Genomic DNA, 121,896 nt, shown 5'->3' with positions numbered 1-121,896 from the left:
TATCTATCTATCTATCTTGTATCTATTATCTATCACATATCTCTGTCTATCTGTATCTCTATCTATCATCTATTGATGTCAATCAACCATCTGTCTATAACTATCATCATCATCATTCATCAAATCTATCTATTTATCATTATTCTATATCTGTCATCTATCTATCTATTGACCTATCAACCATTTATCAATATCATCTATCTTATCTGTCTGTCAACCTATCAACCATTTATCGATATCATCTATCCATCTGTCTATCGACTGATTTAACCATTTATCGATAGCATCTCTCTATCTATGTATCTATCGACTTTTGCCTGTCTGTCTCAATGGGCTCTGGCAGTGTTTCAGAGACACCCCCTTTTCAATGGAGAGCAAAGCAAAAGCCATTGCCTCATCCCACAGAAATCCTAGCAATGCTGGGCAGAACAGAGAAGAAAGAGCCGGAGTGGGCGGCTAAGCAAAGACCACTGGTTTCCAGAAGAGAGGGGTGGAATTTTTTTGTATTTCTGTGATAAATAAATGACAGAAGGAAGGGTGGGGGGACAGGAGAGAGAAAGAGAGGCCTGCTTTGCCTCTTCCTCCTTGAAAGGGACTGAGCCTTTCTCCTTCCCTTGGAGAGGCAGCGAAGGAGTTAAGCCGGATCTGCTCTCTGTGTGTGACTGATCACTTCAGCAAGGCAGGGAGTGTGACCAACTGCAGCAGCAGCAGCAGCAAGAGGAGGAGGAGGAGGAGGCTACATCATTATTAGCCCTTCTCTTTCTTTCTTTCTTTCCTTCCACACCCACCCCTTTCCTTTGGATCTTGACCCAAGCTGCTCCTGCTTCGATCTTGCAACACCCACTCGGCACAAAAAACACATCTCCTTGGATCCTCTTTTTGCTTTTGCTTTTTTTGGGCTTTGCTAGAGCTTCCATCAGAACAGAAGACTGCAGATTTCTTGACTCTCTCTGTGTGTCTCTCTCTTCTTCTGTCCAGTGCTCTGGAACATCACCTCTTCCATCATATACCCTTGCTATTTCATTTCATTTCATTTCATTTTGCTTTGACCCGAAACTCCCCCCCCCAGAGAAACCGCCTCCTGCAAGAAACCATGGCCACGAAAATCGATAAGGAAGCGTGCCGAGAAGCGTACAACCTGGTGAGGGATGACAGCTCGGATGTGAACTGGTAAGATCTGCAAATGCAAATAGGGGTGGCGTTTATTTTTATTGGTTTTGTATGGATTTGGTCAGTAATATTATTATTTTGGAATTTAAAAATAAATAAATTAAAGGTGGCATGGAGGACAAGTGTCCAGGCTTTGGAGCTGAGCATCGCCACACCCCTAGAAACCAGACTCGGGTTGGAAGGGGGTCTTTGGTACTGGCCAGATCCTTAAAGAATGGGTGGCACTGCTTGGGAAGAACATATAGGAATGGCCAATGGCCCATCCAGTAGTCACTGGGCCTTTTGTTGCCTGGAAGAAGATTGGTCATCCCACAAAGCTGGCCAAAGAGATTTTTTTGTAGGGCACAAATGTCTTCTGCCCAACCTTCCCATCCCAGGTCAAGGTGCAGAGTTATCTAAAGCCAGTCAATTGATCTATTTTGGGCATGTGAGATGAGAAAGCCTGCTGATGCTTCCCCGCTTGGTAAAGAAAATAGGGTAAGAATACATTAAATAACCAATCATCCACTGCCCTCTTGTGACACTCAAAACCGTCCACATTAGGCAATCCCATCGCTCCACATGGCAGTAAGGCATGTAATCTCGTGACTTTTACTATGTTCATTATGTGTATGGATGTATGTGTAAGAGAGAGAGAGAGAAATGGCCAACACAAAGTTAAAGTGCAAAAAATTGCTTCATGCATGCATGCGCACACACACAAAAGCCTCCCACGCAGAGTCACTTGAATCTTGCTCTTGCAAAACCTGGGGTCCTTTGTTAACGTTAGTATTCGTAGTATTAATCTTATTAACAGTATCTTGCCTTTCTTCCAAAATGGGGACTCAAGGCAGTTGAGTTTATGGCTATCCAGGCACAGTTAATCCTATAATAATCCATTCAAATCTATGGAAATGCAACACTGGTAGAACCCTTTCCTTTCCCCTGTATTTATCACAACTTAGTTGTTTTACTGTTATCTTGTGATACAGTATTCCTGGTCTTACTTGTCCATCTTTTGTATTGACTTGTCAATCGACATAAAAAACCTAGATTTAAAAGAAACAAAAGAAAAGCAATATTTCCCAATGTCCTTCCACCCCTGTTTTTCTCTCTCCAAAGGGTGACGTTCAAGTATGACGGCCCCACAATAGTTCCTGGACACCATGGAGTGGATTACGAGGAGTTTGCAAGGCAATGTACAGGTAAGGCCTGGTTGACTTTCTTTTGAGAAATGATGTCACTGCTGCAGACTGAAAGGAGAGGTCAGCGTTGCTTGTAAAATAGGAGTTTTATATTCCCCCGGTGTCTCCTCTTTCATGATCATTTGGATGTCTGGTTTTTCATGATCTCACCCAGGTCTGTGCAAGAAGCCTGGTGGAATGATCTCATCCAGCTAATCCTTCTTTTGTCTGACCCTTGCACTTAAATTGTGGAAGGGGTAGTCTCCCCCATCCCAAAGAAAGCAAGAAACTTCTTTTTTTTCCTTCTCTCTCTCTCTTTCCTTTCTCTCTCCTTCCTTCCTTCTCTTTCTTTCTGGACTCTTTGCAGTGATGTAGGTGTGTGCCTTCCTTCCTTCCTTCCTTCCTTCCTTCCTTCCTTCCTTCCTTCCCTTTCTTCTGTTCAGTTGTATGCCTTCAAGTGACTTAGGGTGACCCTAAAGCAAACATATCACAGGGTTTTCTTGGCAAGATTGGTTCAGAAGTGGTTTACCATTGCACACTTTCCTTCCTTCCTTCCTTCCTTCCTTCCTTCCTTCCTTCCTTCCTTCTCTCCCTCCCTCCCTTTCTTTCTGGACTCTTTTTGCAGTAATATAGTTTTCCTTCCTTCCTTCCTTCCTTCCTTCCTTCCTTCCTTCCTTCCTTCCTTCTGTCCCTTTCTTTTGTTCAGTTGTATGCCTTCAAGTCATTTCTGACTTAGGGTGACCCTAAAGCAAACATATCACAGGGTTTTCTTGGCAAGATTTGTTCAGAAGTGGTTTACCATTGTGTGCCTTCCTTCCTTCCTTCCTTCTTTTCTGGACTGAGCCTGAGTCTGAGATAGTATGACTTGCCCAAGGTCACCCAGTGGGTTTCCATGGCTAAGCAAGGATTCGAACCCTGGTTTCTCAGTGGCCTACACTCAAACCACAACACCACACTGACTCTCTTTTTCCCAATGCTAAACTGTAATTGAAGAAGTTGTGCAGGAATAAAAGCAAAATCAATCAACCAAATCTGGTTAATACCTTTTATTAGAGTCACTCAAAGTGTCCAAGGAGAAGTCCCACAGAACCGGGAAGCTTGGCAATTTTGGGACAATGTGGTCATCCTATTAAAAAGTTCTACCAAAACTGTAAGCCATGGGATGGCCACAAACCATGTTGGCTGAAGGACTCTGGGAGGTCCAGTCCCCCAAATTGCATTTGCCAAGCTCTGGAAATTGCGGGAAAGGCCTTGTGCTAGCGTCCAGCCAACTGACTTCTATACATCCAGTTTTCATAGGTAAAAATCGAGAAGCTTGTCAAAAACTCATAAAGTTGTAGGGTACCCCAAGGGTCATTCAATCCAGATACTGTTTCAAAGTGCTTTGAATACTGGATCTATAAAATCTTGCACAAGTCATTCAGGGTTTCTCCTTAAATCACATTGTACACATTTTCTGTCTAAAGACTCTTGTCTTGAAGTGCAACTGGATGCAGCAGTGGATGCTACAACGTATGCAAAGAGTTTGTCAGTTTCACTCCTTCATTTGAATTACCAGGTTCCTCATTGTTGCTAGTTGTCTACAATTTCTTATACACAATGAAGGTGGAAACTGACAGACATGTAGCTCTTGCAGTGAGATATTGGACAGGTACTAACACACATCTCCGAAGCTGGTCTCCACTACAGTTTCCTAATCTATGAAACGGGAAGAATAAATAACTTTTTGCCACGGTGTGCATGCACATACATGAAGATGCAACACTGTCAGTTTGGAGATTCTTCTTCCATATTCTCCCAAGAGTTTGCATTCAGTTAATTCAGCATGGAGCAGAGGAGAAGAAAAAGGCTGAATCTTATGCTTTCCCAGCAGGCTCAGGCAAAAGCAAACTGTTGCAGCCTCTGTTATTCCTCATTAATAACCTCTGCAATCCTAGACCACCTTCTTGACCACCTTGTAATGTGGCTTGGCTGCATGCGCCTCCATTTTTCATTTGTGAACTATGGGAGGGTACCATATATACTCGACTATAAGTCGACCTCATGTATAAGTTGAGGGCAAGTTTGGGGGCCAAAATTATGAATGACCCATGGATAAGTTGAGGGTAAAACTTAGGGTCATTTAGCAAAGGTTCTAAAAGATGAAGCAAAGCAAAACGATGGCAAAGAACGTACAAAAGTCGAGCAGACATAAGTCTTTGTGCTTCCTCTTAAGACTGGATGGACGAGAGAGTAGAGGGGGTCGATGCTTCACATATTATACTCTTGCTTTTCACCAGGAGATGGTACCTTCTTTTAAATAAGAGTTAAGATACAGTACTTGCATTGCCCCCTGGATAAGTCAACCCAGTTTTTTTGGGACAATTTTGCGACCTAAATTTCTAGACTTTTACATGAATATATACACAGTATGCTCTTTTTGGTGCCTGTCCCACCCGCTTGCAAAATCTGAGGCTGAAACCAATCTTTGTTTTAAGGAAGAGGGAGAATACTGTAATTGTGTGTATGTGTGTGTATAGCAGTGTGAGTGTGTATGCATATCCATGAGGAAAGCTGAATCACAGCTGCTTGGGTTTGGCTGAGAAAAAGCTGGTTTGGAGAGAGCAGTGATGCTGTAATCTGGAGGCTAGCCTGGCCTCTCTGTTTGCTTGCTTTTGCAGCCTTATAATACCTGCTCAGCCTGTAGGTTTGCAAGTAGATTGTGACAACAGAGACCATCCCTCTCCCAGGATCTTTCTTCCCAAGGCCACGAGGAATGTCCTATTGTTCAGAGAAATGTCTTTATTATATGTGTATATAAAATCTTGTCTACCTTTGGAGCAAAGTGCCCTACCTTCTGATTGTTGCTTTCCTTATTCACTTCCTCTGTTTATTTGCAGAGCCCCAGTTGGGTTTGGCTCTGCTTTTTACCTTCTGAGAGAGGCAAGTCATTGCATTTTTATTTGTTTGTTTAATCTTTTTTTTTTTGCCTGGGAGAACAATTCCTGCTTGCCTTTTTTTAAGATTCGGAAAGCACAAAGCAAAAGCCAAACAGCTCAGCGGGAAAGCGGAGAGATGCGGGAGGCTTTGTCTCCAAAACAGACAGCGCTGATGAATGACTTTCATATGAATCTTTTCCATGAATGGCTCCATATGAAACAGATTTATTCCAGCAGCGCAGTCAGGTTGCCCTTCCCCCAGTCAAGAACTCAAGTTCCCCTTTACATTTCCTATGCAGAGTATCTGTATTGGCAAACTACTATAGCTACGCACCTTTCCCATGAACCAAAAGCAAGCAGAGGACAGAACATGGCATGCTTCTCTATTGTTCACTCATGCTTCAAGTATTGGAACGCATTCCATTCAAGAAGAAGTATGTTCAGCCAGAGCAGACAAGGACACCCGAGAATCTTATTTCCTTTGGCTTCTTAGAAAAGAAGAAGCCCTTCGCTCTGAGTTACTCCATTCTGAATTGTTGGAACAATCCAACGGAGGGGCAATCCGGGGTGCAAAATGGACCCTGGATCTGCCATAGGATTGTCGGTATGGATCCAATTTCTTTTCTGGTCCTATGTGTATAGGATAAGCTTTGTTATCCACGGGTTCAAGCATCCAGGGCTTGAAAAAATTCCCCCAAAAAGTATAAATTCCAAATAGCAAACCTTGATTTTCCATTTTATAGAAGGGACACCATTTTATATAATGGGACTTGAGCATCCACAGATTTTGTTATCAATGGAGGATCCTAGAACCAAACCCGAGCGGATACCAAGGGCCCACTGTGCTATAAGCTTTTCTGTGTGAAAAGGGCTCCATGTCTTGTTTTACAGCCCAATGATTCTGAAAGGAAGAGAGTGTTTTAAGCGTTAGCACTGTTTTCTTTCTTTCTTTCTTTCTTTTTCTGTCTTCCTCCAGTCCTCTGTTACTTTGAGCCTTTTCTCTTTCATGCTTGCTTTCCCGGGTAAAGTCTCTGTAAGCAAAGAAACCTTCCTTCCGCTCATGACTGTGGTCCGGTTTCTCATTGACAGGCTGTTCCTGTCTGTCTGCAAATCATTTCCTACCTCCCATCCCTCCCCTTTGCAAAAGACAAACCCTCCCTAGTCTGTCAAACAGATGCCATCTTACTTGCTTCCTCCACTTCTTGGTGGCCATCTGGTACTTGGGTGTCGATTCGCTCTTAGAAAAGAAAATCTCGCCTTTGAGTTCCTTTTCCAAGACAGGTTCTTTCCAGTGCGATATACTGTATATACTCATGTATACGTCTAGAAAATTTAGTCAAAAAGGTGACCCCCAAAACCTGAGTCGACTTATCCATGCGTCAACATAAGTATGTACTTTAACCATTACAACTGTTAAGGACTCTTGGGATTTGTAGTTTCTTGGGGTAGTGAGACTTCTCCAGAGCTTTACTGCCTCCCTAAACTACAAACCCTGGAATTCCATAGGACATCTCCTTGGCAGTTGAAGCACGTAGTATCAAGGGGTTGTAATCTTATAGTCTGGAAGAGACCAGGGTTGGAGTAGCCTATACCCCACAGGGCTCCAAGGTTGTAAATTATTTCTGAAGTGTGAAAGCAATACATGATTCTTGCAGGGAAGTTCATTCTGCTGAATGCGGAGTCTTTTCTTGAAGGCTTTTGTGTGTGCGATATGCACAACTGTAATGCAAACCAATGTGTTAATATATGTTGTGGGCTAAGAGCCATTGCATTACTTGGAAAGTATCCTTTCCAAGCTCTCACATATTTTGGGTGGATAATGCCCAGACCCTTTTACAACAAACAAAGTCAGCACCCACCCCAATTACAGTATCGCAAAAACGGAACAACAATTGATGCCAACCGATCTCTTAGTATATTGGTTTTGTGGGTTTTTGGGCTCTGTGGGCATGTTCAAGAAGAGTTTATTCCTGGCATTTCACCCGCATCTGTGGCTGGCATCTCTGAAGAAAGTCCTTCACTAATATTGTTGATCTCAGATGTGTAGAGGAGATCATATGGAGAATTGTAGAAAAGATCATGCGGAGACGGCACGTTTTTGTACCGTTTCCTTAAATTCTTCAGTCCCAGTGTTCCTGATTAACAAACAAAATCTCTCCAATAAGTCAGTACAATATCATATCTCCATTAAAAAAATTGGGTTTTGAAATATACGTTTGAGTTTGTTAGTTATTTTGTCAATTTTGTCGATAAACTAAGAGCTGGGTTGGCATCAATTGGTCGTCTGTTTTTGCAGAACCCTTTGCAGTCAAATGAAAGGCAGGCCTAGTAAATAGATGCCAACTGCCTTCCCTTGGGAAGGCTGATGGGAGTTGGAGTCCCATCGACATCCGGAGATGTGCTTTTTGCGCATCTCTGATCTAAGTATACTGGCTGCTCTTGGGCGGATCTTCGCACCTAGGAAACAACGTGTCAAAAAAAAAAAGGTCCCCTGATAAGTGAGAAATGGACTTTGACAGAGCTGATAAAAACCGTGTGCCTTTCAGGTGTTGGCTTGTGTATAAAGCCACATTGTGATAGGAGAAGGTCTCTGTTTTCGTATCACTACGAAAACAGTGCCTTGTCGCTTGCGATCTGTCACACAATGCCTTGTCCAGATATGGGAATTGTGTAGCCCTGCAGATGCTGTTGCAGATGCCAATGGTGAGGAATGCTGGGAGTTGCAGTCAAACTACATCCAGCAACCCCCAATGATTCTTATCCCCAGGACCAGGAAGTAAATGAGTCACATTGGACATAGGTCCAAGACACCCTGCAGAAATAATCCAGTTTGAGACTGCTTTAACTGCCCTGGTTCAGTGCTAGGGAATCCTGGGAATTGTAGTTTATTGTGGCACCAGAGCTCTCTGACAGAGAAGGCTAAATGTCCTACAAAACAACAGTTCCCAGAACTTCCTAGCATTGAGCCAAGGCAATTAAAGCAGTCTGAAACTGGATTATTTCTGCAGTGTGTTTTGAATAGTATTGGGATTTGCTTTTGTGTTGGATTGCACTGTAAGCCTGACCCGTTCTCAGAGCTTTGGCAAAGTAACTTTTTGGATAACAGTCCCCAGAATCCCTCTTCCAGCTTGACCAGCTCAAAGAGTCAAAAAAGTAACTTGGCTAAACTCTGTAATGTCACATTCCTAGCAAAAGGATGAGCTTTAGTGGCAAAGGGAGTTTGGATGCAACTGTTGATCTAAATGTATCGGGTATATATTCCAGAGCAAGGGTGCGCATTCTCTTATAGAAGGTTTAGGTCCTTTAGGTGTGGTGGGAGTACAACTCCCATCATCCCTAGGCAACAACATCTGAAGGGCTGCAAGCTTCCCATCTGTGTCTTAAAGACTTGACTTGAAAAGGGCATGTGGAGTTTATGCGAGACAAATTGCGGTTTCATTTCCCCTGTAAAAAGGAGAAGTTGTTTCTATACGATAACTCTTTTGCCTTGAGCAGAAATGACTGCCAGCTTTCCCAGAATTAAAAATGTATGTGAGAACACTTCTTGACGATTGGGTTTCTGCAAGCGGCTGCCTATATCGGATGTATAGGGTCTCTTTCACATGACACCATTGTAGCACTTTCATTATTGCTCAGATTGCCATCCTATGGCATCCTGGGATTTGTAACGTCATGAGATATCTAGAATTCTCTGCTGTAGAACTGTAGTCCCTTGCCAGATGACCAATTCCAAGACAGTGTAGCATGCAGCCGTAGAAATTAATGTGGTATCAATGTGGTATAATCACGTAGTGCGAAATAAACCATGCATTGCATATAAGCCAGAATTTCCTAACCTGGTGACCTCCAGATGGACAGGACTACAACTCCCAAATTTCCTAGTCAGTTTTGCCTAGGATCAGGGATGAGAGAGAGAGAGAATCTCTTTGGTGGCTTCCTTTCCCTTAATTCTACCAAATAAATACTGGAAGTGGAGATCCAGCCATTTCTGGGGCTTTGTGGAGCAGGCTCACTTATTTCTCAGCTTAATGCAACCCATAGAAGGTCCTGGAAGAGGAAGATTGTCTCCCAACCCCTTTGTAAAGTTTGGTGTAGAGTTTTTATTAACAATGCTTAACCATCGGATCTTTAAATGGAGTTACCCAAAGTGCTAGATCCTGCCCCCTAAAATAGGTTTCGCACCCTTGATAGTACCTTTAAAATGCAATTCTATGGAGTTTATCACATGGGACAAATCCTGTGCAGAATCTAAATTTAAACTGAAAACAACCTGCATTTGAAAGTTGGGAAAAAATGTATTTGAGGGATGTTTTTCAGATGACGTCTGTGTAAAAGAGAAATAACGCAAAAAGAACCCGAATGCAAAGTCGTCAAAACCAGCTCCTTTTCACTTTTGTTAAATTCCGAAAGTACAAAGGAGCTTTCTGTTCGGATTATTTTTACGTTATTTCTCTTTCACGCCAATGCATCTGACAAACAACACCTGGATTTTAAAGTCCCGTTTCTGCATGGGATTTACCAGTTTGCCCTCCATATGACAAACTCTGGAGGGATTCTGTAACTCTTGGAGGGCATTCAGCACTTTGGGGTGAAATGGGGGCATCTAGGATTTTAAGGTTTGGGGTAGCCTTTCTCATTGGTCACTATCCGGATTTCTTTGCTATTCCACAATTGTGGAATTCCCTCTCTGGGAACCTCTGCTGAGCCCCTTTTGCTTCTGCTTTTACATAGTGCTGGAACACTTACTTTGCAAAGCTTTTTGTGCTACCTGAAACCAAGCAAAGAAAGAACCCTGGTTACATTCCTAAAGCAAAGGGTTTCACAACTTTGTCAGAAAAAATCCCTCCCCTATGCACCATCTTCTGTCTTTGACAGTCTCCAGACAGGGCCTTTTACAGGGACCTTAGTTAACCTGTTGCAGTGCGGACCAAGTAATCCTAAACGCATCCTGAGCCCAAATGGTTGTGCGGCTATATTCTATTTTGCAAGTTGCTTTGTGAAATTCTCCAGCAAGGCTAAGCCTTTTCCTTTGCTTTTTAACCATTGTCTTCCCTTCTGTTTTCACCAAGATGACATCCGGTTGTTTGGCTTTGTCCGATTCACCACCGGAGATGCCATGAGCAAACGGGTCAAATTTGCCCTCATCACATGGATCGGCGAGAACGTCAGCGGCCTCCAGAGAGCCAAAACAGGGACCGACAAGACTCTGGTGAAAGAAGTAGTACAGGCAAGTGTTGTTATTGCTGTTCTTGTCATTCCACCATGAATATACATGGGACTTTACAAAATTCAGGAGGACATGTCCCTGCCCCAACATGCTTCCAGTCCAGGGAGATGATAAAGGAAGAAGAACAGGGTCAGAGTATAAACAGGGAAGCAATATGCAGTTCTTTTAATTGGACAGGTTTAGGATGAGTTACAGTTTGTTGTGGTTAGCGACCCTCAAGTCAGTTCCGACTCATGGCGACCCTGTGGATGAGACATCTCCAAGAATCCCTATCCTCCGCTGCAGTCTTGCCCAGATCCTACAAGTCCTTGCCCATAATAACCCCCTGATTGAGTCTATCCATCTGGTTTGTGGTCTTCCTCTTTTTCTTCTACCTTTCCTAGCATTATTGTTTTTCCTAGTGATCCCTGCCTTCTCATGATGTGGCCAAAGTATGATAGTCTCAACTTGATCATCTTGGCTTCCAAGGAGAGCCCTGATCTGTTCATTAACCCATTTGTTTGTCTCCTTGGCTGTCCATGGGATCCTAAGTCCTCTTCTCCACCACATTTCAAACAAATTGGTTTTCTTTCTGTCTGCTCCCTTCACTGTCCAGGTCTCACTTTCCAGCTCTTACATCTGTACAATTATGATTCTGACTTTAGTTTTTTGTTGATTTTTGGGCTATGTGGCCATGTTCTAGAATAGTTTATTCCTGATGTTTTGCCAGCATCTGTGGCTGGCATGGAAGAGAGTGGGGTATATATATCTCCTGTGTGACGTTGGGTAGGGAGGAGTGATTCTGACTTTAGTGCTCAGTTGCATGCCTTTGCTCTTCAGTATCTTTCCCAGTTCTTTCATAGCTGCCTTTCCCATTCCTAGCTTGAGCCCCTCCAGATGTTTTGGACTTCAGCATACATGACCTCATTCCCACTTACAAATAAATCAGTTTGCGATCCAAATCATACATACCCCCATTTTCATCTTGGAAATATCGAAGGGTACGATGTTACTGAGGCTTGTTGGAGCTGCAGACTGAAACATCTGGAGGGCACCAGGTCACATTATTTTATGTCTTTTTTTGTTGTTGCTATCATTAGCTAACCTGGATATATTTCACAGGTGCCATTTTTAGAAATGGTATGAATGCCTTTTTTTAAACCTCAGGTTTCAAAAGACGGTTCATACAAAATATTGGTCTGTGTGCAGTTTTTCTTTTGTTTTGGGCAATGCTTGGAGAAGTTGCCTTCTTGGACTACAACTCCTTGAATCCCCTGGTCAGCAGTCCTTGGAGATGCTGGGAGTTGTCATCCAGAAGAATAGCTTTCCCAAGCTGAGGCTCTAAAGCAAACTAGAAAGTCTCTCTGGCTTTTCTTCGCAAACGAAGATTCAGGAAGGACTAGAAAGTGGCTGAGTTGTAAATAGCTTCTTTCATCAACAGCCTTGTGTGGTCCAGGCTGGAAAGTCCTAAATGCTCATATTATATGACTGGACAGACAAAGGGCTCCTAGGTAGGGCTTTGCTTTCAGTACAAACTAATTTACTAGTGAGCTGCTGTTAATAGCTAACTAGACCGAGGAGCAGCCTCTTGTTCAGCATTGGGCAGAAATGTTTAATCCTTCCCTGATGGAGTTCATCCATCCATGCGGTTGGTTGGCAGTAGTTAATAAATGCAAGGCAACTGGGCAGTTTTTATTTTGCAAGTTTCTCTTCAAGCTGTGAGCAGGAGACCAGAAGCATCTGTTTCATTTTTACCTTAGATGGAACTATAGTTTTTGTGGGTTTTTTGGGTTATGTGGCCATGTTCTAGAAGAGTTTATTTCTCATGCTTCGCCAGCATCTGTTCCTCCCACCCTGGGGCCTTGCTGTTCAACAACAGAAAAATGCATATATTAACATGGAAATCACTCCTCCCTACCCAGGGTCACACAGTGTGTGTGTGTGTGTGTGTGTATACATATATATACACACACACACACACACACACACACACACACTCAACTCTCTTCCATGCCAGCATTCTCCAAAGATACCAGCCACAGATGCTGGCAAAACATCAGGAATAAACTCTTCTAGAACATGGCCACATAGCCCCAAAAGCCCACAAAAAACTATGGATGCCAGCCATGAAAACCTTTGACTTCACATTGGAGGGAATTGTTGCTTACATCTAAACTAAGGATGATGATGATGATGATGATGATGATGATGATGATGATGATGATGACAATTATATTTATTTGTATCCTGCTTTTCTCCCAGAATGGAGACCCAAAGCGGCTTACAGTCTAAAAACACACTACAACTAAAAACTACCAAAACGGACAATGATAAAATGATATTAAGGTATTACAATATTAAAACAGATCACTCGTTTAAAAATAGGTGGAAGGATGAGAAGGGATGGAAATCTACATATCCTGAATTTCATCCTTGCAAGCCAGAGTGACTAACTATTATGTGTAGCTATTAACAGCAGCTTAGTAGTTAGTTTCCACTGAAAGCAAAGTCCTACCTAAGAGCCCTTTGTCTGATCTTGGAAGCTAAGCAATGTCAGCCCTGGTTAGCCCTTGGAGAGGAGATGGCCCATGAATACCAGGTGCTGTAGGTGATACATCAGAGGAAGAAACTTTCAAAATGCCCTCTATTCCTTGCCTAAGAAAACTCTATGAAAATCTATGGGGGTTGCCATATGTTGACAGGTTACTTGCAGGTACACACATGTATGTTTATGTGGGAGGGAGGGAGAGATAACACACACACACACAGTTTTCAGTATCATCTTGTGGACCTCAAAGTACTAATGTGGGCATATGCAAGAGATCAGCATTAAATACTGAGCCAGGAGCATGGAAATCAGCATTGTGAGAAGGGCCCTCTACCAAACAATGTCTTCCATGCTCACAAAGTTGTTCCTGGCTCTGTATTTAATGCTGACCTCTTGCATGGGAGACTTGGTCCTCTTGCTTAATCTCTGAGAGTGAGACAGGAGGAAGATCCTTGCTCTCAGGAAGAAAGAGAGAAAAGAAACCTTCTTATCAGCAGCTGGACTGGTACAATCGCCTTGGCTCCATCCGTGTTTACCTTTAGGCTTAAGGCCTCTTTACTGAGTAACTCAAATAGAATACAAGGACACCATGGAACAATTAATGCACACAGTTGAATGTGAGATGCAAGCCAAGTTAGCATAAATATATGTATTATACAGGTTGAGTATCTCTTATGCAAAAATCCGAAATGCTCCAAAATTCAAAGCTTTTTGAGCGCCGACATGATGCTTTGAACTGGGTGGCAGTGATGCTCCTGGTCATCCGTTCGCAAGCATTGTTTCAACTTTGTTTCATGCACAAAATTAGTAAAACTATTGTATAAAATTTACCTTCAGGCTATGTGTATAAGATGCATATGGAACATTAGTGTCAAACTGCATTATTTCTGCAGTGCAGATGCAGTTTTGAGCAGATGATTTGATATCTGTGACATGCCTGTAAATGTGTATGGATGGATGGAGAGAAGCTCAGTTACTGAAAAAGCCTAGCCATTCTTCTGCAAATGTTTTCCTCTTCCCCTCCTGAGTTAATTCAGTGCAAACTACTTTTGCACTTTGCATTTTAGCTTGCACCAACCAAAACAAGCAAAGGATAAAGAGGGAGGAGAAGGATAGAAAGAAGCTGGGACAAGCTGTAAAAGTGGGATGCCAGAGGATTACTATATATACTCAACTAAAAGATAACCCCATGTATAAGTTGAAGGCAGGTTCGGGGGCCAAAAGTATGGATTTTGATATGACCTGTGGATGAGTCGAGGGTAAAACTTAGGGGCATGTAACTAAGGATATAAAGGATGATGGAAAGGAAAACAATGCCAAAGAACTTGCAAACTTCCTTCAGCCATAACTATTTGTGCTCACACTAAAGTCTGAATGGATGGAAAGAATAGCACGCAATCAGTTCTTCCAGAACAGAATATTTTGCATTTCACCAAGGGATAGTTCCTTTTAAAATCAGAGTTAAAGCACAATACTGACATTGACCTCTGGATAAGTCGACTCAGGGTTTTGGGGTCCATTTTTTGACTTAAATTTCTAGACTTATACATGAGTATATATAGTAATTGAGACTGCCCTTACAAACTGTGACAGTTGGAGGGTATGGAATCTGTTTCTCCATGGCATTCAATCAACTGCAAACATTTGCAGATGCAGCATTTGTTATCAGCTTGCTTGATGTATTACGCAAACCTGGCCTGTGACTGTTATGTGGAGCAATTCAGGTTATTGCAGCATCCTCCGCTTCCTGGCCCCAACCCAATGGTCAGGCTTGTTTGTGGTACCCATGCGTTCTGGAAGGAGGACAAAGGCAGCAATTCATTCTCAGGGCACGGCCGAGGTCAGTATAGGGAGCACGGCACGATGGGGGCGGAAAGAAACAAAACGAGAGACTCTCTCGTCTCTGAAGTGTGTATGTCTTATGCCCAGAATTCAAGAGGAACTAGAAAGTTGCTTCTGCACAAAAGAGAATCCGTTTCCTCTTCGATGTCTCAGTGAAACTAAAGTTATACTAAACGTTTGTGGTTGACAGCCATCCAGGGCTCAAAGTGGAAACTGAACCAGATCTGTAGCAAAAACGGATATGTTCTTTCAGCCAGACATCGAAATTCAATTCTGGAGAGGTTTTTAGGGGGGCAGATTCCAGTGGTGGATAGGGCCACAAACAAAAAGGGATAGGTTTACAATATCTGCGTGTTTTACTGTAACGTTTCAAGTTTCAAGAGAGATGTTTTAACTTTTCAGAATGGAGAAGCTGTACAAAAACTAGGATATGGCCTTAAGGCAAATTTGTCATGTGATTTTCTCAGCAAGATTTCAGAAAGGGTCCCCCATCGTTGCCTTCCTCTGAGGCTGAGAGTGGGTCTCTGTGCCCAAGTAGGGATTTGAACCCTGGTCTCCTAGGCTGCATCTGCACTGCAGGATTAATGCAGTTTGACACCGCTTTAACCGCCATGGCTCAACGCCACGGAGTTCTGCGACTCAAAGTTTTGTGAGATATTTCACCTTCTCTGTCAGAGAGCTCTAATGCCACAACAAACTAGAAACCCCAGAATTTTGTAACATTGAGCCATGGCAGTTAAAGCGGTGTCAAACTGCATTAATTCTGCAGTGTGGATGCAGCCCCAGTATTTTAGTCTAACACTCAGACCACATTGGATCCAAATTGGTTGTGGAAAAGGGTAGACACTATATTTTGTTCTTTCTTATGTTGTTATGCCTCATTATTTGTTTTCTTGTCCATTATATTCTGAACCTAGAGACAAATTCCTGGCACCTATTCTGCCTTGTTTAGATTCTAATACTGTTTCAGAAAGGATTTATTCATTTCCTGACTCGCAAGGTTTCTCTCTTTGCCCTGGCAGCAATGACAATTCGGGCAAGATATATTACCAATGTTGCTGTTGATTGCTTTGGGGATGCTCTCATTTAATTATAATTTTATTATCCATACTTTAACCAAATTGAATTTTAAATTACATGGAAGATTCTTGTGTAAGTTATTTAATGTTGTACTTTTATTATGCTGTTCCTACATAATGTATTGTATTTTAACACTTTGAAAGCAAATAGCCTTTGGTCTAAGCATTAATAAATGATTGACTGACTGATGGTCTTAAATGATTTTAAAAGATTTACAATATTTAAAATGGTTTAAAGGAATGACCCGGGGTACTATATTGTTTTAATGTATTTGATATTTTAGCACTGAGTTTGTTTTCATTATTGTAGTCATTGAATCTTATTTTAACATATTGTTTTTGTACATTTTTAAATGTATGGTGTTTTTTTAATGTTGTAAGCTGCCCTGAGTTCCATTCTTAGGAGAAGGGTGGGATATAAATAATAATAATAATAATAATAATAATAATAATAATAATAATAGGCAGAGAAGGTGAAAGGCCTCAGGAAACTACAGATCCCAGGATCCCATAGGATAGAGCTTCACAGCACCTTAAAGTGGTGCCAAACTGCATTATTTCTGCAGTGTAGACTCACTCTGAGTCAGGGGCTGGAAAAGTGCAATATGCAAGTTTCCCAAAAATACACTCGCATAAAACTTCAGCGATATAGGGTGCATCTACACTGCAATTTTGCAATTTCATAATGTAATTCTGACACCGCTTTAACCCTGGGATCTGTAGTTTTCTTCGGTGAAGACCTTCCAAAACTACAAATCCCTGGATTCTTGTAGGATGGAGCTGCAGCACTTAAAAGTGGTGCCAAACTGCACTGTTTGCACTCTTTTTTAATGCTATAAGCTGCCCTGAGTCCCAGTCCTGGGAGAAGGGTGGGATAATAATAATAATAATAATAATAATAATAATAATAATAATATCTTCTTTGCTTGCCTTTAAATGTTTGCATCATCAGGTTTTTAGCTCTGCCGTGTTGCCTCTTTGCAAGCTGCCTTAAGTCCTGCATCGAGAAACAGATGAAATAGAAATAACGAATTAGTCTATTAATTGAAAAATCTTATCTTCCTGATGCAGAATTTTGCCAAAGAGTTTGTGATCAGCGACCACAAGGAACTGGACGAAGATTACATCAAGGGGGAACTGAAGAAAGCCGGGGGTGCAAACTATGACGCACAGGCGGAATAAAGAAAACCCATGGTGCCTCCTGAAGCCGCCTGCCTGGATCGGGGAAAAAAGGGAAGGAGGGAGGAAAAAGCACAATTTATCTTCAAAAAACTGGGGGAGGATGACCAAGAGGATGACCTTGCTGCTTCCTTTTGTGCGTCTTCTTCGGAGTCTCTTCCCGGCTCCCAAAGTGGACCTAGCTTTCTCATTCCATCCAGCGAAGCATCTCTCTCTCTCGTCTCTGATCTCTTGTTATGACTTCTTTTCTTCTCCTTCTCCTTCTTTTAAAAATTGCTTTCTCATTTAACAAATCCTACCCGGGTGCTTGTCTCCGATCCGCAGCATGTTGGCTATGAGACGTAGATGGTAGAGCAAGTGGCCGTCTCCTGTCGAAGTCCCGAACTGACATTTGGCACATTGTACTTGCTTTGGAAAGTCTGCCATTTTGGCTTAGGAATGACACTGGTACTGTCGGTATTGTTATTTTAGTGAATGTGCGCCTTCTCGACCTTCCTCCATTTGGCTAACCTGCAGCACTCTTCCATGAGAAGCCAAGGCATGCAGAATTGGTTAGAATTAGAATTGGTTAGATTGGTTCAATCGCATTCCTACTTATTCAAAAGTAAATCCAAATGGGGATGTGTCTGCATTGCAAAAATAATGCAGATTGACCCCACTTTAACTGCCATGGCTCCATGCTATGCAATTCTGCAGTGTGTAGTTTTGTGAGATATTTTGCCTCCTCTGTCGGAGAGCTCTGGTTCTACAAAAAACTACAAATCCCTGTATTCCATAGCCTTGAGTCAAAGTGGTGTCAAACTGCATTATTTCTGCAGTGCAGATGAAGCCTCGTTTCAGGGAGACTTGCTCCACAATCCTCTGCATGCCTACTCAAAAGTAAATCCTTTTAAAATCAGTGATACTTACGTCCAAATAAAAATGCATATAAGAGTTCACTGGTATTCCCAAATAAAGGTACATAACTTGGCGACCTTACAATACAATCCTAGGCATATTAGAACCATCTCCCACTGCCTTCTCTTTCACAGTACACACTTAGAGTGCTTTGGTATCACTTTAACTGCCATGGCTCCATCTTACGGAGTCCTTGGATTTCTAGTTTGGCAAAGCACTAGAGCTCTCTGAGTAAGATCTGTAGATCCGTAGTGGCACCAGAGCTTTCTGACAGAGAAGGCTAAATGTCTCACAAAGCTACTAATCCCACCATTCCATAGCATTGACCCATGGCAGTTAAAGTGGTGTCGACCTGGATTATTTCTGCAGTGTAGATGCAGATTAAGACACTAGGCTGCAAGGATATGCACAAGACCCACTGAAAACCATAGGAATGAGTGTAGGATTATATTGTTAAGCCAATGGATTTTTCATAATGTTTTGGCAACATTTTCCCGGTAGCATTAGGATCAACTCAAGCCAGTGCCAGTGTTGTTTTTTTAAAGGGATCATACACTGAAATATTGAGACGTAATAATGTTGAAGAGGTGAAGAAACAAAGGCCAAGATGGTGCACCAGAGGCATAGCTATGATATTGTATGCTCCGTCTCCTGATCTGATCCCTTAGCCCAGCAGTTCCCAAACCTTAATCCTTGGGATGTTTTGGACTTCAGTTCCCAGCAGTCTCAGGCAACTTAGTCAATGGTCAGGGATGCTGGGCACTGAAGTCCCAAACACTTGGAAGACCAGAGTTTGGGGACCACTGCAAACCAGTCAGCCATCCTGAACACCAGAGTTATGTAGTGCTGGCAAGCAGGGGACTACAAGATGACATGAGCAGCTGCCAGTGGAATAAAGAGTTGTAACAGTCCCTTTTTGTGCTTTTCTTATCATTGCTTACTGGAGACATGGGGCTGGCAATGCCACCTTTCAATGCCCCACTTGCCAGCAATACAAAACTCTGTCGCTTGAGACAGCTGACTGGCTTCGAAGGTGGATTTCTCGGGCTTTTGCAGTTGCTGCAATGGTGCCTCCATTTGCAAATGTGAATGCAAAGCAGTTACCAGGTCATATGTCTAGCTTGCAACATTACATAGTAGTTCCCAAGCTTTGGTCCTTCATTTGTTTTGGACTTCAGCTCCTAGAAGTCTCAGCCAACTTGGCCAATAGGAACAATGGAAGCTGAAGTCCAAATCATCTGGAGAGGAGCAGAGGTTGGGAACCACGGACTGCAGGATGCCATCCGTAATCTTCATTTTCAGTTTTTTTTTTTAAGGAATATGAAGGGATAGGATATGCCTTAACAGAATTGTTTTGATTCTGTGCCGTACGGTTTATTTTCTGCCTCCCTCCTCTTCTCACTCCCTTGTTTTGAAAAGTGCTTTTCTTTCTATTTTTAAAAGTTGCTACAACAGCAGTAAACCAGGGAGCGAGGAAGCAAGAGATCCCATCTTTTGATTGTACTGTTTTGTACATTTGTTGGCTTTTTCAAAAAATATATCTATCTCTGCGTTTGTGTTTTGGATATTGTCGCACATGAGACGATTGCTGCTGAGGTTCTCAGACAAATACACAATAGCGTTGGTTAGACCCTTGTGGTTTGTTGCTGTTGTTAGTCTCCTTTCTATTGGCACTTGGATAAGAATGAGTGGAAGCTGTAGGAAAATCTATACTCTTTCAAGTGCAATTCACAGCATCAGATCTTATGTGTCTGTCTTATTTCAGTTTCGGATGGTTTAAGCCACCCCAAGAAAATGTCTCCCAGCTAGGAATGTAAATGTTTGTGATATGAATACTATTTTATATAAGGAGCACCATTTCACTACAACATTGTACTTAATGGCACTTGAGCAACCACAGATTGGGCACTGGGCACTGAAGTCCCAAACACACAGGGAATCTGGGAGCCAAACCCTAGCAGATACCAAGGGTCCATTTCTGCATCTGTACCTTGAAGTGTGTTTGGCCACATTTTATGGCTGCCCTGGCTCTCTTGTTTCATGATGGATGTGGCCACTCTAGACTGAGGAGGACCCCCTTTCTCCATCTAATGTCCCAACAGGTCTTTGCTTTTTAGCTAAAAGTAACTTCTACCAATCGAGGGAATGGCAGTCTCTTTGACCAACATATGTTCTTCGACACCCCAGAGACTTGGAGCACATCTAAGTCGGATTACAGAGCCGACCGCAGCGTCTGGAACCCCATGGAGATGCTCCTAATCTTTCCAGCTCAAAGCGGCAAGGATGCTTAATGCTCCAGTGGGCGTGTGTGTGTGTTTTCTTACTAAATGTTCTCCTATTAGCTTAGGTTTTAGCATGCGCCATGTGCCAGGCAAGTTGCAAAGATGCAGCAAAACATGTCTCGCCCAAACCATCTCCTAACAATGTCCAGAGATTGCAAGGAAGCCCAGAAAAAGGAAACTGATGTGACCAACTGAGCCAGTCTTTTTATACTTACCGTATATACTATCGACTATAAGTTGACCTCATATACAAGTCGGGGGCAGGTTTTGGGGTCCAAATTATGGATTTTGATATGACCCGTGGATATGTTGAGGGTAAAACTTAGGGGCATGCAACAAAGGATCTAAAGGAGGAAGCAAAGGAAAACTATGCTAAAGAAGTTACAAAATTCCAGCAGCCATAACTATTTGTGCTCATACTAAAGGCTAGATGGATGAGAGAGTAGAAGGGGGTCAATGCTTCCAGGGCAGATTAAACTCTTGCCTTTCACCACACACACACACACACACACACACACACACACACACACACACATATATATACACACATATATGAGTTAAAATACTGTACTTACATTCACCTGTGGATAAGCTGACTCAGTTTTTCTGGGTCAATTGTTTGACTTAAATTTCTAGACGTACACATGAGTACTGTATACACAATAAACCTCCCTTATGTTTCAGCTTACTTAAAGGGAGCAACTATGGTAAGCTAACACATCCTGCTGGGGTACATGCAGCCCACCAGATGTAGATGGATTGCAACTCCCATCTACCACAGCAAGAAGTGGGGGTTCATGGAAACACCAGTCCCCAAGTTGTCCTCCTTTAATGGCCTCCGCTTTTCTGGCCTCTGTTGCTTGCATCTTTCACACTGTGGGAAAGACTTGCCCCTCTGCCAAAAGCTCAGCCGCTGCAGAATTAATTCAAGTGCAATTACAGTGTGATTGAAAAAAGAACCTTTCACTTGACCTTCTTCCGGAGCGGCACAGTTCCTGACAGAGCTACAAATCCCTCGTGCTATAATGGTTGGCTGTCCTCGTTTCCCTGTGACATTAAAAGCAAAGAAGCTGTACACCATAAGACAGCCCATCGTGTTCCTGCAAATCAGGGGGCTATTTACTACACCACACTGTTAGACCAGTGTGACACTAATCTATCTGTTCCATCCTATGGGAGCTTGGGATTTATAGTTTGGTGGGGTACTGGAGTTCTTTGCTAGAAAGCTTCATTGCACTGTAAACCAATTACCCACAAAAGTGGCAAGGTCCCCTTCTCGGGACATCTTCACAAAAAGGCAAGGCAGCGACCTGCTGGAGATGCTCTAGCAAAGTGGTTCCCAAACTTTGGTTCCCCAGAGGTTTTGGACTTCAACTCCCATAAGCCCCAGCCAGCGTAATCAACAGCCAGGAATTCTGGGAGCAGAAGTCCAAAACATTTGGAGGACCAGAGTTTGGGAATCACTGGGAGACCCTGCACACAATGAGATATCTTGGAGATGAGTCTGAAGTCTAAACAACACCCATTTCTGTTTTATATACACCTTATAGACAAAGCCAGAAGGTAATGTTATGCAAAATTTAAAACAATTTAAGCAGCATGGTGTAGTGGTTTGAGCACTGGACTATGATCGGGGTTCGGATCTCAGCTGGGCCATGTAAACCCACTGGGTTTCCCTAAGTCACATTCTCTCAGTCTCAGAGGATTGGAATGGCAAACTTTCAATGAATAAACTTGCCAAGAAAACCCCACAATAGGTTCAGTTTAGGGTTGCCATAAGTCGGAAATGACTTGAAGGCTGCCAACAACAACAACAAGCATAAAACAAAGGTTGTGTACATTGAACCATCAGAAAGCAAAAGTGTCCTTATCTCAGCCACCCATGTTTACAAATTTGGTCTTTAGAGGATTTTGGATTTCTGGATATGGGAGACTCAACCTGTAATCCCATTTTTTGAAAACTGGGCAAGAGAAGCAAAAAAGACTGTTTGGATTTCTTCTCCATAGCAATCATCCTCAACTTGAATTTAATTGAGGGAGATGCTTTCCGTAATCACTAACCAGTTAATAGAAGGGAGCAAGCTACTTTAGGGATTTCAGGCCTCTGTATAGCTGTTAAATATCTCTCCCCAGACAGAGTTCAGCTCTTCCATTCTACTGAGTCGAGTCCCCGAGGCAATTTGGTTGGAAGGAGCAACAGCAAATGCTCAGGTGTCTTGGCCATGCTCCAACTTGGGTAATTATATTCAACTGACCTAAATCCGACCAGCTCTTTTCATTGGGTGCTATTACGGGTGTGCTCTCTGACCTCAGTGAGCCACATGGCCATGCGCTCTTTTTTTTTTTTTTTTAATATTAAAAGTCCCAAACAAAAAAAACCCCAAAAAACAAAAACATAACAAAAACATGCAATACACTAATACAAATCATCTATACACAGTATTTTCCATTACTCAGATATGTCTGTTCTAAATAGTATACTTTCCCTCTGCGCAACTTCCTTCAGTACTGACTACTTACTAACTTTCTATATTTCTTTTATCACTGAACTCTATGTAATCCTATTATTTCCGTTAATTCCTTCATGTTTTCTTTAAATAGATATCCTATTTCATATCCATCCGTATTAACGAATTTTTCCTTTCCCCTGTTTTGGTATCACTTTATAATTTCATAATATATTTCTCTTGTCTAAACTTTTTACTCATACAACTACTATAAACTTCTTATTGCTAATGATAAAATACTATATAACACCAATCCAATAATAATCTAAATATGTTATTATAGACCAAAAAAATCGTTAAGTTCATAGAGCGACATAATCATCTATTACTCTTATTGTGTACAGCACCTCTATTTGTCCTATGTACCCTCTATAATAGCGTGCATTTCATCATTCTTAAGATTAATCAAATATATTTTCCAAACTTTCCATTCTTCATAAAATTCTTCCAGAAGTCTATCTTTTACCAGTTGGACTACAGTTCCCAGCATCCTCAGTGGCCACGTTGGCCGGGGTGTTCTGTAGGAACTGAAGTTCACAAAAATAATTCCCCCAAGCTTTGCAAATACCTACCTGCCTGGCCCTGCTACTGATTTTAATGAACCAGGCATGTAGCCTTTGTGGGGGAGAACACATTAAGAACAAAGAAGAATGCTAGAAGAATGAAGCATTTTCCCAATTAATCTCAGAGGTGTTTACCATTCTTCTCACCCACTTCCCCATGACTAATTGGTTATAAGTCTCTTTCACCACCATTGTCATGGCAACTCCTCGTGCGAGAGGAGACCTATTTCTGCATAAAGTGATGGAATAACCAAAATCGGTCCGGAGGGAGAGACAGAAAGAAGGAAAGTTTCCCAAATGTGGGCTGGACGATGGGTTGGGTTCTGTGGTGGAGGCCAGTAGATGATGTGAATCCTAGGTAGGGTGACCACTGACCACCAGCTCCTATGACAGGGAATCCAGTCCTGATTTCTTGACTAGGTTTTCAGGAGCTATCCAAGGTGCTGGTCCTACATTGGAATAAGGCCAGCACCTTGGAGAACACCTTGTATTAGGACCTGGAGTAGATGTACCACTCCATTGCCATGGGAGCCACCAGCCACGCAAGTCTTCCTCTCTACTTTCCTCCACATTCCCTAGCATTATTGTCTTTCCCAATGATTCATGCCTTCTCATGCTGTGGCCAAAGTTGAGTCGTCTTGGCTTTCGGAGAGATTTCAAGCTTGATCTGTTCAAGGACCCATTTGCTGGTCTTTTTGGCCGTCCATGGGATCCTCAGCACTCTTCTACCAGCACCAGCTCTCAAAAGAATTGATTTTCTTTTTATCTGCTTTCTTCAGGTCTCACATCTGTACGTGGTAATAGGGAATACGACTGAACAATTCTAACCTACATATAGCTTTACTCCTTAGGATCTTCTCTAGTTCATTATTATTAGTAGTATTCATCTTATTTTATTATGTACGTGACTGTATTTTTGGATGAATTTTTCATTAAAATGCCTTGTTGCCTTGCAATATACTTCCAGAACTCCGAGCAAAACAAAGGCTTAAAACTGTACTTTGCCATCAAGGAACCCTTGACTGAGTCTACATTTAAATTATTCCTTTCATTTTTCCATTATGCTGAAACGAAGGGGGGAGACCCTTTTTTCAACATTTGCAGCCCACTGCCTAACATGTTTGCTGTCCCTTTGCCCTGCAAAACGATAAAAGCACCCTGAGCTCTGGGATCACATTTGGTCTGCTCCTGCTCCTAGGAAAAAGGAACTTTGGAAGGCTTCATCCTAGCTCCTTATTTACAGCAAGGATAGGCTGCCAGGTAGATACATTTCTTGAAGGAACAGGAAATGTGGTGCTACTCAATGGGCTTCTTGGCCATGCTCAAAATGGAGGACATTTTGGAATTCTTCCTGGACTGAAAGTTGAAAGGTAGGGCATGTCCTGGGAAAGGAGGATGTCTGTTCAATGGGGTGACACCATGAGTTATTACACTGGGTGACACCAACCAGGTGATGCCACTGCCCTTCTTAGGGCATATTTTTCAAATAAATCCTTCAACCAAATGTAGACTAGGCAACCAGATGGCACCTTGCAATTATTATCTCCATTGACTCTTCTGGTTATGGACTGAGGAAGATTCCAATACATCAACATCTAGACAGCTGCACCTTGTCCATTCTTGAAACAGAAGATGCCTTGTAACTCATGATTTCCTAGTCCCTGGTACTCTGCAAGAGCAAGGTTCAAATCCCCTTTAAACATGGAAGCCCATTGATTAACTTTGGTCAAGTCAGAAGACAGCCCCAAGTTGGAGTTGAATTGAAGGCCACATAGCAATAAGAACAGCCACAGGCTGCGGCACTGAGCAACGCTGCATAATATCCATCTAAACTATTGTGGTTTGCATTAGTAATTCCAGGCCTTCTAAGTCAGGGCTAGTTGCAATGTGACTTCTCAGGGCTGGTTGTGCAGAAATGCTGACACTATCGGTTGGCGCTTCCTGTAGCGTAACCTTTCCACAAGTGGAGAGGAACCAGCTGTGCGGGGTGGAGTATTTTTGTCCCTCGTCTCTCTCAACTCAGCAAAAATGAGACATCCTGCTCTCCCCTGACATTTCAGAAGTTACTTTTGTGGCTCGGTGGAGACCCATTGTCTTCTCTAACTGATGGATCACTGCCATGGGTGCCAAAGGGAGGAGAGGATTTTCAAATGACCTTGTGGCCCCTGGATGCTGGGATGGAGGCCAAGCAAAGACCATGATGTGGAAGGTCATGGCAGGAGAAGGAAGGAGAGGGAACTGGTCAAGATGCTGTTGTGGAAATCGACAGACCGGCAACTGGTCAGGCAGCATGGAGGCAGGGCAGGAAACAGGCTGGCGGCACTGAGTTCGAAGGCATGGCAACTTTCCCCTCTTTGTTCCTCTTTCACACTCCAAGTACTCAAGGCCACCCAATAGTCTCTTTTGCACTACACAGTTATGGCCCTTTGCTAACCACACCGACAACCATGGCTCCATCTTATAGAGTCTTGGGATTTTTAGTTTAGAAAAAATACCTAGAAATCTCAGCCAGAAAGATCTAATGCTCCAGCAAACTACAAATCTCTAGATTCCATAGGCAGCATGCATGGAAGTTAAAGTGGAATCAAAGAGACGTAGCTGTGTACAGCAGGCCTTTCACATTCGTTGGGGTTGGGAACGCAGGACCCCAATGAAAGTGGAAAAAACACTGATAAATAACCTCTCGCTTTGAATTTAATCTGAAAGAACACTTCTCTAGGAATCTCTAGGTCTTTCAGCGCAATGCTATGATCAACCTCCACTGAAGGCTGACCATAGAATTGTGCTGGAGGACCTACAAATCCTTAGAGTAGGGTTCCCTCTAGAAATTTCTAGGTCTTCCAGCACAACTCTTTGATTCAGATCTGCTGGAGGCTGACCATAGAATTGTGCTGGAGGACCTACAAATGCCTAGAGAAGGGTTCTGACTAGGAATCTATAGGTCCTCCAGTGCAAAAGTTGGCCATAGAGTCATGTTGGAAAAAGTTGGCCATAGAAAAAGTTGGCCACTGGAGGACCAAGAGATTCCTATAGAGAACATATTAATCAAATGTGTGAATACATACTCAAGTCCAGAATAGTTAAAATCAGAAATGTAGAGGGCTGACTGTAGTGTGAAAGGGACCAAAGAGGTGGGTGAGGGCTGGCTGAATGCTGGCATTGACACATCTTTGGTCCTATCCAGCAGGGCTCTTCCTTTATTCTTAACAGCCATTTCTGGGTCCTCTTTTTGCTCAGTTGAGGGTCATAAAATATTGACAGCAAATGGCAAGTCACAGACTTGCAGCTGGACCTTTAAAGGCCTTCCTGCATGTTATGTCCAGTGAAGCGGAAAAAGCTCATCCCACTAAACCATCCAATAAATAGCAAAACAGGAGCAACGTTCTCAATAAATAATGAGCTGAGCTAGCAGGAATCTGAATATAAATTGGATGGCAAAGGATGGCCATAAATTAGGAATGTTCGAAATGGGAGGTTTCCTTGGGTTGTAAATCTCCCTTCTTGTGAAACAGAGGAAAAGAGAGAATTGGTTCGATGGGGGAGACCTAAGCGGGTGCTTTAATGAGGACATAGGAAAATATGCTTTTTAATGTTTATTCAAGGACGACAATAAAACATAACCAAAACTAAAAATGCAGCACGGAGCTCTAATAATATCACAAGGAGTCATCCAGATGGAGCCAACCCCAGTTTTCCATGTGTGCTTAAAGTGATTTCCCCAATTTGTGTTCAAAATCCCCAATGGAAAGAATAAATGAAATCACATCTTGCAAAATCCGAGTTTGGGCGCTGTGCTTATCTGGATTGTTAGGCTTCTGCAAGATCCGAATACCTACTCCTTGTGTTATCATCTATATTGCAGGAAAGAAAAACGTCTATCTCTGAGTATCTCTTTGCCTGGTCTTAGAGGATAACAAATCAAGGGAGGGGAATCAATATGATCAAACCTTCAGTTCCTGCTGTGAGAATCAATAATCCCACATTTGCACATGGAGGAATTGTGAACAATGCACAATTAAGACAGGTCTCTTTTCATCAATTGTCAGATTGTCACCTTGTAGGATGTTCTCTTTTGATCATTATTAGAATACTACTACTACTACTACTACTAATAATAATCAAACCTTCAGTTCCTGCTGTGAGAATCAATAATCACGCATTTGCACATGGAGGGATTGTGTTAAGAAAATGGTTGGCTAGTGCAAGATTTTGCAGCGGCGTGACTCTATGGTCAGCAACCACAGCATCTCTTTTTGTCTCTGTGCGATGCCCTCCATCCTTGTGTATATAGTCAGTGCTTCTTTCCTCTAGATTTTCCCATTAAGTTGCACACAAACCTATCTGAGCCAGCTTGCATTCTTCATTGCAACACCATCTTGCTAAAATCCAACCCTCCACTCGGTTTCCACCTTCTCTGCACAAGGAGACATAAACTGCAGCACGGTCACTACTTTTGTTTCCAGATGCTGACGATGCATGTTTTAATCATGACAAACACAGAGGAGGGGGACCCATCATTATTTAAAGTACCTGCTTGGTTTTTGATGATAATAACAATAATCCCATTTGCTCTGCTATTGATTCCCTGTTCATAATTGCAGTTAAGGACTCAATTGGGAGCAAACGCCGAGCTTTGAAATCCTCTTCCGTTCCTTCTCCCAAACTTTGCATGTTTGGAAATCAAATCTGAAACATAGATGTGGAAATGCATCTTTTGAAGCAAGAAGGGGAAAAAAGGCACAGAGCTGGAGAAAAAGGATGAACCAAAGATGAGGGCGAAACCTTTCACAGGGCCTAAGCGAAAGGTCCAAAAAACTACATTTTTGGGGGGACTACAAAGTTGTCATGCAAAAAGGAACTTTTTGAGAGCTGAGACCCAGGGTGCATCTACACTGCAGAAATAAAGCAATTTGACAGCACCTTAAGCGTTGTAGTTTCATCGTATGGAGTCATGGCATTTGTAGTTTTACAAGGTCTTTAGCCTTCTCTGCCAAAGAGTGCTACAAATCCCGGGATTCTGGACGGTGGAGCCGTGACAGTTAAAGTGGTGCCAAACTGCATTATTTCTACACTGTAGATGCACCCCTAGAAAGAACTAGAACTAAGAACCCTTAGAAAGAACTCCATCTACGTTGGAGAAATAATGCAATTTGGCACCACTTTAACTGCCTTAGCGCCATCCTGGGATGTGCAGTTTTGTGAGGCATCAGCACTCTTTGGAAGAGAGGTCTAAAGACTTGGTAAAACTACAGATCCCAGGACTCCATAGGTTGGAGCTACAGCACTTCAAACGGTGTCAAACTATTTCTACAGTGCAGTGGTTCGAGTGTCGGACTAGGACTCTGGAGACCAGGGTTCGAATCTTCACTCCGCCATAAAACCCACTGGGTGAAACTGAGAAAGTCACACTCTCTCAGCCTCAGAGGGTTATGTCTACAGTGTAGATGCACCCTCTCTGTGGCGGACAAGGACATTTCGAGGAGGACAAATGGTGAAGAACGACCGAAGTGTCCGTTGCAGCTCTGAATTTGGCATCCTTCTCCAGGTTCAGCTGCCAGGCCTCCAGAAGCATATCTTCCCACCCGCTAAATATATTTATCTTGAGAGTATTTTGAAGGATTTTTCACGGCTCAATGGCTTCACGGCGTTAGACAAAGAGACCCACTAATCTTGTCAAACATCCTTCAGGGGGAAAATCAACCCAACAAAGCTTGAAGTGACTCTGCACCCTGGAATTCCTCCACTTTGCAGGACTGAAATGGATATGTGACGCAAGAAATAGCTGTAATAGATGCTTAGACTATTGTCCTTTCCCACCCGCACTTGCCTTCAAGCTGTCAAAGAGTGAATCAGATATTTACTTTTGTATAAATCGAAAGAATGACAGCTGCAGAGGAGGGAAGAGATGGTCTAATGCTTGCCTTCCTCATTGTTTTCCTGATCGAAATTGCCATATATCCATCCTTTCTCCCCAGTGCTAGCACTTCTAGGAATGGTGGGGAGATATATGCACCTTTGTTGTCAATGGCAGCTGGAGGGAGCGGTGAATCTGCTCTGTGTTTTACTCCAAATTGCAAAGCCGCCAGCCAAAAGACTAACCTTATTAGAAGTGGATAGAGTCCAGCACCTTGGATGGATACAGCTCAGGTCCAGGTTATATGTATAGGGCCGTGTTCTCCAATATAGTAAGCCAGCATGGCATAGTGGTTTGAGCATTGGACTCTGCAGACCACAGCTCGAATTCCAGGTCAGCCAAGCAAACCCACTTTTACATGGAACACTTCCCCCCAAAAAGGTATGAATTCCAAATAGCAAACCTTGATTTTGCCATTTATGTAAGGGACCCCATTTTACTCTGCCATTGTATTTAATGGGACTTGAGCATACACAGATGTTGGTATCCACGGTGGGGCTTGGAACCAAATCCCAGTGGATACCAAAGGCCCAATGTTGTAGTAGTAGTAGTAGTAGTAGTAGTAGTAATAATAATAATAAATACCCCATTGTATAGAATGGGGTTTGAGCATCTATGGAATTTGGTATCTATAGGGGTCCTGGAACCAAACCCCAGCGGATACCAAAGGCCCATAATAATAATAATAATAATAATACAGGATTGTATTTAATGACATTTGAGCATCCACAGATTTTGGTATCAAGGGGGGGGGGGGGGTCCTGGAACCAAAGTCCAGCAGCGGATACCAAGGGCCCAGTGTATACAATGACAAAATCAAGAATTGCTTATTGAAATGTATTCATCTGTTTTTGAGTACTTTCAAGCCTTGGATGAAGAACTGACCACACACAGAAATGGGAAACACGATGGCATGGGCCACCATCCTAACTGTAGTATTCAGTGCTATATCTTGACATCTGCTCCAAGGTTTGGTTCCAGCACACGCCGTGGGTACCAAAATCCGCTCCAGGATCCGCTCTAGTTGCTCTTCCGAGTCCCTCTGGCTCTCATTGAAACACTGAAATTGCCCACCAAGCAGTTTATCTCCTTGTCTCCTGCTGCGGGAAGAGGGTTAACATTACTTTCCGTCTCTCCTTGCGATCTGCAGAGACATCTTCCCAAAACCTGTTGCAAAACTGAGAATGATTCAGACCCAGAGCCTGTTTCTACATCCTTTTCTCTCTCTTTTTCGCCATATATGGCCCTGTTTTTTTGGCAAGACATCAGAGCAAATCAGGTAAGCGAAATGTCAGCAAAGAAACAACAAAGGCAAGCAAGAGAGAGAGAGAGAGAGAGAGAGAACCAGAAGGAAAACCACAAGAGAGGGCTGAGAATGAAGCAAAGCAGGGCAGAGGCCATAGAGACGCAAAGGCCAGAATGATCAGCCAGAAGTAGAGTAGTGAGATCGCCCAGCGCTTGGAAGCAAAAGCACAAAAGGCTCTGTGTCCCACAAGTGAAACTTCTGCAGCATCGGGGTGTCTCCTATATACATACATACATATATATATATATATATATGGGGGGCACCCCATATGTACACACACACACACATAGGTGCCCCCTGTGTGTGTAGATATGACACTCCCCATACATATATATATATATATATATATATGGGACACCCCAATGCTGCATATGTATATATGGGACACTCCATACACACACACACACACACAGAGGTGGCACCCCAATGATACACACACACACACACATATGACACCCCCATATATATATATGGGACACCCCAATGCTGCATATATATGTATATATATATATATATATGGAGGGACGCGCCAATGCTACACATACACACATATAGGGGACACTCCATATGTACATATATATGTACACACACATATATAGGGGACACCCCAATGCTGTGCGCATGCGCATATATATATATATATATATATATATATGGGACACCCCCTTCCCCTCCCCTTCAAGGCTCTCCCGTCGCTCATTTCCTTCCAGCGTTCCCATTGGCTGCTGCGGCGAAAGTGGGCGGTGCTCCAAAAAGCCAACCCTCTTCTTGAGCAGTGCCTTTCTACCATAGAGAGGGATAAAAAATTGCTAGAGAGTCGCACTTCCTCCTCTCAGGGCAAACCATAGAGATTGGAAAGGAGTCCTAGAGCGGCGACCGTGAAAGCGTTTCAGTGCGGAGGCGGCAGTGACGTCACATCCACATCCCGCCTCCTAAGGGAAAACGGGTTTTCTATTGGTTGAGCGCCGTGTCTGTCATGATGCCGAAGGAGGCGGTGGCAGAGAAGGAGAAGGCGGCCCGAAGGCGGAGGGCGGCGCGGGCGCTGCTGCGGGGAAAGGATGGGTCGGTTCTGAGGGAAGGCGGCCGCCGAGGGAGCTTCCACCGCTCAGCAGAACAGCCGCCGCCGAAACTGGGGCTCAACTAGAAGTATGAACAGAAGGGGCGGGGCTTATGTAAATAATGGGCGGGTTTGTGCAAATTGTGGGCGGGGTTAGTGTGAATATTAATGAGGGCCTCATTAATAATTCATTAGGCGAACCTTTCCTGGGTTTTTCTTGGGAAGATTTGTTCAGAGGAAGCCATTTCACTGAAATAATTATGTTAATGTTACATTATGATGATGATGAAGAACAAATGTTATAAAGAGTGAAGGAAACAGAGATAGACATGCCATCTGAAACCTTTTTTTGGGGGGGAGGATGGAGAAATTTTGCAGCATTGGGGTGTCCCCTATGGAGACAATGCAATGTTGCATAGGACACCAAATGCTATATATATATATATATATATATATACACACATATATACACATACACACATATAGACACACACACACATGAGACACTCCAGTGCTGCAATATATATATATATATATATATATAGAGAGAGAGAGAGAGAGAGAGAGAGAGATGAGGGGACACCCCATATATATAGGGGACACCCCTGTGCTGCATATATATATATATATATATAGAGAGAGAGAGAGAGAGAGGGGGGGGAGGTCAGCTCATATATACAGGGGGCATCCCAATGCTGTGTGTGTATATGTGTGTGTATATATATATATATATATATATAGAGAGAGAGAGAGAGAGAGGGGACACCCCATATATATATATATATATATATATGGGACACACCGATGCTTCATATAGAGAGAGGGGGGAGGACACCCCATATATATATGGGACACCTCAGTGCTGCAAAAATTTCTTTCTTTGTGATAAATTTACTCATCATAAATGCATTTAACCTAGCTTTCAAATAATCATTGTAGACAATATTAGCTGCTAATAGGTGTACATATATACACATGCATACATACATACATACATACATGTATATGCACCCCCATTAGCAGCTAATATTACCTACAGTGATTATTTGAAAGCTAAGTTGAATACATTTATGATGAAGAATCGATGTTACGATAACGATTTAATCAGAATTACAAATTCTGCCTCAAATGGAAAAGAAATTTCAGGATTGTGATATCCCTCCCTCCCCCCTAAAAATGTCTGCATCTTTAGCAGCTTATAATTCTGCGATGCTCCAACCTTACAGTTACCTTTTATCGATATTTTAAACAAGGAAACATGTGCGCTTTCTCCTTCTTCCGGGCGTTTTAAGGCCGTATCCTTGCCTTGATCCGAAACAGCAGCCGCTCAGTCGGCTAGATTACAGTAAACAGGAGAAAGAGGAATGTTCGTTGTATGTAATGACAAAGATGTGTGTGTTTGTTGCCGCTGCTCACACGCCTGTGTTTTTCTTCCTCCTTTGTGTTCTCCGACAGGTTTTAGGTAGCGGCGCTTTTGTGAATAATTCATGCTTGTTGGGCTTTGATCGTTAATTTGTGTTTCTGTCGCTGGGCTTGTTTAGCGAAAAAGCACTCATGTTGCACACGTTGTTTAAAAAGTGCTCTCATGTACACTCTGGGTCTTGACGGAAGAGAGGAACGGGCAACGATGCTGTCTTCTCCCAACATTTCAATACTCCAAGAAAATGAGAGAGAGAGAGAGATTGCAAAGTGTGCGTTTCCCCATCTGCAATTTCAAAATGGAGATTGACAATGGTGAAATGCAAGCAGCCCTTTTGTTAGCACCATAAATGCCTTTTAAATCAACGGAGATAGAGTTCCATAGCCTTGTATACCTACCTAAACAACCTCACGGTGTCATTAGCATTGTCACTTTATCTCCTCTTGGCTTTTGTGCATTTTGGGCCCAAACGGACAGGCCAAAATAAAGCTGTTTTGGGTCACTTTGGAGGTATGCTGTTTAAAGGACTTGGAGGTCTCTCATTCATGGGTCTCCATAAGTCAAAGTCAACTTGAAGGCAGCTAACAACAACAACAACAAATATTTGCCTCTCCTCCTCTCCCTGACACACCGCTGGAAAGCCCTCCCCTCCCTGCAAAGGTTGAAGTTGAATTCAGCCCTCAAGCGTAAAGAGGTTCCACATCCTCAGTCTAAACACATATCCATACACATATTGGGAGGACTCCTTGGGATACTTTTCCATAGCCTTCCCCCAACCTGATGCCCTCCAGATACATTGTACTTAACAGCTCCCATCATCCTCAGACACTGTGGCTGTTGGGAGTTGTGGTCCAGCACAACTTCTTTGACTCACACGTATTCCCTGTATCACCGACCCAGTTCTGGCAGAGTTACATCTGGGCCACAAAATGGCTGAAGAGGATGCTGCTGGCATCCCAAGTCCATGACCAACTGGGGTCACTTGACATCATTGCGATAGATTTCAGCATAACAGCTGAGCGTTATTAATTCTGCCCATGCCAAAGCAATCATTTAACTGTATCGGTTTTTCCATCTCTATCCACCCTCTGGTGCTGTCGAGAGGGTGGTGTCTGGTAAAAAGCATTGTAAAGCTGGTTTGTGTTTTTTCTCCAGGCTTAGTTTTAGACATCTCATCCTCTTGATAGTTCGGTCTGTGGCTTTGTGGAGAGCACCTTCCTTTCTTCTGACACCTCCTGGTACTGACCTTTCCAAGCCTTACTGCTCTGTTCATGCTGGTCTCATTTTTCTTCCCTTTCATTTTACTCATAGGATTCCACCATCTACTGGAAAAGATGGGCAACGTGGAAAGCAACAGCTCCTACCAGAAGCACCTCTTGAGGTTTCTTCCCGACAAACAAGCTGACATTGATGCTGTCTTTGGCTCCTTGTGTGGGGTGGACGATGCCGTTGCCGCAAAGACAGGAAAAGCAGCCAAGAGGGGACTGACCCTGGCGACGCTTAAGGCAAGAGAAACTATTAGGTTGTTAGCTGTGGTTTTTATCTCTCCTTTCCTCTAGAGAGCTCAAGGCAGTGTCCATGGGCTTATCTTCACAGGTGAAAACCCCTGAACTCACCCCGAAGCCAGTAATGTCTGTCTCTGGGGAAATACTGCAGGTTTTCTATGTTTAACTGATTTGGCTTTGGTGGCTTTGGTCTGTGAACAGCTGGATAGTCCAACACTCAAACCATTACACTATGCAGACTCTGTTAAACCTCTCCCTTCCCATGCTAGGGTCCCAATATGGATTGTGCTACCGGTTACTTTTAGAGTAACAGTGGCCTGTTACAGACTGCCAAAATAAAGCTGCTTCGGGTCTCATTGGAGGTATGCTGTTTAAATGATGCATGGGTCCTAAAAGTCCGGAGGTTGCGCCAAAGCCACACTCCATTCCTAAGCACTGGAGTGCAGCTTTTGGTGCAGCTTCAGGATTCTTAGGATGCATGCATCATTTAAACAGCATACCTCCAAAGAAACCCGAAGCAGCTTTATTTTGGCAGTCTGTAACAGGCCTATAATAGTAATAATAATATTTATTTCTTACCCACTTCTCCCCATGGATCGAGGTGAGGGACAACAACAATTGACAAATAAACAACATCAGTTAAAAAAACATGTCTGTTTAAAAGGATACATAAGATGTGCTCGTATTAAAACAATCCAAATCTAAAATTCATCATTTAAACTTCACAATTTAAAAATCATCTGGATAAACCTGCTGGAAGTAGGAGTAGGAGCAAACAGCTAGAGGAGAGCAGGTCCTTCCTTTGCACTTGCTATCTTGGTGGGTGCATGGGGAAGGGTAGTAGTGACATGCTTTCCAGTTTTCTGCCTTTGATGACTGAATTTGGTTGTTGTCTTTCATCCCTTTGCCAGGCCCATGTCAAGGATGCTCTGCCCGAATCGATGGTTGTTAGGCTGTATGATGGGATGAAGAGCATCCAGCTGACTGAGAAATCACCTGCGCCCAATGCCCCAGTGGGGAAGGAGCAGTTCGTTGTCTTTATGTCCTTGCTTTTGAAAGGCAATGCTGAAGAAAAAAGAGGCATCGTCATGAAAATGATATCAAAGACTGGAGGGTCTGTGAAGGGAAGTCAAATCCTTGGGGTAAGGAGAAAAATCCCTTTCATTCGTGTGTGGCAGAGAGGGAGACGAACTGGAATAATAGATGTGTGTGTGTGTGTTTGAGAAACCTTTGAAAAGAATTTGCGGTGAAGGATGATGTTTGGCATCTTTTGGTGCCATGCTGCGAGTCACTGTCTCTTCATAGACACTCATTTCTGACCTTGTTAGGAGCTCTGTTTCTTTTTTTCTGTATCTGGCATTCTAAAATTCTAAAACCCAAACAAACCCAACAACCTTTATTCTGTTGAAGTTTGCAGAGGACCTGGTTGGCTCTGTAGTTCATGTCCTGAGCCATAGGAAGGAGCTGAAGGGTTGGAATCCGAAGAACATGCAAAATTCCTCCGCTGGAGTGAAAGCTTTGGCTTCCCAGCTTATCTCTGAACTGAAATCAGCAGGTGAGTCAGAGAAAGTTCATGTTTGTTTTGGGTTTTAGCTGCAAGCCATAGCTAAAATTAAAATATGAAAGTAACAGTTAAAGCGGCACAAGTCAAATTTCCAGCATAGTTTTCTCTCCCTTCCTGAGTGTTCTTGTAGGTTTGTTCCAGGTGGCAGGAGAAAATCTGGGTTTCATTAAAAGGCAAACAAGGGGAAGTTAAAAAATAAAAGTTTAGAAGTCCTGCACGGTCCTAGCAGAGTGTAAAGCTCTGCCATGTATAGTTCCACTTCTCTCCCTTCTCCCTTCTTCTGCAGTGATAAAAAAGGACATGCACAGCCACACTTTGCAATTACAGTGCACCCTTTTTTACACGGAAGACCTGTTCCGGACCCACATGCGTAAAAAAATCCACGTATGCTCGAGCCCCATTGAAAGTAATAGGTCTTGTGCTTGTGGCAGCGGTGAGTGCACACCATGGGCACATGCCCCCATTCATCTAAATGGGATGTGCCGCCCCTTGCGCCCTGCACGCTCCTGCGCGGCTTTCAACATATGCTAAAAGCCGCGTATAGTGCATCCGCGTATGACGCAGGCCTACTGTACACCTGAGTATGTCACCACCAGGATTCTGACTTTTGAGTATATTTGCCAGAAATCTGGAATCATTTTGAATTATAGAGAGGGAAAACTGGGAGAAGTGAGGCACATCCATCAAACCAGATGTAAAGGAGGGACTGATCTCAGGATGCGTAAAAATGGTCTTATTCCACAAATTGGAGCTCGCCAATTCTTTTTAGCCAGGAAATAATCGTATGGCTTTCTTCAGGGGCTAGTAAAGCAGGGGGAGAACATGCTTTAATAATTGGAGGAAGGGAACATGCCTTAATAATCAAAGGTAAGGCATGAAGCGAAGAATTACCAAATATGTATGTGCACATGTGTCGCATCAGCATGCATAAAATAACATTATTAACAATATATGAAACCCAATTAAATTATATGTGTTCAGAACTCTGTGTACAATTAGAAAGTAGTCTCAAAATCAACCTGCAGGGATTTCAAAAAATTATGTCTCCAAAGCTAATGGCTGGCAAGTGAAAGCTTTTAAAGATGTAGGACATTGTACTCTTAAAGCTTTTTCTTTCTTCTGCGTGTATCAATGCTATTTCCAATCATAACGCCTTGGCTGTGAATAGGCAGGGAACCCAGGGAGTATATGAAAACTTGAATTTTAAAGCAATAGGGTAAACGTCCAGAAGAGCCAGTGTGATGTGATGGTTTGAGTGTTGGACTACAACTCTGGAGATCAGCATTTGATTCCCCGCTCAGCCATGAAACCCACTGGGTGACCTTGGGCAAGTCATATGCTCTCAGCCTCAGGGTGAGGCTATGATAAACCTCCTGTGATTAAATCGTACCACGAAAACCCCATGATAGGTTTGCCTATGGTCGCCATGTTGGAAACGACTGGAAGGTGCACAGCAACAACAATGAGCCTGTACAGACAGGCCAAAATAAAGCTGCTTCAGGTCACTTTGGAGGTATACTGTTTAAATGATGCATGAGCCCTAAGAGGCCAGAAGCCGCACCAAAGCCATGCTCCAGTCCTAAGGACTGGAGCACAGCTTTGGCACGGCTTCTGGCCCCTTAAGATGTGTGTGTCATTTAAGCAGCATACCTCCAAAGTGACCCGACGCAGCTTTATTTTGGCCTGTCTCTTTGGGCCCAATGTGTCCTTTCTTCTTGTGGTATGGCCAAAGTATGACAGCCTCTGTTTAGTCATCTTGGCTTCTAGGAAAAGAACCACATTATATTCTTTTCAGTTTATACCTTCCTTATAGTTAATATGTATTGTTCTCCTTCCCCTGCCTTTTAGGAGCTCTTGGAGAAGGCCATACAAATATTTCCTGGCCAAAATGTATGGGGTTAATTTGTGGAGGAAAAAAAAAACACATTTTTTAAAGCATGGCCTTAGACTCATCTGTTTTTCCTTTATATTATAAATTGGAGACTATCCTGTGAGTTCCAACTTGGGTGCCTCCCTTGCTGCTTTTTCTCAGTTAATGAAAATGTTCCAGCAGACGTGGTCATGCCAGGCAGATGAAGCTGTAAACCCTGTTTTTAATCCCTGAGTCTATTTCTGTTGTTTTGTTTTTATGTTCTTGCTTTATTGTGGACTTTGTGTTTTCATTGTCATACACCAAAACATCCAGTGCATTAGTAGAGGGGATGTAAATCTCTAAATAAATATTTATGTCTTATTCTTCTGCTCCAGTCCCTAAACAGCTTGCAATTTAAACCCATGCAAAAGTACAATTTAATTAGGGATTGCTTGGTATTTGTCATGGGAGGGAATCTGTTTTGGCTGGGTTGCACTTGGCAATCAATTCAAGTTCCAGGCTCTTCCTTCTGGAGAGAGGAGGCAAAAGGACAAGTAAGCAGACTTAAGGGCTGGATGAAGATGAAGATTTGGGCAGTTGAATTAGCCACTAACAAAGTCTCCAAGAATTCAACAGTACTTTAATTTGTACAATGTCTTCATGAACATTTTAGCTTCTCAGGCTTCTTACTCGAGGCTTTTTCAGGCCCTTTATATGTCCAACATTCTATATAGTCATACCAAATTCTGAACAAGACTGAATCCAGTGCACAACACAAACTTGTTTGTTTTTGTCTGTTGTGTTCTGTGTAAGTGCCACATGTAATTGCTGGAGAGGATAGTGTCGGCGCACATGTCTACCACCCTTTGGCTTTGAAGGAGTTCTAATCCAACACTCAAAGCACCTTACAACATTGGTTCTATGCACAAGAAACAACTATGAATAGTTTTTGTGGGGGTTTGGGGCTATGTGGTCATGTTCTGTAAGAGTTTATTCCTGATGTTTGCTTGCATCTGTGGTTGGAATCTTCAGAGAATGGTGGCATGGAGGTGGGTGGGGTATATATACTGTGTGACCCTTGGTTGGGTGGAACTGTCACATTTTACAACAACCCCCATGAAAAGAGACCATGTGCTTCAGGCAGGCCTCATGTAACTGATTTTTTCTGCCTCAGATGGGAAGAGAATTGAGGGAGCTCAGGCGCTGGATGCCACCTACGATGAGTGTAGCATTGAAGACTGGGTCTTCCAGGTGCCGCAAGTCTCCGTTTTCCTCAGCGTCATCGTCCAGCAAGGGCTGCTGACCTTGCATTCCCTCCCAGATCAAGGCAGGGATGCTCTCCAATTGCTCCCGGAGTGCAAAGGCATTAAAGGAAACCGTTTCGTCAGCCTCCTGGACATCCCTTCCATCACATACATCAACTCCCACCTGCCTTCTGAACTCCAGCACGAGTGGAAGCTGCTCTTTGCCTCTCGTCTTCATGGGGAGAGCTTTACGCAGCTGTGTGGGCACATTGTGAACAAGGGCCCCTGTATCCTGGTCTTGCGAGATGCTGATGGCTACATATTTGGTGGGTTTTCTTCGTGCTCCTGGGAAGTGAAGCCACAGTTTCAAGGTGAAGATTCCTGTTTCCTTCACCCTTCTTTGCTTGTTGATGTCAGGTCTTGTGTTTTATGGAGATTGCAATTACAGCCAGCTCTCTGTATCCACAGATTCTTTATCCAGAGATTCAAACATCCATGGCTTGAAAATATTTTTTAAAAGTATAAATTCTAAATAGCAAAACTTGCTTTTGCCAATTTATATAAGGGACACCATTTTACGATGCCAATGTATGTATTGGGACTTGAGCATCCATATATTTTGGTATCCACAGGGGGTCCTGGAACCAAACCCTAGCAGATACCAAAGTATTTTTCACCCCAAGAAGCCAGAAAAAAATACTATTTGGATTGTAGTTCCTGGAATCACCCAAAATAGCCTGTGAATGCTAGATGCTGTACTATGAAAGAATAATTACCAATGTGCACAGAGTTCTGTAGACTTTCTAGTTTGGTTTTGTATTTTCACAAATTCTCTATTCAGCCCACATTTTGTGCCAAGAACATCTGCTAGTCTGCAAGTCGTATAAATCGGGCTGAGTAGCTCAGTGCAGCTCATTTGCACCACCCCAAATTAATTTATTTTGTAATCATCCCCCGGGTGTTGGAAGTTTTATTCTGCCAGTTCTGCAGCCTTTACTATGAAACATGGAGCATAATAATTTTAAAAACGTGATCACTATATAGATGATGTCTATTCTTGCCCAGTAGGTGGCAGCCTTGATTCTACATTTGATTCTGTTGAGTCAAAGACATCACAACTCTTAAGGCCCTTTGTAATTTTACACAAACGTGTATAGGGTAGAGGAATGTATAGAGGGATGGAAAGAGAGAGAAAGTGTTCATCCAGTGATCTCAACTTCCCAGAGATATATGGGTGTGTGTATATACACACAGAAAAACACACAAAAACCCCATGGGTTGTAGGACAGCTTAGCAAAGTGACTATTTTGGAGCACAACTCCCAGGAAGACAGAAACCAAAATCCATCAGTGACCATGACATGGTTGCAATGAGTCATTCCTCTTATGGTTCTTTTAGTCTCTCTAGGGCTGCATCCACACTGCAGAAATAAGCTAGTTTGACACCACTTAAACTGCCATGGCTCAGTGCTGTGGAATTATAGAGCAGTCTGGCAGAGAAGGCTAATTTAAAGTTCCCAGAAATCCATAGCATTGAACCGTGGAAGTTAAACTGGTGTCAAACTGGATCGTTTCTACAGCGCAGATGCAGCCTAGAAGACGATCCCAGTTACTTGTCTTCCATGGTTTCCTTTTCTTTGGAATCTGACTCTTTGTACCACTGTTGTTTACAGGCAACAACGCATGCTTTTTGTTTTCCATTTCTCCTGCACTCGGGGTGTTCACCTACACGGGCTACAATGACCACTACATGTATTTGAATCATGGGCAGCAGACAATGCCAAATGGACTTGTGAGTATGAAGTTGTTCCCTGATATCATAATGTGACAGTGACAGGGCCAGTTATAGTTTGCAGTAGTCTTTTAGTTTGATGGACTTGTTAGGGTGATGACAGTGCAGGTGACACTCTTGGCTTTTGGTTGGGTTGTCACTGAGTGTGGTCTTCTGTCCCTTTCTAGTGCTGATATGTTTAGTCAGTGGACCACAGTGGCTGAAGGGGCGTCATTTGCTTCCTTGCATTTGGTGAACTTTTCTTTTCCTTCCAAGGGTATGGGCGGACAACATGAATACTTCGGCCTCTGGGTAGACGGTAACTATGGGAAGGGCCACAGCAAAGCCAAGCCAAAGTGCACCACGTACAACAGCCCTCAACTCTCAGCCAAGGAGAACTTCACGCTGGATGCCATGGAGGTGTGGGCAGTGGGAGGCCTCCCAGAAAATGCTACCGTAAGTGACTGATTTTGTTGCCACTCTGGCAGAACTAACCTTTTTTCATGCACTCATGAAATTAATGCATCAGAGGAGTGCTCAGTGTGAAAATTTTCTTCAGAGATACCGCAGGGCAGATGTCTGTATCTTACCACAGGCCAGGATGGTCACCAGAAGCAGGGTCTTCTCTTTGGTGGCACCTAATTGTTTGTGTCAGCAGAAACTTCCAAGATGGCTAAAAAAAAGTCAGCTTGAGAACAACATTAATACAGTATGACCCCTGTATCTGGGAGGGATACGTTCCCAGATTTACGAGGGAAACACAGAGCTCTGGCTAATAGCAAACTATTGAATGAATGGCTTCCAGCAGAAGTTGAACATAGAGTCATGATGGAGGACCTAGCGATTCCTAGAGAGAACACCTCTCTAGGTATTTCTAGTGTGACTGTGTGGTCAACTTCTACCAGAAACATACTATAGAATTGCGCTGGAGGACCTAGAAAATGTCTAGAGATAACATAGTTTTTTGGATATAGGTAAGTGAAACTGTTAGTACCAGTTCCATGGATATGGGGGCTGTATTGTAATCACAGTACAACAATCCCAACGGCATGGCAGTTCAGAATGAAGTAGCGGATGGCATGAGAAATTATCTATTAATAGCGGTGGCTTAGTGGTTAAGACGCCAGTTCTGATGATTGGAAGATCAGAAGGTTGGCAGTTCTAGGCCGGAGTGCTGCATGATGGGGTGAGCTCCTGTCACTAGTCCCAGCTTCTGCCAGCCTAGCAGTTCGAAAGCATGCAAATGCACGTAGATAAATGGGTGCCACATCTCAGTGGGAAGGTAACAGCGTTCAGTGTAGTCATGATGGCCACCTGAGCACCAGAGCAGTCCTTGGACAATGCTGGCTCTTTGGCTTAGAAACGGAGATGAGCACCACCCCCTACAGTTGGTTATGACTAGACAGTCGTATCAAGGGACTACCTTTACCTTTTAATACTTCAGGAGAAAATACCTCTTTTCACTTGGTGCTAAAAAATAATAAAGTAATACCAGCAAAGTGTCTTTGGGAAGAGTTTTTAACAATCCATCACCAAGCAGGCTCTAAAGAAGGAGGGAGGGGAACCAAGTGCAATAGGGGCCAAATTTTGTCCTGCTCACCTACACTGGGTTGTATAGCCAGCCACATGAGGGGTGGTGTTTGAAACTAATCTACTGCTCCTGGAAGCCTGCATGAGAAGTGAGAGTTTTCTCATTGCTCTCATTTGGGTGCATGTGCAGGAGATTGGGGGGTAGATTGGGGATTTGGGGAAGGGCACACGAAGGGACTGGAAGAGTTGCATGAGCTCTGCAAGCTGTAGTTTGCCTCCTCCTTCTCTATGTTCTGAGACTCCTTCTCTAGTTTTGTTTGCTTGGTGTTGCGATAGTTATCTTTGGGGCACCAGGCTAAATCTCTCCCATTTGCTTAAGCCTTTTATGGAGCCATAAATTTTGGTTGACTCTTAGATGAGCTTTTGTGGTGTGTTTTATAAATCGACTAGGCTTTTAAATTTGTTTGTATTCCGTTCTGTTCTTAATCTTCTGTGTCATCTGCCTTGATGACCTGGATGACTGTAAATGTTACTCTTTCAAGTCAATAACATAAGTATTTTAAAGTCACTTATGCCTGCCCCCAGAACACACACACTTCCTTTCTCCAACTCCTCGTTCCTTCCCTTAACGCAATCCAGCTGTGACAGTAGCAGTCATTTTCTTTCTGGAAATAAAAAAGGGCCACATGTGCTAGAAGAAAACGAGAGATGGCGAGTGAGAGAGATGTAAAACAAATATGTTATACTTTCCTCCAGTTGTTAGTTCAGAAGGAGCTAATTCTGTCTTGCTCAGAATGCAACATTTTCTGTCAAAGCAATTCCTCTTCCTTTTTATATCTCTGCACTGCAGGAACAGTGATAGTAATCAGCAACATGCAGACAGCATTTACATTGAAGAAATAATCCAGTTTGACACCATTTTAGCTGCTCAATGCTGTGGATTTCTGGGATGAGTAGTTTAATGAGATAATTAGCCTTTTCTGTTGGAGAGCTCTGGCGGGGCAACAAAATGCAGATCCCAGGATCCCATAGGATGGAGCCACGACAGTTAAAATGGTGTCAAATCGCATTAAGTCTGCTATCGAGCAGCAACTGCAGACCATTTAAAAATGCATATAATTTTTAAATCCCTTGTTATATTCCTAAAGTCTCCTATTTTTTTTAGTAAGGAAGGCAGGTTGCTTTTTACCTGACAAAAAAGTCTGGGTGTCTTCTTGATTTCTTCTCTCCCCTCTGCCCAACAGTGCACTAAGGGTGCAGCTTAAGAAAATATTAGCGATCAGAGATTATATTGTGACGCAGGCCTGCTTCTCCATCCCTTTCAGGCAGCCTTGTAGCCTGATCCAACTTGTTAGACTGGACCGGTGAAGCAGGTTGTGATGTCTGTGTGTTGTATGTATGCCTGCGTTGGTGCCCACCCTGTAAAACCTGTTCTGCTGTTTGCAGAGTGACAAGGGGTAGACCAGAAGCCACGTGATCTCCTTGGAACAGCCTTGACAAGCTGAAGAAAGGGTTCCAGGACAGGTTGACCGTGACATGCCTCCATGATTGACTTTCTGGCCCCTTTCCCTCCTCCAACTTGTCTTTTGGGTTTTGTTTCAGGGCAAAGGGCAGAGGAGCATCCTGGATGCAGACCCCGAGGCTCAAGCCTTGCTGGAGATGATTGGAAAGAGCCGTCAGAGTGATGGATTGCGGGCACCGGATGAAGATGGAGACAGCAACAACTCAGAATAAAGCTTGGAAGCTTTTGCCTGAGCACAGAGTGAAGAGTTTCCTGCAGCGGGTGGGGGACTCTTTGAGCCCTATATTACCAACTTGTGACAACTACCGTATAGACTTGACTATAAGTCGACCCCACATATAAGTTGAGTGCAGGTTTGGGGGCCAAAATTATAGATTTTGATATGACCCATGGATAAGTCGAGGGTAAACTGAGCAACATGTGACAAAGGATGTAAAGAATGAAGCAAAGGAATCATAGAGTTGGAAGAGACCCCAAGGGCCATCCAGTCCAACCCCATTCTGCCATGCAGGAACTCTTAGTCAAAGCATCCCTGACAGAGGGCCATCCAGCCTCTGTTTAAAGACCTCTAAGGAAGAAGACTCCACTACACTCCAAGGGAGTGTGTTCCACTGTCAAAAACGATGCTAAAGATCTTTAAAATTTTTGATAGGCGTAACTTTTTGTGCTCACCCTAAAGGCTGGACGGAGGGAATAGTAGAGGGGGTTGATGCTTCTTTTAGGTGCTTTGAGAAGAGATTAAGCTCTCACCTTTCACTAGGGCATGGTTTCCTTTTTGATAAGAGTTAAAGTACAGTACTTGCATTGACCCCTGGATAAGTTGACCCAGGTTTTTTGAGTCAGTTTTTTGATTAAAATTTCTAGACTTATGCATGAGTATATACAGTAGCTTGTATAACTGTCCAAATGTTTTCCTGGAATAGGAGGTTGCTTGGTTGGAAGACATACTCCATGAACATTGGGGTATATCATCAGATGGGGTGGAACGAAGTAGGACTAATGCGTGATTTTGATAGCTGGTTTAATTCGAAGGTAGCCTCTTCCGACATTGCCCTGTATATGTTTTGGAGTGTCATTCCCATCAGCCCCAGCTAATATGACCAGTGTTGAGGGATCATGGGAGTTTTGGATGGGATGGAGCTTGCTTTCACAACTCAGAAGGGTCTTTGCAAACTGTCTTCCATCATAAAACAAGCCAAAGCCATTTCCTTCAGACCTCCAATGGCTTAGGAACCAGAGCACTGTACAGTGCTACCTCGGGTTACGAAATTAATTCGTTCCGCCATTCCGTTCGTAACCCGATAATTTCGCAACCCGAAAAGGCTTTCCGTTAGCGCTGGAAAGCCGATAGCCGCGCTTTGCATTTGAATTTCGCGCCGAAATGAATTTCGTAACCCGAAAAATATTTCGTAACCCGGAACAGTTTTTTCCAATCTAACTTTTTCGTATCCCGGAAATTTCGTAACGCGATCATTTCGTATCCCGAGGTACCACTGTACAGTGGTATTCATAATGGCACATAGTGGCTCCTCATTTCAATGATTTCTGCTTTTTGACAGTGCTCTGCTCCCTAAATCCCTGTATTCCCTTTGAAAGCGTACAGAATAAATGCAAAGAACAAAAAACAGTGGGTGGAAATGGGTCCGTCGGCTTGTCCACAGATTCTGGGGGCACAACTTCCTTAGCAGCTAAGTTGAGAAGCCAATTTACTTCTGATCTTCAAAGACTAGTATGCCTTTTATGTGCAACATTGCCTTGGTGACACGTTTAAAACCTGTAGCCATTGAAGGAAATAGTTTGTACTGCAGCCTTGTTTTATTTCTTTATTAAGATATTCCCAAGCCACTCTTCATTGTAAACATCCCAAAGCAGTTTTCAGTGTTGCAGTGTTCATGGCAGTGAATCAACCTAATGGCTTGAGTAATGTAATGGTTGGAAAGTCGGACTAGAGTTCTAGAATTCTAGGATTTGAATTTCCAGTCAGCCGTGGAGGCCCACTGGGTAACTTTGGGCATGCTACACTCTCTCAGCCTTAGAAGAAGGCAACGGCAAACCTCATCTGAATAAATTTTGCCAAGAAAACCTTGCGATAGGATTGCAAGTTGGCGTCAAAGACACAAGGAGCTGTGCCTTGTTTGAAACCAGAAAAATAACAGGACATTTTGATGCTTTCAGGTTTGATCCCTCTCTTTTGGAAAGTGGTGTGGCGCATGGTGGGTCGTAGGGTACAAATGGGGCTCTGATCCCTTGGAACCTGCCCATTTTTAAAGTAACCATCAGTCTAGAGAAGTAAAAACTATCATTATTGGTTTGTTTAGCAGTTGTTAACCTGTTTGTCAGGCATCTGTGATTTTGGTTGTTTGCCTCCTGAAGTCTTGCAATGGAAAAAACAAATGATTAGCAATTGAGATCCTCTTCATGAGGTGCTACCAATGAGCTACAATCAGAGATGGAGAACATGGTGAGATGTCTTTCCAGAGAGCATGGCTAAAAATATTTTAAAGAACGTTTTCCAACCATTTTTGTGGGGTCCTGGAGAGGCCTGGGCCACTCATAAATGGCCCTGGGGCTGCATTTCCCTCACCCTTGGCATAAAGTGTGGCAATGGCAGAGTCTGGAAAAGGGGTGTGTGTGTGTGTGTGTGTGTGTTTGGACTACAATCATTGCCACAACAGTTCTTTTCTTTCTTTCTTTCTTTCTTTCTTTCTTTCTTTCTTTCTTTCTCTTTTGTATCCCTTTGATTGGTTTTATAGCAATGTGTGTCAGATCACATACAGCCAAACAACAATAAAGCGAAATGCCTCGGGCTCTTTCTCCAGCTCCTGTACCTTGTAATTTTCTTTTTTCAATTTGATTCCGTCTCCATCCTTTTTTGTACATATAGCTGGAAAAGAAAACACTGTCATAAAAGCCACAGCAACAGTTTGGTTTGAGTTTTGGAACCGGAATTCAAGAAACTAGCTGAGCACTGGTGGCTGATGTATGTGTTCTTGCTCACATGCCCATGCCAGTTACGACATGCTGTTGGTTTTCTGCATTATTATTATTATTATTATTATTATTATCATAACTTTATTTATAAAGCGCTGTAGGTTTACACAGCGCTGTACTTAAAATAGAATAAAATAAAATAGACCTGCCAGTGGCATACATTCTCCAAAATAGGATATAATACAAATATTATATCTATTGATCACTTGTGCATGTTCAATACCCAATAGTCCTCCACCTAATTCCTACTCTGCACTAGCAAAAGGAAATTATTTTGACATTTGCCGTTGAGAACAACAAATGCTTGTCGGATGTGAAGTTCTTCTAATGTAGATGTCCTGCAGATGTTGCTGGACTGCAACTCCCAGCATCCCTCACTCATGCCACCAGTCCCATTTTATCATCGCCTAGAAGGACGGATAGACCGAATGCTGATAATCATTGACCAAGTCTCCCCAGTGAGTTTTGTAGTTGACTGAAAACGTGTTTTGAATGTTTCCAGTCCTTTCCTTGGGCCAAGATCTTACACTGGGGTCATGTAGCTTGTGGGGTTACACACTACTTGTGCAATGCAGCTTTTGTGTTGAATGGCAAGATTGCACAACTGAACCAAGACATCAGTATGCACTACTGAATGTACAACTAGTAGTGCATACACTTTAATGCACCATATGTGTTAATAGCACTCCATGCTCAACTCTGTTTCAACAACTTGCAGATAACTGTCTAACCGTTTCTGTCTGGGAACTTATGCATGTGTAAGACACCAACAGCATTCCAGCGACAGACTCGGATCACTACACCTCAGTAGGTCTTAGACATATTTTATTAACAAAAGGTGTTCTTGCAAATTAAATAAATAGATAAAATGATGCTGATACCATTGATTCACAGTGATGTTCCTCTGGGCCATATTTCTCTATGAAACAGCTTTGTAAGAGAAAGAAAACTGGAAGCAATCCAGCATCTCTGAAAAGCTTTAAGGGACCAGCAGCTGATGTGGAAAAGGAATCTTATCAGCTGATGATCACTCCATTGATCTAGAGTTGCTTGCCGACTGACTTTCACTGATGTATAAAAAGAGGATCAAATAGTCTCCTGGGAACTTCATCATCATTCAAACAGCATGCCTGCCTTCATGGATGGAAACCTTGAACCACAGAGTAGTGGGATTGTAAGTCACACAAAAGGACATGCCACGATCTGTTAGCCTGAAAGGTGCCACAAGCCTCCCTTGGTTGCTTAAGTCTTGTCGTCAAACAGCTTCCAATGGGAAATGGTCTGTCTTGGGTCGGCCACAGCAAAGCCTCTCGCAAGCTTTGCCCAGCTCCGATAGGATAAAAACCGAAGAGGCTAAAGCTGTGAGGAACAACAAATCTACCGATGAAGAAAATGAAATGAACAATTACTATTACAAATGGATAAACTGGTGAGAAACATGCATTTCTACATCAGGGGAGGCAACGTGAAGTCGGAGACTGAGAATCTGAAATAGACGTGTGGATTTGCACTATGCAATTTCACAGTCTCAGAGGATGTGAACCAACTCTATATACATACATAGCTGCATAGATATATTCATAGATATATACATTCGCAACTCACTCTTGCAAACATTCACTACAATCCAATTGCTAGGTGCTCCGATATTTTTTACAAAGAAATAAATGCATCCAGAACGCCAGTTCTCAGGCTTACCCAGGGCTCCTAAATTTTCCGTCTGGAAGATCCTCTGGAGCGGAGGAATGTATATTACTGCCATCTGACCCAAAATGGACCCCAGAACAGAATACAAGAACATGCGGTTTCGGAAGAGGCCAATTTCTAGTATCAGTTTTGTCTAGGAAGGAAAAGAAATGAAGTGCTGGAAAATGATTTAATATTTTTTTGGAGAGGTTGAAGATTTGGGGGGGGGCTGCTAGGTGGTTCAAAGACCATACTTGATCCACGTGCCACTTTGCCCCCTCCCCGGTTTAAATGCGACGAATCCAGTAATTCACATTCCAGGTGTTCAAAAATATGTAGCACCTTTTCATAAGGTCAATGTGAGATTTTCATTTTTTACGCACATTTGAAGCCCATTCATCTCAACACAGTTATCTTCTTTGCCGATAGATTAAGTTGTCCGCTGGGTAAAGCATTCATCTTTTTCTCACCTGAGAGCGACACGTCAAGGCATTGAAGAGGTCAAAGAACACAAAGCAAGTGAAAGTCATGGTTGTCGTCCGTGGAGTTACACCAGTTTCGGGAATCTGGAAGCGCAAGCGACAAAACACATTGGTGAGAGAGAGAAGAAGAACAAGAAAGAGGGAGGATCTATCTCAACGCTTGGAGAATGTGCAAAGTCAACCCTCCAGTCTCACAATGGCCCTTTTGTTTGCAAAGTCACTGCCACCTTGACGTTCTCCTGAAGGAAAGATTAGATGCACAACTCTGCCAAGGAGTATAGACATAGCCCTAAATCTACACATGATGATGGATGAGCTACAAAAACTCTAGTGAAAAGCCTGGGCAGATTTTATATATATATATATATATATATATATATATATATATATATGGAGAGGGAGAAGCCAACCCAGAAGGGTATGTTTTCCATAGGGATACAACTACAGAGGACAAAAGAGAAGAGTGCATTGCCTCCTTATGAAATTTGCTTTTGCTGCCCAAATTTATAGCGTAGCACAATCCGGAAAACAAACTGTTTTGACCATTTAGTAAATTACAACAAAAATTCACCAAACAGTGATACCTTTATTGGCCAGCCGAAATGCACAATATACTTGTTGCAAGCTTTTGAAGCTCCGCTGGCTTCTAGTAAGATGCCTGTATTTTGTTATTTCTGTCCTTGGTTAAGATGGTATGGGAAGGGGCCAGCCTGCTAAAGATATCCTCCCCATACTATCTACAAAATGCAGGCATCTTACTAACATCTCCATTCCCCCCACCCCTCCTCTTTGCCTCATCTTGCCTGATGAAGAAGCCAGTGGAGCTTTGAAAGCTTGCAACAAGTACATTGTGCATTTCGGTTGGCCAAGAAAGGTATCACTGTTTGGTGGATTTTAGCACAGCAGTAACTTAAATGTCGGCTGAGCATTTAGAAAGACACAATCTTGCTCACCTCTTTCCAAAAGACAAACATGGTCCCGCTGATGATGACCGTGGCTGAAAGGAAGATCTTCAGAATCAAAGACTTGCTGAGAATGGTATCTGTGATGCTTCTTGGAGGCTGTCTGATGGCATCTTTGTCTACTGGTTCGACGCCCAAACTGTTCTCAGGTCCCAGAAAAAGAGACGTTATTATGAGTATGATTCATTAGGAAATGGCTCACACTGAGATCTTTCCCATCGCCGTGATCTTCCCATTCTCCCCATACCTTTGAGCTGGGGGACCATCCATTATAATATTGATCCATAGGATCTGCATGGCATTGAGTGGATTTGGCAAATTGAATATCGTTGAGAGAGCGATTAAACTTAGAGCTGAGATGCTCCTGCCAAGAGGAAAACAAGAAACGTAAGTAAATCTCGACGAAGACTCAGAGGTCCCAATAAGGGCTTATTTCAGAGCTTGGAGAGGTTACTTTTCAAAACTACAGCTCCCAGATGCCTCCAGTCAGCATGGCTTGTGGCCAGTGGTTTTGGGTACAATAGTCCCCTCCCCACCAAAGCTAACATTTCTAAGCCCTGGTTCGGCCTTAATGGTTAAGCGGACTACTTACGTGCTGAGCTGAAACCGGACAAAATTTTTAATGTTGTAAAATATGCCTTTCCCTTCCTCAATGGCATTCCTGTTGGAAAGGAAAGAGAGACGTTTTGTACTAGAGGTAAACAGATGCATGTTCACTCCATGCATCCGAGAAAGTAGACCAAGTCTATGAATGCTTATGCTACAACTTCTTTCACACATTTAGTCTCAAAGGTGCTGCAAGATCCTGTTGCATGTAGATATACTTCAGTGGATCATCAAGCTTTTGCAAAGCCTGTTCTGGATTTTCATGGAAGCAAGAACTATTAGTGTCTATGGAAATATGCAGCACAGACTGGGCTCCAATGGCATTACCAATGGTGAGCCTCATGTTAGGAGAGCAGTAAAGCCACTCTGGGTTTTAATGGAGCTGTCCAAGGCCCTGAACCTATTTTGGGGATAGGGTTCAGCATCTTGGATAGCTCTGGGATAAAATTATTTTTTATTATAAAGTATAAATTGTTACATACTGTATATGCTCATGTATAAGTCTAGAAATTTTAGTCAAAAATTGACCCCCCAAAATCTGAGTTGACTTATCAATGGATCAAATGAAGTACTGTACTTTAACTCTCATAAAAATAGAAAGCATCTCCCGGTGAAATGCAAGAGTGCAATCTTCCTGGAAGCACTAACCTTCCTCTATCCGCTCATCCATCTATCCTTCAAGGTGAACACAAACAGTTATGCCTCCTGCAATTTTGGAAGTCCTTTGGCATTATTTTTCCTTGCCTCATCCTTTAGATCCTTTGTTACTTGACTCTAAGTCTTACTCTCAACTTCTCCATGGGTCATATCAAAATCCATCATTATGGCCCCTAAACCTGCCCTCGATTTATACATGAGATCGACTTATAGTCGAGTATATACGGGTATATATACAATGAAATGCAAATATACACATAAAAACTACAAGTAAACATACTAACAAACAAACATATAACAAAATTACAGCCAGTTATTAGCTTACAAACATCAAACGTAAAAAGATAGTACAGAATTATCAACATTCTTCCTAAATCAGTTGAAGTCACTTTATCATAACAAAAGGTCTAGATTTTCTTGTTACATCGTACGTTCCATAGGGTAGCCCCAGTATATTTCAATTGTTCTTAATTTTCAATATTAATACTAGGTAGTAATTTGAAAAGAAAAAGAGAGAGAGAGGGAGGGAGGGGAAAAAAGAGTTATACATTTTAATTCCAATACAAAGGGCTTGAATAGACAGGCCAAAATAAAGGTGCTTTGGATCACTTTGGAGGTATGGTGTTTAAATGCACCTTAAGAGGCCAGAAACTGCACCAAAGCTATGTCTGGAGCATGGCTTTGGCGTGGCTTCCGGCCTCTTAAGACTCATGCACCATTTAAACAGCATACTTCCAAAGTGACCCAAAGCAACTTTGGGCCCATACAGACAGGCCAAAATAAAGCTGCTCTGAGTCAGTTTGGAGGTATGCTGTTTAAATGACACATGCATCTTAAGATGCCAGAAGCTGCGCCAAAGCTGCGCTCCAATCCTTAGGACTAGAGTGTGGCTTTGGTGCGGCTTCTGGCATCTTAGAATGCATTCATAATTTAAACAGCATATCTCCAAAGTGACTTGAAGCAGCCTTATTTTGGCCTGTCTGTTCAGGCCCTTAGTCCCCTCTGGGATAAAATTTCCTCCATCAAATAGTTTCTAATTCCTCCTCTTTCTCAGCTGAGAAATGGTGGAGAATTAGAGGAGGCACTTTAAACTGGCTTACAGTTGGTTACAGTACTGTGCACAAATCAGAGTCCGACACTTGCATTTTGGATTTCCATTTCCAGAATCCCCCTGCCATGACCCAACAGACCCCTACATGATGGTTGAGAAGTCGTCGTCCACGAGGATCATGTTGGCAGCCTCCTTGCTGACGTCTGTCCCTGCCTGTCCCATCGCAACCCCGATATCGGCGGACTTCAGAGCAACGGCATCGTTCACCCCGTCGCCAGTCATTCCCACAATGGCGCCTGCCTGCTGCAAAGCCTGAAGGAGGGACAGACAAACATAGGCATCAGCATCCATCAAGATGCGCACACCAACCAGGAAGTCAAGATGGATTCCTTGCGCAGAGGTAAATGCGGCCTCTGGGGAGAAAAATCCCAAGTGGATTTAAGGTACCATATATAAGTCTATAAGTCGACCTCATGTATAAGTCGAGGGTGAGTTTTGGGACCAAAATTATAGATTTTGCTATGACCCGTGGTAAGTCAAGAGTATTAGCGGCATATAGCACATGATCTAAAAGGTGAAGCAAAGCAATGCAATGTCAAAGAACTTGCAAAGTTCCCACAGACGTAACTTTTTGTGCTTACTCTTAAGGCTGGAAGGATGAGAGAGTAGAAGGAGTCAGTGCTTCACATATTATACTCTTACTTTTCACTGGGAGATGGTACCTTCTTTTAAATAAGAGTTAAGATACAGTACTTACATTGACCCATGGATAAGCCGACTCATGTTTTGGGGGCCAGGTTTTTTACCTTGATTCCTAAACTTATACATGAGTATATACAGTATGTTTCACAGCAAGCGAAGCACTGTGTGCCCATTATAAAAACCCTGGAATTTGGAAACACAAAACATTGCACAGAATGCAAAGTTTGAGATATTAAGTAACCAGAGTCTGAACTTTCCAAATCCAGAAGCAGCTTAAGCCTAATTGGGTTTGTGTAATCAATGCAAATTGATCAAAGTGCAATAACTGTATTTTAATGAGGATGGGAGGGTTTGGGATACAACGACGATAAGTTGTTATATATATTTTACGGGTGCTTCCATTGTTTGCCGCTTCGATCTGTTTGGAGAAGCGGGATAAAAATAAATTTTATTATTCCTTATTGTTATTATTATAGTCAATTGATCAAAGAAAATAAACTCCTATTATGGATGATTTTGCCCATATTAATCCGAGGATAGTTTTCTTCATGCACAACAGGCTCACATCTAAACAATGATAGGAACACAATGTTGATTTTACTGCAGTAGTCCTGAGTTGGACAATCAGATAGATGGATGATAGATAGATAGATAGATAGATAGATAGATAGATAGATAGATAGCCTTGAATCCCAGATGGGTGAATCAGGGGACTTGCCCAGGTCCAGTTAAATGAAAGAATCGCTTCCTCTGATTAGTTCTTCAAGAAGCATTATGTGGTTAGAAAAGAAGTTTAGAAAGTAAAGGTCTTAGTTTACCAGACATTTATATGTAGAGTACATAAAATAAGGAAATATATAGAAAGGTTAAAAATTAAGATGTCTAAATATGTGGAAATGGATAAGGAGGAAGGAAGCAGTAACGCTGTAAATATGTACAAATGAAAAGTATGACAAATGTTTTTTTTTTAATTTGTGATAAAATCAATAAAAAATATAGGGGGGAAAAAAAACCATGATGGAAGATACATATTAGCAGAGCAGCCAACCATCATAGCAAGCGGAAAACTGCAGTGTTTGCTAACTAGTTGTGCAAATTTCAACCAAGGAAAACAACTGCCGCTAACATTAAACAAACCTCATTTCTATCCTATGGAGACAAAGGGCAAAGGAAAGGAGAAACAAAAAAGGGGAAATACACAAGGTATTTCCTTCTTTTGGCAATAGTTCATTGCCAAGGGGAATGGAAAAAAGGCATCTTCTAGCTGGATGAACACTCTGAGTTTGCTATTGCTAGAAGGTGCATGGTTTAAGCTTTGCAAGGGATCTAGATGGTAGAAATAATGCAGTTTGACACCACTTTAAGTGTTGTGGCTACAGAATGGTGGGATTAGATTGTATGTACAGCGCTGTGTAAATTTACAGCACTTCATAAATAAAGGCTAATAATAATAATAATTTGTAGTACTACAAGGTCTTTAGCCTTTTCTGCCAGAATGCAGGTGCTCCACAAAACTACAGATCCCAGGACTGTGTAGGATGGAGCCATGGCAGTTAAAGTGGTGTCAAACTGCATTATTTCTGCAAAGTACATGCACACGCAGACCCATGATAATTTTGAAATAGCTGCTTCTGTTCCCCTTTTGAAATGGATGGGTATGGAAATTTCTTTATTTGCACTAGCAGAAGATCATTCCCAGAATGAGTTGCGAGAAAAGAGAAATGAAGGGAGGAAAATGGAATCTCAACAGAAAAGCAATGGGCAAATCGGAAGCAAAGTAGCAACCACCGTGGAGCAAATTCAAACCCAATTACTCCAGGAAGAGATACAAGGGCATTACTAGTTTGGAGGCAGGAGATACCTTTACGATTTTAAGTTTGTGTTTGGGACTTGTTCGGTAGAAGATGGAAACCTGAATGACGAGAACAAAAACAAAGAGAGATCTTTGTGAGACTGCTGCTGATTTAAGAAGAACGGTCACACACCATGCTTTCACAATCCCTTCAAGGGCCATTACGTTTTGGACTGTTGAGGACAGCGCCGAGTCAGTGATGTTCTCCAGTTCCTCCCCAGACATTGCTTTCATTTTCCCATTGCAAAGACCAATATTCCTACCTGAAAAGAAAAGAAATATAATGACAGTCAACTATTTCAATCGAGAAAAATGCACTCATTTGGTGCAGAGTTTCTGGTGGCCTTGATGGAACCAACATCAAGGAAAGGTTGAATAATTCAGGTCCATTTCATCTAGAGAAAAGGAGATGAAGGGACATTGTGACGATTGACTTTATATATCCCAAAGTGGGCTAAGTGTGGCCTCACGCTTGATACTTCTAGAATCCCAAACCGATATGCTAGGATATCCAATGAATATACAGGGGAGTAAATGTTTAATTCAATGCAACCAATGAAAATGTGACTTGTAGTTTCCTTTGTTGAAAATACTATAAAAACTTGGTTCATTTTAGAATCGTGGTCCCAGAATTTGGAATATGAATTTCCTCTGGGAACAATGAGAATAAACATGTTTCCATTCCAAACAAGCTCCTTGGTCTCCCTGCTGATTTCTGGTTAAAATTCCGGTTTTAAAAATAATCAATAATCAATCATTTATAACAGAAGTAAAGCCTGGATGGCCATCACCCAGCGATGCTATGGTTCCACCTTGCATTGCAAGAAGTGTGCTGAGAAGAGGTTTGGACCATAAGCAATCTAAGGTACATTCCAATATTAAAATTCTATGGGGTAAATCCATTTCCCCCCACAACTAAAGCGGACTCAATAAATCAGTGGTGCCCAGGTAAGAGAATGAACAGTGAAGAGAATCAGTTTGATATTCAGTGCCACCTCCTACACTGAGTATGAAAAGTCATGGGTCTAAACATATGGTCCAGGGCCACATTTGGCCCAACAAAGGATTTTGGGTGGCCCACAAAGAGGTGGAACGACTCCAAGGCTCCTCCACTGCTTGGCCTCTTTCGGAGTAGAGGGCCATGTGTCGGAAAGGTGAATGCTCACTCTGCAAGGCTCATAACTCCTCTGAGGAGACATCTGGGCAGAGGAGGAGGAAGATGGAATATTAATAATATTAATTAATTAATTAATATTTAATTAAAACCGATTTGCAGCCCAAAGAAGTTTAGCCTGTTTTAATTTTGGCCCGTACCTATTGCCAAGTTGTGGAGGTCTGGTCTAAACCCAACTGCTAGTCCTAACTAGAATAGACTCACCGAATCAATGACATTTGCAGAAGCGTTGCTTTACTATTTAAGTGTTGATTGAGAACAAATGGATTCAGGCCCACAAATAAAAGGTTTATATCTCGCTTACCAATGGCCAAAGCTGTTTCCAAGGCATCCCCGGTTATCATTTTCACAGACACCCCGGACTCAATGAGGACTTGAACGGCTTCCTTCACTCCTTGTCTTGGTGGGTCAATGATTCCCACAAGGCCTAAAAATGTTAACCGGCCAAGTTCTGGTCCAGAAGCCAATGCAAGCACTAGGAAGAAGGGACAAAGACAATTTAGTATCATTTCATCGATTTCGGAACATCCCTGTGCCACCTTTTATTTTCCAGAAGAAATAAATTCCAAAACGATTCATAATCAAACCAGATATGATAAAACCTAAAGCTAAAAGAATATATAAAATCAACTAAATATTTGTAATCCAAAACCAAGTGTAACTAAAGTATTAACATACAAAGACATAGCTGTGTAAGTCTGGAATATCAGTATGCAAAGGGCTCTTGCAGCACCTTTGAGATTGACTAAGCAAAGTCACAATTCAGGATTTATTCTGCGCAAAGTTCACATTTTTGGTGTTTTGTGCAGAAAACAGCATTTTCTGCGCAGGAAGCGGATTTTTCTGTGCAGAAAAAAAAATATCTACACAGAAATAATATGAATAATTTGTGCAGAAAAAAACGATTCCTATGTAGAAAATGCCGTTTTCTGTGCAAATCGACCACGTGCAAAATTTGTGCAGAATAAATCTGAAACGGCAACATTTTCTGCATATTATTTTCTGCACAGAAAGAAAACAGTTTCGTGTGCTAAACATTTACATGTAAATTGTATGCAGAATAAGTCCCAAACTCCAAAGAGTCCCATCAATCCAGGATTTTTCTTATCAATTCTTTTTGACCATTTTTGGAATATTGTTGAATATTTCCTCCCATCTCTATTGTAGAGCAGCAAGTTGGGAGCCTAATAGTTCTGATGCTCGACATTGTGGCCCATGTGAGACTCAAGAGTGGATCGGGACATAAAGTGGTGCAAACATAGACTGACCTCGCAAGCCAAGAGATCCCATGTGCTTTTCCTCCTGAACATAGACAGCTCTCTGTTGCGGAGTCAATGGGAGTGAGATGCCTCCACTGTTAAACGTGGTGCAATGTTGCATCACTTCTTCAAAGGCCCCCTTCATAAAGTAGATCTCCTCTGGGCCCTAGGAAATAAGGGAATGAATGGAACAGGAGAGTAAAGGATAACAACAGATCTTTTCATCCTTCGGAGGAAAAGGTGTCCAGCAAAGGGTACATTAACACTGTAGAAATAATGCCATGATGCCACCCTACAAAATCCTGGAATTTGTACTTTTGTGAGGCACCTGGAGCCTGCAGTAGAGAAGGCTAAAGACCTTGTAAAACTACAAAGTCCCAGGAGTCCGTAGGATGGAGCTACAATGCTTTGTGAATTTGCTCTGGGATTCAGCCAAAAGTGTTCCACTGTCAAACAGCTCCTAATGGAATCTCTTTTCCTGGAGCTTGCATCCATTGTTCCATGTTCTAGTCTCTGGAGCAGCAGAAAACAAGCTTGCTCCCTCCTCAATATGACATCCCTTCAAATACTTAAACAGGGCTATCATATCACTGCTTAACCATCTCTCCTCCCGGCTAAACATCCCCAGCTCTCTAAGTCGTTCCTCATAGGGCATGGTTTCCAGACCCTTCACCATTTTAGTAGCCCTCCTTTGGACACATTCCACCTTTTCAAGATCCTTTTTGAATTGTGGTGCCCAGAACTGGACACTGTATTATTCCAGGTAAGGGCTGACCAAAACAAATCATGAAAATAATAATAATTTTGGAGGAGGATTTTTGGGGGGCCTTGCTTGGAGACATTGAGAGCTGCAAAAGCGTATTCTGGTTGGCACACTTTTCCTCAACCCTGTTTTATAACATCGGTGGAGTTTAAGAGTAACAGTATGACATAACATTAAAAAAACAACGGGTAGAGATATTTCACTCTCTTGGGCACCTTGTTCTATAAAAATCAGAAGACCATTTCTTTCTTGTACCTGATTTTTCAGAGTGCATTTGACAGCCATCCATTTCTGTTCGGAACTAAAGGGAATCTCCTTCTTCCTTACATAAACGTCTTTTATATCACTCAGTTCCATCTGAAACAAACAGTGGGGATCTATGCAGTTATTCCTAAAGTGTTATCTTCCCCCCCCCCCGCCCCCTGGCATGAGCAACAGAGTTAAAAATGAATGCCACCAAATGTACATACGGCAGAGTTTCAGAGGCAGAACTTTTATCCTCCCATTTAGCTTTTGCAATTCAACTTTTGGATACTTTGGGTTGGGGGTGCAAGATATATATCCAAATAGTTGAATTTCAAAAGCATATATATATATATATATATATATATTCATATATCCTGCACCCCATCCCAAAATATTCAAATAGTTGAATTTCAAAAGCTTATATCAATATCAATATATCTATATCTACACACACACTGGAGATATATATATGTCCTGATTTCAAAAGTGTGCGTGTGCATGTGTGTGTATATATATTTTTTCATTCATTCATGTACCCAGGAGATATATATATCCAAAACATGTATTCAGCAGTCAAAGTGGCAGGTAAGCAAGGCAAGTGTCCCTGTGGCTAAATCAAGCATCCTGAGGCATAGACAAACTCTCTCCTCCTTTTTCTTTCTCACTCATAAACTCTTTCCCTCTCTCTCATTCACACATACATGTGCAGATCCTATTCCAACTCATCACCTGGACTGACACCACTTCCTCCAAGTTTTATTGGTTGCCCCACAAAACATCCAAGAGAACTATTTAGCATAGTCTGTCTCCTGATCCACTGGAGAAACACCAGCCATTCCAGGCGACTAAGCGCTCCTCTGCCTGGCCAAGAAAACGTGCTCCTGCAACCACAGTTGCCAAATTCAGGAACTTTGAAAAGATAGGTATGGCACAGTTCAAGGAAATGAACAGCCACAGTTCCACTGGGTGCGCTTACAGAGACCAATGGGCAACTCAAAACTAGTTCTTGAGGAAACTATTTCTTGGGATCACAGCCAATATCTCCAGGTCAGCTTGCCCTCAGAGTCTCTCGAGTTCATAAAATGGAAGTAGGCATGACACCGGTTTCTTTCTCCCTTTGATAAATGACCGGATCAGTTTAAATTGTTTCCTATTCTTTGCAACCTCATAAGGGTTGAGATCCTACTCTTTGCAGAGTAAGCCTCCACATGCAGAATGCATGGCAAGGTTGTGCGACTGAACTGCAAAGGTGCAACTGAATGCACAAGTAAAGGTACAATCCACATGTATGCACCATGTGAAAATGGCATGGCATACACTACTCCACTTCTGCAGTCTTGACCTCAATGTGGAAAATCTGCCTCAGAAAGTAAAAGGAAAGGAGGTCCCGCGTGCTGTTGATGGTCCAAAAACTTTATTATCTTTAAAAAAAATCTGCATTGGACAAAAATGTCCCATCGCTTGGGGGAACTTGTAGAAGACCCCCACAAAATTGGGGTCATTTTATTTTATTTATTTTATTGAATTTGTACCCTGCCTTTCTTCCAGGATGGGATCTAAAAGGGCTTCTAGAAGTTTAAAACAAGGTTAAATTACATTCCTAATTTTACAACAGTTAAAAATTTAAAAAGAATAAAATAACATGGTTACTATTACAATGGTTAAAACATTTAAAAACAGATTTGAAAATGCATACTTACTAATGAAAGCTTTAAAAAAAACAACCCAAAATGTGGCATACCACTTCACACACACTCTTGCCATATAAATTGAAACCCAAAGGCCCGCCTGAATAAAAAGGTCTTCACCTGCTGGTATAAAGAGAGTTGTTCCCTTTCCCCAACATACCAACTAAGGATAGCCTAATGAAATCTGAAATTAATGCGCAGCGCATGGGACTTGGAATAATCATCAGCCTACTACCTTCATTGCCAGGGCTATCAGGGCCCCTTCAGTTGGCTGTCCCATCACAGTGGTCTTTCTTATCACGGCATTGTTGGCAACACAGCCAGCCTAGAAGAGATTAATGCATACATGAAGTGAGACATGGAAATGAAATGAAACATGGACGCTGACTGTAAGGTATTATATTTATCCATGCATACCTAGAGGTTAATTCATGTGGGGATGTCATTTTCCAGGATCTCCGCAAGTATTGTTGTGGGAAGGCTCAAGGAGTGCGATGCTCAGCATCACAATGCCTTCCATAAATGTAACAGACATGATATTTGAACATTGGATCAGCCCCCAACCTTTCACTTATCTCATGAGTCTGAACATGGGTGGTCAGCACTCCCTCGCTCTGTGTTTGTGCACACGCATGTGTGTAATTTCAGCTTACAAACCTGCAAACATATATACAGTTGAATTTCTGCGCTTGCTATTGGTGATTTCATAGGTACTGGACAGTACATGTTTCATCTACCGATGAATTAAAACTGGCTGGAGACGGTTTAAAATGCTGAGTGATAAGCTCCTTAGGGTTCTTCAAGGAGTAATAGTGTGACCTCCTTCAAGCTTCACCAGGATGAAAACCTTCAGAAATGGTGGGAAATGTGCAGACTGAGGGCCACCAAAGGCCACTTGTGCAATCCATGGCCACCTCCCAGTATCAATTCTTGGGTTCCCCAATTAAAAGCCCACCCAGAAGGTTATTATGCATATAGAAGATACCAATGAACATTAATCTGGTCTAAAATAAGGCACCCTGTAGCTGTTTAGGATAAACCCCATTTAATTTCCCCAGAAAACACTGGTGTAGTCTTAGGGTACTGCAGGGAGTAATAGAGCGAGTATGACCCGGATACTTTCCACGGCTGCCGAATCCCACCAAATAATTCTTAGAGAACTGTGCAAAATAGAAATACACAAGAACACTCTTCCAGCATTCTTTAAAAAATCCTATCCCTTGGATACTGCTGCCCTTTCTATTATCACAATCACAAGTAACTCTTTCAGTAGCTGTTGTTGTAGCAGTGGTAAAGATTATGAAAAGATTATGGAGTAACGTGACCGACAAACTGTGATCCAGTCCCTCTGGGAAAAGCAAACAGTGGTGGTTGCAGCAGCGATAGGTGCTCTGGGAACAATCCCAAATGGACTGACAACACGTCTGAATGAAATCAGTATAGATAGGATCACAACAGTACACACTGTCAAAAAGAAAAGAGCGACTCTGCTTGGAATGGGCCTCATTATCCAATGACACCTGACTGATCCTAGATTTCTGGAGAGAATCCAAGTCATTGATGGTTCGGCCAGTAATACCTAGTAGACTATGAAACTGAAATAGTAGTAAGTTAAGTCGCATACCTCCACTAGCTTTCCCACAGAGATGTTTGAGAATTCTTTAATGATGTGTCTGGAGGGCAAGAGGTACACCTTTCCTTCTCCATTGTATCCAACCCCGCTCACCTAGGAGAATATAAATCGAGAAGAAGGATATAAAAGATCCTATTGCATGGACAATGGACTATGGCCAGAACTGTCCTTTGTGGTCTCAGTTACATAACTTTATGTACACTTAACACCTACAAAGCCGAGGTACTAAGAAACCCAGTTAGTGAACTGTGACGATATGAAGATGCGTAACAGGACATGGGTAAGAGTGCCCCAATGCACCTTGGTCCCACTGTGTATTGGTTGTGACACACAACGGTCACTTGGCATGCTCCTTTACCTAGCATTGTAACAGCAACCCCCAGTTGAATATGGACATTCCTCACAACAACAACAACAACAACAACAACAACAAATGTAACACCTGAATTCTTGGACTATACCTCAGCTTTGAACCCATCTGAAGTTACAAGTTGAGTGACTGTCATTTCATTGGCTGTCAGAGTGCCAGTCTTGTCAGAGCAGATAACGTTGCAGCAACCTGAGAAGAAAGAAGGGAGTGTCTGGGCTGAAAGAAGGTTGATAGCCAACTTCTGATGTGCATATATTCACCTCATACAGCATCCTTCAGATTCCCCCAGAGCCCAACTAGAAGCCCACAAGAGGTTGAGAATGGAGACTATATCCTTCTCTTGCTTTAGATCCCAATAATGTACAGTTGGTCCGCCATATCCATGGATTTTTTATCCATGGATTCAAGCATCCACAGCTTAAAAAATCCACAGCTTTTAAAAAATCCCAATAAGCAAACCTTGATTTTGCCATTTTATATAAAGGACACGAGTTGACTGTCCCACTGTATTTAATGGGACTTGAGTATCCAAGGATTTGGGGTCCTGGAACCAAACCCCAGCAGATACCAAGGACCCACTGTACTCAGAGGCCTACTGCGTGTGTAAGGGGATGTTCCATTTGTTGGCTTCATGTGGAAGACACAGTATTCCCAGTGAGGTCTAACCCAAGCAGAACAGAGGGTACTATTGCTTCCCTCAATCTAGACTCTATTGATAGAAGCAGTGTGGCATAGTGGTTTGAGCATTGGACTATAACTCTGGAGGCCAGGGTTCAAAACCCAGTTCAGACATATAAACTCACTGGGTGACCTCAGGCAAGTCACACTCTATCATCCTCAGAGGACGTCAATGGCAACCCCCCTCTGAAGAAACCTGCCAAGAAAACCCCATGATAGGCTCACCTTAGGGTTGCCATAAGCCAGAAATGACTTGAAGGCACACAACAACAACAACAACAACAACAACAACAACAACAACAGAATCACATTGGCTTCTTAAGCTGCTGCATCACACTGTGGACTCATGTTCAGCTTGTGGTCTACTATGGCCCCTGGATCCCTTTCTCACAAACTGTTGTCCAGCCAGGTGTCTCACATCTGCTGTTTGTGCATTTCATTTATTCTGCACATTAGGTACATGTCTCCAGTTGAAATTAATTTTGCTAGTTTTGGCCCATCTTTCTAATCTGTTGAAATCATTTTGCATTCTGATCCTGTCTTCTGGGGTATTAGCTACTCCTCCGAATTTGGTGTCCCATGTTAGCCAATCCAGGTTTGGAAGACTGAATCTTCTCATGGGGACATTTCAAACTGGTTCCTCCCCAGTGACATCTCGCCTCCTTACCGAGGGTTTCAACTATCGGCAGCTTCTTCACGATGACTCTTTTCTTGGCCATTCTCAAGACACCCAGCACCAACGTCACCGTGACCACGATGGGAAGGCCCTCTGGGATGGCAGCCACTGCCAAACTGGACACACACACAATAATTTACCATTGGTGTCATACCCACTAAAGGGCATGTTTGCAAATATTAGTGTTATTAAGGATGCTAACATTAGCGCTACTGCTCAAACACTGATCTCAAATCAATGGATGCATGCGCACTGCAGAAATAATCCAGTTTGACATCACCTTAACTACCATGGTTTAACTGCCAGAGAGCTAGTCTGGTGCCACAACAAACTACAGTCCCCAGAAATCAATAGCATTGAGGCATAGCAGTTAAAGTGATGCCAAATTGGATTATTTCTGCAGTGCAGTTGCAGCCAATGAAGGTAGTTAGTTCATTGATGTTAAAAGTTAAGAAAGGTCTGCACCATTAAGTCTATGTGTTAATTTATTAGCTAATTCATTAAATCATTACATTTAAAAATAGTTAGAGACGGACGATACTGAATTAAAGCCGCAAGAAAGTTGACTCATTCTTCAAAAATAGCATTGTTGGCCTTTAACAAACACAAGAATGAATATTTAAATCGTTGCTGAAAAGGCAAACTAGTGATCTTATTAACTAATTAATCTTAAATTATTTTGAAAACTGTACATTCAACTACTATTACTAATTTCTGTAAGAAAGTATATGCAACCATCAGATTTCTGGAGCTAGACTAGATTTCCCGGGCTTGGCCTTTGATTTCTCCAGCATAGTTTAGAACAGTAATGTTCTTTAATACTGAGGGATTCTTTCCTCAGACATTACACAAACAGCTGGTTACTGTATTTGATAAGAGGGCTGGCTTCCATATAAACTATAAAGACATATACCACCTCGTTTTTTTAAACGCTGGAGTAGATATGGCAGGCAAGGCTAATATTTGTACAAAGAGAAACAACTGTTTCATTGCTGGCACAAGGGTGGGAAAGGGTGTGGATGTTGTCTGTGGTTCCATCATGCACACAAGCTGCTTTTAATACCTTCTGACATTGCAGGTAAAATACTCCAAACTGAGAATAGCCATTTTCGCTCTTTGGAGGGCTCTGCCTCAATAGATACTGCAGAAAGTGAACCCAGGAGCTTTGGCATGCAGAACACATGGAGACTGGAAATTCTTGCAGAGGCCATTTTTGAAATCATAGCATAAGGCTTGAATCCTATTTTTGGCTTGACACGGGTGTCAATACTGTCATGCAAGCGGTTGCACTTTCTTGGCGATTGTGCAAGGGCAGCATCCTATTCAGGGTTGTGAAAGCTTTGCGGTGCCCAATGTAAGCAACTGCACAAGTTGTCGCACTCTGCCTTAGAGACGTCATAAGTCAGAAATGACTTGAAGGCACACAACACCAACAACAAGGGAAATGTCTATTTGCGAAATCCTCTCTGTGTGTATGTGTGTGTGTAAGAGAGAATTGTATCAACAGTTGTGCAATGGAAAAGTGCACACACAACATTCTTTGAATGACAGACTGCAGAAGAGCATGATTCAGTATGGTAGCATAAGATTATTATTATTATTAGTAGTAGTAGTAGTATTAGCCCACCTCTCCCAAAAGGATTGAGGTGGGTTACAACAATAAAATACATCAACAACATATACAATACATACATAAATAAAAATTACACCATCTCCTTACCCCCCCCCATTATAAAACTAAACAACAGCATTATAAAATACAGATTCAAATTAATTAAAATAGACATAATTAAAATGATGGCCTTGAGTGATTTGATGTGACGTAATTGTTGGACAAGAAATGTAATACTCCCAAGCCCTGGCTCTGCCACTGAGATACAATCTCTCCCTATCCTTGCTCTTCTGTATGAGTAGCTAGGAGGCCATTATTATTATTATTATTATTATTATTATTATTATTATTATTATCATCATCCCATCTTTCTCCTAATATAGGGACTCAAGGCCTTCTCTTGCATTGCTTATAGGCTACCTTTGCCATGGGCTGTGCCTAATCTCATCCTTAGCTGTTGATGAATAGATCAAATTGGATTGTACCCAGTACCTAACCACTGGCTGGCAAGCAAAGTGCACCACTGATTCTTTATTTGCTTTGGGCCTCATAGGTAGCCTAATTAGCCTGGGACAAAATGGCACAGGCAGAAGGCCAAGACAGAAAGTACTAGGCTGAGTGACCTACACCAGCAGCTCCATCACATCAGTGTAGGCGTTTGTGTGTCTATGTGTGTCTTTGCCAAACAGCAGGCTTACATGCTGTAGCAGAGACACTTTTCAATGTACACTTTATTGAATTTCAATAACCACAGCCTAAAAGTAATGGCAGGTTAGCAAAGGGAAAATCCCCACTAGTAGAGATGTGCTGAGAGAGCCAGTGCGGTGTAGTGGTTTGAGCATTGGACTATGACCCTGGAGACCAGGGTTCAATTCCCTGCTTGGCCATGGAAACCCACTGAGTGACCTTAGGTTAGTCACACACTCTCAGCCCTAGAAAACCTCTTAGAGTCGCCATAATTCAAAAACTACTTGATGGCACCCCCAGTCTTTTTAGCCAGAAACACCAGGAACTAAACTCAGGATCTTCTCTGCATGCAAAGCAGTTTTTTCCCTGGCACTGATCTAAAGTCATTCCGACAAAGAGCTAATAAAATTCGGTATGCAGCCAAACCAGCTGAACTAACTATGTATATTCAGTTGAGTTATACATCCCAATGACTACATATTTACAAGAGACGTAGGAGGTTTCATGGTACTGAGTCAACTAGTGATCTGTTCCATATTGTCTATACTACAGATGGAATACCTCAGACCCATGGGCCAGATGCATCCCATAAGAGATGCCCATCTATATCATAAATGACAATAAGGAATGGGAAGTATATTAGAAAATATTGGAACATTTGCTGAAAAATGTGTTTCTCAGGCATCACGAATCCCTGACAAGAGGAATTCTGGACTGGCAAGAAGCATTGCACTCCAGAACTTATTCTATCCCAAATATATACATGGTTATTTTGTGTACAAAACAGCTTTTTTGGGGACAGAAAATGTCATTGCCTGCACAGAAAATGCTCTTTGCTGCACAAAACACCACATATGAATTTTGCTCAGAATAAGCAAATAGTTTTAAAAACCCTGCACAGTCTTGAAGACTTTCTCGCAGCCAGAAGAAAGTTGCTAAAATTACGCATCGCTTCCTTCAAGAAGAAAATTAGCAAAGAATTACATCCTAATGGACAATTTATCTGTTGTGCTACTATCTTCAGTCAGTGATTTGAGAGAAGTTAAAAAAGATTCTTACCTCACTCCAATGGTAAACATGCCGAGGAGATGTTTCCCTTGCAGCCAACCGATCAACATGAGAACACCTTGAAATATAGAGAAGCCATCTTGGTTTAACCAACCATGATCCCAGAAGTGGGGAGGCAAGCAACTTTCCCTGATCCTGGCCCAGTTTGCTTACTCATATCCACGAATATTATCACCATCACCACCACCGTCACCATCACCACCATTTTCACCATCACAACCATCATCAACATCAACATTTACACCTTGCCTTTCCCCCAGATCTGGGACACAATGCATTGTGTGTATGTGTCTGGTGCAAGGGAAGAGTGGTTGTATTCTCTGCGTACCATACAACCACTGAAAATGAGTGTATAGCATATAAGTGTATACCGATCATCTGGAATCCTGTTGGGGTGCTACGCTACCAGAGAAGCAGTTGCACAACGAGTTGTACTTTCTTTCTTCTCAGTGTACTTTCTAGTGAGACAAATGGTTCCACAAGCACAAACTGAAAACCCTGATCTTTCACTTTTGATAACATGAGAGAAGACCTAACTAAGGCCCTTTTCAGACCGCCCATTAAGGCTGGGGTTGGAGTCGGGGTGTCATGTCCAGATGAGACATGCCCCGACTCTGCCCCCAGGGTGCCATGATGCTGCATGCCACTCCACATGGTGCATGGTGTCATGGTGCTCCTCTGGCACTGTGTCCTTATGACGCAGCGCTGAAGGAGTGCCGCCAAGCCATGCGGCTATGGCATCCTTTCCAGGGTGCAAAAAGGAGCTGCTTTTTGTGGCTCCTTTTGGCACCCTAGAAAGTCTGGATCAGGTCCATGGCATGCGATGCGAAAAGGGGTGGTCTGTAGAGTCCCTCACTGTTGCACTCAGGGTGAGGCTAACAAACTTTTAATGCTCATTATGTAATCAGTTGTTGCAATGTTGCAATTTAAAAAAAATGTTGAGAAACTGGAGTGTGTCCAAAGGAGGGCCACCAAAATGGTGAAGGGTCTGGAAACCATGCCCTATGAGGAATGACTAAGGGAGCTGGAGATGTTTAGCCTGGGGAAGAGAAGGTTAAGAGGTGATACGATAGCCCTGTTTAAATATTTGAAGGGATGTCATATTGAGGAGGGAGCAAGCTTGTTTTCTGCTGCTCCAGAGAACAGGATCAGGAACAATGGATGCAAGCTCCAGGAAAAGAGATTCCAACTCAACATTAGGAGGAACTTCCTGAGAGTAGGGCTGTTTGACAGTGGAACAGACTCCTTGCTGGGAGTGCAGTGGAGTCTCCTTCCTTAGAGGTCTTTAAGCAGAGGCTGGACAGCCATCTGTCGGGGTTGCTTTGATTGGGATTGGGTTGGACTGGATGGCCTTTGTAGTCTCTTCCAACCCTATGATTCTATGATTTTAATGTGGAATCCAGTATAAACACACCGGTGTATATTAGGGTATGAATGAGCATTCAAAAATATTTGTAAAATTGTAACAAAAAATAAATGTTTTTTGAGTGTTGAGAAACCCAGATAAGTAGTATCTTGGATTGATGAGAATCTTCACAGTTCAGGACTTATTGCACACAAAATTCATACTTAGCTGTTTTGTGTGGGAAAAAGCATTTTCTCTGCAGAAAACAGCATTTCCTGTGCAGGAATTACCATTTCTGCACTGAAATATTATTTTCTAGGCAGAAAATGCTGTTTTCTGCACAAAAACGACCACACACAACTTTTGCCCAGATGAGTCCTGAATTGCGAATTGCCTTCACAAACGGTGCAGTTTTTCAAAGCTTTCTCAGAGTGGGAAGAAAACTGCTGAAATTATTTGTTGCTACTTCTGACAAGAAACTTAGTAAAGACTTATATGCCTAGTGTATATTTATGAAAAACTAGATACAGTGCGCCCGCGTCATACGCAGCTTTCAGCGTATGGTGAAAGCCGCGCGGGAGTGCATGGGACGCAAGGGGCGGTGTGTCCCATTCGGATGACTGGGTTGTGCGCCCATGGTATGCACACGTCGGTGCGCCACCACGCCACCATGCTGCCGCGTGCACGAGCTCCATTCACTTGAATGGGCCTTGAGCATGCACGGTATTTGACTTATGTGGGGGGGGGGTCCGGAATGGATCCCCCGCATAAGCTAAGGGCGGACTGTATGTATAGGCTATGTGAGCCACAGCCTTTCTATAGGACATAACGTCTCAATAACAATCAGATATTTACTCTTAACATAGGCAATGGATTATTTGGCTCAACTCACCGATGATGCCAAAGGAAACAAGAGTAAGCTGTTTCCCCAATTTATCCATGCTTTTCTGCAGTGGAGTCTTGGGTGTCTTGATCCATTAATCCAGGAGAATAAAAGCAAAAGAAAGGGGAGGGAGATGAAGGAAGAAAGAGAGAAAGACTCTTTTAATATCCAGTTAGAGTTTTGTGCATTGGAAGTAATTGTATCATGTCTCAAGGTTCAAATACCCTTCACATACTAGTCAGGGAATGCATGAGATGAATAGTGAACTATGAGCATTAGTTCTATATCTCCAAGTGTATCTATGCGGCAGAAATATTGTAGTTTGACAACACTTAAAGTGCTGTAGCTCCATCCTATGGAATCCTGGGATTTGTAGTTTTCCAAGCTCTTTAGCATTCTCTGCTAAAACTATGAAGCCCATGATTCTGTGGGATGGAGCCATGACAATTAAATGGTGTCATTGCATTATTTCTACAGTGTAGGTCCACCCCAAAGTTAGAGTGTGGAAACATCATGATACAAGTTGCTACATTACATGTAACGTTCGAACGCGGAGGGGATAGTAACAAGGGCATAACTATAGCCTCATCCGCACTGCAGAAATAATCCAGTTTGACACTGTTTCAACTGCCAGGGCTCAATGCTAAGGAAGTCTGGGATTTGTAGTTTTGTGAGACATTGGGCCTTCTCTGTCAGAAAGCTCTGGTGCCACAATCAAACTACAAACCCCAGGTTCCCATAAAATGGAGCCATGGCAGTTAAAGCAGTGTCAAACCGGATTATTTCTGCAGTGTGTTTTGGACTTATGTTCCCTTTGCAAAGCAAGGTACTGACTGATAGCATTGTTATTTTCCCTATGTAATAAGTGGCTTTTACTCAGACGATTCACTCATTACTTTGGGGAGACAGTCATGGAAGGACCGCATTTGGCAGGGATTTCATTTTCAAATCATATATGTATATATATTAAAAATGAATTTTTATAGACTTTTCTCAGCAACAAAAAGGGAATAATGCTCCCTCTGAGAATCCTCCAAATGGGTGCAGAAAAGGAGCCATGAATGGGTGCCGTTAAAGAGGGCATTTGATTCAGAATGACGAAAATGCAATGGAATGATACCCATCCAATTCAATACTTCACTCAGTTGGAAAGAAGGAAACACTTCTGTTTCGGCTGGATCTGGCTTCAGTACTGAATATTGTATTTTTCGTCATGGCAGTAGCAGATTGAGATGCATGATTTGTAAGAAATTAAAGAGATTTTCCCCAAAGGAACTTCCCCCCTTCTTGCTCTCCTTTTGCCACATTCTTCCTTACCTCTTCCTCTTGCATCATTTTAAACACTTCTCCAAACTGTGAGTTTTCACCCGTGCCAATGACAACACCCTGAATGAGAAAAAGGGGACACAAGAAAACAGTCACACAAGGTTGACTTCTTAGATAGATCCCGAAAGTCTTCTTTCAGATTTGCATATTTTTATTCCACGTGAAAACAGAACGCACAATGGCATTCCTCCAGAGTTGCTCCGCATCCTCCAGTTTTACTTTTAGACTACCTGAGTTTATGCTCCAAACTACACAAGATGCAGAAAGTCTGTGAATGGCATTCCTGATGCTGCTTCTCTTTTGCTAAAAGCAGACCCAATTTGGGTCAGTGTGAAGCTTTGGGATAGCACTTACTTTCAGAGTTTGGAAACATTGGCGGCATCCGCACTTCAGAAATAACCTCCTTTGGCACCAGTTTAACTTCCATGACTTAATTTCTGGGATCTGTAGTTTGGTGTGGAGCCAGAGCTCTCTGACCAGAGAAGGTTCAATATCTCCGAAAACTACAGTTCCCAGAAGGGTGGCAGAAGAGTAGGGTATAAATACTCTAAATGAAATGTAAATCCCAGGATTCTACAGGATGGAACCATGACAATTAAAGTGGTATCAAACTTCTTTATTTCTGCAGTGCGGATGCACCTCAAGAAACAAGTCAGGAGGACCAATGAATAGCGCAGAATACAGAAACAGAATTGAGCTCAGGAAGGCCTTGCTACCCATGCAAGAGTCAACTGGAAGTCTTATTTTGATTCATATAAAAGAAGAGTTAATGGTCGGCTTGGACGGGCAGAGTCTGTCCACAGTCGATGAGGATATTTCATGGAGAAGACTCCCATCTATGATTCAGTAGGGAGAGGCTGGCTATAAATAAAATGTATTATTATTATTATTAGTTCACCCAGAGCTTGGAAAAATCTTTTTTTGGATCACAGATCATGCTAGATAGGCATTACTGAGAGATCCAGTTCAAAAGAGGAACCTTCACAAGCTCTAGTTTACCACATATGGGACTGTGCATGGATCTTGAAAAATGTCCAGTTTGGGCCCTATGGGTAAGTATGATCAAGCTTCAGTGGAACCCAACTGCTATGTTTCCAGGTGGGTCCCTGATTTTGGTGTATCTCTTTACTAGAAAGAGGGAGGGAAGCTCAACCGTGTATCATGCAGAGCTACAACAATCAAATTGGGCATTCCTAGTGCCTCTCTACACTGCAAGTTATCCAAGCAAGGATGCTCTTTGCCACTCACTTTCCCTTTGCCATATCGCACAAGGGTTCCCATGAAAGCAATGTTGCTGAGGGTCATCATGTCTCCAGGTTCTGCTAAGATGCTGTCATTCTTACTACATGGCTCTGCTTCTCCTGTAAAACTGGACTCGTCCACCAAGAGGTCTGTCACCTAATGAAGACAGAGATGAATTCATTCCCTCAATACTGTTCCTTTATTGCTACAGCAGTTCCTTTAAGAAAATTATCAAATGAAAACAAGCCACATTCTGTCATCTGGATATACAGTGAGCCCTTGGGGTTTGGTTCCAGGACCTGCCATAGATACCAAAATCCTTAGATGCCCAAATCCCATTAAATACAATGGCATAGTAAAGTGGTATCCCTTATATAGAATGGCAAAATCAAGTATTGCTGTTTGGAACACACACACACACACACACACACACACACACAGAGTGGGCCATCCCAATACATGGGGGATCCGTTCTGGACTCCCCCCACTGTGTATGAGGAAAAACACCTACACTCAACCCCCATTTGTTTTAATGGGGGAATGCGCACCATTATATCTGCCATGAGCTAACCTTCCGCATAAGGTTAAAGCTTCTTATGACTCACACACACACACACACACACACACACACACACACACACACACTTGTCCCTCCATATTCACTAGCGTTAGGGGCACAAGACCCCCGTGAATATGGAAGAACGACAAATAACAAAACCATTATGTTTTTATCTGGGAGGACACCTTTCTAGGAATCTCTAGGTCCTCCAGTGCAACTCTGTGGTCAGCGTCCGACAGACACTGACCATAGAACTGCGCTGGAGAAGCTACAAGTGCCTAGTGTCTCTAGGAATCTCTAGGTCTTTTAGTGTGACTTTTAGTTGAAGTTGACCATAGAGTTGCACAGGAGGACCTAGAGATTCCTAGAGATAACATCTTAATAAAATCTGTGAATAATCAAATCTGCAAATATCAAAGCTGCAAATATGGAGGGATGAGTGCATATTCAAGCTGTTTAATCTGTGCATACAGAATCTGTAGATATGTATATGTATTGCATATCCTCTAACATTTCAGAGATGAAAACCAAGACACATGTGGCCAAGGAACATGAGAGCATGGTCAAGATGACAAAAGTTATTAAGGGAATATCACCATGTTTCCAGAGCCATGAAGACTAGAAATATAAGGTCATACATTGCATTTACAGCAAGCTATATGATCGGAGCACACACGGATATGGGACACACATGTTGTATATATTGTCTGTCTGTTACCTCAGTGAGTCTGATGTCTGCAGGGACCCTGTCTCCCATGGAAAGGCACACAACATCTCCGGGCACCAATTCTCGAGCGAGAAGGTGTTGCAGTTTCCCTTCCCTCAGGCTGCATTTTTAGAGAGAGCAAGAGAAAAAACATGGAAAACTCTGAGCATCTTGAGGTGATCAAAATAGAGCTGTCAAAGAAGTTATGCTGAAGGCAGGGTGACCAGACGTCTTCCTATTCCAAGACATGTCTTACATTTCCACCTTCTGTCCAGGAGGAATTTCAAAACACCTTCCATTTTGAGCATGAATAAGAAGCATGAATTTGCACTTACATTTTTAGCTTTTATATTCTTGAATGCTTTACATTTTGCAGTGCCGTGTCCTGCTTTGTGTTGAGGACATCTGGTCAGCCTGGCTGAAGGTGTTTCATGAACATCTCATGAACATCTCAGCTGCCTTTTTCATTCTACCTTTTACCCTCATTGAGAGGAGAAAGGAAGTATGGGTGAAAAATAAAGCCTAAGACAAAGTTTCTTAAAACATAACGCAAGAGGCTTGTTGGGATCAGACCAAACGCCCATCTTCACCAACGTCCTTTCCCCCTAAGTAGTAACCAATGACACACATATTATGAATGTGCAACTCTTAGACCTATGGGATGTAGATGCCCCCCAAAAGCAATGCTCAGCACATCCACACAATAATGTTTAATTAGAGCCTATACAGACAGGCCAAAATAAAGCTGCTTCGGAGGTATGCCTTTGGAGGTATGCTATTTAAATAAGGACTGGAGCGCAGCTTTGGCACAGCTTCTGGCCTCTTAAGACGCATGTGTCATTTAAACAGCATACCTCCAAAGTGACCCAAAGCAGCTGTATTTTGGCCTGTCTGTTCAGGCCCTAATTCTTTCTATTTCTCTTTGTGTGTCTCTCTGATTCTCTCTTTCTTTCTCTCTCACACATACACACTTTGAATGACTGGTAAAAAGCACATACTTTCTGGATGTATGTGCTTGAATCCCTGGCAAGCTCTTCGGAGCTGTTCAGAGTTAAGCTTGGCTGCTACTTGGAAAACAGTTAAGCCAAATACATCCCCTTTTCTATATAGGTTCAGTGTCTTCAGTCCAGAACACATTGCAGAAATAATCCAGTTTGAGACCGCTTTAACTGCCCTGGCTCAGTGCTAGGGAATCCTGGGGATTGTTGTTTGTGGTGGCACTAGAGCTCTCTGACAGAGAAGGCTCAATGTCTCCCAAAGCTACAGTTCCCAGAATTTCCTAGCATTGAACCAGGGCAGTTAAAGCGGTCTCAAACTGGATTATTTCTGCGGTGGGTTTTGGACCTTTCAATTTCGGATTAAAACCCAGAAAGGATTCACTGACCCACTGATGTGCCACATTTTGATGTGCCAAAAGCCACCAGCCACCACTAATGCAAAGCCCATAAGTAGCAGGTCAAAGATGAATTATGGATGCCTCTCCATGCCAAAGATAAAAAAGAAAGACACTTCAACAGCTTACCAGTCACATTCTGGAGGCACTAACTTATTGAGTTCTTCCAGCGATTTTTCAGACCGATGTTCCTGTAAGGATTTCAGGTAGAAAAAGAGCATGACACTTATGAACTCATCCTTTTTCCTGATCAGGTAATATTAATACTAATAATCTGAGATGGTTATAAAAGGGATTTACCTGAATGAAGGCCACCGTTACCACAATGATGACAGCCTAGTCGAGGAAAAGAGATAAAAAATGACTGGTAAATATAACGCATTGCAATATATACCAGATGGCGTTGAGAGCTTTATTAGGCTTTTGTTGAAATGAAACCCAAATAATGTATTTATTTATTAAAATATCTATATCCCGTCCTGTAACTAATGATCTCAGGGTGGCGTACAATAAAATATGTTTGAACAGTAAACAATAAAAATAAACTCAAAGCCTCAAGTATATTAAACTACTTAATTTTTAAAACAGAACAGTCTAAAAACAGTGAAAACAATTTGGAAGGATTTGCCGGTGCAGATTTTGCAGGAAAATTCTTCAGCAAATAGTCATGTTTTTGCATGGATGACAGCAAGCTTGGCACCAATCGGGCCTCTAAAAGGAGGATATTCCAAAATTGAAATGCTATGGGTACAGCTCCCAGAATCCCCAATGGCATGGGACAAAAGGAGTCTCACACTTTTCTTTGGATTGGTTCTGAAGAGGGAGACAAGAAGAGATGAATGTGGCTGATACACACCATTAGTAACATGCCAGTTCTTGGGTAACTTGAGTTCTGGAATGGCTTGACTGCTCATGTCTTGTTTGTGGGCTTACTATAACATATGGTCCAATATTTCACAGATGAAAACCAGGATGCTTGCAGTCACATTGTTTCATGATATGTCCAAAATATGATAGCCTCAATTTGGTCATCTTAACTCTGGTGACATAAACCTCTGCAGTTCACCACCACTGGATAGCATTCTGGTCAACGGTGGCTAGAAATCTCTATTTTGGGATGCCTATGTATATGAATCCTCTCTGGGTTGTGATGTGAACATCAAAAGAACTATCCAAGGAGCTGAACCTCAGCTGGATTCACCTTAGATAGCTCCTTCAGGCTACAAACCAGCATGGATTCATCACCTTGTTGGCACGGAAGCCACTGGTTATGATTATGTTAGTAGGATCAAGAGTCCCCACTAAACCATGACTGTGCTAGAAAGAAATGACGTACCACTGCAATACTCACGGCATCTTCATACTCTTTAGTAACCACACTTACTAAAGCGGAGGCCAACAGCAAAAGAATCAGTGGGTTCTTAAACTAGAAGGAAAGCATACAAGGTTGTTTTGTTTTTTTAAATTAGTGCAGGATGATAGCTTTTGTTGTTTGTTTTTCTCTTTTGGGGGGTGGTTTTAAGTAGGATCAAAGCTCCCGCTTCTCACTTCCCATAATAATGTTCTCTTTGGGTTACAGAGCCTTTCCCACTGGAATCTGCTCCAGCCAGTTTTGCCTCCTTCTCAGATCCAGTCTCTGGTAGTTCCAAGTGCTGGGAAAATGGCCATGAGATGGCCATGGGTTGCATGATTCCCACCCTTGACCTCAAAGCCCTTTTCCATCTCTTGCACATTCCCAAAGCACTGATTTCCTCTGTTCCACAAGCCATTACTTAATCGCAGCGTGGCTACCCTTGGATATGTTGGTTCAAAACAAGCAGGGCGCCTTCCATATCATTGGAACAACGAGTCTGCTCTGAGTTTTACTACAAACTTTAAAAGTGTTTGGTGCAAGGTATGAAAGAAACTTTAAAGCAAATTTGAAAAGCAAATTTATAGCAAATCAATTCAAAATGGACCTGCCCCAGCCGGTTGAAGGGCAAATTTAAATCGACAACAACTTCTTGAGGACCATGGGTTTCCCCAGCCCTGACCTCTCCTATGGATCCCATCTTCTAAGATAAATTGGTGAAGGGGGAATATTTATTTATTTTGTTCATTTATATCCCACCTTTCCATTGATAACAATGGGACACAAAGCACCTTACAATGTGTTAATGAGATTAATAGTGTGGTTCTTCTTTGAGGTTGGCATAGGTCAATATCGAAGCTCTTGAAAACAGGTTGGGCAAATGTTTGAAGAGATCGGATTACCGTCTCCCATTCATTTCACTGGAAACTAAACAAGAAGACTTCCTGGTGAGTTATAGCCATTGTTCATCCTTTGTTTGAAAGAATAAATGAAGCTATGGAAGGAATGCATGTTCCCTTTTGATCAACATATACAGGGTTAGCCATGTTGGTTAATACAACAGAGTACAATAACATCCAAAATCCACAAACAGTGATACTTTTATTGGACTAACTAAAGTGCACAAAATAGTGTAAGCCTTCGAAGTGCCGTTGGCACCTTCATCAGACAAAGGTGTTAAAAATCATACTGGAGAAAGAAAAATATAACAGTATTAGAGTCAGAGGTCTACATTTTGTCAAGTTGTAGTTATTGTTTTCATTTAAGATAGTATGGAATAATATCTATGCAGGCAGAGGTTATTCTTTCTGGCCATGTGGGCTCTGGGAGATATAGACTCTTAAAGTCCAATAAAGGCCCAATAAAGATATCACCATTTTGTGAATTTTGGATGTTATTCTACTTTGCTTTTAATCAGTCATTTTCACCCTAAAACCTGCAGAATGGGCTACATCTCATTCAACAGACTAAAACCCCTCAAAACTCTTCACCGATGTCCAACTCTCTTACCTGATCGAGATATTTTTTCCAGATTGGTTCTGGATTATCTGCTACAAATTCGTTCCAGCCGTGTTTGATCCTGCGCTGCAGCACTGAGAATTCAGAAAGTCCTTTATGGAAATCAACCTAAAGATAGGAAACAGGCATTGACCATGGCTTGGAAAAGTTCCTTTGGGGGACTAAAACTCCCAGAATTGAAGGCTCCATCTACACTGCAGGAACAATGCAGTTTGATGCCACTTTAACTGCTATGGCTCCATGCTATGCAGTTCTAGGATGTGTCGTTTTCAGAGAGATTTAGCCTTCTCTGTCAGATAGCTCTGGTGCTACAATAAGCTCAAATCTTAGGATTCCATAGGATGGAGCTATGACAATTAAAGAAGTGTCAAACTGCATTAATTCTGCAATGTGGCGGCAATCATTTTTCCAAACTCTGTGCTCATAAACAAGAAGATGGCTCTTCCACTCCTCTTTCTTTTAAGTCTTCTAAGCTGTTTTCTCTTCCCAACCTCAGTCAGTTTTATGGCTCTCACCTGCAACATTTTGGCTAACTCTTCTGTATGGCATTTGCAAGCTTCTTTGGGAGGCAACGCTGTGATCTCTTTCTCTTCTTCAGCCAGCTTCAGTTCGGATTCATCTTCAGGCTGCAGAATGCAAGTAAACTATAGGGTCAAGGGTGATGCTAAGATGATAACAACTTTGTTGTATTTGGGGAATTTACTAGGGACCCAGGTAGGAGACACACATCATTCAGCTTGGGGGAACATTGCAAAATGTGGCAGTTTTGTTGCAAAGCAGTTGCAAAACTTTGGCACAGATTTGGAGGGGGTTCGAAGTTTGGGGATCCGTAGGACGATAGTGATGCTGACGACAATGGCAATTAATTATTTCTTGTCTATTTGAATTGTCTATCTAAGCAGGATTGTTGATCTCTTGGCAGTCTAACAGAGCCAGCTAACCACCCACAGTTGTGACCACCCAAGTCTGTATGATTGATTGACTGTTCATAATTTATAATTAATTAATTAATCTATCAACCAATGGGAGCTATTGTGGTGTAGTGGTCTGAGTGTTGAACCAAGACTTTGGGAGATCGAAGTCTGACTCCCTGCTCAGTCACAGGAACCCATTGGTGACCTTTGGAAAGCTACACGCTCTCAGCCGAAGAAAAGGCAATGGCCAGCCTCCAAGGAAATCTCATGCTAGGTTCACCTTAGGGTTGCTATAAGTCAGAAATGAGCCAAAAGCACACAAAAACAATCTGTGAGATAGATAGATAGATAGATAGATAGATAGATAGATAGATAGATAGATAGATAAATTATTGCTATAAATAGCAAATATTAGAAATCTGTGATCTAACACAATGATCTGCAGTCCTGGTAATAAAGGTTCCTATGAAGGTCATTGGGAAGGAAAAGGAAAAGAAGAAATAAGGTTTGACATTGAAGAAACAAATATACCAAAACAAAACAAAACCAAACCCAACAAGGTGAAAGAAGAGAACAAGAATGAGGACAGGGGCAATAAAAATATGGTTTCCACTAGTGCCTGAGTGCCAAAGTATGTATATATGTATATGTATGTGTATATGTGTGTGTGTGTGTAAGTATATTCTTTCTATCTATCTATCTATCTATCTATCTATCTATCTATCTATCTATCTATCTATCTATCATCTGTCTTCCATAAGCAAAGATAAGGAAAATCAGCAGAAAGAGCTTTCATGTACCGGAACAACAGTGGTTTTTGATTTTAGAGGATTTGAGCTAGAGGGATCAGGACTGTTAAATCTGCCTATTTTCTTGGCTTCTCAAAGGATTCTTTCTTTTAAGATGGAGGATTGAGAGTTCAGTCCATACCTTTTTCGAGAGAAAATCCTCCAGAGAGGATTGAACTATAAAGTTATTTCAGGGTAAAAAGGAGAGAGAGGAGAGAAACATAGCTTTTAATTCAAGAAAGCCAACCAAGTTATTGCTCCGAAATGGCCTTGCAAGCTCTTGATTCATTTACTCTTGGCACAGACCGTTTTCTTCCTTGTTGTTGGATGGTTCCTGGAAAAGTGCTTCAGACCATGGAGGCTCTATGGTTACCTAACCAATGATAGATGGATCTTCCATAAATGTGACCAGTTTGCAGTCTTGGTCAGCAAACAAGATGGTGCACCTCCCATGCCATGTACCAAAGTCATCTGGATTCATAGCTGTTTCTTCAGCACTAGGAAAGGGAGCAGAGCTTGGAAAAGTTACTCTTTTGGATGACAGCACCCAGAATCCACTAGGTCCTGGCAGATTCTGGGAATTGTAACCCAAAGAGTGGCCTTTCTAGGCTAGGAATGGAAAAAACATGTGGCATTTCCTGGCTAGCTTGGCACATAGCCTTCTCCTCCAACATCTATTCTTAGCATCTCTGCCACTTGACCACTTCACCTTGGCAGTCACTACGGCCAACTGCGACACTTTTGACTCCCTTATGGCAAACCCTGATCTCAAATTTCTCCAAAAGTGGGCACCAGAGGAGCCATTTACAGCTGGCGGTTCAATCCTGGGCGACAAAGGAACAGAAAACGACGCAGGAGGCGAGCCTGGCATGTTTGCATTCAGTGCGCCTGCCACCTTGGCCAACCTTTGTCCTTCTGCAGCACAATGTAAGCTAAACATAATAATAATAAAAAAGGCATGCCACTTAGTTTGGGGGCTGGTCCTGAGGAAAGAGAAGTATGTATTAGTTTAGGTAAGATGAGTTGGCACAGGCATGGAGGAAGAAGTCCTTTAAATCAATAAATAAAAAATCCCAAGAGATGTTTGGAAATGAAGCCAAGGCTGCAGCTGTGTTTATTTTTCGCTACTGAGAGCCTAAGGCACAAGCCCACACAATATTGGAGTGGGTACGCAAAAATCAGAATTTAAGGTGTGTGTGCATATTCAACCTTTTATTTAAGATCATTTCAATTTTTTTATGCCATACTCAAAACTAAACAAAAAAAGAAAGAGGCATAACATCTATCGTGTCCTTATAAATATCACATATTTCCCATTTTCTGATTTTTCACCCCCATTTTTCCATCCCCTCCCTTACTATTTTTACCATTTCCCTTATCTATTGTTTGAATATCTTCAATCCTTGGATACTTGCATCCATGGATAAAGAATCTGTGGATACAGAAGGCCGACGGTATTTTGTTGTTATTGTTGTTATTGTTTTTATTTATTGAGTTGCTTGCTTGACATTTCCCATCGGTCACTGCTTTGACTTCTTAAAAGGCGAAGAACTAAGAGGACTCCCTTCACTCTCAGATAAAGGGATTTAAGACAAAACAGGTCACTTGAGATTTCTGACCGTTGGCACATCTGAGGAGGGCACAGGGGAGAGGCCAAAGATTTGGCACACAATGTCAGAACAATGCACCTGTTCCAACCCTTCACTAACCACCTATTGAAATTGTGAGTGTGCAGGAATGTATTTGATCTGTAGCTATTCTGTAGTACGGATGATCAGATCAACAGTGAGATTACGCTGTGTTAAATGTGTGCACGCTTGTGTTAAAGGAACTCTTGCGTTGAGTTTCTTAGCACACCCACCTCCAGAATCTGGCAGGATAAACAGATACAAGGGATTGTTGGCACAGAAGTTCTTGCGTGGGAATACAAAATAGGTATTGAGTTTTCAGGTATTCCCATTTTTACCTGTGAAAGGTTCATAGCACTGGGGATGTGTAGGAAAGTAGAGTGGAAAAGTGTAAAGAAGTCACTGGTTTGAAAGTCACCTCTACCATGAACTGGTTTGAATGAACTCAGTGGGTGACTTTATGCAAACCTTAGGAAGTGATAATAATCATGGTAATAAGAATGAAGATACTAATGATACTTACCTTACAAAGTGGTGGTAAGGATTAGAATTAGCTGGTGTGCATGAAGTGTGATAAGCACTTGAAAGTCTCTTGAAAACCTCAGTGATAGAAGCAACAACTTTAGAAAGAATTACTTATGAGGGTGACACCAGAAATGTTATACAAAATGAGGAAGGTAGGACGGAAGGAAGGAAGGAAGGAAGGAAGGAAGGAAGGAAGGAGGCAGTGTTGATTTTCTCGATTTGTCGAAATCCAGCAACTGTGTGTGGTTCCCAAACTTTGGTCTTCCAAGTGTTTTGGACTTCAGCTCCCAGAAGCCCCAGCCAGCTTGACCAATTGTCAGGAATTCTGGGCGCTGAAGTCCAAAACATCTGGAGCAGCAATTTTTGGGCATCCCTGTAGCACAATCCTGTCTGTCCATTGCAAACAAGATACAGTTGGCCCTCCTTATCCATGGATTTTTTAATACACAGATTCGAGCATCCACAGTTTGAAAATATTTTTAAAAAAGTATAAATTTCAAATATCAAACATTGATTTTTTCCATTTTATACAAGGGACACCATTTTGCTATGCTATTGCATTTAATGGGACTTGAGCATACACGGATTTTGTTATTCATGGAGGTTCCTGGAACCAAACCCCAACGGATAACAAGGGTCCACTCTAGTCATAAATAGTGCATGATGCACTAGGCTATGTGCTATGTTGCCAACAAAGCTTAGAAACATTGCTGTTGAGGGACTACAATGCTAATATAAAGACCATGCTGGTTGGGGATGCTGGGTCTTATAGTTTAAAAACCCTTTCCCAGCCCCCAAGAGCCACATTTATCCATCTCCCATTTCACATCTGGGAAGAACACAGGATAGTCCAACAGCTAGAAGAAAGCAAATAAGTCCATGATGTGAAAGACTACTATAGCTGCAGGATCCATTCAACATCAACATACAAGTTGAGTCTTCCTTCCAAAATCCAAATTATTCCAAAATCCAAACTCTTCCACAACGGTGGCAGAGAGAGTGTCACTTTTGCTTTCTGATGGTTCGATGTAAACACACTTTATTTCATGCACAACATCATTAAAAATATTGTGCACAAAATTACCTTTAGGCTATGTGCACCAGGTGGATACGAAGCATACACGAATTTCACATTGAGACTTGGGTCCCATCTCCAAACTCTTTCATGATGTATGTGCAAATATCCCAAAATCTGAAAAAAACCATCCAAAATCCAAAACACTTCTGGTCTCACATTTCTGATAAGGGAGACTCAACCTGTATTCCTCTAATACAATGACATTTCAAAAGAGAAAACTCCTTACCACTTCTTCAGTCTCCCCGCTTTCCACTGGCTGGTATTTCAGGCTCCAGGAACGTTTCCGGAAAAATCTGGAGAGCAAATGCTTTGCTCCCATCTCGGTTGGCACAAGGAGCAGCAACCGAAAAAAGGCAGGAGCTGAGAAATCCTTCTCCAGCCAGTGTAGCTGTTGGTTTGGGCTATTGTTTCCTGGCTGAGGCTCTCATTCCCTTACAAACCAAGGATGTAGTGAGAGAAAGGCGATCAGGTGGCTGTTACCTGAAGCCGACAAGGTGACGCCACACCTACCGCTCGCAACAGGTGCCTAGGAGGGGCCGAATTCCTGGCTCAGACCTACTTGGAGTGTCTGAAATATCTGGACGGATCAGTTCTCAGGAATTGCAGCCCCTAAACCCCCCCCCCCCCCATCCCTGTGTCCAAGGAAACCAAATTTTTACATTTACAGTACATGGTCTTTCTAGTACAGTTACCTGAACCACAACTGAAGGAGGGCTGGGCTATTTGTGAAGTTATTTTTTTCTCTCCTTTGCATGCATTTTTGGAATGCATACCTTGCACAATTTCACAGATGGCACCTGGCTTCCGCAGTTTGGTTTTGCCTGAGCCTACTGGGAAGAGATTTCGCCACTGCCTCTCCGTTCCCCTCTCCTGAAGGAGTGCAAACTATTTTGGGAGTGCAAAGTTTAATGGAGTGCAAATTACATTTGCACTTTGAATTCAGTTTGCAGCAACTGAAGTAAGCCAAGAATTCAAAGATATAGCTGTGTTAGTCTGTAGAATCAGTATGTAGAGAGATCTTGCCGCACCTCTGAGACTAACTGAAAGAAGTTGACAAAATGAGCTTTTGTAGACTTTGGTCTACTTCCAAAAGCATCTGAGGAAGCAGACTGAAGTCTATGAAAGCTCATGCTGCCAACTTCTTTCAGTTAGTCTCAAAGGTGCTACAAGATCTGTCTACATACCGAAGTAAGCCAAGGACAACTAATGAATCAGTTGAGGAGCCTCTTTGGGCAAAAAATGACAGCCTATTTTAGCTTCAAATTCTTCTTCATGTTGTTGTATGTCTTCAAGTCATTTCTGACTTATGCTGAGCCCAAGGGGATCCTATCCTGGGGTTTTCTGGGGTTGAGAGTGTGTGACTTGTCCAGGGTCACCCAGTGGGTTTCTATGGCTGAGTGGGGATTTGAACTCTGGTCTCCAGAGTTGTAGTCCAATGGATACCAAAATCCAAGGATGCTCAAGTCCCATTATCTACAGTGGTGTAGTAAAATGGTGTCCATTATATGAAATGGCAAAATCAAGGTTTGCTTTTTGGACATTTTGTGGGGATATTGTCAAGCCATGGATGGATGAATCCATAGATCCAGAATCTGTGGATATGGGGAGATGACTATAATATAAGTTGTAAGTGTTTCATTTCAGCCTTCTAGAAGCTGAGAAAATACTACAGGCATTGTGGAAAACACCAAATGAAGGGAGAGAAATGGTCATCTAGGGAAGCTGGATTTAATGCCAGGATATGAGATTCTACATCTTCCTTTAGGTCTGAACCAGAGCACTTCCCTCTCTCTGTGGAAGAGATGCCTATCTAGATAGAAAGCAGCTGTAGGTCATGACAAGGCAGCGCACCTGGCATGTGGCGAAACAGGTAGGCGTCATAAATATGCTGCCAAATGGTTTCTGTGGGAAACTGCATGGGATGTTAAATGATTCATGCTTCTTTGGTAAAACAGTCTTTATTGGGTTGATCCCATTTCTCCAACAGGACACAGTGATGGCTGTGGATTCTGAAAGCAAGGTCCTTCCGAATGGATAAAACATGCAGTTCCATGCAATGTAAAGCCAATGAATTCCCCATCCTAAGACTGAGGAACTGCGAAAGCTGCTTCACACAATAGGAGAGAGCATAGGTATTATTTACTTTGGCAGAGAGCAACGTGTCAGAGTCAGTGTCAACAGTCTTTTTCATTACCTGCCACTTGAGTCTATTTTAATTGGAGATGTCAGAGGTGAACCCAAGTCTTTCTTTATGCAAAACAGATGTCTCTCCTATAAGCCCTTCCTGGTCATAAAACATATGTAGCTTTTTTCATACTAGGAAGTAATAGTCTCACTATATTCTGCACTGGTCAGGTCTCACTTGGAGTATTATCTTCAGTTCTAAGATCCCTATTTTAAGAAGGATATAGACAAGTTGGTGCAGGTACAGAGAAGGGGAATGAGGATGATAAGAGGGATGGAGAACAAAACATAAGAGGAGAGGGTGAAGGAACCAGACACGTTCAGCCTGGGGGTCAGTCACACTTAATATTTTTTTGTGCAGAGATTCACATTTGTGAATCAATTCTGAATTGATTCACCGTTCCCACTATGTTTTAAGGCATTTCAATCTGATTCTTCATTCCCATTCGCCACCATTCCAAATTAAAATGGTGGCACCTCCATTTCCCGAATGGTGGCTGTGCAATCCGAATCAATTCAGTATCGCATCCACACCACCGCAGATGCAAATTGCTTTGGTGCCCAAAAAAAGAGTAACCCGGTGCTGAATGCACAGGGTAAATTTGTGTTTTCACTGGCACCTCCGCACACCACGCTGTGTGCATTCAGGGTACAGTGTGAACAACCCTGAAATAACCCAGTTGGCACACCGGGTTATTTCATAGTGTGAATGACATACTGGTGAAGAGAAGACTGCAGGACTGCAAGACTACATGATCTCACTCTATATACTTCAAGGGCTCTCACAGAGAAGACTCTGTTCTCCGCTGCCCCAGAGGTAGGACCAGCTCTACTGGTTTGGAATTATGGGAGAGTAGATTTCAATTGAACATTAGAAGGAATGTCTCGACTGTAAGAGCGATTTGGCAATGGAACCAATTGCCTAGACAGGTGGTAGGTCTTCTTCCCCGGATGTTTTCAAGAAAGAGGCTAGACAGCTATCTACTGGGGATCTTCTAAGTAGAGAGCCTGCACTAAGCAGGAGGTTGGATTGATGGCCTATGAGGCCCCTTCCAACTCTATGACTCTATGATTCTCAGTCACACAGAAAATACTTTGGCCAGCGACAATTCTCTATCTCCTCAAGTCAGTCTTTTTCTCATTGGTTTGTCAGTACTGGATTTAGACGAGATCCCAGAGAAGTCACTTTTTGGATCACAAAACCTAGAAAACCTCAGCCAATGGGATTCTGGAAACCGTTGACTTCACAGATGTTTTCCAAGTTCTGCCCTAGACTAACTGGCCCAAAGCAAGACCAAGAAACATTATCGCTTCATGTTCCCTTCCCCAACTTCCCAACACCTTGTTTTCCATTGGTTTTTGTAGCCCGTTCTACCAAGCCAGTGCAAAATCTGAAGCACTTATGATTTTATCCTGGTCATTGAAGACAAACTACCTTTGCATGGACAGATCAGATCCCAGACACTTTGTCTGCTGAAGGGGCACTGATGTAAATCCTCATATCAATAAATAGAAGTGAGCAAAAAGTCCTTTCAGCACTGCCTATGGAGGTCAAGATTTCTGGCTTTACAAGCAGTGATGAACTATTAATACCATCATTTCCAGCTCTTGAATGCAGAGTTGTACACATAGCTTCTGACTTCTGCCCACTGAACAAGCTGCTCCCAAATCAAGTCCTCCACAAGCTTATGTTTATCTCTTTCTCTTAAGAGAAATTGTCAGATTTTATATCTGTAAAATGTAAATGTTACCTTCTTCATGCAAAGCAGGAGCTCAGAAACTGCAACTGAAATGCAATACTCTCCTATTTAGCAGATCCAAAAGAGATAACTCTCCCCAGATTCAAGTGGGCTGTATTGTATTTTGTTGCTACGTAAGAATTAAAGATGAGGAATCTTTCAGGGAAAAAAGGTGGTAAATCTGATGCAGGACTAACATGGGCTGCATCTGCACTGCAGAAATAATTCAGTTTGACACCACTTTAACTGCCACATCTCCATCCTGTGATTTGTAGTTTGTTGTGGCACCAGAGCTCTCTGACAGAGAAAGCTAAATGTCTCATAAAACTACAGTTCCCAGAATTCCATAGCACTGAATAATGGCAAAGTGATGTAAAGCTGGGTTTTTTTTCTGCAGCACTAATGCAGCCATGGTTGACTTCAAAACCAGTCTTCTAAGCAACCAAAGTCTTAGGCCTCGATGGGTGAACTTATTTATTTCTCTTTAGCATATATTCCTTCCTTCTGGAAACCCAGGAATAGGGTTGGATAGGGCCATGTCAGTTAAAGTGAGGCCAAACTGCATTATTTCTACAGTGCAGATGCATCCTTAATCAATTTATATCAGTATTTTGGCTTACCAAATCCATGTACTTCCCCTTCTCTTTTTCTCTCTCTCTCCCTCTCCCTTTCCTTTCTGTTTCTTCTCTTTGTGGTCACACATTAAAAATCAAATTATAAACACTACGAAAAAAACATGCGGAAGGTGATAAACAGCAAAGGTGCCTTGGAGGTTTCCCAGTACAAGTTTCCTATTACCAATAAAGTCAAAGCTCATAAAGCATTTAGAATGAGACAAGAATATTGTTCAAAATAAGAACTTTTAATACCATCCAAAATAGTGACTGTATGTATCATAGTCATAAAACCATCCAAGACTGTGGTGGAGTTGTATGCTAGCATGTCTGTGCTTATCCAGGGCCCCTTTTTTGTCTGTGTGACTCAGTTTCCCATCTGAGTTTCAACAAGCGCGATAAGGAAGTGCAACCAGAGTGAGTCTGGCATGAGAAGACAAGGAGTCAGAACTGGATTAGCAGCCATGTGTTTGGAAAGAACCCAACCATTGAAACCCAGAGTGTCATGACAGGTCATCTTTTTGAATCCAGAATGCCACAAGGAAATGTGAAGTCGAAGGCTTTCATGGCCGGCATCCATAGCTTTTTGTGGGTTTTTGGGGCTATGTGGCCATGTTCTAGAAGAGTTTGTTCCTGATGTTTCTCCAGGATCTGTGGCTGACATCTTCAGGTAAACTTCAGCAATAAACTCTTCCAGAACATGGCCACATAGCCCAAAAAACCCACAAGGAAATGCTTAAATTTGGCACACACACACACACAGAGTACTCTTAACAGGACAGAGTTTGGGAATGTTACTTAGTTCAACTATAATACCCAAAACTTCGCAGCCAGTATGTGCAGCTGGCGTGCCATGTTTTGACTTTTGCAGATTTGATTATTCACAGATTTGATCAATATGTTCTCAGATCTGACCAATATGTTCTCTCTAGCAATCTCTACATTCTCCAGCTCCGCTCTGCTGGAAGTTGACCATAGAGTCACTCTGGAGGACATCTCTCGACATTTTATAGGTCCTCCAGTGCAACTCTATGGTCAACTTCCAACAGGTATTGACCATAGAGTTGCGCTAGAGGAGCTAAAGATTCCTAAAGAGATGTTCTCTTAGGTTAAACAAAAAAGAAGAGTGGTCTTTGTATTTGTGGGTTTTCCACTTTCATGGGGGTCCTGTGCCCCTAACCTCAACGAATGTGGAAGGCTCACCATAGTCCAAAGAAGTAACTTTCCCAAGACTGGAGTAAAAGCCACTCTCTCCTAGCAAACCTGACACTCTCCATATTCTTTACATTGGGGATGGGAATGATGTGGCCCTCAGGTTGGTTTTGTGGCTCCTGAGAAACAACAGGAACAATGCTGGACTCTCAAGGAACCCATGATGGAGGTCCATGATGATGGAAACCAGGATCCTAGACTGTAGAACAGCCTAACTGCAAATCATATTGTACTCATGCATTTTCGCTCCACGACTCGCTCTCCTTGAGACTTGACTTGAATTAACTGATGTGCTTCTGTTGCTGTTTCACATAACCCACCACATTATTGGAACTGCCTCCTGCAAAAGCAATAAGTGGAAGGTTAGAAGACAATAGCAACTCCAGGCTATTAAAGAATATATTAGCCATTTCCATTTGTTTCTCTTTGGTTTTGAATCCATGGCTCTCCCAGACCTGGGCTGCAAGGTAGCTCACAACATGATTCAAAAGACATGCGAATGAAAATGATGACAATTTATATAATCAAAACAGAACCAAACAAGTTTGCAATGCGAAAACACCAAATGAATTTAAAATGGTTCTAAAACCACATAGGGTTAAATATATCGATAACCATCATAATGTAAAATTAAGACAAAGCTGGGTTAGTTTGGAAAATCAGTACGCAAAAGGGATCTTGTAGTACCTTTGGGACTAATTGAAAGATAGGAGGTGGTAACATGAACTTCCATAGACTTGAGCCTACTTCCTCAAATGCATCTGAGGAAGTAGACTCAAGTCGACAAATTTATTTATGAAATTTAATTTCATAATGAAAGTCAGGACCTCGGATGCAAACTTCACAGCACTCTATAAATAAATGTTAATAATAAATAATAATAATAGGATGTCATCCTGTTGAACTTTGTTGCTTCTGCCCTCACCTCCTGCAAGCACTTAATACTCTCAAAAATAGAGAGCTGTGAAGCCCTCTGGATTAGATATCCTCCAACTATTCCGGTTTAGCTGGGATAGTCCCAATTACTCCTCTGTTGTCCCACTTTTATGGTTGCTTTTAAAATGCCCCAGTTTCTCTCTCCTCCTCCCGCTTTGTCCTCAGCTTATTTCAATGGCTGCAAACTGATATCAAAGTGCAAAAGGCATTTGCATTTAATTAACTCAGTACAAAGGAAAAGAGGAGGCAGAGTATTGGTCTTCCCAGTAGGCTCAGACAAAAGCAATCTGTGGTAGACTCTCCTAACTTGTGTGTTGTTTCTCATTCATAAACCGCATTCTGATGTTGCTTAGACACATGTGTCCCAGGTCAGAAGAATGGAAAACCTCATTTTCTGTCTTGTCAACCATTACAGAGCAGGCCTCTTTTCCCAACCTACGTCTGACTACCTTTTGGACAATATGACATGATAGAACATTGGTGAATGGTTGATAAGAAACAAGAAGAGTTGGGATATGTGCTGAACTTCTCAGAGTTTCAAGTACAGTTGATCAAAAAATGCAATATATTCTATAATGTCTATGCTATAGACATATTAATTTAATCAAGTAAGGAAGGCAGAATTAGCCACGATTTTGGAATCATCTTGGAATCTTACCAAAGTATTCCTTATAATGTTTAGGCCTTAGATTCCACCCATCTGGAGAAGGAAAAAGCAAAACAAGGTTGAGCAACTTTAAAAAATGACCAAATGGCAATTTTGCATTGACAGTAAACAGTTCACCTATCTTTCTGAATTTTCTAACACTTTAAAAAGAAGTGAAAGATCATTTGGAGCTCTGAACACCAGAGTGAAGGAAAAACTCACTTTCCTTTTACACTTACTGTAGCGAGGCAGCAATGGAGACATCTAGTGTCTCAAAGCCTAACGTGCAGGAATGTCAAACCAGGAAATATGTATAAAAAAGAGCCAAACTACCTAAAAGCTTTTGTGTATCATATAGTGAATGTTGCAAAGATTCATGTGTGAATTTTGTGCACAATAAGTCTCCAACTGTAAACATTCATATAGTGAATTTTGTGCACAGTAAGTCTCCAACTGCAAACATTCATGTGAATTTTGTGCACAATAAGTCTCCAACTGCAAAGATTCATATGTTAATATTGTGCACAATAAGTCTCCAATTGCAAAGATTCATGCGTGAATTTTGTGCACAATAAGTCCCCGAAGATTCTCATGAATCCATAATTCTCCTTTTCAGAGTTTTCTGGCACTCCAGAGATGCATTTTAAAAATATTTACAAATGTACTTTCCATCCATCCTTGTCCATACTAAGCCTTGCAACTCCTTCATCTATTACAGTGGAGCTAACATGAGCAGTGCCCTTCTGGATATTTGCCTTTTGCTTAAGAAATGGTTTGGCCATTGGCATAGGTGAGGGGGCTTTGGGTTCACAATGGCACGCCAACATACCTGAATTTCCTCGTAGCTTGATGCACTGGCCCCTATTGGGGATGCCCTCAGCGGCATTGCCAGGGTTGATAATGTGACATTCATATCCTGTTGGACAATGTAGGGGCTCATCTCCATCCTCAGTGGTGCTGCAAGCTTCAGCTATGAGAAGAAACAGAAAAGCAAATGGTGAGCCTAGCCAGGTGGGGCCAAAGATCTATCAGAACCCATGATGGATCTAATCCAGGAATGAGCAGCTGCTGCCACAGTGCAGACTTAATGCAGCTTGACACTGTTTTAACTTTCATGGCTCCATCCTAGGAAATACTGGAGTTTGTAGTTTGTTGTGGCACTAGAGTTCTTTGACAGAGAAGGCTACATATCTCACAAAACTCAATTCCCAGGATTCCATAGCACTGAGATTTAAATTTTATTGTATATTTGCATGAAAAGTTGTGAGGTTTGAGGGGGAGCCTGGAAACAAAGTACTTTTAATCCAGACAAAATGGTTATGTGAAAAATCTCCAAATCAGTGCAAATATGCAAAAACTTTTGTCTTCTTTGCCCACCATTCCCCAGTTTCCAAACAATGCACATGTCTTTTACTTCTTCTTGCTGCCACCTTACCTTGTAAAACTTCCTCAGGTCCATCAAGCAACCAGCCATTGCCTCCCAACCAACGTGGCTTCGGCTGCACCAACCAATCTAAAACTTTTCAAAGAGACCACGTTATTGTGCGAAATTAGCATGTTAAGAATAGTATAAGTCAATGATAGGGAACCTCAGCTGAAAGTAGTTGGTATTTTTCGTTGCACCCTCTTATTTACTTGACCCCACACATAACTGGAACTCAGTTCCTGAAAACGTTTCTGAAATTGAATTTGGCCCCACAGGCAAAAGGGGTTCTCCACCCCTGGTATAAGGATGACTAACACTATGATAGACAAACCATCTTTGTGGTTTGGAAGTCTAAATACCTTGATGGCAACAGACACCATCTGATCATGGAAGCTAAGAAGGGTCAGCCCTGGTTAGTACTTGGATAGGAGACTGCCAAGGAGTACTAGGCACTATGGGCTCTATTTCAGAGGAAGGCAATGGTAAACTGTGGTGCTGTTATTGTTAACTGCCCTTGTGTAGATCCTGACCCATAGTGACCCTATGGATGAGACATCTCCAAGACCCCCTGTCCTTCACTACTCATCTCATCTCCTGTAAACTCATACTCAATATCTCTTCAATAGAGTTCATCCTTATAGCATGTGGCCTTCCTCTCTTTCTACTTCCTTCCACCTTTCTTAGCATTATGTTTTTCCCCCCAATGATTCAAACTTTCTCATGATGTATCCAAAGTATGACAGCCTCCGTTGTGTCATCTTGGCTTCCAAGGAGATTTCTGCCATGATCTGCTCTAGGATCCATTTGTTTGTTTGTTTTGGCTGTCCACAGAATCCTCAGGGCTCTTCTCCAGCACCAGCAAACTACCTCTGAGTATTCCTTGCCCCAGAAAACCCTATGAAATTATTGGATCGCCATAAGTATACCCATGATTTGTAGGCACACACAGACCCTCAGATTAGAGGGGAAGGAAAATGAGGCTACATATCTTCTGGGTGTCCATACTTGGTCCCCCCCTTTCAGCCAAGGCCAGACATAGCATTTCTGAGTTACCTCCCTCTCCACTCCATTCCCCACCACGAAGTAGCAGCACCTGATACCTGATGGGACAAAAGAAATGCATGGCACTGCATGGGCAAAGCATTATGCTTGTCTACTTGATCCAGGATCTTGGATGGCATTTCAGTTGTCTTACAGAATTTGGGATGCCTTAGAAAGGGGACTCAAATGCATGGTGAAAAAAAGCCACCACAGGGCACTGGGGTATTTGGAGGCAAAGAAATCAATGTTTTAACCTCCCTCAGGGGGGATCCTGGCCGGGGGGGATGCATGCCCAGATCTGTTTTAAGGCTCTGAATATGGTCCAATCACCCTTTCCCAGCCTCAGAGGATGGCAATGGCAAACCACCTCTGAAGACACTTTCCAAGAAAACCCTATGCTAGGTTCACCTCAAAGATGACTTGGAGGCACACAACAACAACAAAAGACAATCGATGGGCTGCATACCTGGAGGTGGTGGCACTGACTCTAAGCAGGCATAGATGCACCCATTGTAGCAGCATCGCTTGTGTCTCTCGCACTCGGAGTCAGAGCGGCAACTAGGCACCTCGCATGCTTGGTCCGGCAGAGTCTGGGGTGGAGGGGGGCAACGGTCATTCTTCTGATAGGGAGTGCCATGAGAATGAAGGGGATACTCATAGTCCTGGATGAAGAAGAAGAAAAAGAGAGAGTGTGGTTGTGTGTTTCCCCCCTCTGAAACTATTCAGTTACTTTAAAGAAATTATTACAATCATCCCTCCATATCCATGGATTCTTTATCTATAGATTCCATTGAAAATATTCTCCATTATTGGGAGGACAGGACATAATTGAATAATAATAATAATAATAATAACAACAACAACAACAACAGAGAATCAGCATGATGTAGTAGTTTGAGTGTTGAACTATGACTCCAGGGAGCAGGGTTCAAATCCCAGCTTGGCCATGGAAACCCACTGGGTGATCTTGGTCACACTTTCTCAGCCTCAGAGGATGGCAATCGCAAACCTCTTCTGAATAAACTTGTCATGAAAACCCTTTGATAGGATCATAGAATCACAACTTGAAGGCATACAACAACAACAATACACTTTGTCTCAGTATTAATATCGAAACACTGAACTTTAAACTTTGTATTTTTAAGGAACGCTTATATTTTTTGGGAGGGAGGCCCAAGATTTTAAGGCAATCATAGTACAGTCCTCCCTCCGAATTCGTGAGGGATCCGTTCTGGATCCTGCCATGAATTTGGAAATACGCATATATTCAAGCCCCATAGATTTGAATGGTTGCATGCTCCTTCATGTGGCCATGTGCACATGTCAAGGGGAAGTGCACCATTAACTTTAATGGAGGTTGCCCCTCTGTGAATAAGCAAAACCGCAGATCTCAAGTCCGTGAAAACAGAGGGGCGACTGTATAACTTTTCCAGTTCAGTATTTCATACTCCCCCCCTTTAACATTGCACCAAACCTGCAAACCCAACAGCATATGTAATTGAGAATGCTGTCAAGTATTTTAATTAGTATAAATGTGTGTATGTATTTGCAAAGAAGTATTGCAAAGACCTTTCTCTATTTTATTTCTGCTCTTAAGCATTTCAGGGTTACTTGCATTATGCAGAGGGCCCACTAGGCGACACTGGCTAGCAATGATAGCTTTGCAGAGGCTGCAAGAGCATGGATAACCATGCAACGTTTCAGATGTTTTTGGATCGCAACTCCCAGTATCCTTTACTATGAGCTATGCTGGGTAGGCTTGATGAGACTTTCAGCCCAACGCTATCTTCAGGGCTGTATGATTTCTATCCTTACCCAACAACAATTTAGGGACCCACCATAATATATGCATGTGTGTGTATGTGCCTTGAAGTAGACAGGACCATGAATTTCTTAGGCTTTTCTTAGGCAAGGAATACTCAGAAGTGGTTTTGCCAGGTCCTTCCTCTAAAAAATACACACACACACACACACACACACACACACACACACACCTTACAATGTTTCAGCTATAAAAACCAGGACTTGTATGGCTAAAGATGCTAAAGATGAAGAACAGACAAGCTAAGAGATGCTGCAGCAGTTTGCTTTTGCCTGAATCTACTGGGAAGGGCAAGATCTCACCCCCTCCTCTTCTCTTTCTCTTGCTGAATTAATGGTGTGCAACCTATTTTTGCTCTTTTAACTCAGTTTGCATCAACTGAAGTAAGCTGAGGATGAAGGGGAAAAGTGGGAGGAGGAGAGAGAAACCAGAACATTTTATAAAGCAGCTAAAATAGTAGGACGACAGAGAATTAATAGGGACTCTCCCTGCCAAATCTGGACAGTTGGAAGGTATTTTTTATATTGTTGCACACACCCTATTTCTTTTTCCAAGGAATGTTGGAAAGTGTGCATTTCACATCCTTAAGACGCTCCAAGTCTACTTCCTTGCATGCATGTTTCAAATTTCCTTCAGGGTTTGCATTTTGGTTCCAAGGCACGTGGTTTGGGTCCCCCCCTTCCCCTCCATTCCTCAGTTCTTGACAAGTCTGAACATAAATGCAGAGGGGAGACACCTTTAATCTGGTTGTCAAATTTATGTAGTTCCCTGAACTCCAGAAATGCTTCAGTGGCATTTTTATAACTGGAGCAGCAGCTACAGCCAGGAACTTATTTTTTAAATTGTATTTATTTATTGGATTTCTTTTTGCCACACCCTTTCCCTTTGCAAAAATGGAAGCAAAGCCAGCAGCTAGGAATGCAATGCAGAAAATATAGTATGTGTGTATGTGTGCCTTCTAGTCGCAACCCTATGAGTTTCATAGGATTTTCTTAGGCAAGCAATACTCACAATGGACAACTTTAAAAACAATTTACAACCATCATTTAAAAACAAACAAATGCATAGCACCCTTTCAGTAATCTGTTCTAACTGCCCAAAGCCTCCTTATTAAATGCTAACCATTACCATACATTTTTATATAGTTTGTAATCTGTATTGTTTTAAAATACGTTGTTAGCCATCTTGAGTGCCATTATTGGGAGAAGGACAGGATATAATTGAGTAATAATAATAATAATAATAATAGAGAGGCAGTGTGGTGTAGTGGTTTGAGTGCTGGACTATGACTCTGGAGACCTGGGTTCAAATCCCAGCTCAGTCATATAAAACCCACTGGCAAGTCACATTCTCTCAGCTTCAGAGGATGGCGATGGCAAACCCCCTTGGAAGAAACTTGCCAAGAAAGCCTCATGATAAGGTTGCTGTAAATTGGAAACAACTTGAAGGCACACAACAACAAAGAATAATCTAGAAACCTAAGTGTAAAAGAAAAAGAATTAGACCAGACTCATCGTTCCCTCTGTCAGAGAGCTCTAGTGCCTCATCAAACTACAAATCCCAGGGATTTTGTAGGACAGAAAAGGGGCAGTCAAAATGGTATCAAACTGCTTTATTTTTGCAGAAACACCCCAATTGGCATTTGAACATGTGTACAAACAAATCTTGCCAAGAAAACCCTATGATAGGTCTGCTTTAGGGTCACCATTAAGTCCCCACTTAACTCTATTAGAGTAAAGTTATGCTCCATTTCCTCATTGGGAGATATTGGCCAGTAACGTCACCATAGGCAAACTGGCATAATTTTATGCCAAGCGTAAGATCTCAGCCTCTAAGCCCTAACTTTCTGTCTTCCACTTTGCCAGCCTCAACAGCAACAGATTCCACCAGATGAGTCAGTGGCTTCATTTCATCTCCCAGTGGATCCACCTTTCCCTTTCCCTTTCTGTCCACTGAAGAGAGACCTAATATCTTTGCCAACTCAGTAGCACCTGGATGATGCAGAAGTAGAAATAACAAACTTTCATCAAAAGCGACGTTGATCAAAAAGAGCATATCCTGAAGGGGTTGGGCGCCGTGCCCATCTGGCATGTGCTCTCTTAGCATGAACATTGCTCCTGTTCTGTTCTTGTCTTCCTTCTGATTTCACACACATGCGCACAGCGATGCATGGAAGAATTCTGTTTTTATCTTGGCTGAGCATCATTATAAATAGCATCAACCAACCAAATGACTTGATGACACAACACATCACAACAAATGGAACTGGAGTTCGATAACAGGGAAGCCAGCATGGTGTATTGGTTTGAATGTTGGACTATGACTCTGGAGGCCAGAGGTCAATTCCTTGCTCGGCCATAGGTGACTTTGGGCAGACCATGCTCTCTCAGCCTCAGGGGATGGCAATGGCAATCCTCCTCTGAACAAAGCTTGCCAAGAAAAACCCATGTTAGGGTCGTCATGAGTCAGAAACGACTTGAAGGCACACAGCACACACATAAGAAGACAGGCTCCTGAAACACACAGTGTGTCTTCCTGAGCCAAAATGGATCTAGCAAAAGTTAATGTGGACCCTGGTGTATAACACCCAGGACTCCCGTTGTCTTCTGTTGTTTTATCATTGGATATTATTTATCATTGTTATTGGTAATTGGGTATTTTAATTGTTATGTTGGAGGGAGGGATATTGGGTATTTTATTGTATTCTGTATTGTATTTTATTCTTAGTGAAAGCTGTCTCAATCCAACCGGAGAGGTGGGATATAAATTATTATTATTATTATTAAAAGTTGATGCCTACCTATCATTGCACTAGAGGCCCCAGGATCAGTTCGCCTTAGGGTCACCACAAGTCGGAAATGACCTGAAGGCACACAGCAACAACATACATACACTACATACAACAGTGTAAAAGGGTCCTTTGTGCCAGCGTCTCCGTCTTTCACCAGCCCCTGAGTCCCCCTGTTTTCCAACAGCATGGCTCTGCATTAACCCATCCTCAAGCATGCACCCGCATCCACCCAAATCCAGGGAAATGCCAACCTCAGCTGTTAAAAGCCGCCCTTGGGGAAGCGTTTAACCTCCTGGTTAAAGAACTCAGGGCTTCAAAAGGTTCGCAGCCAAGGTTTGCAACCAAGGGTGGAACTGAAGTCCCAAGAGAGGAAGGGCCCTGTAGAGCGGATGGAGTCCAAAAGTATTGTTTCAGCCTCCAAAGGCAAGCCGCTTTTTTAATTACCGTTTCCTTGAAAGCTCATTTCCCATCATTGTGAGTGGAGACTATCTAGGGTTACTAAGAACGGAAGTGCTCAAAAGGCAGGCAAGAGGGTTCACCTATGAAAAGGATAAGATTTCAAGGTGACTTATGTTGGTCTAAGGAGAGAGAGATTAATTTTAAAGCTGCCTAACAGAACAATTTTGGAAGGAAGTGTGTTGTTTTAATAACAGGTTCAGCACCCTTCTTTCCCCCTTTTCTTTCTCTGTGGTCCACCATCACTCTAAAGCTATGTCCTGGTACATTATAGGAAAATAGTTCTCCTTTCTGAATAAACTGGAATGGGAGATAATTTCATTTCCATTGGTTTTCAGTTAGATCATACAAAAGGATCACAAAATTTGAATGCAGGAGAAAATTAAAAAGTTAAGCTGCTCTGGGTAAGGATGTAATTTCTCTTCATTACTAGATCATCTCCAATCATTCTCAATCCCAATTTACCAGAATTTCCATAATCTGAATGTGGGACAAAGTAGAATTAATTTTTCCATTCCTTTGGCTAGGAAAGAGTTTTGTTTCAAATCATTTCCAGTCTTCTTTTACTAAACTTCACAAAATTCAAACCCAAGAGAAAGGGAAACGGATTTACTCAGGGATGGGTGAGAATTTTGTTTCAGATCATCTCTCATGAGAATGTACTCGAATTCATAGCATTTTGAATGCACAAGAAAGCAAAACTGACTGGTTCACCCAAGAAACATTTACTTCCTCCAAAATAACTGAGATAGAAAGGTAACATGGCGATAATCAAGATATATGCAGATGATATCGCATACATAATATTCTGCTTTAGAGAATTGTTAATTTGCCCAGGGGACTTATTTTAGCTTAGGTTGGGAACTGGTCAGCCTTGGAGATCCTATGTCACTCTTCCACTTCACATCTCTCACAATCCCTAACTCTTCAGGTTAAATGTTTGGAAATTGTCAGGGGAGGAAATGCAAAAAATGAAGTTAAAGTTTTGCGTTCTAACATTGTTTGGTGGATGTTCATACCAAAATAGCAGGAAATCACACTTGAAATTGCTCAGAAGTGACTACAAATTCTTCCAAATGCTGGTGAAACAGCCCATTCATGGTCAGAAGGGGATGGCAATGTCCCCTTGATCATCCATGTGTGCTCACCTCTGTTTTGCTACAAGGATGGAGAATCTTTTTTTTTGGTTCTAAGCAAGCACAGGAGTGCCGAGAGAGCCATTAACTATACAGGGCCATGTCTGAAACCAAATGTCCAAAATAATTAGAGGTTTGGGGGAAATACTGCAACATGAGCCTTTCCAAGGTGAGAGACCTTGGAAAGTGAGATACCTACAGAGTGACACCTGGTGACAGCCCTCTCAGGATAAGGTCAGACAAGGAAGAGAAGATATAATAACTTCTTCCAATACGATTGAGCAGAAAGTGTGGGACAAAATTTTCCCCCCAATACAGAACAAGAACAGATAGCTGTATATAAGAAATATGGGTGGACCATTCTGGAAGAAACCCAGAAAAAGATCAAAGATATGGCAGAACATCTCAAGAGGATTGCAAGTAGCTAGACATGTAGAGACAAGCATTTCTTGGCAAGATTTGTTCAGCTTGCCATTGCCTTCTTGGCCAGTTTCTTCAGAGGGGGTTTGCTGTTGCCATTCTCTGAGGCTGAGAGAGTGTGACTTGCCCAGGGCCATCCTATGGGTTTCATGGGTGAGTGGGGATATCTATCTATCATCTATCTATCTATCTATCTATCTATCTATCTATCTATCTATCTATCTATCTATCTATCTCCTTTCTTGGAGGCCTTTACGCAGAGGCTGGATGGCCAGGGAGTTGGACTGGATGGTCCTTGTGGTCTCTTCCAATTCTATCATTTGTCTGTCTGTCTGTCTGTCTATCTATCTATCTATCTATCTATCTATCTATCTATCTGTCTAAATAGTACAGTTACAAAAAAAAAGTGATGCCACTTGGAACAGGCCACATTATTCAACAATCGCTCAATTATTTCTAGGTTCCAGGACAGAATCTAAATTAATGGTCCAAAACCAATCATCATCATCATCATCATCATCATCATCATCATCATCATCATCATCATCATCATCTATAATCCTTTTGATGATAACTCTCAGAATCCCCCCCCCCTCAATAGTTGTAGTCCAAAACCTGACCTCCTCAAGCTCTTTATCATCCACTTTAGCATCCTAGGATTTGATACCCTCCTCCCCTTCTAGCTTTCCTTTCCATCCTCAAAAGCAGATCTACTCACATCGTATTTTTCTGCCAGCTTCAGGTGCGACGTCCTTCTCCAGCGTCTCTTCGCCCATCCCAAAGGTGGGCAGGAAAGCAGCAGCGCAAGGCACAACATCACCTCCAAGAATTTGGGGCACACATGTTGTTTGCCCTCCATTGTAGCTCCTGCACCTCTTCTCACACCATGAGAAGCAAAGAAATTAAAACCAGAAAAGGAAAAAGAAAAGAAATCCAAGGGTAGAAGATCAAGCCAGCTTTGGATTTCCTAGGAAGGGAAAAGGAGGTGGGTTGTTCACTCCTCTGGTACAGCTCAGACTGCCTGCTGCCTCCACCCAATGGAAATTTCAAACCCACTCTTTGGAAAAGTGCAGAAGCCTTGCGTTGGGGACCAACAAGTTGTTGCAATTGTCCCAGAAGTTTCTTGTTCCAAAGTAGAAGTAGGTCCTTGGGTCTTGCAGCTGCTTAGAGGCTGTGCCCCTGGCATCCACCTAGAAAGATAGATGGAAAGATTATTTTTAGACCTTTGTTTCAACATCTGGCACTCCCAGAGAGAGAGAGAGAGAGAGAGAGAGAGAGAGAGAGAGAGAGAGAGAGAGAGGCCTTTTCAAAGTCAAAGAGAGAAAGAGAGGATCAGATGACAGCTGCTGAAAAGGGGGAAGGAGAGAAGTTGGAGGGGGAAAATTAAGGTCTCTAAGGAATAGGCAGGACAAGCTTCGACAAGAGGCATTCCCAAACTTCCCAAAGCAAAATTCCTCTCCGAAACAGCTGTCCTGTTTCTTACCTACTTTTTAAAAATAATTTGAAATGCTAGTGTATCCAGTGCAATGAAGAATACACACAAAAGACACACAGAGCATGGAGAAGTTATTTTTGTTGTTTGTGTGCCTTCAAGTCATTTCTTATGGAGAACCCAAGGCAAACCAAGGCTTTTCTTGGCAAGATTTGTTCAGGAGGGTTTTGCCATTGCCACCACTATTCTCTGAGGCTGAGAGAGTGTGACTTGACCAAGGTCACCCAGTGGAATAGCACTGCTGAAAGATGGTCAACTGGCCTTTGTTAAAGACCGCTGACACTGAAGAGTCCATCGCCCTCAATGGCAGTTTGCTTCACTGTCAAATAGTTCTTACCATGAAACTGGGCTTTATTTCTTATGAAATGTGTGCCGGTTAAGCTTGCCATCCTTCCTTACTGATGCAACACCACATTGCCTGAGTTAAGCCATGTGTCTCTCATTAAGCAGGCATTCTCATAAAGCCCTAAAGTGCCTGGATGGTGAAATGAGCATGGAGACTTTCAAACATGCAATGCTGAAAAAGTCTAATAGTGAAGTGTTGCCCCAACTGGGTTGCACTCCAGTGATGCTGAACCACAAATCCCACCATCCCCATGATGGGACTTGTAGTCGGACACAGGTAGAAGGAACTGGGTTGAGAATGGCTGATCTGTAGAATCTGAAGGGAAGTTTTCTAGAAATCTTTGGCTGCAGCCAACTGGTTGGCTTTGTTTTAGTTCCAGCATGACAGTAAAAGCTGATACGTCAGGAAGCTGCCTCTTAGCCTGGGTGCTTTGGGATTTCTTGCAATATGCTTGGCAGATGGATCAAAGGTGGACATGGGGCACAGAAAACAGGCAGCCATCCTCAAAAGGATGGTCTATAAGGCCTTTTACAGCTCTGCAGTACAGAGATTCACAACTTTTAGGTTTTCCAGATGTTTGGGACTTTGATGCCCAGAATCTTTACCCATTCACCATAAACGAGACCAAAACATCAGGAGGCTCAAATGTTTAGAACCACTGTGCAACTGGAGCACCCAAACATTCATAGGAAAAGGTGATCCCAACTACCTGGGATAGTAAAGGCCAGGAACTACTTCCTTAACTGAAGTATACCTGTCTACAAAAGCAAAAGAAGTGAAGATTTGCACTGCTAGGGAAGAAAAAGTATTTTTATTGGTCTGTCCTAAATTTATTGCTAATCTTTGCATTGGATAACACCCAAAATAATTCACCAGTAGATCCCATCTGATCTGGGAAGGTAAGCGGAGTCTTGATTAGTACTTGGATGGGAGACCACCAGAGAATCACAGGTTCTGTAGCCCATATTTCAGAGGAAGTCACTGGCAAAACTACCTTTGAGTCTTCCTTGCCTAAGAAAACCATATGGAATTCATTGGGTCGCCATAAGTTGGCAGGCGGCTTGAAGGGACATGCACACCATTCTTTATTCCTACTCTGTCTTGTATATATATCTGGTAGCTGGAGGAAAGTGAACGAGGAAATTAGCGGGTAAGCTCAGAGAGAGGGAAGCTACATCACAGAGCTGAAAGCTTTAATCGCAGGATTTTAAAGGACCCGTTCAACACGAAGGCTGTCCCTCTTCTGATTTGGTTTGGCCATCTGGAAGCCATACACCACAGATGGCAAAGACAGCTGTCCACACAGCAGCCTTGTTGATGATATACAGAAGACTTGATTCTGGAGTTTCGAGCCTGATGTACAACAACAAGAGGAGGATGCTGAAGGTACAATGAAGTCAATATCATGAATCAAGCTGAATGTAAGGACATGCTGCAGAGAGATCCTGTAGCACCTTTGAGACTAATTGAAAGAAAGAAGTTGGCAGCATGAGCTTTCATAGACTACCGTCCTCAGATGCATTTGGTGGAGTGGAAGCCAGGGACAAACATATATATGCCATTGGTATGCAAGAATGTCAATTCAACTGATTTGCTCCATGTTCCTCATGCTCCTAAAAGGCCAAGTGGATACCCATGCCTACCTTGAGCTCCTGTGTCTAGAATCTTGGTTACATACATGACTCAGGGGCTCAACAGACTACCCCTTTAGAGCAACCTGCTGCTGCCCCTTTCAGCACTGGATCAGGGCCGTGACAACTGCATGCCGTGGACCTGGCATTTCCGTGTCACAAAAAGGAGCCACAAAATGTGTGCCTTTTGGCACTGTATCATCTGGACACAGCACCAAAGGAGTGCTGTAATGCCCCCTGCTGTGCAGTTGGGCACATGGCATGATGGCAGCATCAGGGCAGCATTGGGGTGTGCATTGTGTGGACACCATGCCCCCACTCTTCCCTGAGGCCAGCATATAACACTGGTCTGTATAGCCTCACAGCCGAATACCCAGCAAATAGCAATAGCAATAGCAAGTACATTTCTATACCGCTTATCAGTGCACTCAGCACTCCCCTAGTGATTTACAATGCGTAAGCCAATTGCCCCCAATAAGCTGGCTACCCATTTTACCAACCTATGAAAGGATGGGAGGCTGAATGGACCTTGGAGCCCTGCCTGGGATCGAAGTCACACCCTTGTGGCTATATTTAACCACTGTGCCACCAGGGCTCCTTGTTGGGGGCAATTGGCTTACAGATTGTAAACCGCTCAGAGAGTGCTGACATCACTGATAAGCAGTATAGAAATTCAAATGCTAAATGCTATTGCTGCTGGAGAAGAGTTCTGATGATATTGTGGACTGCTGAAAAGACACTTGAATGGGTCTTGGAGCAAATCAAGCCTGAACTCTTCCTAGAAGCCAAGATAGTTAAAGTGAAGCTATCATACTTTGGAGACGGAATGAGACAACATGCTGCACTGGAAAAGTTGATCATCTTTGGTAAAGTGGAAAGCAATAAGAAAAGAATTTCCAATTCAAAATTGATTTACTCAAAGAAGCCATAGCTGCGCTGAGTTTGCAAGCTGATGACCGGAGCTTTTGGAGGTCTCTCATTCATAGCGTCACTATAGATTGAAGCTGACTCCACAACAATTGACAAGGGCTGATGAGAATCCAAGGGCAAGAGATTGGGGAATGCTGTGTTATAATTGTGATGGAGAAAGGAGGGAGAAACTCCACATTGTCTCATTTGGTTTGCTATAGGAAACTTCTCAATGGAGGTTTGTATATGTAACGGGCATCTAATGTTGAGCATTAAGAAGCATCTGCAGCAAGGCTGTTGAAAGTTTCTCAATTGTGGTATTTTGGCAGCTGTAGTCCAAAAAAGAGAGCCAGCATTGCGTAATAGTTTCACTGTTGGACTACGACTCTCGAAACCAGGGTTCAATTCCTGCTTGGCCATGAAACCCACTGGGTGACACTGCTGAAGGCTAATATGGGTTAGGGGCCTTACCATAAACCCAATGTGTATGAAAGCAACGGTAAGCACCACAGGATGCCTGCCACTGTCAGAAACCTACAACATCATTGTGATCAATGATCCATAATGGGAGACAGAAATCTTTCTGTTGAATTTCTATGGAGGGCATCAAAATCCCAGAGGTCACATTGAACAAGACTGTGGAATTGCTCTCTGGGAAGGGGAAGGAGCCCACTGCTGAGTTAAATGCCACATCCATTTTCTTGTCTTAGCACCTGCTGTGACATCTTCCCAGATTGTGCAGTGAATATCTTTTCCATTCTCATTTATCTCTTAAGGTAAGTTACCTTTTGCAGCATTATTATTTTGATGCTGGCTGAGTACAAATGGACCCCTGCTGCGTTAGGCATTAACTGGGCTATGCAGTCATTGCAGCCAATGGCAAGCTTGTGCAACACAATACATAATGTTTGCGCACCTCCATGCAAAATGTACCTTTCCATGCATACCTCCATTTCCACGAGCTTGAATTGAACACAGAAATTCCCATAGGGAAAGTTACAAATGTATAAATCATTGATAGGATCCACTGTGGTACATTGGTTTGAACACAGGATTATGACGCTGGAGACCAAGGTTCAAATCCCAGCTCAGCCATGGAAACCCACTGAGGGACCTTGGATAAACCTTTTAAAGTTTGGACTAAAAGACAGAACAGATTCACTGCTCCACCGATATGTAAACGACCAGCTGGCACTAGTTGCAAGGAAGACAGAAGCACAGTAAAAGAGTAAAGGAAATGAACAATGCAAAAGGATCGTAAAAGCACCAAATAAAAAACACGTCAAAACCCAGCAGCCAAATTAAAAGCAGAGAACTGCAGTTGGAGGGTGATGATCAATGACTAAATGTCTCCTGAAATAAAAGGGTCTTCTGCAAAATGCCTGAATGTTTTTTAAAAAGAAAGAATGCCAGATCTCCACAGGGAGGGATCCTGTGACCGTTCTGATGTCATGTTTGGATTATTCCAGTTCATTTGGGATTCAGTCCCATTGAACTCAGTAGGACTTCTTTCTGGGTCTTATTATGTTGGCAAGCAATTCTAGTCCCTTTACTCTGGGGGTGTATATAGACTTACAGTGTTGCAAGGGAAAAGGAGACACCCAAGCCCAATGACATTTTTTAAACTAAAAAAAACCACCCGCAAATGTTTAAATCCTTTCCAAATGGCCTCAGCAATGATGCATTTGGATAGATTCAATCCCATTACTCCACCACTCCTCAACCTGTACCAAACACAAGAAACCCCTAGCCAAATCTTTACCAAAAGAGAAACCAGAAGTGCCGTTGCATTACTTTTGGAGCAGTGGTTATGTGACCCTGTGTCCCAGCTAAACAGTAAAGGGACAAAAATGGCTCTCAGCATCAGTTCAGTTGTCCTGAGTTCCCAAAACTGCAAGAGCTCCTGGGAAGAAGGAAGCGCTCCTAGAAAAGCGTTTAGCCTAAAGAACAATTCCAAGTACAATTGCAATTCCCCTAGTACTTAATTGTTATTGTTGTTAACTGCGCTCAGGTCGGCTTTGAGACATCTCCAAGCAGGGATGTAGCCGGGGGGGAGGTTCTTGGGTTCCGGACCCCCTCTTCCATTAGAAAAATGAATGGTGTGTGCTGCTGTGCCACCATGCCCAAGCCCCATTATAATGGTGGCACTTAGTCTGGACCCCCCCCCCCCTTCCTAAAATCCTGGCTACGTCCCTGCTCCAAGGTCTCCTGTCCTCCACTGACTCTGGCCAAATAGAAACAACAGAGTATGTATTACTCCAGTGCTCATATTATAGGGACATCCACTTCAGCCTTATCTCTTCTCTATTGTATAAACACCAAGGACACACCAGTCAATCCTACACTTCCGTACTGCTTTCGGACACCAGTCCAGATATAACATATAATGTTGCCAGATTCTATGCAGCTGCAGTTAAAATCCGTCAGGCAATGACTTCCACAGTAGACTAGTATTAATCTTGCCCTGCCACAGCAGATTTTAAAAGGAAATAGTGTTTTTAACCTTGCTTTTACCATTACCTTCTTTTATTTTGTATTCCCAACAGGCAGAAATCCTGTTGAGGCTATTCTGTTTTTAATCTATGCTTTTACCTGGTTTTTACCTTGATTTTGCCATTGTTTTTAACATTACCTTCTTTTATTCTGTATCCCCTTTTTACCTGTGTTGGTGTACGACTGTAATAGGCCTCATTCCCACTTACAAATAAATCGGTTTGCGATCCGAATCGATGGATCAATTCGACAGTGGTTCACACTACATTTGCCCCAATCGCATTTTTCCCTGTAAAATAACCCACTTGTGGTTCACATTCACGAATGAATCGATTCAAAATGGACCCACTCCAGCCGTTCAAAGGGCAAATTTAAATCAATTCCAATCCATATCTGGTTCACACTTGTGCTGAAGTGATTTATCCAAAAAGATGTGGGGGAAAAATCAGCGTCAAAAAGATGTGGGTTAAATGGGTCTTGTGCATAGACTCCCTCCCCGAATTGCTTCAGCGATTCAGTTCAAGTGGGAACCAGGCTCATTTGGACAGGTTTAAACTGATTTGGGATCTGGTTTAAAAAGTAATGGGAATGAGGCCAAAGATGAACCTGTCCTCCACTGCTGTGCCATGTCTGCTCTGATCAAATCTAACCATCTGGCATGTGGTTCATCTCTTTCTACTGCCTTCCACCTTTCATAGCATCATTGTCTTCTCTACATTTCCCCCCATGATGTGGCCAAAGTACGGCAGCCTCAATTTAATCATCTTGGATTCCAAAGAGAGTTTTAGCTTGATTTGTTCTAGAACCCATTTGTTTGTCTTCTTGGCCATCCACAGTATCCTCAGCACTCTTCTCCAGCACCGCATCTCAAATGAATTTGTTTTCTTCCTATTAGCTTTTTTCATTGTTCAGCTTTTGCATCCGTACACGGCAATAGGGGATACAATGGCTTGGACTATCCTCACTTTACTATTCAGAGTTATGTCTTTACACTTTCTGATCTTGTACTTAATAGGCACTAATATTCCCTGCCTGTATATGAGTCTAGCCTAGCTGATCTGGTCAGGCATTCAGAGTGGAAAAGTCTGGCCTGCATATGAGAAAAGCAAACAATCCACGCTGCTAAATATTTCTTACATGACCCATGAATTTAAATACAGTTTCCACATGACTGGGAGCAAAGCAATCGAGATAAGAGTAGAGGCGCATAGAAGAGAAGAAGGGGGAATTACTATATCTTTTGATCCATGTTAGGCTTCAGAGAACTTTGAAAAAGATCAAGCTTGTACTATTCAGACAGTTCTAAGATCCAGATTAAGTTTTGCTATTAACTAGAAGGCTAATCACCTTTGCAATAAGCTAGAGATCCTATCTTCATTTATATAAAGGTCTGGGATAAGATCATGGTTCCTACCTCTTTGCAGGGCTGTTCCACACTTCTCTTGTACATTTCTCTGGCTGCTGGAGAGAATAAAGCTGTGTGCGTGTGTGTGCATGTGCGTGTAGTTTAAACAACATTTGTCACCAACACATTCCTAATTCCTTTCCTTTTAAAGGCGGGTTAAGGGAGACATCTCAACTTATCTAAATTTAGAACAGGCTTAGGAATTTTCTATTTACTCCATGCATGGGTAATAGCTATCCAAAAATGTCTGAGAGGAGTGGGGAAAGAGATGAAACAGAGACACTCAGGGGGCAAATATCTTCACTGGAAAGCTGTATATTGATGGGTATGATGACAGTCTTAAAAAACCAAAAATTCTTCTTTCTGTCGTCTCTGCAAACCCTGTTGCGCTTTTATGAATATGAAGGGAATTCTCTCTAAAACATCCCTAATTCTTTCTAGTGGAGCTATAGCAAATCAAAGCTTGGAAAAAATTACGTTTTGGATTAGAGTTCCCAGAATCCTGCAACCAGCATGTCAGTTGGATTCTGGGATCTGTAACATAAGAAAGGTAACATTTGCAAGATCCAAATTACTTGCTTTTATATATATATATATATATATATATATATATATTAAAGTTTCCGTTCTTGAACATATAACGTCATTTATCCCCCGACGCACCCACACCTATACCTATATCACAAATGGTTAAAATCTTTCCTGATGTTTTTAGAAAAATAGTATGTAGAGAGATCTTGTTGCACCTTTGAGACTAACTGAAAGAAAGAAATTGGCAGACTTCAGTCTATTTCTTCAGATGCATTATTTTTTACAAAAATAGCTAAGGATGGAGCTACAACGCTTAAAGTGGTGTCAAACTGCATTATTTCTACAGTGTAGATGACCCCTAGGTCCTTCACCATACTACAGATCCCAGGACTCCATGGCATAAAATCATGGCATTTCAAGTGGTATCAAACTGCTCTGACTGTGCCATGTGGGCACACACATAGTAGCAACCTCTGTCCTTTCCTCAGGGTTCATCCTCTTTTATGGAGCCTCTGGATGTTCAGTCTGAATCTTCTTTTGAAGATATCAGCATCTTTCTCTGAAGATGCCAGCCACAGATGCTGGTGAAATATCAGGAATAAAGTCTTCCAGAACATGGCCACATAGCCTGAAAAGCCCCCAAAAAACTGTGGATCCTGGCTGTGAAAGCCTTCACCTTCACATATATTTGGGATTCTTGAGACCAGCAAGAAAGAATCTTTGCCCTGGGCTTCTGGGATTTTTCCACCTCGTAACTGAATGAAGATGGCCCTCTCAGTCTTAATAATAGTGCTACTGAAAGGTCCAATTCTGTTGTGCATTAAAATGATTTATGGCTTTGGTTAGAGTCAGGCTACTGGAGCAGACCAGGTATGAAAAGCTGTAAAACTTGCAGATTGGAATTTTCCAGGTCTTCAGGCAAAACGTTGCTTCGATTGGGAATAGCAGCATCACCGCAGAAAGATAGGAGCAACAGTGGAGGCAAATAGGTACCAAAGAACATAAAGCCATTGAATTTCCATTTGCTGTGGCTACTTTACGGTCTCCAGTTTGCCTTCTGTTGGTGTTGCCACTTGACTTCAGTTTTCATACAATCTGGTTTGTAAGCTTACAGTATGCACTGTTTCCCGGCAGGGATCCTAACACAAGTTTGCAATGGGTTTCTTGTAGTCCAGGGAGAGGGATGGTTTTTTGCTGCTCCTGAATCCCAGGTCTCTACTGGGGCTAGCCATAGCAGTTAAGCTGGTGTGAAAGTGCTATAACAGTGCCGTGCGGATATACCCCAGGAGAGGCAGTTCATCATTTTGGGGGGCAAAAAGGTGCAATCTAGCGAGGTCAAAGTTTGCATTTTGAAAGCAGCCTTAGAGACCACCTGCAGCCCCAAGGTTGCACTTAGTCCACTCCTGGTCTATTGGACTGAACCAGATGGAGCTAAACCATCAGTTTTCTTTTCTGCTATTGCATTATTTCTTATCTGCTCTGAATTTTTACAAGCAGGAAGAGACTTCAAGACACAGCTTGACAGATTTTTTAGTTCATTAAAGCTCTGTTCTACTAATGGCTTTTGCATGATTTCAGATGTTGTTGAGCTGAAGTCCAGCTGTTCAGCCCTGGAGCTGGTTTTAGTAATAGGCTTCATTCCCACCTTCAGATAAAACGGTGTGAGATCCGAATTGATGGATTGTTTTGACAGCAGAGCGTGGTTCCCACTACATTTGCCCCAATCACATTTTTACCCTCAAAAATAATCCACTTGTGGTTCACATTCATGCCTGAATTGATTCAAAATGGACCTGCTCCAGCCGGCCGATGGACAAATTTAAATTGATTCCAATCCACATCTGATTCACAATTGAATGGAATCGGTTTATCCAAAAAGATGTGGAAAACATCAGTGTCAAAAAGACATGGGTTAAATGGGTCTAGTGCAATTTGGTTTAAATGGGAACCAGGGTGGCTTGAACTGATTCAAACTGATTTGCGATCCAGTTTAAAAGGTAGTGGGAATCAGGCCATATTCTAAAGATTAGCAAGCATCAATTCCCCAAGATTTGAACCCTGCTCTCCCAGTGTCCTAGTCCAATGCTCAAACCATTACACTGCACTGGTTACTTTTTTGGATTACAAGTCCGAAGCCAGAATAGTTATTCTTTTTTTGGTATGTGTTTGGTATGTGTTTATGAGAGAGAGAGATTCTAAGTGTTCTTGTAAATCCAACAAGTAATTTTCCCCCAAGTTCTGATCTGGAGAAGACAAATACATTGGCAATTCAAGGTGCAGAAGTATAAGGATAGTGGCAGCTGGAATGCTGCACAACAAAGGTCGCCTGTTTGCAGAGGAAGAGATGAAGTGTGTGTGTGTGTGTGTTTGTGTGCAGGACACATTCCTTCTTCTGTATTCCTTCTTCTGTTGCCCTCCTCCTGACCTCACCTTTCTGGCAGGAACAGATCCATCAATAGGAAAACCCATTCAAACTGTGCCCTCTGGCAACTCGCAGAAGCCGGACAGTTTTTGAACGCTTGGACCATTCCTCCTCCCAAGGAGTCTTCCTTCCCAAGAGTGCAGAAGAATTAGCTTGGTTAGTTTTCCATAGGTAGTCATGCTTTCGTTAACAAAGCCTCTGATAAAGAAGCTCCTTTTTATACATTCAAAGCATGTTAGTGTATAGAATCTGTACGCAGAGAGATCTTGCAGCACTTTCGAGATTCACTAAAAGAAAGAAGTTGGCAGCATGAGCTTTCATAGACTAAAGTCTATGCATATGGATCTGAGAAAGTAGATGTTATCTACGAAAGCGTATGCTGCCAATTTCTTTCTTTCGGTGAGTCTCAAAGAGGCTACAAGATCTCTCTTATTATTATTATTATTATTATTATTATTATTGCATCTAAATGCATCTGAGGAAGGAAAGTGAAGTCTACGAAAGCTCATGCAGCCAACTTCTTTCTCTCAGTCTCAAAAGTACTACAAGATCTCTCTACATACCTTTTCATATTTTTATACCTTCACAGCCCTACTACCCCTTTCCCTCCTTATCCTCTAACTTGAATTTCTTTTAGCAGCATTTTATTATTTATGTATGTATTTATTTCATTCCTGTTCCGTCTTTCTCCTCGAAGGGACCCAAGGCGGCTCACAAAAGTTCTAGAAACATCTTACAACAAAACAATGAAAACTTCAGCTAAAAATGATATAAAATTACAAACATTAAAACCATAATAAAATGACAACACCCATCCCATATAAAACCCATCCCATGACTACACATTAAAAGCAGAGCCGTTTTTGCATCCGCATTTGGAAGTTGGCGAAGGAGGACTGGAGAAACTCTGCCCTATTTAGATGCTGCTGCTGTTGTTGTTTATTAGTGCAAATATCTGAATAATCTCATTCACGCATTTGGGTTTGTTGTTCGTATTATTATTTTTTAAAATCGGAACCGCATCTATGTGCATCTCTATGACTTTGGTTGCTCACATGAGCCAGCACTAGAATAAAGACAGTCAATGATACGGAAGCATTTGAAGCACATTCAAGGCATGCAGAGTTTGATCGTGGTTTATCCCAGGTCTATTTGCATCGGTTAGTCATACAGCCAACAATATGAATCTTTTAGGAAAACTCGGGGGGGGGACCCCAAGATTGATTATCCTGGGTTAAGTGGATTTTTTGGCAGCCCCCCGAAAAGTGTCAAGTTGCAGCAGCATGCTCTTAGTAAACAGTGCAATAAAGAAAACTTGAACTTGGAAAAAACAGGATTCGACTCCAGCTAATCTCACTGTAGTTATGTTTGCTTGCTGCATAAGGATCTTTTACTGGATGTTTTGGTTGCCCTTTCTTATTATGTGTATTTTAAACATGTTTTCAACTTTTCGCTATGATAGCTCATTCATTCGTTTTGTTTGAAATGTTTGCTGGTGTTGTAACTTATAGTGGTCTATAGCTCTATTGCTTTAATGTAAACAACAGAATGAATGCAATGGTCATCTAAGTTTTGCTTTGGCTTGAATTGTCTGTGTTTATACTTTGTTATCCACGAAGCGTGGAAAAAAACATCATTTTAAAAATCATTTGGAACACAATTCGCAGAATCATCTTGGGAGGTTTGGGGAAGTTGTTGTTGGCAAAAGGAACTTTTCCAAACTCTTGCCTTCTTGGGGCAGCAAATTCAGAGCTTGGAGAAGTATTTTTCCCCCAGAAGGGGAGGACTACAACTCCCCAGAACCCCCTCCATCTTGGGTAAGGGATTCTGGGAGTTGCAATCCCAACAAAAGAAACTTTCCCCGTATTCTGAGCAAATGTCATACAGTGGATCCTTGGTATACTATATACTTAGGTTTGGTCCCAGGACTCCCTGTGGATACCAAAATCCATGGATGCTCAAGTCTCATTCTATACAATGGAGTAGTAAAATCGTATCCTTTATACAAAATGGCAAAATCAAGGATTGCTTGGGAAAAATTAAATATATTTATATACATTTCTCCAAGTCATGGATAGTTGAATCTGTGGATGCAGAATCAGTGGATACAGAGAGCTAACTGTTCAGTGGGGACTTAGTATCCACTGGGATTCAGTTCCAGGACCCCCATGGATCCCAAAATCTAGGGATGCTCAAGTCCCATTAAATACAATGAGGTGTTGTTGTTGTTGTTACAGTGGGCTCTTGGCATCTGCTGTGGTTTGGTTCCAGGATTCCCATGGATGCCAAAATCCATGGATGCTCAAGTCCCATTGAATACAATGAGGTATTATTATTATTATTATTATTATTATTATTATTATATGCTCATGTCCCATTGTATCCAATGGCATAGGAATATTATCCCTTACATAGAATGACAAAATCAAGGTGTGCTTTTTGGAATATATATATATATATATATATATATATATATATATTCCAGCCATGGTTGGTTGAATCTGTGGATGAGCAATCTGTGCATACGGAGAGCTGATTGTACATTAATTTCACAAAGAAGCATTTTCATTCCCTCCATCCTCGATCTGCCAACAATCTCTGCCGTTTGGTAACTCTTGAATCCTAGGCTTATGAGAAAGGAGGTCAGACACAGCACAGAAAACTGCCTTGAGTATTCCCCCCCCCCCCCCCCCCAGTTCCCAGTTTTACAATCTGACCCAGGAACTGTCTAGTCCAGGGCCTTTTCCTCATTATCCCAATGCTTAGCTGGCCTGTCAATTCCATTCCAGGAGTGTGACAGCCTCCAATTAGGCACACCAGATTCTGCAAAACTAGACCTCCATCCTGGAAGGCTAAGCAGCAAAGCCAAAGAAGCAGACTCAGCAAAGCAGATGGCTGGAAAGCTGGGCAGCGTCCCTTTGCTCCTCACTCCCTGCCTCTCTGCATGACTGAGCAGGATCAGAACTCAAGCCAGACTTCAGGCAAGGAGGAACAGAACAATCCTTGCTTGGGGAAACAAGCCATTCCCCCCAAATCCTCGGGGAAACACAAGCACACAAGGAACCACAAACACCCCAACTGTCTTGATATGGCAGGGACGGTCCAAACTGTCCTCTTACTGGGAACCAGCACAATGTAGTGGTTTGAGTGTTGGTCTTGGACTCAGGGTCCAAATCTGCCATAGAAGCCAACTGGGTGGCCTTGGGCAAGTCACATTCTCTCAGCCTCAGAGGAGGGCAACTGCAAACCTCCTTGGAGCATAGTCTTTTGTGGGTTTTTTGGGCTCTGTGGCCATGTTCAAGAAGAGTTTATTCCTGACGTTTTGCCGGCATCTGTGACTGGCATCTTCAGAGTAGATGAGCAAATCAGAGAAGATGAACAAATCTCCTCTGATCAGATCTTGCCAAGAAAACCCCACAATAGGTTTATCATAGGGTTGCAATAAGTCAGATATGACTTGAAGGTACACAACAACACCAGCATCCTACTTTGTTGGCTGCTTTTAAAATGTCCCAGTTTCCCGCCTGCTCTCACTCTCCTCCTTCGTCCTCAGCGTACTTCGATTGCTGCAATTTCAAAATGGAAATGTAGTTTGCTCTTTTAACTGGGGAAAGAATAATCATAATGAAAAGGAGGAAGAACACCTTCAGGAGGATTTTGTTTATTATTGTTGTTGTTATTGTTGTTGTTATAGTGATGATGAGAGGCTTGTATTGTGTGTGTGTGTGTGTGTGTGTGTGTATAGTTTGTGTGTGTGTATACATATACACACATATATGTGTCTGTTTATATACTTATATATCTTCTTGTGTGCCTTCAACTCTTCCAACTTATATATTGTGCGTATATACACACACACACATATATATGAGTGTCTTTATATACTTTATATATTGTTGTCTGCCTTTGCAACCAGAGCTTCTCTGATAGAGAAGGCTCAATATCTTCCCAAACTACAAACCCCATCATTCTATTACTTGGAGCCATGGCAGTTAAAGTAGTGCCAAAGTGCATTAATTCTGCTGTGTAGATGCAGCCCAAGAAGAGATTCCAGCATCAACCTAAGCATACATGCAAGATCCTCAAATGCAAGGATATATCATTGAATACCAAACAGATCATCTCAGCTATAGTATTTTGGACTTCTTGGTTCGGTGTGACATTTAGACAGTGAAGAAAACTGACAGGGAGAGAATCTATTAATTGCCAAATTTGGAGGAAAGCAGGATATAAATAAATATAATAATAGTAATTATAATAAATTGAAATATGGTGTCAGAGGAGAGGTTTGTCTATCCATAGCCTTCTCCTCCAGCACCATGTTTCAAATTAATATTAATACTATTATTATATTTATTTATATGCATGTATCCATAGACCACTCCTTCAGCACCATGTTTCAAATTATTATTATATATATTTATTTAATTATTAGGTTTGCTTTGTCTGTGGAATATTTTCAAGCCATGGATGGTGGAATCCATGGATGCAGAATTCATGGATAAGGAGGGATTTTTCTAATGGGATTTGAGCATCCACGGATTTGGATTTTGGAACCAAACCCCAGCAGATACCAAGGGCCCACTGCACCATGCTGAAACTGATTTTATCAATATAATAAAACGGATGTTACCATCTTATGATATCAGACCAGATATCACCATAGTGGCCTTGTGCATCTGAGGAATTAAGACTTTCCTCTACGAAAGCTCATGCTGCCAACTTCTTTCTTTCAGTTAGCCTCAAAGGTGCTTCAAGGTACTGATTTTACAGACTAAAGAAGGCTATATATATATATATATATATATATATATATATATATCTGAATCTGTGGTCGTGATTGATCCTGAGAGCTCCTGAGTATGTTCAGAGTGCCGTCTTGTATTCCTTTGAAAATCAGAACCAAGAAGCTGCTTGCCAGCCCAGGAGAAAAACCAGGCATAAATGCAGGAAATGAATAAAATAAATAACAATAGCAGTAGGCTATCCTTGTAGCCATGGGGCTAGAGACCCATGAGGCTGAGCCAACAATGGCAAATTAGCATAGCCACATGAACTCACAATGGCAGAGGTATCCATGGCCAATAAGCTCCCAGAAGGCCGGCAGTTAGCCTTTGAGTTACTTAGCAGTTAGCTGTTAGCAGTTATCTGTTAGCTGTTGAGACATGGCTCATTTCATTGTGATTTGGATCCCCCTGGCTTTCATCATCTGGTTGGTGTTGACAGCAGTAAGTGAAGAGCCTTCTCTGGAAGACCCTTCCTATCTGCCCTTGTGGTTCCGCCAATGGGCTGTCGGACTGGGGCCTCACAACAGGTTGGCCATGGCCATCATGCTCCTGTTTGACATCTTTGCCGTGTGGATAATAGCCATGTGCGCTATATATTTCCGTACCCTCTTCCGCCCCAATGTACCTGTGCGACGCCACCCAGAGAGCCAGGTGAGTAGTGGCTGGCGTCTTCCATCGCCATCTTTGGAGATTGAAAAGGTCAGCACCTTGGATAGCTCCACTCTTGATGGGGGAATGTGCACTTTGGGCCCGAACAGATTGGCCAAAATAAAGCTGCTTTGGGTCACTTTGGAGGTATGCTGTTTAAAGGGCACATGCATCTTAAGAGGCCAGAAGCTGTGCCAAATCTGTAGCGTGGCTTTGGTGCGGCTTCCAGCCGCTTAGGATGCATGCATCCTTTAAATAGCATACGTCCAAAGTGACCCAAAGCAGCTTTATTTTGTGGATCTTTTTTCTTTTCTTTTCTGTTTGTTTCATTCTCTCTATCTTCATTGCCTATTGATTTAACACCCCCTTTATTTTTTTCTTCAATTGGCCAATGGCCCATCCATTGTAATTTCATGTTCTTTTCCTCAAGCTCCTCTCCTGTTTTGATGGTTTGTTTTGCCTTCTTCATTCATATATAATATTATGCAGTTTGATGATCAAGGGTATCACAGCTTCAGTTCTGCTTATGGAGGTCCAAAACACTCTGCAGAAATAACCCAGTTTGAGACCGCTTTGACTGGCCTGGTTCAGTGCTAGGGAATCCCTGGAAATGGTAGTTTATAGTGGCTCCAGAGCCCTCTGACACTGAAGGCTCAATGTTTCACAAAACAATAGTTCCCAGTATACCCTAGCATTGAGCCAGGGCAGTTAAAGTGTTCTCAAACTGGATTAAATCTGCAATGTGTTTTGGACTGGACCTGGGGAAAGTAAGGTGAGCTTGAGCGTTGCAATGGGAGCTGGGCTTGGAGGGTCGAAACATAGGGACTTTTTCATTCAAAGGGATGATGAGTGATGCACCCACTCTCTTCTGGGTTCGTCTCACATTAGCTGAATGTGGATGGTTGCAATTCTCGACTGCAGTCTTCATCTCATAATCTTACACATGCTTAGCTATGTAGCAGAGGAGGTAGGGAACCCTATTTGCTGTTCTTTCTTTTTCTGGCTGCATCTCCACTGCTGAATTAATGCAGTTTGACACTGCTTTAATGCCACAGTTCAATGCTATGGCATTCTGGGAACTGCAGTTTTCAGCCTTTTTGGTCAGGGAGCCCTGGTGCCAAAATAAACTACAATTCTATAGCCATGAGCCATGGCAGTTAACATTTTGTCGAGGTCAAAACAAGGTGCCTTTGCATAATATTTGCATAATATTTACCTATCACTGGTGAGGCAGAGAAAGCAGCAGGCCCCAGTGTGTCCTAGCATGTCCACTGCTTCATTTGCAGGACCCAACAGGTCCCAGCATTTCCACTGCTTCAGTTGCAAATATGTCTGCTGCTTCAGTCCCAGGTCTCAGCAGGTCCAAGCATATTGCCCACTGCTTCAGTTGCAGGTTCCTGTAGGGCCACTGCTTCAGTTGCATGTCCTAACACAGTGATGTCCAAACTCCTGCCCCCCAGGTTCTTTGGACTTCAGCTCCCAGAAGCCTCAGCCACCTTAGCCAATGGTCTGGGATGCTGGGAGCTGAAGTCCAAAACACCTGGAAGGCCAGAGTTTGGACATTGCTGTCCTAACATGTCTACTGCTTCAGTCCCAGGTGATCGTCTCAGCAGGTCCAAGCATATTGTCCACTCCTTCAGTTGCAGGTTCCTGCAGGTCCACTGGCTTCAGTTGCAAGTCCAATCATGTCCAGTGCATCAGACGCTGATCCCAGCAGGTCCACCCCTTCAGTTGCAGGTCCCAGCACATCTGCTGCTTCAGTCACAGGTCCCAAAAGGTCCCTCCCTTCTGTTGCAGGCCCCAGCATGCCCCAGCATGTCCACTCCTTCAGCATCAAGTCTCAGCATGTCCACTGCTTCAGTTGCAAGTCCTAGCATGTCCAGTATATCAGGTGCAGGTCCGCCACTTCTGTCTCTGAGTCAGAGTCCTTGTCCATGTTCTGGGAGCAGGCAATGGGACGTCTGGTCAATGACTTTTATTCTTCTTTTCTCTTGGGCAGAGGCGCCGAGGGTCTTGCAGAGAAGCCGCGAATGCCTCATCCTCCCAGGTGCCACACTGCATTGTGACCCAAAGTGGCTGTTGCTACCGCATCTAGATCCAAGACTGGGCCTATGAACTTAGATCAGCCTTCATGTCGCAAGAGTGGGAGAGAAGTATGCACGAAGTCCAACCCAAGCAGTGCGTCCAGGAGAACATCAGCCTAACAAAGCCGTGCTCACGAAGCAAGAGCCGTGAAGGGGAAAAACAGAACATCACGGTCTATGGAATTGCTGAGCAGGGGATGACAGCTGCCCAAGAACTACGGAGAAGCCCAAGGGGTCAAGGCTACATAGAGGCTGACCAGGGGGTAGCGGCTGTCCAAGAACTACGAAGAACCCCAAGAGTTCGAGGCTACAAAGAGGCTGACCAGGGGGTAGCAGCTGTACAAGAAGTGCAGAGAAGCCCAAGGAATCGAGGCTACTAAAATCGATGAACTGTTGCGGCAAGAGAGTCTGGATGGCCAAGGAGGGCCGTAGGCTCATGGGTTTGAATGCAGCTATTTAACACAGCTATCTCTTAGAAATTAACCTGTTATATATAAACAAGAACACTGGCTACAGAGGCCATCCATTCCTTCAATGAATGTTGTAAATATAAGAGTTCTGGGTGTTTTTATTTGGGGAGCCAAGGCCCTTGTCTCCCTACTTCCAGCTACATCCCTGATGGGAGACAGAGCTGGTCAAGGGTCTTTCTATGTTTGCCTGTGAATACCTAGAAAGAGATACGATGGTGAATATATAATTTTTTTAATATGGGGCCAATGGTCACCTTGCCATTATCAACATCATTGGTTTGCTTGGCAGAGTTCTTCAAAATCCAGCCACCAGCCAGGTTTCAAAAGCCTCGTGACTCTCCTCTGGTCCATCCAGCCACCAGTCTGAGAAGAAAGACAGACCCAGAGCTCGCCTCCTGCCCAGTACCAGTCTAGGGCCTTCTTAGATGGAGTGTAGCATTTTATTGGTTTAGTATTGTTTTAATTGTTTGATTTAATATAAATGGAGGAATTTGCTATTATCTTGTAATGTTTTTGGTAGTATAAGGGACTATGGTCTCCTGTTATTACCATATTATTACTGTCCGAGTATTTGTATTGAACAGTATTTTTTGTCGCTAGGGGATAGTGTATATATATTCCTTGCTTTAGACAAGGTTTATGTTCTGTATTTTCGCTTATGTTTATTGTATGATTATTTTTTGTGTCTAATGTCCTTGTTGTAATCTGCTTTGATTCCGCGAGGAAAAGGCGGAATAGAAATAAATAATTTTTATTATTCTGCCTGGGAGGATGTCACTCTTTGGAACCAGGAAATTGCCAGTTTCCAGTTTGCTGAAACCTTGATCCCTTTTATGCAACATAACAGTATAAATAGATAGGCATTTTTTTTGGTTTTCTATTAGCTCCTGTTCCCACCCTTGCTCTGAGCACCTCTTGATTCAGAAGTTCAACAGGGTGCTTTCGATAACAATTTTGTGCAAAAAAAGTACAGACGTTCGAAAAAATGTAGATTGCAGCACCATCTAGCGTCTAAGCAAAGCTGCAGTGTTTAGGAATGCCATTCGGAAGGAGATGGTCAGACTACTAATTTAATTTCTGTTTGTCTGAATGCCTGGCCTATTGTTTCAGTTGAACTGAACCAACCAGATCCCTCCAAAAATCAGTTTTCTTTGCTGTTGGGTTGTATCTCATCGACTCAGAATATTTACAGGCAGGAGCCTACCATCCCCAGCTTGGTAAAGCTTTTGGGGTTCATTCAAATCCTCTTCTATGAATGGCCTGTGCATGATTTTCAATGCTGGTGAGTTGGAGTCCAGCTGTTCAAACCTCAGTCATTTTTCCAACTACTAATTTAGTTTTGTTGCTATTGTTCGCTTCTTCCCTGGTCCCTGTTAAATAATAATAATAATAAAAAGGAGAAAATGCAGATGAAGGAGGAGGAAGACAAAGAGGAGAAAGGAATGGACAAAGGCAACTTTTCTATGCGCATTCTTTTGCATCTTTTGAGCCTCTGAATGGACTGGACTCGCAGGGGGATGATCATCTCAAGCTGGGTCATTGGAGCCTTGTGTTCTCAGCTGCAGCTGGACCTTGGCCTCCTTTATAAACACAGCAGGAATTTGGGATAGTTCTGACTTCAAAGAAGCAGCTGGTCCCAAATGTCCCAACCAAACAGCTGCCCTCCAAAATGCATATTATTTTAATGAGGGCTGGGTGTAGCCAGTGCTAATAGAAAGAAACTACAACCCCTACCATTTTATTGCTAATCTAAATTATGAGCCTGTAAAAGTCCAGCCCTGCAACTTTTGCAAATGATGCAATGCAAATACTTCCAGGTCTTGTTCTTCAATCCAAACTTTAATGCGCACACATTCTGATCCTATAGTTAGGGCTGTCGGTTCAGGATCATTCCAGGCCTGAGGTTTCCAGGTCAAAACTTGAAACCTGGTGACTTCATTAAGTGTTGTGCACTGAGTACCAACCATAGTTCCGTAGTTGTGTGTCTGTGTATTGTGTGCCTTCAAGTCGTTTCTGACTTATGGCAACTCTAAGGTGAACCTATCATGGGGTTTACTTGGCAAGATTTGTTCAGAGGGGGTTTGTCTTTGCTCTCCTTTGAGGCTGAGAGACTGTGCTTTGCTGGTCACCCAGTGGGTTTCATGGCCAAGCAGGGAATCGAACCCTGCTCTCCAGAGTCATAGTCCAACACTCAAACCACTACACCATGCTGGCTCCAGTTCCATAGTTGCCCACACCGTATCATTCAGAGAGAAGTGGCGAGAGCAAGAGAGAATAAATTTTCCTCTTTGGAAATTAAGGCAGAAATCTTAGCTAAAGTTCCCAGATCAAAGTGAAATGGAGGAGGGGGGATAATTCCTCTTTACTTAGGGACTTATTGCATGAGAAAAGAAAGTAGGAGTAGGAAAGAAGCGGCTTTCTCCGTTCCTCTCCAAATGCCATCAAAGTGTGGATTCAATCATCCATGGCTAGAGAATATTCAGCAACAATGAAAATACCAAAAAAAGCAAACATTGATTCGGCCATGTTTTTTTATTATCTCATTGTATATAATGGGACTTGAGCATCCACAGACCTTGGTATCCACAGGGGGTCCTGGAACCAAACCTCAGCAGATACTAAGGGTCCTCTCTCTCTCTGGCTTTGCTTCGCAAATGAAGATTCAGGAAGGACTCATCCCGCGCTTTGTACAAGCGCATTGGTGACTAAAAAGGCCAATCCAGAACAAATAGGTCCGGTTGCAGAAAGCACAGCGTAAAGTCTCTGTGGGTGATGTTTCCAGGTTGTGGTTCTTTCTGTGTTGTCGTTTCTCTTCAAGACTCATTCGCCATGAGCTTTCGAAAAAAGCTGCAGCATCGTGGATAGTGCGTCTCCATGCCTCCCAGGGCAGACCGTTGTTGGTGATCAATTTGGCCAAGCCTGAGATGTTGTCTCAGGGAGTCCTTGTATCTCTTCTTTGAGGTGCCCCTCTTATGCTGACCTGTGGCGAGTTCACCGTAGAATACTATTTTGGGGAGGCAATGGTCCTTCATCCTAGAAACATGTCCTGCCCAGCGCAGCTGCGTCCTCAATAGCATGGCCTCAATGCTGGTGATCTCTGCTTGCTCAAGGACAGCAACATTCGTCACATAAGGGTCCACTGTGTAATTTTAAATGAAGTAAAGTGATTTTTGTTAGGTGCTCTGTGTGTGTGTGTGTGTGTGTGTGTGTGTGTGTGTGTGTGATTTTTGTTGGTTTTGTTTGGTGACACCAACCCTAATGATAGCACTTAGCACACAGAAGGTCCCCATTTCAAAGCTAGAAAAGGCTCTGAAATCTTGTAGCATAGCTGCCAATATTGAGCTTGATGGACTCTGATTACAACCTCATTCCCACTTACAGGTAAATTGGTGTGCAATCCAAATGGATGGATTGATTCAACAGTGGAGCATGGTTCTGATCACATTTTCCCCCTGTAAAATAATCCACTTGTGGTTCACATTCATGCTTGGATTGATTCAAAATGGACCCGCTCCAGCTGGACAAAGGGCAAATTTAAATCGATTCTGATCTGCATTGGCACGGAATCGATTTATCGAAAAAGACATGGAAAAAATCAGCGTCCAAAAGATGTGGGTTAAATGAGTCTGGTGCATGGCCCCCCTCACCGAATCACTTCAGTGATTCGATTTAAGTGGGAACCAGGGTCATTTGAACCGGTTCAAGCCGAACTGTGATCCAGTTTAAAAGGTAGTGGGAATGAGACCTATGGATATACATCACAGGACCCTTCCTTTCCAGCCTTGGTGGGTAACGGTGGTGCAGGATATTTTTAAAAGACCCATTTTGTGCTTTGTCAGACGACTGGATGAAAACACAAGCTGGAGAGAGAGAAAGAGAGGGAAAGCAATCCTGCTCTGATTAAATTGATGGCGTCGATGTCAGATATGCAGAGAAAGCTCTGCAAGAGATTTCCCGGGCTCAAAACCATAATCTACTCGGACTGGCGTAAGAAGCATTAGCAAACAATTTGACAAAGTGAAAAATGCGGGGGGAAGAGGGAACCAGTCTCTCAGATATGGAGTCAAGCAGGAATGAAAAGAGAAGGGATCGTTTAAAAAGGTGCATTTTCCAAAAGG

At 42.4% G+C, this 121,896-nt stretch overlaps 4 protein-coding genes across 7 annotated transcripts; 2 read left to right on the top strand and 2 right to left on the bottom strand.

The window, feature by feature from the left end:
- The first annotated feature begins 700 nt into the window (after nt 1–700).
- Nucleotides 701–19,632, top strand: LOC149305770 (coactosin-like protein). Its single transcript, XM_089540440.1, has 4 exons — nt 701–1,170; nt 2,272–2,354; nt 10,321–10,478; nt 16,998–19,632. Exons 1-4 carry the CDS (start codon nt 1,094–1,096, stop codon nt 17,106–17,108), a joined length of 429 nt encoding a protein of 142 aa, XP_089396566.1. The 5' UTR covers nt 701–1,093; the 3' UTR covers nt 17,109–19,632.
- Nucleotides 19,633–31,580: 11,948 nt separating this feature from the next.
- On the top strand, nt 31,581–46,854 carry MEAK7 (MTOR associated protein MEAK7). Its single transcript, XM_089476820.1, has 8 exons — nt 31,581–31,720; nt 34,363–34,556; nt 35,468–35,698; nt 35,967–36,111; nt 39,147–39,587; nt 40,889–41,007; nt 41,263–41,442; nt 44,119–46,854. The coding sequence occupies exons 2-8, from the start codon at nt 34,386–34,388 to the stop codon at nt 44,248–44,250; spliced, it is 1,419 nt and encodes a 472-aa protein (XP_089332946.1). The 5' UTR covers nt 31,581–31,720; nt 34,363–34,385; the 3' UTR covers nt 44,251–46,854.
- Nucleotides 46,855–47,837: 983 nt separating this feature from the next.
- Nucleotides 47,838–82,562, bottom strand: LOC149305768 (calcium-transporting ATPase type 2C member 2-like). 3 transcript variants are annotated; one of them, XM_089476817.1, is made up of 27 exons: nt 82,364–82,562; nt 77,720–77,830; nt 77,196–77,312; nt 75,672–75,761; nt 74,636–74,671; nt 74,465–74,526; nt 72,955–73,063; nt 71,684–71,833; nt 70,427–70,495; nt 69,119–69,194; nt 66,873–66,939; nt 63,506–63,630; nt 62,252–62,349; nt 61,782–61,883; nt 60,393–60,482; nt 58,479–58,580; nt 57,470–57,626; nt 56,506–56,676; nt 55,193–55,290; nt 55,037–55,087; nt 52,619–52,785; nt 50,752–50,820; nt 50,407–50,523; nt 50,151–50,298; nt 49,186–49,281; nt 48,728–48,869; nt 47,838–48,406 (listed from the first exon to the last, which is right to left on the bottom strand). In XM_089476817.1, the coding sequence occupies exons 1-27, from the start codon at nt 82,454–82,456 to the stop codon at nt 48,285–48,287; spliced, it is 2,835 nt and encodes a 944-aa protein (XP_089332943.1). In that variant the 5' UTR covers nt 82,457–82,562; the 3' UTR covers nt 47,838–48,284. The 3 variants fall into 3 exon arrangements, with proteins under 3 accessions (XP_089332943.1, XP_089332944.1, XP_089332945.1); XM_089476818.1 differs by lacking the exon at nt 77,720–77,830; XM_089476819.1 differs by lacking the exons at nt 47,838–48,406; nt 48,728–48,869; nt 49,186–49,281 and having other exon boundaries at nt 50,190–50,303.
- A 4,339-nt stretch (nt 82,563–86,901) lies between these two features.
- Nucleotides 86,902–106,925, bottom strand: LOC149305767 (WAP four-disulfide core domain protein 1-like). 2 transcript variants are annotated; one of them, XM_089540518.1, is made up of 7 exons: nt 106,846–106,925; nt 99,279–99,750; nt 92,402–92,597; nt 90,904–90,987; nt 90,298–90,438; nt 89,481–89,522; nt 86,902–88,226 (listed from the first exon to the last, which is right to left on the bottom strand). In XM_089540518.1, exons 2-7 carry the CDS (start codon nt 99,417–99,419, stop codon nt 88,168–88,170), a joined length of 663 nt encoding a protein of 220 aa, XP_089396644.1. In that variant the 5' UTR covers nt 99,420–99,750; nt 106,846–106,925; the 3' UTR covers nt 86,902–88,167. The 2 variants fall into 2 exon arrangements, with proteins under 2 accessions (XP_089396644.1, XP_089396645.1); XM_089540519.1 differs by lacking the exon at nt 89,481–89,522.
- Between the last annotated feature and the right edge of the window lie 14,971 nt (nt 106,926–121,896).

This window comes from Sceloporus occidentalis, unplaced genomic scaffold (genome assembly GCF_023333645.1).
Source record: "Sceloporus occidentalis isolate IW3139 unplaced genomic scaffold, rSceOcc1.0.p SCAF_10, whole genome shotgun sequence".
Lineage (NCBI taxonomy): Eukaryota > Metazoa > Chordata > Lepidosauria > Squamata > Phrynosomatidae > Sceloporus > Sceloporus occidentalis.
This window is presented reverse-complemented; position numbering and strand designations above follow the sequence as displayed.

Excerpts from the sequence above, each read along its gene's own strand:
- MEAK7 (XM_089476820.1), top strand. The coding sequence starts at position 34,386 with ATGGGCAACGTGGAAAGCAACAGCTCCTACCAGAAGCACCTCTTGAGG. Across the intron at positions 35,699-35,966 it reads AGGGAAGTCAAATCCTTGGG|TTTGCAGAGGACCTGGTTGG; the intron begins GTAAGGAGAAAA and ends ATTCTGTTGAAG. Across the intron at positions 41,008-41,262 it reads AGACAATGCCAAATGGACTT|GGTATGGGCGGACAACATGA; the intron begins GTGAGTATGAAG and ends TTTCCTTCCAAG.
- LOC149305767 (XM_089540518.1), bottom strand. The coding sequence starts at position 99,419 with ATGGAGGGCAAACAACATGTGTGCCCCAAATTCTTGGAGGTGATGTTG. Across the intron at positions 90,439-90,903 it reads ACCTGAGGAAGTTTTACAAG|CTGAAGCTTGCAGCACCACT; the intron begins GTAAGGTGGCAG and ends TTCTTCTCATAG. Across the intron at positions 89,523-90,297 it reads CAAGCTACGAGGAAATTCAG|ATGGGTGGAATCTAAGGCCT; the intron begins GTATGTTGGCGT and ends TTCCTTCTCCAG.
- LOC149305768 (XM_089476817.1), bottom strand. The coding sequence starts at position 82,456 with ATGGGAGCAAAGCATTTGCTCTCCAGATTTTTCCGGAAACGTTCCTGG. Across the intron at positions 70,496-71,683 it reads TGCGATATGGCAAAGGGAAA|GGTGTTGTCATTGGCACGGG; the intron begins GTGAGTGGCAAA and ends TTTCTCATTCAG. Across the intron at positions 56,677-57,469 it reads GGGATCTCTTGGCTTGCGAG|TGCTTGCATTGGCTTCTGGA; the intron begins GTCAGTCTATGT and ends CCTTCTTCCTAG.
- LOC149305770 (XM_089540440.1), top strand. The coding sequence starts at position 1,094 with ATGGCCACGAAAATCGATAAGGAAGCGTGCCGAGAAGCGTACAACCTG. Across the intron at positions 1,171-2,271 it reads GACAGCTCGGATGTGAACTG|GGTGACGTTCAAGTATGACG; the intron begins GTAAGATCTGCA and ends CTCTCTCCAAAG. Across the intron at positions 2,355-10,320 it reads GTTTGCAAGGCAATGTACAG|ATGACATCCGGTTGTTTGGC; the intron begins GTAAGGCCTGGT and ends GTTTTCACCAAG.